Source organism: Nicotiana tabacum, chromosome 13 (assembly GCF_000715075.1).
Source record: "Nicotiana tabacum cultivar K326 chromosome 13, ASM71507v2, whole genome shotgun sequence".
Lineage (NCBI taxonomy): Eukaryota > Viridiplantae > Streptophyta > Magnoliopsida > Solanales > Solanaceae > Nicotiana > Nicotiana tabacum.
The window spans coordinates 115,615,299-115,759,477 of record NC_134092.1 but is presented as its reverse complement, the minus strand read 5'-3'; the positions used below and the strand labels follow the sequence as shown (position 1 = coordinate 115,759,477).

Genomic DNA, 144,179 nt, shown 5'->3' with positions numbered 1-144,179 from the left:
GTTCTAATAAACCAAAACTTTGAGGTAGTTCAACGAAGATAACTGGAAAATAAGCACCGAAGGACTCACTGTTATTCATTCAAAACACTTTAAAAGGCCGATATGTATGAGTAGGATAAAGGTTGAAAGTTGAAATTGTATCCATAATTAGTAGTAAAATATCTTTACAATCTGTGTAATTTAAATCTATTTAGACTGATACAGAAATTAAATTAGACATCATTCAACAGTCGCACAAGATTTTAAAAAATGTTCACACACTTCCAGACGAGATAATTAATGCCAACATAAGCTTAAAATTTACATAGGCTTTATCTACAATTTGAGTTTGTTCTTTGGTTGATATTCACAAAGGAAATAATACATCGTCTCAAAAAAAAAAGAAATGACATATTTCGTAAGTGTAAGAGTCAAATCATTCAACCTTTTCATTTAATTCCATATCGCGCTTGATTTATTTCTTTAAACATAACATTGGCACATTAAATGGATTACATAGAAGTACCATAAATAAAATTTACAACATATGATCTTATAATTAAAATATTAAGAGCATGTTTGGATTGACTTATTTTAAGTGTTTTTAAGTCAAAACTACTTTTAAGTTTTGTAGTAGTTGGATAAAGTAAAAAAGTACTTTTAAGTACTTGTGTTTTAAGCTAAAATGACAAAAATAAGCCAAAAACAAATGGCTATAATTCCTAACTTATGGTTTTTGACTTAAAATTCACTTAAAACAAGCCCATCAAAATGGGCTCTAAGTCTCGTCCGAAAATATTGCCTAAGGAGTTATCGTTCTCATTCAAGAAGTGGAGGAAATATAATTTCTCAACCCTTAAAGTTTAAGGGGGTAAAGTGAAATTTACTCTAAAATTTATTTATTTATATTAGTTGTACTAATAGGACTAAAAGAAATTAATAAGAAGCAACAAGAAAAATGATAAAAGAAAATCAAATACTTCAATTTCTCTAAGTGTTTGATCTAATTAAAGCCGTCAAAATGAGCTTGGTCCGTGAGGCCAGCCCAATCCAGCCCGCTACTTAGGTGGGTTGGGCTAAGATTTTTTTAGCCCATTTAGAACTGAGGTTTATAAGCCTGGTCCAAGTCAGCCCGCTGACCCTTGAGGCATGATCGAAGCTGGGTCTGGGTCGGCTCGTAGGCCAAAAATTAATTAAAGTTAAATTAATTAACTATTAAATATTTAATATTTTAAAAAAGTAAAAACTAAAAAAACTATTAACTATAATTCTCATTCCCCAACCCTAGATTGCTCATTTACCCTTCCATGTCAACTAGAATTTAGATTTTTGACATGCATGTAATATGGCAAAATTAGTTTTTCTTTTGATTAATTAATAACGAACTGAAAAAGTTTTAGGTGGCCAATAATAATATTTTTTTATTTACCCTTCCATATCAATTAGAATTTAGATTTTTGACATGCATGTAATATGACAAAATTAGTTTTTCTTTTGGTTAATTAATAACGAACTGAAAAAGTTTTAGGTGGCCAATAATAATATTTTTTTAAAAAAAATATTACTTTAATATATTATTAATATTTAAACTGCTCTTCAGTATAGAAAAAGCTCAATTTTAAATACACAAATGTTTTTGGAATTTTAAAAATTTTATGAACTATAATGATGAAATCAGCAAATGATGTTAATCCTAAATTAAAACCCCTCAGCATATAAACTTATTGAAGCAATCTCTGAATCTGTGAAAAATGAAAAAAAGTATTAAAAAAATATTCATGTAACTTTAAAAAACAAAGAGCTAGAGATACAGAGAAATTTCATTTCAATTACGAGATTCCTCGATAAATATCAAGTTTTATGTACGCTCTAAGCAAATAGAAGTTGCTTATATGATTAATCGACTACGTCACGAAAAATTTTTAAGGGTCGCCCCGCCCTAGCCTGTGACCCTCTTAAGGTTGGGTTGGGATGGTCATTTTAAGGCCCATTCATATGACGGGTCAGCCCGTCCTAGCCCACCAAATTTAAAAGCCCACAAGACTTGGGCTGAGTTGGGCTGGCCCGTTTTGACAACTCTAGATCTGACAGTAGAACTATCTCAATTTCATTTAGCTCAATATTATATGAGAAAAAAGAATCGCCAATAGATAGGGGAAAATAGAGAAAAATAGAAGGAACATGGCCCGTTAAACTTTTGATCTAAGATTACTTTCACAAATTGTTAGATCCTCTGGACGTAGGTCAATTGATCGAATCACGTTATATGTTTGTATTTTTTTGGTATATTTCTCTTTTATTATCTGATTTATCGTTATTCAAAGTTTGTTTTACTAACTTTCGCATGTTACGGCATTCGCACACGTTACTATGTTACATTGTTGCTAACATTCTTTGCTACTTGGTGCTTTATTTCCATTGTTTCTTGAGTCGAGTGTCTATTGGAAACAACATCTCTATCTCTATGAGGTAGGGGTAAGGTCTGCGTACACACTACCCTCCCAGACCCCATTTATGAGATCAAACTTGGTTTGTTGTTTTTGTTATTTTATTAGCTTCCGAATAACACCTGATTATTTCGATTTTAACATAAACCGACCAATCATAGCCAAAAGTTGAGGAGAAAATTTAAATTTTATTCTAAAAAAATTTGAACACGTGAAATCCACGCATTTTTCGTTGGAGCTCCGCTACTAATAAATATAAGATTTGCTATAATAAGAATATGAATAGATCAAAATTATATGGAAAGATAAAACTGAGCAATTCTGAATTTAACGTACAAACTTTGAAAACAAAAGAATAATAATGTCGGCTAAAGCCTTTAATTGGAAAGAAAATGTCCAGCCTTTGACAGGTCAGCCACGAGCCACCGACTTGTATTGACTAGCGACTTGGTCATTCGGTCAAACCATAGTAGCCCAACTTATACATTTTCCTATTTTAAACAAATTCAAAGAAAATAAAACTATTTCTAAAATTGTTAGCTGTGAACATAGTGTCAATTTTCTTCTTCAAATATTCAACGGTCAATGTTCAAATAAAACGTATTACAAACCTTGTTCTTCTAATTTTGACTGTTTCTTTTACCAAAATTTCTCTTTTTCCCTAACTCCAACCTTTCATTCTCATCTTTGAGCCAACCCCATATATATATATATACCCCCTTCTTAAGAAGAGTGGTAAAAAAAACACATATAACAAAATAAACCCCATCAAAATTTTGAACCAAACAATTACTTCTAAATCTCTCAATCTTTGTTCATTTTGTACATTATTTTTCTTACTTAGTTAATCACTATGATTTTTTGGAGACGTAGAAAGGACAAGGGAGCTGGAAAAAAGAAGATAACAAGATTGAATTCTTGTAAAGAACTTACAATTCCATCTCATTTTCTTTGTCCAATTTCTCTTGATTTAATGAAAGATCCAGTCACATTATGTACTGGAATTTCATATGATCGTGAAAACATTGAAAAATGGATCGAGGCGAAGAACTCAACGTGCCCTGTAACAAATCAAGTCTTGAGAAATTATGATCTTATACCAAACCATACTATAAGAAAAATGATTCAAGATTGGTGTGTGGAGAATAAAAACTATGGTATTGAAAGAGTTCCTACTCCAAGAATTCCTATCAATTCATCTCAAGTATCGGAGATTTGTTCGAGGCTAATGGTTGAAACACAGAGAGGGAATGAAAAAAAATGCAGGGAATTGGTGGGAAGAGTCAAGATTTTGGCTAAGGAAAGTGAAAGAAACAAGAAATGCATAGTAGAATGTGGTACAGGTAGTGTTTTTGCAACATGTTTTGAGATGTTCGCGAAGATTAGTGTAGAAAATTGCGCGGATTTATTGAAAGATTTGTTGTCTGGATTAATATGGATGTTTCCAATTGGAGAAGAGGGAAAATCAAAGTTAGGATCATCGATATCTTTACGTTGCATGGCATGGTTTTTGAAAGGTGAAGATTTATCAGCAAGGCAAAATGCAGTTATAGTAATGAAAGAGTTGCTTTCTTATGACCAAAGTTATGCAAATGATCTAACTGAAATTCAAGATTTGGCTGAATCTTTAGTCCAAATGGTGAAAGTACCGATTTGCCCCTCGACTACGAAAGCTTCCCTAATGGTAATTTACTCTATGGTGTCATCTACATTGGATGAAAATAGCAACAAAGTTGTGGTCAAATTTGTCAACATGGGGTTAGTTTCTTTGATTCTTGAAATTCTTGTGGATGCTGAAAAGAGTATAACAGAAAAGGCTTTAGCAGTTTTGGACAGTATTTGCAATTTTCAAGAAGGGAAAGAAAAGGTTTATGACAATGGATTGACAATGCCACTAATAGTCAAGAAAATTATGAGAGTTTCACAAATGGCCACTGAATGTTCAATTTCAGTTTTATGGAAACTTTGCAAAGGTGGACATGAGATTTCAGTGATTGAGGCATTGGAATTAGGTGCTTTTCAGAAACTATTGGTGGTTTTGCAAGTTGGTTGTGGTGAAAACACTAAGGAAAAAACTACTGAGTTATTAAAATTGATGAATATTTACAAAGATAGAGTGGATTGTTTTGATGGATCAACTGGTTTCAAGTATCTGAAAAGGTCATATTGATTTTTTATGGGCAAAATCAAGCAATTTTTGTAGTACTTAGGAAAATTTTGTATAGATATAGAAAAAGTTGTTTACCCTTTAGAATTAACTATGAAATCATGATTTAGACTTTCTAAGTTTTGTCCTAATTGCTTTGTCAGTTCTATATTTCTGCATTGCGTACAAAAAGAAAAAGAAAAATATCTTGAGAAGAAATTTGTTGTTTAATTCTATTTTATTTAATTTAGGCCTGAGCATAAAATCGCCGCTTGTCCAAAATTCATAGACCTATCTCAATGATAGAGAGTTAGTTTGACCAATCCTTATTGCCAAAAGGGGCGGTGGGAAATTATAAATTACGAGTTCTGACGAACCTATTAGATTTTGCTTAGGCCCTATATTTGTATTGAAAAATACATTAAATATGTATAAATATTCAATTGTGAACCTATTAAGTATAATGAGCTATGAGTTCAATGCAAGTTTAGACAGAGGCGAAGCCAGGATTTCAAGTTTATGGGTTTGAGTATTCTAATCGTTTTAAGTTATTGGGTTCTAATATATATATATATATATATATATATATATATATATATATATATATATATATATATATATTCAATGGATTTCTTAAAACAAATACAGGGTTTGAAGCAAAGTTACTGGATTCGAATGAACCCGCTACCGGCACTCTAGCTCCGCCTTTAGAACCTATAAACTTGCTTATTAGGTTGGGATTGAGCTATGAACTAGTCAGTTTCTTGTACAAAAAATGAGTAACATTTAGACATTAGGAAACTATACACAAAATTTCATAATTCAAATTATTAAGAGATAGGAAATTATAAAGAATAAAGGAGGACTATATCACCAACACTTCTATGATGGATCAAAGTTTGAGAAAAGAGTGCATATTCTCAATTCTTTTTACTTTTAAACATACAAAAATTTGCAAAATAGGAAAATAATTACAGTTTTCTAGTAATAGAAGCATTGGTCATTAATATATGATTTTTTTCCCTTTATTTTTCGCCATGAGCCGTGTTTTACCAATTTTGCGTTATTCTATTCATGATCGTAGACTATACTACCTTTCATATTATATTGTTTCTTCTTTAATTTAATGGTTAATTATCTTGATTAGCTAGATCGTAATGTGAATTAGGAAATTTTCTTAAAATATAGAAAGTCGTGTGTCAATATGTCTGAAATCAAGCAGGCACAGATAATGCAATGTAATTCTCCTACTGCTGATTCCTGAATGAATGTTTAAATTCCAGAAGAAAAAAGAATAAAGATTTGGGTGCAATCGTGACATTAGTGAAACCTTCTTCTCAAAGTAATAATATTGATAACAATATGATAATGAGTATGACTTTGTCTTTGTTAATTTGAAAAGAAACTAAGTCTACGAATGTTTCAAGTCTGCCAGCTTGTCACACGACACATAGATGGAATCGTCTAATCGAAAAAATTGGGTGCTATCATAAAACTTTATATCGGTTATGTTTATGAGTTGGAGATAAGTTTACGAGGTGGACTCGAACCAAAGGTGGTATTTCTTTTGTTTTTCACTCGGTATCTTATATTGTATTAGAACCGATTGATCTGGGATTCTTGTCATATAAGATTCGTTAACGGAAAAAACGCTCCCTAAAAATAATTCATTCCCACTTGACCCCCTCACCACCCAGGGTGGCTTTAGATTACAGAAAGAGTATTAATTTTGTTTGACATATTCTTATTTTCTACATATTTGCAAATACCACTGTATACGGGTAAAACTGAACCTGTTGCATGACTCGACTTCCCGGTAAGTCGAGCGGAGTGGGAAGATGACCGTAAAGTATCGGAGTCCGAACGAAGAACCTCTCGTATCAGGGATCGGGCAAACACCTGCCCTCGGGGATATCGGGGTCATATTCTCGAGGTCTGATTTAAGTGTTGAGACTTCGGAGAGCATCACCGAGCAGCTGCACACGACTAACAAAGGGTCATGATATCCGTACCTAACCGGATATCACGCGTGAATCTCGGCTCGTATCAGTGATCGTAGTAGTGGAAGATTTTTATCTTTCTTAGAATTGTACTTGGGGTAAAACGCCCCTACTATATATTTGGTAAATATTATTATTCATAAAAATAATGTAACACGCATATCAAGGCAATATACTTTTATTTTCTCTCCTATTCAAAGTTCTCACTTTTGTTCATCAGTTCTTCATGTTGTGATCCCGGGATCGAAGGCAGGCATTACATTGAGTTATTACTGAGTCTGGGATCACTCCTTTTAATTGGTTTGACAATTTATTACATCATTTATCTGTCTAATCTAACGTTATTTATCATTTGTATTAAATTGATTCACATATCCTTAAAACCACACATAAATTCAATTGTTATCCGTCTTTTAGGGTAAACAGTTTGGCGCCCACCGTGGGGCCAAGGATAATAATGGCAATTTGATACAAATTTTTATAACACGCTCTATTTTACACTTGCTCTTTGAGCTTTTAATTCCACGTCAAATTAAAATGTCAAACTCTCAATCTGCCCATTTGAACGTTGACGATGAGTCCGGCCACCATGGCGAGAACAACAACGTGGTGCCCAGTAACGAGGTGCCCCTTGCTGACCTCAACAGAGTCCCAGTCGCGGATCCGATCGATGTTAACTCACACATGGCTATCGAAGCAAACTTGCCTTCTAACCCCGAAAACAGCATTCGCGAGGGAGACCAGAGTACACACGATAGCGAAGGTGATAGGATTAACTTGCGTGTGATCTTCGAAATGTTACAGGCTCAACAGGCAGTGATAGCCTAGTTGCAGAACCAAAGTCGATCCTGAACCATCTCGGGAAAACACTCGCAGAAATAAACCGGCCACCGAAAGGTCGGGTGAAGCAGAACATGGGACCAACCCCGAGATAATAAATATGCTTGAGGAACTGACAAAAACGGGTGAGTTTGGGAGAAAATAAGATTTAAGCCAACGAAAAAAATGAAAACCTATAACTCCAGGGTCGACCAAATCCCAGGAGCACCACTGATACTGAAGGGCCTGGATTCCACGAAATTTGTCTAAAAGCCTTTCCCTCCGAGCGTAGCTCTGAAGCCGATCCCAAAGAAGTTCCGTATGGCCGAAATTCAAGAGTATAATGGAACAACCGATCCAAATGAGCATGTGACCTCCTACACATGTGCCATCAAGGGGAACGACTTGGAAGATGACGAAATCGAATTCGTTCTGCTGAAAAAGTTCAGAGAGACCTTGTCAAAAGGAGCTATGATATGGTATCACAACTTAACCCCAAATTCTATTGACTCGTTTGCTATGCTTGGAGATTCCTTTATGAAAGTGCACGCCGGGGCCATCAAGTTCGAAATCAGGAAGTCAAACATTTTCAAAGTAAAGCAAAGAGATAACGAGATGCTCAGGGAATTCGTATCGAGGTTTCAAATGAAACGGATGAATCTGCCTCCGGTCGCGGATGATTGGGCCATTCAGGCATTCACCCAAGGACTCAACCCCCAAAGCTCATGGCTTCACAACAATTGAAAAAACATTTGATAGAATACACAGCGGTAACTTGGGCTTACGTCCATAACAGGTACCAATCAAAAATTAGGGTCGAAGACGATCAGCTCGAGGCCCATTCCGGGTTCGTTTATCCCGTCAGAACTAGTGACAGATCCAAAAGAGCCATCGATTATGAACCAAGATCGAACAGATATTGGTATCAACCATACAATGGAGATCGAAGGGGTAATATGTTTGTACGCAACCCTGCGAGGAGTGAAAGAATAAGCTATCGAGGTCATAATAACCGGGGACTCGTGAGCAAAAACGGTTTCAACAGACCCATCGGTTCTAAGAAAGCACCAAGGTTATCTGAGTACAACTTCAGCGTCGACGCCGCCGGCATCGTATCAGCCATCGGACGTATCAAAGATACTAAGTAGCCTCGACCATTGCAATTTGATACTCCCCAAAGGGACCCCGACCTAATGTGCAAGTACATTGGTAGTCACGGCCATATAAATGAAGACTGCCGACAATTGAGAGAAGAAGTAACCCGATTATTCAATAACGGACACTTCCAAGATTTTCTGAGTGATCGCGCCAAAAATAACTTCAGGAATAAGGACTCCAACAAGCAGACCGAGCAAGAGAAACCTCAGCGCATCATTAATATTATCATTGGTGGAGTTGACGTCCCCCAAGGGCCAATGTTAAAGCACACTAAGGTGTCCATTACAAGGGAAAAACGGACTCGAGATTATGTACCAGAGGGAACCGTATCTTTCAAGGATGAGGACGTTGAAAGCATTGTGCAACCACATAAATGAATCTCGAGTTAAGCGTGTTCTAATTAATACAGGTAGCTCGGCCAATATCTCATATCGAGGGTCATGGAACAGCTGGGTCTACAAGACCAAATAGTGTCTGCAGTCCGAGGTTTAAATGGATTTAACATGGCATGCGAGACTACTAAAGGTGAGATAACCTTGCTGGTAAACACCGTCGGAACCGTTCAGGAAACAAAGTTCTACGTGATCAAAGGGGAAATGAGATACAATGCTCTATTCAGAAGGCCATGGATTCACAACATGAGGGAAGTACCCTCGACACTACATCAGGCTTTGAAATTCCCCACACCAGGAGGGATTAAGACTGTTTACGGAGAGCAGCTAGCCACAAAAGAAATGTTTGTTGTCGATGAGGTGACCCTGTATCCACACTCTCGACATCATATAACCCGAGTTCGTCTACCAAGGAAGAAACCAAATAGCAATCACCGACTCTGGCCTCGACCGAACCAGAAAAGCAGGAGACATGTGAGGATGATGATTAACGAGTCCCTAGGTCGTTCATAGCTCCTGACAATTCTGATGCCAACCAGTCAACTATTGAGTAGATGGAGCAAGTCAGATTGATCGAGCACTTGCCTAGTCGGAAGGTATACCTAGGCACGAGGCTAACCCCCGAGCTCAGGAAGAAACTCATTGAATTCCTTATAGCTAACATATATTGTTTCGATTGGTCTTACCTTGATATAACAGGGATCCCGCCAGAAATAACCAGTCACAAGCTGAGCTTGGACCCGAAGTTACACTCGGTTAAACAGAAGATGAGGCCACAGTCTGAAGTCAAGCATGCATCCATCAAAGATGAGGTATCCAAACTCCTTAAAAAAGTTATATTCGGGAAGTTAAGTACCCGGATTGGTTAGCTAATGTAGTAGTAGTGCCTAAAAAAGGAAATAAATTAAGAATGTGTGTAGACTACAAAGACTTGAACAAGGCATGCCCTAAGGACTCTTTTCCTTTGCCTAACATCAATCGCATGATCGATGCGATGGCCAGCCACGAGATACTCAGCCTTCTCGATGCCAATTCCAGGTATAACCAGATCCGGATGGATCCGAGAGACCAAGAAAAGACTTCATTCATCACTAAATACGGCACCTATTGTTATAACGTAATCTCGTTCGGACTAAAGAATGTCGGTGCCACTTACCAGCACCTGATAAACCGGATGTTCGAAGAACAAATAGGAAAATAAATGGAGGTTTACATTGACGACATGTTAGTTAAGTCCATGCTAGCAGAGGACCATTTGGAACATTTGCAGGAAACATTCAACATACTGAAGAAATACAATATGAAGCTGAACCCGGAGAAATGCGCATTCAGAATCGGGTCCGGGAAGTTCCTTAGATTCATAGTGTCCAACCGGCCAACCGACAAAATCAAAGCTATATAAGAAATCACCGTAGTGGACAATGTCAAGGCCGTTCAAAGGTTAACCGGGCGTATAGCCGCCTTGGGTCGGTTCATATCAAGGTCCTCAAATAAGTGCCATCAATTCTTCTCATTGTTGAAAAAGAAGAAAAACTTTTCGTAGACCCAGGAGTGCCAGCAAGCTTTGGAAGAACTCAAACAGTACCTTTCGAGTCCACATTTGCTTCATACACCGAAGGCAGACAAGCAGTTGTACCAGTACTTAGCGGTATCTGAGATAACAGTAAGTGGAGTCTTAGTCCGGGAAGAAAAAGGTACACAATTTCATATATATTATGTTAGCAGGACTCTAGGCGAGGCCGAAACAAGGTATCCTCACCTGGAGAAATTGGCACTCGTTTTGCTAAGCGCCTCGAGGAAGTTAAAGCCATATTTTCAATGCCATCCTATATGTGTCATAACTACTTACCCATTGAGGAACATAATACACAAACTCGAGCTCTCAGGACGGTTGGCCAAGTGGGACGTGGAAATTAGTGGGTACGATATCGAATATCGACCCCGAACCGCCATCATATATCAAATTTTGGCAGACGTCGTGGCCAACTTCATGCTGGCCTTAATACCCAAAGTCGAAAAGGAATTGTTGTTAACCTCGGGGATCTGGACCCTCTTTACGGGCGGTGCCTCGAACGCAAAGGGGTCTGGACTCGGCATCGTGTTGAAGTCTCCCTCGGGTAACGTAGTTAGGCAATCTATTAGAACTGTAAAATGACTAACAATGAGGCCAAGTATGAAGCCATGATTGCAGGTCTCAAATTGGCTAAGAGCCTGGGTGCCGAAGTGATCGAGGCTAAATGCGATTCCCTCCTTTTGGTAAATCAAGTCAATGGGACATTAGAAGTGAAAGAGGAATGTATACGAAGATACTTGGATAAACTACAGATAACGCTACATCGATTGAGGGAATGGACTCTACAACATGTGCCTTGGGATAAAAATATCGAAGTCGATGCTCTGGATAACTTGGGGTCATCGGTTGATGACGATGAATTCAGCTTGGGAATGGTCGTACAATTCATGAAATTGGTAGTGGAAGAAGGCCATCCCGAGATAAACTTGACAAGTTTAACCTGGGACTGGAGAAATAAGTATATAGCTTACCTGAAGACCGGGAAGTTGCCCTTGGATCCCAAAGAATTGAGAACTCTGTGCATGAAGGAGCCTAGGTTTAGCCTACCCGAAGATAATATTCTGTTCAGAAGAACGTTCGATGGCCCACTCGCTAGATGCTTGGGGCGGAGACACCAAATATGTTTTGAGGTAAGATCATGAAGGCACCTACAAAACCATTCGGGGGAAGAATCATTGGTTTGTAAGATAATCAGAGCCGGCTATTACTGGATCGACATGGAGAAAGATGTGAAGGAGTTCGTGCAAAAATGCGACAGATGTCAGAGGCACGCACCAATGATCCATCAGCTTGGGGAGTTACTATCGGTGTTGTCGCCTTGGACGTTCATGAAGTGGGGGATGGACATCGTCGATCCCCTACTATGGGCACCCGGTAAGGCTCAATTTATACTATTTATGACTGATTATTTCTCTAAATGGCTTGAAGCTCAATCGTTTGAGAATGTCCAGGAAAAAGAAGTCATCGACTTCATTTGGGACCACATCATATGCCGGTTCGGTATACCGACCAAGATAGTATGTGATAATGGGAAGTAGTTCATCGGCAGCAAGGTAAGCAAATTTTTCGAGGACCATAAGATCAAGAAGATCTTGTCAACACCCAATCACCCTAGTGGGAACAGGCAGGCGGAGTCGACGGACAAAACAATCTTTCAAAACCTTAAGAAAAGGTTGACCGATGCCAAAGAGAAATGGAAGAAAATCCTGCCCGAAGTCTTATGGGCATATCGCACAACCTCAAAATCCAGTACTGGGGCTACCCCATTTTTGTTGGTCTACGGTGTCGAAGCACTAATACTGGTCAAGGTGGGAAAACCGAGCCTCAGGTTCTGGTATACAACCAAAGAATCCAACGGCGAGTCCATGAGCACGCGCCTAGAACTACTGGATGAGAGACGCGAGACTGCTCTAGTCCGGTTGGCCGCCCAAAAATAGCGGATAGAAAGATATTACAACCAAAAAGCCAACCTCTGATATTTCAACATCGGGGACCGGTATTAATAAGAGTAATAAAGAACACCCGGAACCCGAATGAAGGAAAGTTAAGACTTAACTAGGAAGGTCTGTATCGAGTCATCTGGATAACCGGTAACGGTTCGTACAAACTCGAAGCGGTAAACGACACACAGCTACCAAACAACTGGAATGTGACCCACATGAAACGATATTACTACTAAGGTATGCCATCATTTATTTTCTTGTATTTATTTTATTTCGGCTAACACTTTTAGGCAACATCCAAAGGAGAATCTAGCTAATTAAACCTAAAAGAACGTATTGCACTCTTTTTTCCTTGAACCAATTTTGTCTCAAATGGATTTTTTGGCAAAGTTTTTAACGAGGCAACAATAAATCGTGCAAACTTAAAGTCAAGACCGGTTTTAAAATAGAGTCAATGGTCGCATGAATAGCATCCGAGTCCACTCGAAAATCAACCTCGAATACTGGGGGCTATCACCTTCGGGTCATGATTTTTAGCAAGGACGGAAACTTTGTGCTCGAATAGTCTAGGATCAGTTGTTAGGATTCGTTGTAAGAGCCAAACAATCAAATGAACCGTGCCCGCGTAGGTCATATCGGCCGCAATACGAGCTTTTATACAATCTTGTACGTTACGCACATAAATGAAAGGAAGTGTCTACCTTGCTAACACTAACAAATATTTTTTGCTTCTTAAAAGTATCGAGCGTAAGGGCTATTCCTACCCGAGAACTATCGAGCCCAAGAGCCACCCCAATCTGAGCCCAAAGGGCTACCCCTACTAGGGGACTGACGTCCTTAATATGTTCAGGCGACTTGGGTTATCGAAACCCAGAGGCACAAAACCTATTAGGCAGTGCCCAAACCTAAAAGGTTATGGCCACCCTAAAAATGGTTCGAAGACGTCCGAAGCCCGTAGTCAAAACATAAGGCCTTCAACAAAATTCCAAACTTGTTCAAATTTACCCTCGGAAAAATTATAGTCTAAGAACATTTAAACAAGCATCTTGGGGAAAGCTTCCGGTCACTTTGAGCCCCCATAAGTTTCAAGCAAAACTTGCATCGAGGACAAGTCTTGTTCGGACCTCCAAAAAATGACTTATTACTACATCTTATTACGTGTTAAGGCATTTGAAATCTTTGTAATTGTAAAAAGGATGCTAAAGTTTATAGACATGAAAAATTCCAAAAGGGAAAAAACTTTATATATACATCCCAGAATGTTTTACAAAGGCCAATGAAAATGGCCTCAATAAGATAAATATACAAGATGCAAAAACAAGGACAGAAATTTCCAAGGCACCTACGCCTGATCTTCACCAGAACCCGCCTCGTCACCAGAGTCGTCGAGGCCTTCTTCATCTTTGGGTTCATCGGAGCCCTTAGAACCTTCTTCATTCTCAGGTTCAGCCAGCTTCTTGGCGTCGACCTCAAGCACTTTCGCCTCCTCGATCTCTGTCGATAGGTCGAAGTCTCTGACATGGATCTCTTCAAGTATCTCCCTCCGAGATAGCCGACTCACGTACTTGCCGGTAGTTTTCAGGTGAGCCTCTACTGCTTCGACCTCAGCCCTATACTAGGCCACCATCTCTTCAGCATCAGCCCTAGTTACTTCCGACTTGTACCTTGTTATTTCGAGCTCCTTGCCAAGGGCATCCCATTCAGTAATGGCCGAGCCCAGTTGAGCTTGAAGGTCCTCGTTTTGTCGAGCCCGTGCATCGGCCTTCTATTTTGCCACTCGGAATTGAACCTCTATCGATGCCAGTTGTGCCTAGGCGGTCTCCTTCTCTGAAGCCAGCCGGTCTATTTTGCCCTTCCAAACATCAGCCATGGCTTGGACCTCATTCATTTCAGATTGGATTTGGTCGATCTGGTCAATCTTATGTTGAACCTGCGAGGTTTGGTCGTTAGTCACCATGGATAAGTCTTCATTGCTAACTTTGAAAACCTTTACCTTTTCGACCAAGTCGGCATGCTCCTTCTGAGCTGTATCCAGCTCGGCCTAGAGATTCTTTACGACCTCGCCGTGTTGCTCGCTAAGAAGCTAATACATGTCTCTTTTATCGGCAAGCTTCTTGACCTCAGCCTCGAGATGGTTAACCTCTGTCCAGTACCAAAGAAATATTTTGTGATGGAGTACCGAGGCCTACGAAAGGATAAAAGGAAGAAGACATGAGAAATATCAAGGACTAAGTCAAAGGTCGAAAGAGCGTAATGATGCCTTACATGATTCAGTGCATGTTGCGCCTTGTTGAACAGGCACGGTACGTCTACCTCATTCATTTTCGCCTGGTCTACTTCGGTCACCAAGCATCAAAGGTGGCTCGCTACTTGATGTCTCCCAAACTCACACCACAAATATAGGTAGTGAGGCGGTCGAAGCAATAATAAAACCCAACGCAGGTTGGGGACGAATCCTCAGGGAGTTAGAATTTGGATTAGGTATATATTCAGTGTAATTGTACGATATGCCTTAGATTACACTTTCACATTCTTGTTTGTTGTTTCTACTTCTACTTTAAACTGTTGATTGCAATTATAAAACTATTAGACAATATTTTTGGTTTTGGTTGTATTCCAAATGACAAAAGATCTAGGGTCGTGACTTCCACCTGGGTGGTTACCTAATGGGTTGTAAAATCTAGGGCATGTTTTATTGGTCGGGGTTGTAATATAGCAATCACACGCAATTACCCACTTTATACTTCTCGGTAGTTTGAGTGATTTTGCCTAATTTGGCTTTCTCAAGTTCAAATAGGTGTTGCACAAAACAAGTGATACATGCTCAAGTCGGTCTTACTATCTCTAGATTCAACACTTTAATTTGGGCTATCAATTTCTTGAGTTCACCCCAATTTCTTGTTAGCCAAGTTTTTCTAGACTTAGTCTCTCTTTCTCAAGTAGAGAATAAGTCAATTAGGCATGAATCAATGTTTGCAACCATTAATTCTTGAATTCAAGCAAGAACTAGGCTAAATATCACTAACCCAATCACAAACAAGTCCTAAATCAAACACCCATTAAGTACCCACACTAGGGTTGGGCCACAACCCTAGCTAGAAATTTAGCTACTCATGAAAAATGAAGAAATACAAGAAGAAATTAAGATAGAATGCATAATAATTAATTAGGTAAAGAAAATCTAATGTTTAGAAGCTAATCTAGTACAAGATTACTCAAAACAGTAAAGAAAAACGGCTTAGGTGCTCTCCCAAAACAAAACTTACCCTAAAAATAACAAAAAGTTATATTTATACTAAGCTGAAAATATCTGACAAAAATACCCCCGCGGAGGTTGAGCGGCCGCACAATTTTGTGTGCGGTCCGCACTCTGAGCTTGACTGGTCAACTGGGCCTTCTGCGGTCGCATAAAAGTGGGATGGAGCCGCACTTCATCTAATTGTACGGACCGCATATTTCTGAGTACGGTCGCACACTTGACTTGGGCTGGGACTTGGACCTTCTTCTACGGACCGCATAATTATGAATGCGGTCGCACCTTTGAATCTCGCGACCTCACAATAATAGTGCGGCCCGCACAACTTCAATTAAGGCTCTCTGATTCTGATCGTTTGCGGGCCACATAATAGTGTGTGCGACCGCACTTGGTATCCTCTGGCCGCACAATAATGGTGCGGTCCGCATTTTTTCAGCTTGCCCAAAATTCCAACTCTCTGAATCTCTATTCTGCAGCTGCACCAAAATTATATGGCCTGCATACTTTGAAGCTAATCTGATAGGGCTTCATTGTTTGCGTCCGCACACAGTATTGTGCGGTCCGCACTGTAAGCATTTTTGCCTTGTTTTGGTCCTTGTCCAATTTTTGACTCCTTTTGAGTTGATTTTCACTTCTTTGGCTTGTTTCCCAATATTCCTGCAAGAAAGCTCATTTCATTAGTTCTCGGGAATACCTTTAAGTATTTTTGAGCTAAAACGCGAGTAAAAGAGAGCAAATAAGCGGTCAAAATCCCTACTTATCAACTCCCCCAAACTTAAACTTTTGCTTATCCTCAAGCAATTAAGGCAATTCCCACATCCACTAGAAAAATGGATATTTCAGTTGGCCTAAGGTGAATCAATCACATATCAATTGGGACCAACAATTACCCACAACACATATGAATTATCAACAATGCAATGATTAGACGGTTTGAGTACAATATTTCTAATGTGACACTAGAGCATCAAGAGTTGACTTTATTCATTAAGGAAGCTCGCTATTTCATGTAGGCTATTGTGGATCCCAAACTCCTCCTCTTATACTCTCCATTAGCAGATCTCACTTTAGAATGTAACACTCGATGCAAGGATTGTGAAAAGTTTGCTCATTTCTCTCAAAAGAATGTCACAAGTCCGACTCTAAGTGCCATAAGCTTGTCCCTTATGTAAATCACCACTAATGTAAGCTCACTCAACTTGAAATCATGTAGGTCTTTTGTGGGATGTAATGAAGGCTTTTGGACTAAGGTAGGACTTGTTGGAATAGAATGGTTTCATCTTTCCTTAAGCACTCCATTTTCTCTTTTGGCTCATACTTTGTCAACTCTTTGAGTCAATTCCTTTTTCCTCAGGGGAACTAGAGAGACGTAACATCACTCTTTCTTGGTCATGACATTCATTTTTCTCCTTTTCAATTTACTCCATGCCTTTCATCATTGTTTTCTTTGAATCCTTTCAACTTTCTACCTTATTCACCTTCTTTTTGGCATTTTTCTTTTTGTTCTTTCTTTTCTTTGCCTTCCCTTTTTTTTCTTTCTCTTCTTTGTACCTTTTATCGCTTTCAAACTCTTCGTCTCTCCCCCAAACTTATGTTTTTGCCAATTGTTTCTCAAGAATGCTAAGAAAAGATTGTGTGCCAAGAGAGGTAGTCATTACAAAACGGATAAAGGCTTGTAACGTGGTTATTGAAAGAAAAGAAACAAAAAGGCTTAGGCTCAAATGGGTTGACTAGGGATATCACATTGGTAGGCTATGGAAGATTTCAAACTTCAAATCGGATCAAGGAGAGCCTACAATCATTTGTCAAGCCAATCTATACATAGAATTTCGCCTAGAAAAACATTCGGGGCAAGTTCTAGACTATTAGCACGGGAACTTGGACTTGCAATTCAATACCTCCCCTTTCACGCTGCTGGATTGCTAAAGAGAAAGGAGTCGAGGGCCCACAATAACCCTAGTTAAGATTGAGAATCACAAATGACTCGACTGAACCACTCGATGAGTGTTTAAGTCAACACAAAAGTCAAAAGGTCACAACTAGAGCTATTTTATGCCAACAACTTTATTTTTAACCATAAGGTCGGAGGTAAATGTGTTGGTACCAAGTGAAGCCTTATTGAGACCCTTTTATTCATTACTACTATATTTTCCTAAACATAAAATAAAACGGACTCAATCCTTTAAGAAGGTTGTCATGCCATCCATCGTTAGGAAGAGCCACCCGGTTCACACAAAATCCACCTTTGGAAAGAACCGTGGCATTAAGAAAACCAAAGGCTTATTGATCACTCAAACGTAAAAAGAAGCTAACAAATAAAAAAGAAACTACTAAAGTAAATAAGAAGTTATACTACTAAGAAATACAAAGTAAAGAAGCTACGAAATAAACTACGGAAAGCAAGATAAATGAATATACAAACCGATGTAAAATGAATATATACATAAGGGAGACTGAATATATACATCAAACGAATGGGGAGAATATATACATACCAAATAGAAAATAAAGATAAAGGAAACAAAATATTATAAGAGTTATTATAGGCCACATGTCAATGTCAATCAATCAAAATAGACCACCCCCCCCCCTCCCGAATAAAAATAAGCATTGTCCCCAATGCTTAACAAAAATAAGAACAGGGAAGGGTAGAGAGTTAGGAGAACTCCCTATGTGGTCTCAGTCTGCATAGGATCCGCAACACCCTCTATCTCCTCTAGCTGTATCTCATCATCACCTAGCTGAGGGACAACAGGGTTGTTGAGCATCTGTATCATCTCTTAAGCGGTGTCGACAGTCGCAACCGGCTCCTCAGACTGGCCGGCTGCTATATGTGATGCCTCTGATGCCTCTGGTACTGCCTGTGCTGCTAGGTCTGAAGGTGCTCCCTCCATAAGTAAGTCCAGTGGTAGATCTCCGGCAGATGCAATTTTGGCAACCACTTTTCTCAACTTGTCCACTGACCTCTTCGATGCTTGAGACTTCCACATCTTCTTTGTTTGCTTTCCCAACTCCTCAAGGACCTCCCCATGTGCCACTAGAGTCTCCATAATGGTCTTATGGTTATCCAGAATCTTCTTCAATGTTTCCTACACTGACTGAGGTACATGTGGTGTTGTTAGGGCTGCTGACAATGCTGCAACAACACTAGATATGTCAGACAGATTTAAAGTAGATGCCTGTATCCAGTTGTTGAGACTCGCTAATGTCTAGGAGACTCGTAGCGCAGTCTATGGATAAGTGGATGAAGCTGGAGCTGATAATGAAGTTGGTGGTCTAGAAGACGACAGTGGTGGCATAGTTAATGTCCCGGTGGAAGGACCAACTGCTATGGAAGGCTCAGCAACTGAATCAATAACTACTACCGCTGGCTCCTCAGACTGGCCAGCGGAGGTAGTTGACTTACCCTTGAACTTCGGGTTATTAGCACCTTGCAGGTGATACCATGAGAAAGGCTTCTTGGCCTTTACTTCTGTATCATATTGCCTCGGCTCCACCTTTTGATCTTTGAAGTATTCTGTGAGGAAGTTCGGGTACGGGTATGATCTCTCATCTTTCTGGACAGCTAATGTGATGTTGGTGGACATGATGACACCAACATTAATCGAAAACCCAGCCATAATCGAAGCCCCTAGGACTGTACGGGGAAGTGGGAGGTTGTTCTCATTTAGGCACGGATCAATGCGGCTGCACATAAATGTTTGCCACCCTTTTGCTTCAAAATTTAGGGTGGCCCGAACTATGGGAACCCCTGCTGTAAGCCACAGAGGTGTTGATACTCGAATAGCCAAAATCTCAGCTATCCACGGGCGAGCTGCACCACCCATAGCCAGTTTTTCCAAGTATTGGCCTGCCTCCACTTCTTCAAATCCCACATAAGAGTTCAAAGCACAGGAGTCGAATCGAATTTTCAAATTTCACACTTTTGTCACCATGTTACCCTTCTTAATGTGAGCCACATTGGCATAAAATTCATTAACCAAGTGCTCATTTGCATCGCGGACGCTTTGGGTGAAACATTTCCATCCTTTTCTCTCCTGGAAATTTAGAGGACATTTGGGTTGTGCTTGTCCAAATCCTTCATCAAGAATTGTCGCTCAAGAGTGAGCGATCTCTAGGGCCACCACTCTCTAAATATGTTGAAGGTAGTCAAGCTGACAAATCTGTCTTCCCACATCTCCCTTCTCCTCGACCTCTCTAAACCCCCCACTGTAGCATCACCCCCTATACCATAATCATCATCATCAACATTGATTGGTGCAGCCGGAGAATGTGAGGAAGAGGGCTCAGAATCTGGGCTACCCTCTTCCGAACCTTCAGAAGAACTAGCAGCGGAAGATGACTTATCTATCAAGTGGAATCTACCCAGGACTTGTTGTGATTGGACTTCCGGTTGTGCTTGCACGGAGTTAACCTCAGAAGCTTCCCTAGATGAGAGATACTCACTGGTCTCGGAAGGTTCAGGAACTCTATTGGCGGTTGGTTTCTTGCCTATGGTCCTCTAAATGGCAGGTGGTAGGTTAATCTTCCCTCGGCCTCAGGAGGTTTCTGCCATCCCTTTTGATGTATCTCTTCCATCACGTGATCTAACCATCATCTACAATTCATACAATAAGAATCAGTTAGAGTTCATGTTCATACGATACAGCTATATGGATGACAGTTGCAGGCCAGTTGTGGAAAAACAGAAGACCTAGTGCGGATCGCACAAATATGAGTGCGGCCGCAGACTGCCAAGTACGGACCGCAAAAAAGTGAATGCGGCCTCACAACCAAAAGTGCGGACCGCACAATTTTGAGTGCGGCTGCACATCCCCAGGTTTAGAATACTGGTTCTCTGAAGTTTAGAGTGTGGACCGCACACATTTTTATACGTCCGCACATGTTTTCTGGGAACCGCCAAATTTTGAGTGCGATCCACACATTTCAAACACTTCCAATACCCTATTTTCCAGTTATGTGGACCGCACAAAAATGCGTGCGGTCGCACAATTTGAATGGTGTTGGCACTTACTTAGGGTTCTTGCAAACTTTTCACAGATTTAAGCATGGTGTACACAAATTAGCAAGATTAGTGGACTACCCAGTCCCTAATGAGCATGTATGAAACTTCCCACATGATTTTGAAGCACCAATTAAGTACATTTGAAATTTTTAGGCCTAATATTTACTAAACTAATCAAAGAAAACAAAAACAAAAATTGAGAAAAATGAACAAAACTCTACATGAATTGAACATACCAGTAGTGAGTGATGCATGTAAGAATCTAACTTGATGAAATGAGAAAAGATTTAGATCTAATAGGGTATGCACTGTGCTTGTTTAGGGCTTGAGACTTCAGAGAGTGTAAAGTGTCAACAGCTATGAAAAGCCCTATTTATAGGTTGACCCGTCGAGACCAGAACTTACCTGAGTGTAGCCGCACAATTTTGAGTGCGGTTCGCACTCCTTACCTATACCTTGGAAGAATGTCTACGGTCCGCAAAAAAGTGAGTGTGGCCGCAAAATTTGTGCAGACCGCATAATTTTGTGTGCGACCGTAAATTGTTAAGGAAATTTGACAGGCCAAACTTCAGAGACCATGAATTTTTTATCTTCCAGTTGTGCGACCGCACACAGAATTGTGCGGTCGCAGAGTGATTGTGCGGTCTGCATAACTTTGGTGCGGTCCGCACTTTTGTGACACTTAGCTGATTTTTCTTGCACAATCCCTGCAATTCACACCCATTCCTGTATACACTTCAAAACTAGTTAGCACAAAACAAAGCTATCTAACAAAGAAGAAAAACAATGAAAAGAAAAAAATGCATGGGTTGCCTCCCAAGAAGCGCCTGATTTAACGTTGCAGCACGACGCAGATTACCAATCATTTGAAATCTAGTGCCCATTGACCTTGCCATGATAATGTTTAACCCGGTGCCCATTGACTCTAAACACCTCATCGTTGTTATTTTTCAAATCTAGAGTACCAAAGGGGGTTACATTCACCACTTCAAAAGGGCCACTCCATTTTGACTTCAACTTGCCCCGAAACATCCGTAACCGGGAATTGAACAATAGCACAAGATCACCCTCTTTAAATTCCTTGTTGTGGATGTACTTGTCATGGAGTACTTCATCTTCTCCTTGTAAAGAGACAGACTTGTGTAGGCATGATATCGAAGTTCATCAAGCTCATTCAATTGTAACATCCTTAGATTTGCCGTGACATTCCATTCAAGGTTCAACTTCTTCAAAGCCCGCATGGCCTTATGCTCAAATTATACCGGAAGATGGAATACCTTCACAAACACTAACCAGTATGGAGACATCCTGATCGGTGTTTAGTAGGTCGTTCTATAAGCCCAAAGAGCATCATCAAGTTTTCTTGACCAATCAGTGCGGTTGGCATTGACTGTCTTTGACAAAATACTCTTTATCTCCCGGTTGGAGACTTCAACTTGTCTGCTTGCTTGAGGATGGTAGGGGTCGACACTTTGTGAGCAACACCATACTTTGTAAGTAAGGTATCAAAATTTTTGTTGCAAAAGTGTGATCCCCCGTCACTAATAATGGCCCTTAGAGTACCAAGACTTGTGAAGATGTTCTTTTTCAAAAATGCCACCACACTTCGAGCTTCATTGTTGGGCAAAGCCACGGCTTCTACCCATTTAGATACATAATCCACTGCAACTAGAATGTAGGTGTTCCCACAAAAGCTAACAAACGGACCCATAATATCAATACCCACACATCGAAAATATCTATCTCCAAAATGGTGGTGAGGGGCATCTCATTTTTCTTAGAAATCCCACCGATCCTTTGACATTCATCACAACTCTTTATGAGATCGTTAGCGTCCTTGTAAAGAGTAGGCCAATAGAATCCACAACTCAACACTTTTGTTACCGTTCTAGCTCCACCATTGTGACCACCATATGGCGAAGAGTGGCAAGCCTCAATAATTTCCATTTGTTCCCCCTCCGGTACACATCGTCAAATCACACCATCAGTACAAATCCGGAAGAGATAAGGTTCATCCCAATAATAATCAAGGCAATCCCGTTTGACCTTCTTCCTTTTGTTTCAAGAGAACTCATTCGGTACAATTCCACTCACAAGATAATTGGCAAAGTCGGCGAACCATGGCATCCCAGTCATAGAAATGACTAGGAGTTGCTCGTCGGGGAATGAATCATTTATCTCAAGGCCATCATGTGGCCTCCCCTCCTCCTCCAAACGAGACAAGTGGTTCACCACTTGGTTTTCACTACCTTTGCGGTCTTGAATCTCTAGATCAAACTCTTACAAAAGAAGCACCCACCACATTAGTCTTGCTTTAGAATCTTTCTTGCTCATCAAATATCGAAGCGCTGCATGGTCAGTGTGAACAATCACCTTTGTACCCATCAAGTAGGCGGAAATTTTCCATAGCAAAAACAATAGCAAGGAGTTCTTTTTCGCTCACTGTGTAGTTGACTTGGGCCTCATTCATGGTCTTACTAGCATAATAGATCGGATGGAAGATTTTGTTGATACGCTGCCCCAAAACTGCTCCGACCGCCACATCACTAGCGTCACACATGAGCTCAAAAGGCAAGCTCCATTTTGGTACGGTGATAATAGGAGTAGTAGTCAACCTGAACTTGAGCAATTCGAATGCCTTCATACAAGCCTCGTTGAAATGGAACTTGGCATCCTTCTCCAAAATTTTACACAAGGGGTTCACCACCTTAGAAAAGTCCTTGATGAATCAGCGATAGAACCCCGCATGACCCAAGAAACTCCTCACTCCCTTCACAGATGCAGGGGGAGGAAGTTTGGAGATCACCTTAATTTTGGCCTTGTGGACCTCAATACCATGCTTTGAAATTCTGTGGCCGAGGACAATGCCTTTTTCGACCATGAAGTGACATTTCTCCCAATTCAAAACCAAGTTTGTCTCCTCACATCTTGCCAAGACCTTATCCAAGTTGTTCAAGCAATCATTGAATGGACTCCCAACCACAGAGAAATCATCCATAAAGACCTCAAGAAAATCCTCCACCATGTCGGTAAAGATGGCCACCATACACCGTTGAAAAGTTGTCGATGCATTGCATAACCGAAATGACATTCGCGAGAATGCGAAAGTACCAAAGGGACAAGTGAAAGTAGTCTTTTCTTGGTCCTCGGGAGTAATGAGAATTTGATTGTATCCGGAATATCCATCAAGGAAACAATAAAAATCTTGTCCGGCCAACCTGTCAAGCATTTGATCAAAAAATGGAAGCGGAAAATAATCTTTCCAAGTTACTGTGTTGAGCTTCTGATAGTCCATTCACACTCTCTACCCGGCCACCGTTCTTGTAGGAATCAATTCATTCTTGTCATTGGTGATCACAGTCATGCCCCCTTTCTTTGGGACACATTGCACCGAAGAGGTCCACGAGTTGTCGAAAATGGGATAAACTACCTCGGCATCCAACCACTTTATGATCTCATTCGTTACCACCCTTGCATTTCTTCATTTAACCTTCTTTGATGTTCAATGGAGGGTTTAGAATCCTCCTCCAAAATAATCGTGTGCATGCAAAAGGTGGGGCTTATACCTTGAATATCTGCCAGTGTCCATCCTATAGCTTTCTTCCTCTTTTGAAGCACCACCAAAGTGAAATCTACATACACGTTAGTCAAGCAAGAGGAAAGAATAATAGATAAAGTAGAACACGGGCCAAGAAACTCATACTTGAGATGTGAAGGCAATGGCTTTAACTTCAAAGTGGGAGGCTTCTCGATTGAGGGCTTTGTTGGAGGAGTCTTCCGATTCTCAATATCTAAGGACAATTTTCGGGGTTCATAAGTATACGACCCCATTCCTTGTAATGCATTTACACATTTCACATATTCATCCTTCTCATCATCATTATGATTAAGCAATGTGGCCTCTAAAGTATCATCAACATTCATCATGGCACTAGCATCATCAACAATCACCTCGGTCACTAAGTCCACAAATGAACAAACTTCGTTGCTATTCGGTTGCCTCATAGATTTGCACACATGTAAAATCACATTTTCATCACCCACCCGAAAGGTGAGCTCACCGGCTTCTACATCAACAAGAGCCTTCCCCGTAGCAAGGAAAGGTCTACATAAGATAATAGGCACCTCGTATTCAACCTCACAATCAAGGATCACAAATTCCACTGGAAGGATGAACTTATCAACACAGACTAACACATCATCAATAATTCCCAATGGCCTCTTCATAGTCCGATCTGCCATTTGCAACCTCATAGATGTGGGTCTTGGTTGCCCAATTCCCAAAGTTTTGAACACAGAGTAGGGCATCAAGTTGATACTTGCCCCCAAATCACATAAAACTTTGGCAAAGTCGGCGCTCTCAATAGTGCAAGGAATTGTGAAAGCACCCGGATCTTCCAATTTTGGAGCCATTGAGTGCACAATAGCACTCACTTGATGTGTCATCTTGATAGTTTCACAATTCATCGACCTCTTCTTGGTGACAAAGTCCTTCATGAACTTTGCATAACCCGGCATTTGTTCCAACGCCTCAACCAATGGTACATTGATAGACAAACTTTTCATCGTGTCAATAAACTTTTTGAATTGGTTCTCACTATTTTTCTTTGCAAGCCTTTGAGGGTATGGAGGAGGAGGCCTTGGCATTGGTGCCTTAGCCTTTGGTACTACCGGTTCCTGTATGTCAATCGTGTGCTCCCTAGATGGGTTCACCTCTTCTTGCGTCTCCTCCACATTTTCATCAATATCAATTCTCACTTCATCATTAGCTTGAACCACATTGCTTGGAATTTCATCTTCTTGAACCACAACATCATCATCTATAATTCTTCTTTGATTTGAGGTAGTTGCATCTCCACCTTTTTCACTTCTCGTAGTCATGGCCATAACATGTCCCGTATTATTCCCACCCTTTGGGGTCACCACCGTATCTCTTAGTAGTGCTCCTTTAGGATGAGTTTTCAATGCTTGTGAGATTTGGACAAGTTGAACCTCCAAATTGCGGATTGAAGTGTTGTGGGAGGCTAATTGAGCACCGGAGTCAGAATTTTTCTCCATCATTTGTTTGAACATATTTTCAATTCATCCCATCTCATTGTTAGAAGAGCTCGGGCCTTGAGAATGATAGGGAGGTGGATTGCTCGGTTGTTGGAACATCGGGTGCCTTTGAAAACCCGACCCCCGGTTGTTGTTGTTGTTCCACCCTCCTTGATTACCTCCCCAATTATTTTGATTGTTGCCACCCCAATTGCCTTGGTTTCCTTGATTATTCCAATTGCCTTGGTTTCCTTGATTATTCCAATTGCCTTGATTATTGTTATTTCCCCAATTTCCTTGATTGTTGTTGCCACCACTCCAATTGCCTTGGTGGCCTTGGTTGTTCCAATTTCCTTAATTTTCTTGTGATCTCTATTGTTGTTGATTTTGAGCATTGTTTCTTTGACCTTGATAATTGTTGACGTATTGCACTTATTCTTCTTGATCATTATACAAATCACCTTGGTCATAGCCACTATCATCTTGCATGAATTTTTTCGGACGGCTTTGCCCTTGTTGACTTTTTTGTCGTCTCCTCTTCATCATCATATTTACACCTTCCATCATATTCACTTGTTTCGGCCCTTGAACTTATTGTAGCTGAGCTTTGGCCAATTGGTTCATTGTGATTATTAACTCTGCGATAGCTTGCCTATGATCATGTAGTTCCTTGTGTAGGTGAATGTCATTGGGGTCACCTTGCGGAACATTGGCCCTACTTTTCCATGCCGATGAGGTATCCGCCATCTCATCCAAAATTTCACAAGCTTCGACATAAGGTGTGTTCATGAAGTTCCTGCTGACGAGTTGATTTACCACACATTGATTTGTTGTGTTGATCCCCCTGTAGAAGGTTTGTTGGATCATGGCCTCGGTCATATCATTATTCGGGCACTCTTTAATCATGGTACGATATCTTTCCCAAATCTCGTGCAAAGGCTCATTGGATTCTTGTTTGAATGTTAGAATATCGTCTCTAAGAATAGCCATGTGCCCCGGAGAGAAGAACTTGGCAATGAATCTTTTGGCCAACTCATCCTATGTATGGATGGAATGATTGGGCAATCTCTCTAGCCAGTCCAATGTTTTTCCCCATAAATAAAAGGAAAATAACATCAACCTCGGTGCGTCCTCAGAAACATTAGTTTGCTTGCTCCCCCAACAAGTATCGACGAACCCCTTGAGATGCTTGTAAGCATTTTGATTTGGAGCCCCGGTGAAGAATCCTTGTTTCTCAAGTAGTGTAAGCATCACGTTGGTGATTTGGAAGTTGTCCGCCCTAATGCGGGGGGTGGGAGACTATAGCACTTGCATAACCCTCGTTCGGCAACACACGGTGTGTTGCCGCTCTTGGTGGAGGTGGGGGAGGGACGAGAACATTATCTTGAGGTAGTCGATCTCACCTGTTTACTTGAGGTTCGGTAAGAACCTCATCTCCCTGATCATCGTCCACTTCCTCCCCCAATGGCAAATTACCAATGGGCTCGTTGTTGAGTGTCATTCTTGTACCTATAAGCAATTCAAAAACAAAATTAGTGACTCGGAAGGAAAATAAGACAAATCACACAAAAACCTAGATATATAGCTAAATCCGTTTAACTCCCCAGCAATGGCGCCAAAAATTATTGTCGCCCAAACTCACACCACAAATATAGGTAGTGAGGCGGTCGAAGCAATAATAAAACCCAACGCAAGCCGGGGTCGGATCCTCAGGGAGTTAGAATTGGGATTAGGTATATATTTAGTGTAATTGTACAATATGCCTTAGATTACACTTCCACATTCTTGTTTGTTGTTTCTACTTCTACTTTAAACTGTTGATTGCAATTATAAAACTAGAAGACAATATTTTTGATTTTTGTTGTTTTCCAAATGATAAAAGATCTAGGGTCGTGACTTCCACCTGGGTGGTTACCTAATGGGTTGTAAACTCTAGGGCAAGTTTGATTGGTCGGGGTTGTAATATAGCAATCACACACAATTACCCACTCTATATTTCTCGGTAGTTTGAGTAATTTTGCCCAATTTGGCTTTCTTAAGTCCAAATGGGTATTGCACAAAACACGTGATACATGCTCAAGTCGGGTCTTACTATCTCTAGATTTAACCCTTTAATTGGGGCTATCAATTTCTTGAGTTCACCCTAATTTCTTGTTAGCCAAGTTTTTCTAGATTTAGTCTCTCTTTCTCAAGTAGAGACTAAGTCAATTAGGCATGAATCAATGTTTGCAACAATTAATTCTTGAATTCAAACAAGAACTAGGCTAAATATCACTAACCCAATCACAAACAAGTCCCAAATCAAACACCCATTAAGTACCCACACTAGGGTTGGGCCACAACCCTAGCTAGAAATTTAGCTACTCATGAAAAATGAAAAAATACAAGAAGAAATTAAGATAGAATGCATAATAATTGATTAGGTAAATAAAATCTAATGTTTAGAAGCTAATCTAGTACAAGATTACTCAAAACAGTAAAGAAAAATGGCTTAGGTGCTCTCCCAAAACAAAACTTACCCTAAAAATAACAAAAAGTTATATTTATACTAAGCTGAAAATATTTGACAAAAATGCCTCCGCGGAGGTTGTGCGGCCGCACAATTTTGTGTGCGGCCCGCACTCTGAGCTTGACTGGTCAATTGGGCCTTCTGCGATCGCATAAAAGTGGGATGCGGCCGCACTTCATCTAATTGTGCGGACCGCATATTTCTGAGTGCGGCCGCACACTTGACTTGGGCTGGGACTTGGACCTTCGTCTGCGGACCGCATAATTATGAATGCGGCCATACCTTTGAATCCTGTGGCCGAACAATAATAGTGTGGTCCGCACAGCTTCAATCAAGGCTCTCTGATTCTGGTCGTTTGCGGCATAATAGTGAGTGCGACTGCACTTGGCATCCTGCGACCGCACAATAATGGTGCGGTCTGCATTTCTTCAGCTTGCCCAAAATTCCAACTCTCTGAATCACTCTTCTACGGCCGCACCAAATTTATGCGGCCCGCATACTCTGAAGCTAATCTGACATGGCTTCTTCATTGTTTGCGGCCGCACACAGTATTGTGCGCTCCGCACTGTAAGCATTTTTGCCTTATTTTGGTCTCTGCCCAATTTTTGACTCCTATTTAGTTGATTTTCACTTCTTTGGCTCATTTCCCAATATTCCTGTAAGAAAGCTCATTTCATTAGTTCTCGAGAATACCTTTAAGCATTTTTTATAGCTAAAATGCAAGTAAAAGAGAGCAAATAAGCGGTCAAAATCCCTACTTATTACTACTCTCGTGGGAGCAGAAAGAACCCGAGCATCCTCCGGGACAGTGATGATTATCGACCTCTTACAGCCGAGGTCCGCACTGGGGGCGGAGTACTGGAAGACTAACTTTGGGCTTGAGTTTAGCCCTATGATCTATTAAGACGGATCCTTTCTCAGCACTTCAAGGTCGCCCATCTCTTAAAAGTCTTCCAAGACAGATGAGTCCACGCCGACAAAAAGGAACGAAGGGGATCGTCCACGCCATGAGACCCTTCGTTAGATTTCTCCTTCCTTACTTTGGCTTTTTAGAGCATAGACTCGGTGTAAAAGGGCATCCTCGAGATCTCAATTTTAATGGGCACTTCATTCGGTGCAGAACCGGCATCATGGAAAGTTTCACCCCGGGGATCCGCGTCGGCTTTCTAAGTTAAAGGGGGGTCGATCTCGCGAGTCTCCCTTTCATATGCCTCCCAATCCCCGGGATAGGTGGTCGTCCCATGAGTTACGAAGACAGATTCCTCCTCCAGGTCATCCCTAAGCTGAAGAAGGGAGTCGGAGGCACGCACACGGGAGCTGGAGCCCCTTCTGGGCTTGCGGAGCACCCGCTTCTTCGGTTTCTTTGCCTCGGAGCTCGGTGAGCCTAGGGGCTTTCTTTTTCTTTTCTTATTTCCCTCCATGGCGGCAACGGAGGGATCAACGGGCGGGGAAACATCTTCGTCCCTTTCTGAAGGCCAAAGTTTGGTAGTCTTAGGCAAACCTACAATGATAAAGAGGAGAGATTAGTGTAATATAAAACAGATACGTAATGTTGGCTATTCGGGAAGAGACCTTACTATGAGTACGGGCTTCCCATCGGCCGTTTGAGAGTCTGTGCCATGTGCGCTCGAAGTAGGACATCTGAGTACAGATGCCCTCGATCCATTCCTTTAAATGGGGGACCACATTCGGAACCCGGGCAATAGCTGCACAGTCTTAAACATAAATAAGAAGATCGAAATAAAAGAAAAATAAATTTTGATGAAGGAGTTACACTTATGAGACACATTCCATTCCTCGAGGAATGGCATGTATTCTGGGGGACCAAATCCTCAGTCCTCACTTGGACGAAGCGACCTTGCCAGTCACAGTCTCGGTCTTCGTCGATACTGGAGAAGGGGACCTTGTTGTCCCAGCGTGTAAGCTTGATTAGTGCCCCTTGAAATATTCAGGAACTGTATAATCGGAGCAGGTGGTCGATCGTGAACCTATGAGATTCGGTATTTTTCACGAAGTAACGAAGGAGGGTCACGATCCTCTACAATGATGGATGGATCTACCCGAGGCACACTTCGTACCTCTTGCAAAATTCCAGGACGATCGGGTCTGTCGGGCCCAATGTTAAGGGATAAGTGTAAATACTTAAGTACCCCTTCACATGAGTGGTAACGGCATCCTCGGGCCCGGGGACTACCACATCTTTGCCTTCCCAACCGCAGTCCTTAGGAACTATGGGAAGAACGTCCTCAGTCACCGAACATATATATCTTGAGACCCCTTCTCCCCGGTCTTGTCTGCGCGAGGGCTTCTCAACCTTGAAGTCGTCAGTAATCGAACAGCCTCCGGGGATAAATATAGATAAAGGAGGCTCGGGGGCTGGTTCGTTAACAGTCGCAATATGAGAAGTCGCTTCGAGGGCCACCACCTCAGGGTCACCACTTCAGTATATAAGATGAAGAGGCAACTTGTTGAGGAACGGTTTTCGATTTTTGCTATTGTCATTTGATAGAAAGTTGGAAAATATGATGAATAAACACGAAGCTTTGGAGAAATGGGTTTTAGATATGAAGAACAGGGTATGAAGATTTGAAGAAGTTTTTGGTAGAAATCTCGAGATTGCTAACAGGGATGAAGATTTGATGAAGGTTTTGATAATAGTTAATGGCTCAAAGATACCAGTTTGATCGAAAAGAAGAAAAAGGACAAAGGAAGAAGGCTTATATAGGGAAACAGTCGACGTTTCGCATTCGGAGCAACCTGTCGGTAAGCGACACGTGTCTGAAGTCATAACGACGCTATTGATGGGACGTTTTAGTTCTGCGTCGTAAATTACGAAGGAAGGAACCGGAGTCATCTATCGTTTCCTATCGTTTCGGCTAGCCTACTCTCTGAGAAACGAGGGGACTATCTGTATACGGGCAAAACCAAGCTCGTCGCATGACTCGAATTTCCGGTGAGCCGAGCGGAGTGGGAAGATGACCGTAACATATCGGAGTCAGAACGAAGAACTCCTCGTATCAGGGATCATGCAAACACCTGCCCTCGGGGATATCAGGGCCATATCCTCGAGGTCCAATTTAAGGGTTAAGACTTCGGAGAGCATCACCGAGCAGATGCACACGACTAACAAAGGGTCGTGATATCCATACCCAATCGGATATCATGACGCGAATCACGGCTCGTATCAGTGATCGGCGTAACGAAAGATATTTACCTTTCTTAGAATTGTACTTAGGGTAAAACTCTTCTGCTATATAAAGGGAAAAGATTATTATTCATAAAAAAAATTGTAACACGCATATCAAGGCAATATACTCTTATTTTCTTTGTTATTCAAAGTTCTTACTTTTGTTCATTAGTTCTTCATTGTTGTGAGCCCGGGATCGAAGGCAGACATTATATTAAGCCGTTATTGAGTCCGGGATCACTCCCCTTAATTGGTTTGACAATTTATTACATCCTTTATTTGTTTAATCTAACATTATTTATCATTTGTATTGAATTGATCCGCATATCCTTAAAATCACATATAAATTCAATTGTTATCCGTTATTTTTAGGATAAACAACTACATTTGCCGGTCTAGACATACTCAATTTTTGAGCTTTAATTTGCTTCTTCTTTTTTTCCATTCAAACCATGTTTAATTCTTTACCTCTTATTTAGTATCCTATATAAGTAACAATAAGATATTTGGTATAGTGCTGAAGTCTGGCACTAGTCAGATTTGAAACTGTTCCAGCTACACTTCATGTAATGTCCTGCCGCTGGTCTCTTTCTACTTGAATTTCTAAGCTGTTATTATTTCTTTCTCCCCTTTTGGGGGATTCTTGTGTTAGGCGTTCTTTTTAGATCTCGACTAATCTGGATTCACGTGATATAAGACTTATTAAAGATGAAAATGTTTATTATCAAGATATTTTTCATTCTCGTGATTCAAATTCGAGACTTCTAATTAAGGATGAAGGGATCATAGTCATCTAACTATAACTGTTGGTGATGTTATTATTTCGTTTGATTAGCCGAGGATCTATCCGAAACAGTCTATCTACCTTCACAAGGTATTTATAAGGTTTGCGTAAATATTACCCTCCTCAGATTCCACTTGTGAGATTACACTAAATTTGTTGTTGTTATTTACGTTATGTTATGCGAGATTGTTGCCTCTTCTTGTATAGCATTATGCTGCCTCCAAGGCAAAGAACTTTGGTTTTTAGAAGTGAAATTTTGATTGGTACAAGGCTTAAGGATCTTTAATATCAAAGTGAATGTCATTATGTTTTTAATTTTTCAAAAATATATAACCGAAACCAACTTACATACTTCATAAATGCTAAGCATTTATGTATCTTAATTAACCGTTTAAATATTTTTATACCGTTAATAGATATATTACAAACTTCATTTTTTAATTTTAAGGTAATGATTAGTTTTATGCTCTCAATATCCTAATTGTGCTTGTTTCAAGCACAAGTAGTATATTGCCGTCAAAGCTTATGGTCTAAGTGGTACTAGTGATACAAAATGTGTGAAGTCAATTCTCACTGTCTCATTTCTCCTTATATAATCAACAAATTTGCTTTTTAAAAATAAAAAATAAAAACTAGTAGTACATGGCAATTTTGTATAAGAATATTAATTTCTTCATTTTGGAAGAGCTTGGTAAAAGGATAATTAACAAGTAGAACTATTTTTATTCTTCAAATTTAGCCATTGGAGGAAAAGAGGAAATTGCCTTATCCACTGTTATTGGTCACAGCTAAAACCAGTTCAATCTCTTAAAAAAATAGCAAAAATCAGATTCCCATGGCTTTCTCTTCAGCTTTTTCACACACCACCTTCACATATTCTTCATCTTTCTCACATACAAGAAAAATAATTAATACCCCATTTAGATTACCTTTAATTATTAAAGCAGAAAATCCCTCTGAACCAATAGACAATGAAAAACCTGCAAAGCCAAAATCCAAAGAAGAAACTTCCTCTACAGCCACTGCAACAAAGCCTAAAAAACCTGTCTATTCTAGTGAGTATTGTTGAAAAATGTGTCCATTTCTGTAATTCTTTTTTTATAATTTTATTACGAATAATTATTTTGTATTTATTTTTGTTTTGGTTGGCAGTGAAGAAAGGTCAGATAGTCAGGGTGGATAAGGAGAAATATCTTAATAGCATCAATGTGAGTTTTAGTTTTATAATTGTTGGTACAATTTTTAACCATGCGTTTCTTTTTCCTTTTTTTATTTTCCTTATTGACAAAGACTGATCTAGGATTTAAATTAGTTAGTGCGAATTGGTAATGTAACACAAATTTTTTTTATAGAATTTGAATTTGAATATCTAACGAGGTTTTATAAATTTTTCAGTATTTGTCAGTGGATCATCCACCTTATTACAAAGGCCTGGACTATATATACGAAGACCGTGGTGAGGTACCATTTCCTGATTTTCTACAAATATTGTAATGTTGGTAAGGAAAAATGCAATTTGGAACTACATTTTTTTGTTTGATTATCCGATATTTGGTAGCCATTTAATCGATAAATTCAAATTCGTATTGTGTAGTGACCATTAAATGGGAGAGTTCCTACCAATTTGGAACCACATTCAGTTCTTACTTAGGAGTTGGAAGGCAAAATAGCTTTTAATTTAGAAGGAGCATGTTCTCGACTTTGCTATGCGATGTTTATTTAATTATTGTTTTTTTTATTTTTTTGGTAATTAAAGATTTTACATTACCAAATGTAAACTATATACAGTATTTATTTATTTATTGATTGATTGTTTGATGGTCTTGCACTAATCATATCCCTTGTTAGGTATTGGATTTGCGCATATTCGAGACAGGAGAATATGCACTTGTAAGTATATCTTTTCGAAATTCAATTGATTATATACTTCTTTAATTAACCATAAATAAATAATAGGAGTATAATTACGACGAGCCTTGAAACAAGTAACCCCATAAATTAATAGTTTAAGAAAATTCATAAATTCTTGTTTAGATCAAGACTTGAACTAACATTTTTACCCCTTTCCAACACTATATACAAAATAGCTTACTATTTTTTAAAAATTAATTAAACCAATGCAGTTATAGTTCACAAACCAGAAAATAAGTTCTACTCTTGCTTTTGAGTTATCCTATCGAATTAACTTTATTGTAAGCCTGAGAATGAAAATCTCTTGGTAGAGAGCGTCTTACCTACTTTAGTATATCTATCCAACATGAATTCGGATTATCCGAGCCAATGTGTTACAGATACATATGATATATGCCTAACACCACAAAACAAAACTTGGTTGGCTCTTCTTAACTCAAAGCATGCATAAATCCCACTCAATATTACCTTAAAGGAAGTCGAACTTGAGACCTCACGGTCTAACTAAATGACACCGATGAGGGTTGTGGTGGAGTGGTAAGTACTCCTTCATTCTTAACTAGATGTCTCGGGTTCGAGCCCTAGGTATGGAATCACCTTTGTTAGGGAGCGTTGTATCCCCAAAGTACTTCCCGGTGCGAATCCGAATTTAGTCGGGCACCAATATGGGTACCGGCCACCGGGTGGGAAACAAAAACAAAACTATCTGAATGACAGTAGATTACAGAAAATTGATCCTAAACTCATAAGTAAAACTCGCTGTCTTGCCTATGCTGCAGATTGGATGGATTGGAATACCAACTGCACCAGCTTGGCTTCCAACAGAGATGCTAATAAAGGTAATTAGCCTTCGAATTCATTAGAAATGCTAAAGCTATTTGCATCATTTCATGCTCATGTTTAACCTTATGGTACTTCACTTAAAACTGTCCTTGTTAACTAACCACACATTCTCAAACCAAATCCAAATTTTGCAGTCTGATAAGCTGGATTACGAGAGAATATAGTAGATGGTCCACATTTCGAACCACTCACATGTCAGACACGAATATATCAGAGGCTTACCAGATTGCCCTGTGCTAATTGAAGATGAAGAGAAATGGGATGGACACACGTCCATAACTTACTTCACTTCTTTTAAAACTTGTATCTCATTTAGTTATATAGAAATATTAAATGAGAAAAAAAGAGAGCTGATATCTAAGGAACCTTTTCTCTTTCAGTGAGCAAGAGTCAAAGAAAACCAGACAAACAGGCTTGCTTGAGAAACCCATCAAAAAACAATTTTCTTGGGGTCTTTAGTTTCAGTAGAAAATATAATTCTTTGCATCTTATTTCTATGTTCAAATTCAAATTGCAAGGCGTGTTACTCCAGCATTTCACTCGGAAACTAATATATTTAAGGATGAAGTTAACCAAAAATGTCCACCTAGCAAATATTAGTACTGCACGATTTCAAATTTTTGGTACTTATTTGTATTCCATGGTTCTTTAGTTATTGCGAAGTATATAATTTTACTCTTAAAGATCAAGTCAATCATCTTCTGATATTGACACTAAAAGAAAGTCAAACCGACTGTTAACAAGCTTAATAGAACTATTCAATAGGTAATTGATTCACACAAAAAAATGGACAATTCAGTAGGTAACAGTACGAGAGAGAAATTCCAGTAATGACTAAGGATGTTTCAGATCAACTAAAATAAGAGATCAGTAAACAAAAAATACATTCCACATTGAATAGAATGGAGTCATCCACAAGAATATTGCAATGTCTGTTTCAGTATACCATAAAATGTTGCATATAAAATTATGATGTACAACAATATACAATAGGCAGGTAATAAGGTCTCAGTGTACACAGCAGCAGCCTGTATAAGGGAAGGTAAAGAGTAGGTGTATGGAATATATGCTATACACATGTATCTTTTTCTGTAAACAATGATGTACTTGGTATCAATGTCTGGAAGTTAATGAGGGTGGAGAATGAAATGGAGAAACTAACAAATAGAGGATGCCAGGAAAAAGCAGAACTTACAGCCTTCTCCTAGCACGCTTGGTCTCATTCATAAGCTCTGTCAATGAAGGGAGGGGTCGAGGCACTCTCACATTCATAGAGCGGTATATTTTTCTCAAACTTGGATTATAACTCTTCGACAATCCAACAGCTGACTCAGAAATATGTCTACAATACTCTGTTTCTGTATGCATCAAGATCTCTTTACTCCTAATGTCTAAACCTTCACTTATTGTCAAGGTCTTACCTTCTTCCACTTCAACTTCTTCCTTAAATGAAATAACCTCTAACTCGTCAGAACCTCTCAATACAGAATCATTATCTGGAAGTATAGGCTCCTTCTCTTCATGTTTGAAATAAGAAGCGTCGAGCCCAAGCCTCGCCCTACCAAATAATGTTACTGGGGCTGGTTTGCTTGGAGGAGAAAGATGTGACTGCCTATAAATGCTAAAAGATGTCGTCGTCGACTGGGAGTTGTCTGCATAATCTTGAGCATTGCTCTCGGCCAAAGGTGATCTTGAAACCTCAACCACATCTGGAGCTGTTGCTGCATCAACTACAGATTCCACGTCCACAGTAAACCCCAAAAGTTGCCAGAAAGGGTCATCAAAATTCCGATGTTGATTAATACAACGCTTCACATAATCCAGCTCCATAGCCTTGCAACTAGGTGTTGTAGAGACGACCCACCTAGGTGCAAGAAGTTGCAAAGCCCACTCCAGTTCTTCCTTCGATGAGTGTATGGAGTAACAAATATGCCAGACACCGAATATATCTCTCACTGGTTGATCACATCTTTCTTTTTTCCGCCCCTCAATATCCGAAATACCATCATCGCATGCATACCACTGTGCTGATGGTCGAATAATTAGAGGCTCATGCTGACAAGCAGACCGAGCCTCTGAGATCTTGGCTTCAGCTCTTTGGTACAGTTTCGGAAACCCATCAAACAATTGAAAACGAGAAGATGAGTCTTCAGACAAGATTTCAGGCACCATTAGTTCCAAAGCCTGAAAGCATTCTGGAGTTTTAACTTTATCAACATATATCTTGCAACCAAATGCCTGTGAAACATGCACAAGAATCTCCTCGTGGCCAAGAAGATCACACGTCAGATATACTGTAGGAGCCTGAGGGTGCTTCCATATGCAATTGATGACCTGTTTGTTAGAAAAACAAATTTTGTGATGTTAACAATATTTATCTATCAAACAAGTGAAGAAAAAAGAACGGTCAAATGCCACATAGAATAAGGGTGAAAGACTGTAGACTAAAGACGAATGATAACATTTAAGGGGTAAGCCATTGTTGTATTGGATAAACATGATAATAAAGGAAGAGACTTAAGTATGAATTAGTAGATGGCAAAGGCGAGTCTCTGCTCTAGCAATTGATTTGAACCCAGAGGAATTTTGATTAACTGGACATTCTGCATCTCCAGCGTGAATGTACAATTTTCCATTTTTAATTCGTTCTAAAATAGAGTCCATTTCAAGGCTTGAGCAATTAGCTGTTACTACAATACAGAAAAGCAACCAACAGTGCCACTAGTTCCCTTATTTAACTTTTAAGCAAATAAGATTTTTAAAAAGGGACACGTCCTTTCTCATCTCAATACTCTTTCCAGGCAAGCATGAACAAAAATGGTGATATTGTTCCTCCATTGATCAAGAATTTAGATTTCAACATTGGGATGGCAAGAGTACCAACAATTTGAAAAATCTTAATTGCAAAACAGACGGTGGACTAAGACAACATTTTTTTCTGCCAAACAAAATTCTGATCACCCTAACCAAGAACAGTGCTTGATGTCCTTAGCAAAGGAAAAATCACTGTTGAGAGCCAGTCCAAGTTGTGGGTTTAGGGATTTTGTAAGCCTTTAATTTAAAAGGAAAAAAAATCACTGTGAAGACTTACAACAGTGCACTAAGTTTCTTCACTAATTGTAAGCCATACATAAAATGAGAGTGTGAACTAACTTATTAGAAAAGGAGAATGTAAATTATTTGCCCTTGATATTTGAGAAGCATAAGCTCGCAACTTCTAATGTTTTCTCACCACTCGCCCATGTGATTCACCAACAAGGAAGCAACCTTCACAGCATATGCAGGTAGACATTTCTAACTATGTCAGCCTCCCGGAGGACTCAGTATGGAATAGTATATTTTTCTTCAATACAAACAAAAGGGTGCTGTATATAAAAATCCTGAACTTCCTCACTCTCATTTTAGGCATCTAGCTGTTTTTGTGCTTGCTTTAAAGGGATAAGCTCAAGTTCACACCACTTGTCTGCCCTATGAGCTTCAGTGCAGTTTGCTACTGAATTGTAAGATTTAGCAGGAATTCATGCATTAACTAGATCCAATGACAGGACTTAATCCATATAGGGTGAATTGAATCAAATCATAGGACACAAAACTCAAATCAAGAAGCATCTGAAAACCAATTGCCCACCAGGAAAGAATACAAGCTTTTTTCTACTATTCGGTGAAACCAAATTCTAAAGAGGTTCTCCCAAACAAAGATGAAATAGAAACAGTAGGTTTAGTCCCTCTGTTTTTTTTTTTTTTGGCGGTGGTTAGCTTGCGCCCGCCTCGACTATTCCACCGGGTACCTCCTATCTCTCACCAGCACTGGTACCAGGTAACTCTGTCCACCAAGGCTTAGGCAAATACGAAGTTGCTTGGACTCAGGTGTGGTGTCCGATATGGGTGCGGATCTAGAGGTTGGACTTCATGATCCAAAATTTAAGATTTGGGGGTACGGATATAGGTGCGGGGATTTGGCTTTCTCAATCGATTTTGGTCAAAGTACTCTAAATCAATTGACCAGATCTAGTACGGATTTCACATCCACACCCAAGTCGTGTCGACACAGGTGCGCACCAGGGTTTGAACCCGAGACCTCATAGTTCTCCTTCCACTTCATTGACCACTAGGCCAATACCCTTCGGCCTTCGCTGCTAGATTTCGTCTATTATTATCTCAATAATTTACAATTAATTAACTATTGAAGAAAAATTCATATCATGCTTATGGCTCTTGAACTCTTGACTAACTTACTGCACTTAACAAGAGCATTAAAGCACTGCAGCCAGAACGCGATTAACAAATCCACCATAATCCATTTAAAAAGAACGAGTGTTAAAACCTGTTGGATTGCTGACTGCCTGCTGGACATCTTCAATGGAGACCGACCAAATGTGCAATCAAGGAAAATACAATCAATTTGGCACTTCGGTTCTTTTCCTGGGGTGCCCACATACTTTAGGGGTAATTGTTGCAAACATTCAATCGTGAGTCTGCAATCTCCTGTATGCAGGATGTTTCCAAATTTGCCTTCATACAAGAACATCAGAGCTCCTGCAAGTTGTTAACATCATGCCAAATATTTATCATTGTAACCCTGTTACAACAGATGTACCATAGAAGAACAGGAATGCAAGATGAGAAACTAAACCATCAAACTGAGGCTTTGAGGCATGTCCAAGATACAATCTTTAAGGCATTATTTTACTCCAATCACCCAGAGTTTGCACATTGACTATAACACCACTTATGGATGCAACATAGCCTCAAAAATATTAAATAAGACTAGAAATTAAAAAAAGAGCAGCAGATTGCAGTTTACTAGGTAGAGACTCTAGTAAACCTGGAGTCATAAATCAGTCTCGTGTCTTGGTATTGCCAAAGATTAGCAAAAGGTTGCATTTTTTCAAGAAAATTCACAAAATTATTGATGCTCTTTCTTAGAAAGTTACATCAAGTTAATTACCATCCACAAACATGAGACTTTTGCAAATACGAGAATTTGCAGTTTACTAGGTAGAGACTCTAGTAAACCTGGAGTCATAAATCAGTCTCGTGTCTTGGTATTGCCAAAGATAAGCAAAAGGTTGCATTTTTTCAAGAAAATTCACAAAACTATTGATGCTCTTTCTTAGAAAGTTACATCAAGTTAATTACCATCCACAAACATGAGACTTCTGCAAATATGAGAATTTTTCTCCCATCAGCATCACCTTAGGAGCCAAAAAGAGCTAGACAGAAAAAAACATCAAAAAATCTCCATAGAGCGGATTAGAAAAAGAATGAAATTCCCACATAATAATACATAAGCATGAGTCACCTAGCTAATAGATAGGACTGTTGCATAAGAGCAGCAGCTCATCCCGGGATGAGCTCCTAGTACTGACCTAACTAAAGTAAAAGGATCCGCCTAGGACCAAGAGAGGAGAACACCAAGTATTGCTCACGTCGTAAAACTGAAATGAGGTGGTCACCTTGACACAACTTCCGCAACTTGGTAACTCAACAATTCCGTCAGTTGTCACTACACTAAGTCAGAGACATGTCAGATAAGTGTGCGAGCTGAGAGCACAAAGATAAATACATGGATAAACAAATGGACTCACAGTGGAGGGTGCCATCATTACATTTGAACAATGAGGTAACAAGTCACATTTCCTTTTTATTTACCAAAAAAGGTCAACCTGAGTGCAGATACAGTTACCTATAAACAGCTTGGAGTATGAACCACATAAATCTGGCTCAGGATGCCAGGACTACTTCTGACAGCCTTAAAGACTTACTGCAACCAATGGGAAAACAGACAACTACAGGGTGTTGAAGGAACATATTTCTGTTTCATATTGAATCCTCAGACATTTTGTCCACTGCTATCGCTTTTGATGGAGGGAAAACTTTGTAAGACTCTACTCGGCAAATGCTTCCATTATTCAAGCAGCTCTCTCAGTTGCGGGTACTCACTTTCATTGGATATGGATCATACAAACACATCCAGTCATTGTTGGGTCCTTTGCTTTCATTTTATCAATTTGGATTACACACGCACACACAAAACATAAGCAACCAGAGCAGGCATTCTATAAGCTAACTCTCCCATCTTAATCCACTCCCGAAGTCACTCATGTTATTGATAAGGTCACTCAGTGATAGGAATATAACCCTCTGCAAGCCCAAAATTTCATCTCGACCATCGTCATTTCCCTGTGCAGGTCGAATGAAAGCACCTTGAAGCACAAACCCTTCTCTTCTCATCAGCTAACCTACAAACTGCCCATTGCCACGTACTACACTTAAAACCACTGCGCCATTCACCAGTAATTTTTAACAGTAAGTACGATCTCATCCATCCACCTCACCCGAGGGATCGTAGTGCAGATAAGTATAATACTAAATCTTAGCCAAAATGCACAGTTCACCTAATAAGGAACTGGGGGAAAAGGCGGAGAGAAGAAGTTATTCCGGCTGACGAAGAGGAGAGAGAGGAAGGCCCGGGATTTGGACCAAGTGAGATGCATCAAGGACGGCGATGGTAGAGTATTGATGGAAGATGCTCAGATTAAGAGGAGATGGCAGACTTACTTTCATGAACTTTTGAATGAAAAAGGGGATTGGGATATTGAGCTAGATGAACTGGAGCATTCCGAGAGTCACCGTGACTTTGGGGACTGCAGACGCATCGAGGTTGAGGAGGTCGTTGGAGTTATGCGTAAGATGAGTAGGGGCAGAGCGATCGAGCCAGACGAAATTCCGATTGAATTTTGGAAGTGTGTGGGCAGAGCAGGCTTGGAGTGGCTGACTGGGTTGTTTAATGTTATTTTTAGGACGAAGAGGATGCCGGAAGAGTGGAGGTGGAGTACGGTGGTTCCGTTGTATAAGAACAAAGGTGATATCCAGAGTTATAACAATTATAGAGGTATCAAATTACTGAGCCATACCATGAAAGTTTGGAAGAGGGTGGTTGAAGCGAGGGTGAGGAGGGCAGTGTCTATATCCGACAACCAATTCGGGTTCATGCCGGGTCGTTCTACTACGGAAGCTATACACCTTATTAGGAGGTTGGTGGAATGGTACAGGAAGAAGAAAAAGGATCTGCACATGGTGTTTAGTAATTTAGAGAAAGCGTACGACAAGGTTCCTAGAGAAGTTCTCTGAAGATGCTTAGAGGCAAAATGTGTGTCGGATGCCTACATTTGGGCAATTAAAGACATGTATGATGGGGCTAAGACTCGGGTTAGGACAGTAGGAGGCGACTCTGAGCAGTTCCCAGTTGTTATGGGGCTACACCAAGGTTCTGCGCTCAGCCCGTTTTTATTTGTCGTAGTGATGGACGCGTTAACACACCATATTCAAGGGAAGGTGCCATGGTGTATGTTATTCGCCGATGACATAGTTCTGATTTATGAGTCGCGAACCAGTGTTAACGAAAGGTTGGAGGTCTGGAGACAAGCCTTTGAGTCTATGGGTTTCAAGCTGAGCAGGACGAAGACGGAATACCTGGAGTGTAAGTTCAGCACTGAACCGAGGGAAGTAGGCATGGAAGTGAGGCTTGAATCACAGGTCATACCATGTAGTGGCAATTTCAAGTACCTTGGGTCGGTTATCCAAAGGGGAGGGGAGATTGACGAGAATGTCACACACTGTATTGGGGTGGGGTGGATGAAGTGGAGGTTAGCATCTGAAGTCTTGTGTGATAAGAGAGTGCTACCGATACTCAAAAGGTAAGTTTTACAAAACGGTGCTTAGACCGGCCATGATGTATGAGATTGAGTGTTGGCATGTTAAGAACTCACATATCCAGAAGATGAAAGTAGCAGAAATGAGGATGTTGAGGTGGATGTGCGGTCACACTAGGATGGATAAGAATAGGAATGAAGATATTCGGGAGAAGGTGGGCGTGGCTCCCATTGATGACAAGATACGGGAAGCGAGACTCAAATGGTTCGGACACGTACAAAGGAGAAGCCCAGATGCTCCGGTAAGGAGGTGTGAGCGGCTGGCTTTGGAGGGCACGAGAAGAGATAGAGGACGGCCTAAGAAGTATTGGGGACAGGTGATCAGGCAGGACATGGTGAGGTTTCAGATTTTCGAGGACATGGCTCTTGATAGGAAGTTGTGGAAATCGAGTATTAGGGTTGTAGGTTAGGAGGTAGTTGATTCTCGCTTACTTCATACCTTTGTGAGGCTAGTCTTGTAGGGTTTTTGTCGATGTCGGCTAGTGGCAATGTTGTGTCTTATTACTCCTTCGTTTACTATAGTGTCGGGTCTATGTATTGTCTATCACGTTTGCTTTGTATCTACTTTCTCATTTCCATGATCTTATTTTTCCTATGGTTTCTATTGGTGATATTGATATTGTCTATTTTCGCCTTCTTGAGCCGAGCATCTTTCGGAAACAATCTCTCTACTCCCTCGGGTAGGGATAAGGTCTGCGTATACACTACCCTCCCCAGACCACACTAGTAGGATTTCACTGGACCATTGTTATTGTTGTTGTAGAAATAAAAAATAAAAACAATTTATTGTAATGAACAAAATATACACAGCACCAAACTTTGCAGAAGAAAAACAATATAACCAGCAAGAATCTTCTGAACATAAAAGTTACTGGAAAACAAAAATCTCAAGGAAAAATCGAAAAAAAAAAAAAAGAACAGTCCCACTGCATATTCATATACGCACCTGGGCAATGATTGGCGTCAAAGGCAGTAACCGTGAAATCACCATCAGAGTCCTTGATCACTAAACATTGCCCAACCTCAATACCCACAAAAAATGATTCATCAAGCTGTCCAAAATACGTAATTTTTCAACATTTTCAGCCCAAATTGACAAAAAATAACAATTCGAACAAAACTCATCAAACTGATAACATGACTCGAAATAAAAATAAAAATAAAAATAAAAGGGTACCTGAGGAAAATGCTGGAGAACAAGAGTTTTGGTGAGACGCGAACAATAAATAGGATAAGAAGCGTAAGCGCAAATCCCTTGGGTGTGATCCTTGTGGGCATGTGTTAAGAAATGGTGCCTCTTTGTGCTTGACTTTGGACTCCATGTGTCTACTGAAAATGGCAGTCCTTTAAGCATTTCTATGGGCATTTTTCCTCTCTCTCACACACACACAACACAACACACAGTGGAATAATCAAAAAGAGCTAGGTTGGGGATGGAGATTTAAGATTTGAGAGGGAAACATTCAACATCTAAATTGGAGGTCGAAATGGGTGGGAAAATTGCGAAGCACGATTCGATGGAGGAATAATCGTCTGTGGTGAGCTTTAATTGTGGTAAGATGGGACCGCCAATTTGATTTCTATAAGTAACCGACTTTTTGACGGAGCACGATTAACTTTCTTTTAAGAAAATAATGAAGTTTTAAAATATTAGTTCTAATTTTTTGGACACATATTTGTTTACTCACAAAACGGTACAGTTAAATTTATAACATGGTTTATAGACAAGCGAATCGATTTGATCCCAAAATGATAAAGAAATTAAATAAAATGCAAAACTTAGCGTTGAACGTCTTCTTGAGCCGAGGGTCTTTCGAAAACAGTTTCCCTGTCCCTCGGGGTAGAGGTAAGGTATGCATACATATTACCCTCCTCAAACCCCACTAATAGAATTTCATTGGGTCGTTGTTGTTATTGTTGCAAGACTTAGCGTTGAAATCGAGATAAAATAGCATCAGCTTGGTTCCGGGAACAAAGCTTCTGAAGGCAGCAAATAGAATAATGTTAGACGGAAAATAAAGTATTATTCAACTTGGGATAATGTATAGCATAAGTTTGTCAGAATTTTTCGTATCTTACAATGGTTGTTTAAGTCATTATTTATAGTTATACCTAGGGAACAACGTCCTAGGATCAAGCCCCTCTTAAATGTCAATAATGGAGGTCGTTGATGAATATGTGTTATAATTCTGTACTGCTGTAATAAACAATTAAACTTTCTGAAAAAACAAAATAGAAAGTTAGTAATACTTGTTTAACAAAATAAATTCTGGAAAAAACAGTGTAGGAATAAATCGAGCCCACTGAATACACAGTGTGTTCTTAAGGAAATTATTCCCCTCAAGTACCCGAGGTGCTGGAATATATCCTCCCAGGATAGAACGATTTAACTCACCGGAGTGTTGGTACCAAAACGCCGGTGAACAGCGAGCCACTCGAAGGCTATAAAACATACTGGATTTTTTGTGCAGAAGAAGAAGAAGAAGAAGAAGCTCAGAAAATTTCGTAAGGAAAGATTTTGGGATTCAAACTATATTTATAGAGTTGCTGGCATTGTTTCTGAAAAGGTTTGCAACCTTTCAGAAACAGCCATGGCTGTTGGAACAGGGTTGTTTGAAATATTGCGGGAAAATGTATTTAAAATAATCCGGGAAAGAAAACGGGCCTGACCGAATCGGGTCGCGGTTCATGGGTTATTTCGGATTGAATTTTTCGTTAATTATTTAATTAATTAATTAAATAATTGAAAGAAATTTTGTCCAAAAAGATTAATCAATCAATCGATCTTTGACCAAATCCGAAGCCGAAGCCGAGCGAGCGAGCGACGACGGCGCGAGGCTTGCCTTCTTCTTAACTCTTTAAGATCTAGAAGAAGAGCAATTATATATATACCCATCAAAACCCTTTTCTTCCTTCGATATGGGACAATATCCCTTTGCCAAGGAAAACTCAAATATTTCATTTCCCATCCATTTCTCATTCACCCTCTTTAAGCTACACAAGCTTAAAATCCCAACAATCCCCCACATGAATGGGGAATGGCTATAAAATAAAGGAATGCACGGACGCGTGTGTGTTTTACATGCAAGAATTAATTGCATATGGATAAGTAGGTTTCCCTTTGAACTTTGCGTAGTAAACTTATATCGGATATACTCGGTCAATCGGTAGATTTGATATCTTTGAACCGTCGAACTTTATTGTATACCTAGACAACATAAGTCACACAATCAATCCTTAACCATCCACGGTTCTCACGGTTGTGTTCGTTTCAGCCATGAACACCGCCTGGTTTCATGAGTGCTTAGAGAATGGGCCTTTACTTTCATTCCCCTTGAAGCGGCTTACACTTCACACTCACATAGGTGATTTCTAAACGTGTAATCATGTAGACACACTATCTGGTCATATCCTGCCAGACTTAGCAAATCATTAAAAATCTTTAAGCTTTGTTGACTCATCAAAAAGCCTTAATGCTTTACCTCGATTTCTGAACATTGTCTTCATCACGAGAATGGGTTGAGTTATTTGACAATGTTGAACCGTCATTCATAACTTTGTTTGATCTCTTTGAACCTAGCTCGTAGGATCTCCAGTCTGCTAGGTAGAGTTACCGTCATGATGACTTGTCCTAGACCTTAACCCCTATTCCCTTTGATGATCTTTCAACTGCCTCTCTAGATAGGCCTTTTGTAAGTGGATCCGACACGTTATCTCTTGACTTTATGTAGTTAATTATGATAACACCATTAGAGAGTAGTTGTCTAACGGTATTGTGTCTCCGTCGTATATGATGAGATTTTTCGTTATACATAACGCTCCCTGCCCTGCCTATTGCCGCTTGACTATCACAATGTATACAAATAGGTGCCAAAGGTTTGGGCCAAAATGGAATATCTTCCAAGAAATTCCGGAGCCATTCAGCTTCTTCGTCGGCCTTATCTAAAGCTATGAATTCAGATTCTATTGTAGAACGGGCGATGCACGTTTGTTTGGATGATTTCCAAGACACTGCTCCACCCCCAATTGTGAAAACATATCCACTCGTGGATTTAACTTCAGATGATCCAGTGATCCAATTTGCATCACTATATCCCTCGATCACGGAGGGATATTTGTTATAATGCAAAGCATAATTTTGGGTATGTTTGAGATACCCTAAAACTCGTTTCATTGCCATCCAATGTATGTGATTGGATTTACTTGTAAACCGACTCAGTTTACTAATAGTACATGCTATATCTGATCGTGTACAATTCATGATATACATCAAACTTCCCAATACTCTTGCATAATCCAGTTGTGAGTCATTTTCACCTTCATTCTTTTGAAGTGCATAACTACGTCAATTGGAGTTTTAGCAATTTTGAAATCCAAATATTTGAACTTGTCAAGTACCTTTTCAATGTAGTGAGACTGTGATAATACTAGACCTTGTGGAGTCTTGTGAATTCTGATTCCTAAGATCACATCAGCAACTCCTAATTCTTTCATATCGAATTTGCTAGCCAACATGCGCCTAGTAGCATTTATATCTGTCATGTTTTTGCTCATTATCAACATGTCATCAATATATAAACAAACAATAACTTCATGACCTGGAGTATTTTTAATGTAAACACATTTGTCGCACTTGTTGATGTTAAACCCACTTGCCAATATTGTTTGGTCAAATTTGGCATGCCATTGTTTGGGTGCTTGTTTAAGTCCATAAAGCGACTTAACAAGTTTGCACACTTTCTTTTCTTTACCAGTTACCACAAAACCCTCAGGTTGTTCCATGTAAATCCTTTCCTCTAATTCTCCATTTAAGAAAGTTATTTTAACATCCATTTGATGGATTTCAAGACCATACACGGCCGCTAGTGCCACTAACACCCTAATAGATGTTATCCTCGTTACTAGCGAGTAAGTGTCAAAATAATCAAGGCCTTCCTTTTGTCTATAACCTTTGACAACAAGTCTTGCCTTATATTTGTCAATAGTGCCATCAGCTTTCACTTTCCGTTTAAAGATCCATTTCGAACCTAAAGGCTTATTTCCCGGAGGAAGATCTACCAATTCCCATGTATGGTTATCCAAAATTGATTGAATCTCGCTATTGACTGCCTCTTTCCAAAATGCTAAATCAGAAGATGACATAGCTGCTTTAAAAGTTTGAGGCTCATTTTCAAACAAGAATGTCACAAAATCTGGTCCAAAGGAAGTAGATGTTCTTTGACGTTTGCTACGCCTTGGATCTTCTATACTTGGAGTATTTTCCTTTGGTTCTTCTCGAGGTCGTTTAGGTCTTTCACTTAACGACTCACATTCAGTTTTATACGGATAGATGCTTTCAAAGAATTTAGCATTATCTGATTCCATTACTGTATTAACGTGAATTTCGGGATTATCGGATTTATGAACCAAAAACCGACATGCTTTACTGTTTGTAGCATATCCAATGAAAACGCAATCAACAGTTTTTGGTCCGATTTTAACCCTTTTAGGTAAAGGAATTTGTACCTTTGCTAGACACCCCCACACTTTAAAATATTTCAAGTTGGGTTTTCTTCCTTTCCATTTTTCATATGGAATAGATTGCGTTTTGTTGTGGGGTACTCTGTTGAGTATTCGGTTAGCTGTAAGGATAGCTTCGCCCCACAAACTTTGCGGTAATCCGGAACTTATTAATAAAGAATTCATCATTTCCTTTAATGTCCGATTTTTCCTTTTCGCAATTCCATTGGATTGAGGTGTGTAAGGTGCAGTAGTTTGATGGATAATTCTATATTCCGAACATATTTCTGCAAATGGAAATTCATATTCTCCACCCCTATCATTTCTAATCATTTTGATCTTTTTATTCAATTGATTCTCCACTTCATTCTTGTATTGCTTAAATGCTTCAATTGCTTTATCCTTACTATTAAGCAAATAAACATAATAATATCGAGTGCAGTCGTCAATAAAAGTAATAAAATACTTTTTTTCACCTTGAGATGGTGTCGATTTCATATCACAAATGTCAGTATGAATTAAGTCTAAAGGATTTGAATTCCTTTCAATAGACTTATAAGGATGTTTTACAAACTTAGACTCAACACATATTTGACATTTTGATTTATTACACTCGAATTTAGGCAACACTTCTAAATTAATTAACTTTCGCAAGATTTTGTAATTGACATGTCCTAAACGAATATGCCATAAATTATTTGACTCCAATAAATAAGAAGAAGCTGCAATTTTATTCATACTGTCAACAACCATTACATTTAGTTTGAAGAGGCCCTCTGTGAGGTAGCCCTTTCCAACATACATTTCATTCTTGCTTACAACAACTTTATCAGAAACAAATACACATTTGAATCCATTCTTAACAAGCAAAGAAGTAGAAACTAAATTCTTCCTAATAGTAGGAACATGAAGAACTTTGTTGAGCATTAACACCTTGCCAGAAGTCATCTTCAGGAATATCTTCCCATAACCTTCAATCTTGGTTGTTGCAGTATTTCCCATGGAAAGCTCTTCTTCGGGACCAACAGTAGAGTAAGTCGCAAATGCTTCCTTGACAGCACAAACATGTCAAGTGGCTCCAGAGTCAATCCACCACTCCTTCGGATTTCCAACTAGGTTGCATTCCGAAAGCATTGCACACAGATCATCAATGTCATCATTCTTCTCCACTATGTTGGCATGTCCCTTCTTCTTATACTTTTTTCGGGAGACGACAATCAGGGACTTTGTGACCGATTTTTCCACAATTGTAGCAGCTGCCCTTAAATTTCTTTTTGTTCTGCTCCTTAGTCTGTCCAGAAGACCTCTTTCTCTTCTTACTTTTTGGAGCAGTCTCCTCAACGATATTAGCTCCCATGATTGTTGAATTTTCACGAGACTTCTTCTCGGCTGTTTTGTTGTCTTCCTCAATCTTGAGACGAATCACAAGATCTTCCAACTTCATTTCTTTTCGCTTGTGCTTAAGATAGTTCTTGAAATCTTTTCACGAAGGAGGCAATTTTTCAATCATTGCAGCCACATAAAATGCTTCATTCACGACCATACCTTCAGCAATAAGGTCATGAAAAATAAGTTGAAGCTCCTGAACTTGGGTTCCAACAGTTTTACTGTCTATCATTTTATAGTCTAGAAACTTGGCAGCCACGAACTTCTTCAAGCATACATCTTCAGTCTTGTACTTCTTCTCAAGTGCGTCCCATAATTCTTTCGAAATATTCATCGCATTGTACACATTGTACAAGTCATCCTCTAAAGCGCTTAAGATATAGCCTTTGCAAAGAAAATCTGCCTGCTTCCACGCCTCAACAATCATAAATTTCTCGTTGTCCGGCATATCCGCAGCAGGCACTGGAGGTTCTTCACTAGTGAATTTCTGCATACCAAGTGTGGTAAGCCAGAAGAACACCCTTTGCTGCCATCATTTGAAGCTGGCTCCGGAAAATTTTCCCGGTTTCTCTGCCGGTGGAACAACAGTCCGGCTTGACGAGGCTATCGTCGTTGCCGCAATAGTCGCAGAAGAATTTCCGTTATCAATTGCTATTTCTCACTGTAAACAACATAAGAGTTCAATTAATTACAAAATCAGAACAGTAAACAATACTGTTATTAACAAAAACAGTATGTATAATAAATAAAATCGAAGTTTTTATATACTGTTTCACAGAAAAATGATGAAGTTTTTATGTTCTTCAAATCGTTTTATGAATTTCAATACACTGATGAAGTTTTTTATATCTTCAAATCAGAATAGTAAAATTCAAGTACCCGAGGTGCTGGAATATATTGTTGGTACCAATTTGTGCAGAAGAAGAAGAAGAAGAAGAAGAAGAAGAAGAAGAAGAAGAAGCTCAGAAAATTTCGTAAGAAAAGATTATGGGATTCAAACTCTATTTATAGAGTTGCTGGCATTGAATTTTTCGTTAATTATTTAATTAAATAATTGAAAAAAATTTTGTCCAAAAAGATTAATCAATCAATCTTTGACCAAATTCGAAGCCGAGCTGAGCGAGCGAGCGATGACGACGGCGCGAGGCTTGCCTTTTTCTTAACTCTTTAAGAGCTAGAAGAAGAGCAATTATATATATACCCATCAAAAGTCTTTTCTTCCTCCGATATGGGACAATGTCCCTTTGCCAAGGGAAACTCAAATATTTCATTTTCCCTCCATTTTCCATTCACTCTTTTTAAGCTACACAAGCTTAAAATCCCAACAATATGTAACGGCAGGTCATGAATGCCAAAATTCTCTATAACGGATGCGCATTTAATACTGGAGAATATTCTACATTGAATGTCATCTGATGACAAACATTGATTATGTTACTCTGTCATTCGAGCATTTAACGTGAACTGATTTTACCCTATACAATATTGTAGTTTTCTACTGGCTAATTCAAGGACCTTGCCGGAGACATATAAATTAAAATGTTACTTGAATTTTTTTTTAATGCATTCCTATATCATTATACAAGAACATAATGAAGTTTTATAAAAAAATAAAAAGGCTTTCAAAGGGTATATGGAGCTTTGCTAACATGACCATAAAGAAAGAGATATTCAGCTTCTTATTGATTGATCGATAAGTTACTATTTTTCCTAACGTGTTAAATATTACACAAATTATAATAAAAACTTAAAAATTTAAAAAATAGATTGTTACTCCTAATGTTACCTTACAAGGAAATAGTGGAACTTTTTAAGTTAAAAAGGTCAAATAATGTAGTAAATTAAAGTGAAAATATTGCTCTCTTCATCTTCTTCTTTTTCTAAACGGATAACAAGAGTTTTACTTGAAAATTAAAAGTAATCATTGAATTAGTTCAAGTCCTACTTTCCTCCAAAATATCAACATTTGGACAAAAGAAATTCATAACTATTAACATAACTAATGAAGACGTGAGATTTAGCAATTACAATTGTGCCTCAATATAAGCAAATTAAGATCAATATATTCTTTATTGAGGCTAATATTCTAACCTGTCCAAATGCCATGATCGAGTCTAAGAATGGAACCACTAAAAAGAGTGCAATTTGCACCTCTTTGATCGCACTCTCAAGGAATGTTATACGCACTAGCTCTTTGATAAGACATGAGAAATTTAGACACATACGAGTCTTATAAATTATACGGGTTATTTGGTTTAAGAGATTATAATCTCGAAATCAAATTTGGAATTACTTTATTTCACGTTTAGTAGGATTTTTGTTATGGTATTATTTCCGCACATTTCATGTGGGGTAATAATCCCGGAATTAAATACCAAAACAACACATTTGCTCTTCTTTAAAATTGATCTCCCAAAGTCAAAGCCAAGGTTACAATTGAAAATAAAAGGTTGTCCTACCTTATCTACTTCAAACTAAATTCTTTATCTAGTTTAAACTAATGAACCAAACATGTATATTTATTAAATAATTCTATTATTATTAATCTCATATTATAATTCTATAATTATTAATCTCAGAATAACTTGTTTAATAATCAAACGACTCCTAAGAATATAATTTACAAAGGAAAATAATCACATATACAATCAAACACCTAATCCATAAACTAACATTAATAAGGTTTTATATCAACCAGATCTTCAATTTTATAGGCACAAATTAAAGAATTGGCGTACAGCTTTGCCGTGATTGGAAAAAGGTACAAAGAGGTAGTAGCCAGTCGATGTGCTAATCGAGGGGAAGAGAGCTATTTGTTAGGATCTTTTTTAAAAGAAAAAGGGAAAAGAAACAACGGAGTACGTAATAAGATAATATATCTTGACTTAAAATTGATATAAAACTAAATGGAGACAACTATACAAAAGTATATTAATCAACTAGTAGGCCAAAAGATAATTATTATATGGAAAAAAATAGCAATAATTAGTAAGACAGAAACGGCAAAGGTGACGAAAATGAACGAAAAATGAGATGAGTATATTATTTTTAAATCTATTGATAAATAGCATAATCTGCGTTGATTGATCTTAGTCTCGAGAAGGTAGTAGTCACCGATGGGCGTGTGATTGCTTTTGATCCTCTTAAACTTGGAACAAAAATTGATTTCTTATATTTTAATATTTTTTTGTATTATATTAATCATAATTTTATCCACACACATATGCATGTATATAATTCATCAATTTACCGATAAAACTAAAATCTCAATCTATTAAAAAGACAAACAATTTAGATAACATAATAATTGCTGTGCGACCAGGAGATGCTGAAGACTTTAGGCCTTGTATTTTATTATCTTAAAAGAGACTGATTTTACTGTATATGAAGATCTTGGTTTGAGTCTACCTCTTATTTTATTAATAAAGATGTTTGTATAACTTACGTTTAAGTTTAAAATGGTTAAATTTGTGAGACCTTTATTCTATGTTAGACTTTGAATTCTGTGGTTCATCTAGAAATAATTTTGAAATTTAGGAATGAAATTGAAAAGAAAAAGTCATTTGAAGATGGAACTAGAGAGAGAGAGCGGGTGTTTTGTATTTTACTGGGAAGAACTAGTTTTTGAAACAAATAGAGCAATTTTGTGTGCCTGCGCGTACGTGTGTATGTTTTGTATTTCAATAGGAAGAACTAGTTCTTCAAATAAAAGGCTAGGCTGTAGCTATTCAAGCATCTCAAAGTTTAACGATTGTTATTTCATATCCTAAAGGAAATGGTGATCCCTAGCTTGAGACTCAAACTCCTAAAGTCGGCCTGCCAATAATAGACATTGTGAAAGAATACTCTTCACCATCATCAGAAAATGTTGCTTAGCGGCAACCTTGAAATAGGGTCAGGTTTGACTGCATCAAGCTCTAAAGTCGAGTATTCTGTACTAGCTCGATGTGAACCGAAAAAGAGGGAGGAGAAACTTGACCTGCTCCTTTGTCCCCTTCACATTGCTGCTGCTTTTATTTTAGTTTTTTGTTTTTTTCCGCATAATTAACGAGGATATTAAAAGAAGCTGTTATCGTCCATTGCAAGGTATAGAATTTTATTTTTGTATAAGTATTGCAATGCACTAATGTAAGGTTTATATAGTCTTAGGTTCTCCCGCCTCATTCACTAGATTTAGGGTGTAATTCTCCATGGGTTGTATTAGAAACTCGATCGAACAATAGCCAAAACAAGATTAAAAAACTAAGGACCCATTTGGTCATAGATTTTGCCAAAATAAATTTAAATTTTATTTTGCAAACACATGTTTGGCCTTAGATTTTGCCTACATTTTGGCCAAATCTCAAAACTAGCTGATTTTGAGCCAAAATATCACTATTATATTTTTTAAAAAATGTCCCAAATTTTTGTATTTTATAAAAGAGCCCATCATTTATTATTTTATAACGATGTTGTTTCGTCTTCTCGGTCATCTAATAGTGTATCATGTAGTTCATCATAAAAATGATAATTTTGTATCAAATTTATTTATGTTCAGGGGTTTGCGATAATATAATGAATGTTATTAATAATGGTATTGTTGGGTATTTGTGATATTTTTTAAAACTTGTGGGTATAAGTATGTTTCATATTTTTCCAAACCAAACTTCACCCAAAATAGATGTCTAGACTTCATCCAAATCATATTTTTCAAAATAAATTTGGGAATCTATGGCCAAACACTAGCTAAAATTCGTTGCGAAAATATAATTCGAATTGTGAATTGTTAACCACCAAAGTTTCTTGTGAACCTGTTGTTGCTTCTGGTTAGAACCGGAACAATGATATTTGAGGCACTTTCTCCACAGTTGCTCCTATTTAAGAGCAAGAAAATCAAAGGAAAAAGCTATACAATATGAAGATCCAATTTGTCCTACACTGGGTGCAAAAAGATCTTGATTTCGTGACTATTGCTGAAAAAAAGGGAATTTTTCCATTGGCAGATATCTATGGATCTGAAAGAAAGAAGAAAATGTTGCAGCCCAAATAAATGCCAGTCCCTGCCAATTTTCTGAGCAAGCAAAATTTCTTCTAAAAAACAATTCCTTTTTGCGCAAGACTCCAAACAAGATTTAACAATTCTTCATTGTTACTCACTTTCTTCACATGCCAAAATAGTATGATGGACCGGGGGAGATGAAGGTCCGTCGGAGAAAATGCAACACAATGGAAGAGTTCGCTCCGCCGGGGAAGTCTTTTCCCCATTGTTTCCCCTGGTCACCATTGTTCTCTTCCTTCAGTTCCCTAAAATCCGGCAGGTCGGATATCTTATTTGGTATGATGTGATATGAGTTGAGTTTGAATGAAGAAGCGAGGATTCATATAGCCGACCCCGGCTTTTGTTTGGGACTGAGGTATAGTTGTTGTTAGGTTCCCTAAAGTCCAACACACAATGCAAGAAATGCCTGGTATCCATCACTTCACAAATATTCATAGCTAAGTCTACTAAAAGAGAAACTGGTCTCGTGGTGATCTTTTAGAAGAGATAATTTAGATTCAATAAAGTGGTCATTTTGCATTTACATTGAGATATGAAGTACATTTTACAGATTGTATATTCAAGAAAATGCAATACCTCCATCCTGCAACCGAGCCCCGGTCACCCCAAATAGCTCTTGCTGGTGCACCCATCAAACAGAAAAGGATCGCTTAGAACTACCATTGTCCCGAGTTCCCAATATAAGAGTGGGCACATAGTTTCTGCAATTCTTCCATTGGTGCAATGCAAAAATCTTTCACCTCATCGATCACTTGGTACTAAAGAATCGGTCTTGTTTTTGGTGATCTAGACGGTGTTTGAGCTTTAAATTGAGGGATTTCAAGCCATGGTTCCAGTGTGCTTCTTGTGGTGGGCCTGGTTTGAAACATTGAGTAATCATTCGCATCGTATCCACTCTGTCCCCCGATACCATAAGCTGGGTGGGGAGGAGAAAGATAACAGCTCCTACGAGCAGGTTCATACTGTCTTAATGGGCTAGAAGTGGGGGATACCGGTAAAGATGTTATGGTTTTTACAATTTCCCTGTAGATATCAAGAAAAGAGCAGTGAGATATATGTATCTTCCGGCATAAGTAGAAACAGACTAAAAGTAGATAAATAAATTAAGGTATTTTTGGCAAACTGCTGTTATTACCTTGGGCAGCTCAATGGTCTAGAGATGGTGATCACTGGATGGCTTGCATAGTTTCCTTTAGAGGGAGAAATATTCCTTCCACCGGATTGCAGATCCAACACTGGCTGTAAAAACACAAATTGAATAGAGAACTTTAGTGGGCTAGATACCATACTACCTAAATGCAAATGGGAAGCATACAGGATCAGTTTCAAAAATCTATTTCCCAAGACCCTCGGCGTCATTCTTGGTGTTATAACATAGATAGATGAACTACCCCAAGTATTGTTGCTAAAGAATATCCGGACATCTTTAGATGTCCAAAACTGTCTACAGTTCAATTCCCGATATTTTTATAGTAGTTTTAATAACTTCTACTGATTTGGATTTGATTTGATCTCTCCAAGGGTACTGTCGTTTGATCAGTTAATTTGCACGTCTTTGTGTTTGTCCGTGTCGTTCAAGTCAAGTAAACAAAACCCCGTGCTGTTTTGTGAAGCATTTTTGAGAGCTGTTTCTTTATTGGGAGTGTGATTCAATTATCTTAGCAAAGTCTCTTACAAAATGTTGCTCAGTGAACTGCTACTTGGTGAACTGCGGCTATAACTTGTAAAGATATTTGGTTGCCGCTATTAGGGGTCAGCAAATGGTTAAATAAGCTGCAAACTGGTACGGAAAAATGTCCTACCAGCATTGGGTAGGGTATAAAATCACCAATCAGATTCTGTGGTTCTTAATAAGAATTGTAGGTTTTGAAAGATAGACAAGTGGAAGAAAGTGCCAAATCTCTCATACAAAGCATAACTCTTACACCGCACTTTTTCTCCATCTCTTGTTCTCTTTAAGTTCCTTCCTCAAAGTTTACATAAATTTCTCACTCAGTGTTCTTCTAGTTGGTTCAGAGCGTAATTGTAATTTGCCAAAGAGAATTCATTATAGTTTTGTCAAAGAAGGAAAAAAGACTAACTGCCTTTAGACAAATGAAAAATATCAAAATCTTTACCGGCGTCCGGCTTCCATCAAAGGAACGAGGATATGCTTCCTTGGTTACACCAACATGAGCAACTTTTGCTGTACTTTGGTTTTTCACAAAAGGGTGCTCTAGTAGTTGAGAAGCCGTAGGTCGTGCGGACGGCTCCCGCTGCAAGCATAACTTTATGAAATTTTTTGCATCATTCGAAAGGTGATCTGGAATTTCAGGAAAGTCTTTGCTGTTTCCAATTTTAAATATGGCAGCGACCTGTTCCATAGAAGGCAGCAAAGACACTTAGATTTGAGTTCTCTGAAACTGGCCTCAAAAGTGATAAACATGGTAATCCATTTATTAAATATTCCATTATCTTACCCCTTCATACTGGCTCCAGGGTGGCTTTGAACTTGCCATTTCAAGAATTGTACATCCCAAACTCCAAATATCCACCGGAAGGCCATAGCCACTTGTATTCATCACCACCTGATATGAGAAATATCAGATAAGTCTTTGCTAAAAATATTGGACAATGAAAAGAGAGTAAGCAGAAAAAGGTAGGTAGGCATACCTCAGGAGCCATCCAATAAGGACTCCCTTTGAAAGAGAGCACCGAGGAACACGAAGTTATCTGCTCCAAGGTAATGTAACTGTTAATGCATGGACGAATTGCTTGAAAAGAAACTTTCCTAAAGAATTCATATCTTTTAGTAGCATCAATTTTTTTAACAGAAAACAAAAAAAAAAATCGAAACGAATTTTTTTATCTTTTACTAGGCTACCACATCTGCTGGTTCTATATGAAGGGCTAAATTCGTTCATCCGAATAACTAAAATAGAATTCACAAACAAAAAGTACCAAATGATAAATTAGACTTTTTCCATGTTATTAGCAAGTATAACCTACAACAACAGTCAATCAGAGTCCCCTCTTGTTGTGTGCAAATAAAGTCAGAGGCAAAGTTTGGAATTAGTTTTATTATACCCTTCAGTTAAAAGTGGTTAAAAAATAGCTTTGCGATTACGCTCTGCTACTTACATGTTTTGCCATGCCAAAATCAGCAAGCTTGATTTCACCATTAGGATCTACTAGTATATTTGCTCCTTTTATGTCCCTGAAAAGAAACAATTGCCATTTGAATCTAGCAACGTCCGCAGAATAGCTGAGTCACCAATACTTGAATCATAAAGACACACACCTGTGAACTGTATTCCTAGCGTGTAAAAAGGAAAGGCCAGAAAGGATCTGTCTTGTGTAGTTTTGTATAACGGGCTCTCTGAAAGCGCCATATTCCTGCAACAATTTATGTATAGAACCACCGGAAACGTATTCCAAGTAAACTGATAGAGTTTCTTCATCCTGAGGAATAATTAAAAAGAAGACAGTTATAAACCAAAAGTGAAAATCATGTTTCGATTTAACAATGCAAATAGGTTACCCGAAGAACAAACTTATATGATCAGCATTTTTTCCCAAGTAGTGTAAATATCAGAACTATAACATAATTATGCACATCCAACTTAAACATTTAGTCGTACCAGTTCACTACCATAGTATCGAACAATATTTGGATGTGTCAAGTTACTGAGTAAAATGATTTCCTGTACAAAAGATAAAATCAGTCAGGTATCAAATGCAAAACAGAAAAAGGGAGATATGAATAGACTAGGGTTAAAGATTAAAGTTCTTCATGGACTTTGAAAGGAGAGGATATTCAAACTATGAACAGAAATATACTGAAACAGTAAATAAAAGAGAGGATATTTACTTATCAATAATACCTGGTTCAATTGCTTAAGGCACTCTTTCGATGTCTGATCGTCTGAAACCACCCTGACTTCTTTTATTGCACACATTTGTCCATTCTCCCTGTTCATATCGGAAAGAACCAGTTAGTCGCTATTTAAAAATCACTCTATGATAAGAAAATTAAAAAAAGAAAAACTGGAAGAGTCACAACCTGTTGAATCCAAGATAGACATGACCAAACGTGCCTCTTCCCAGGAGCCTGCCTTTCTTCCATTTTGACATATTAACGGTTGCGCCTTCAGCTACACCACAAGTTCTTGGGTTTGGCAAAGCAGAAGGGCTGGGTGGAGAACCAGGTGGAAGGGGCAGCTGATGACATTCACTCCTCATATCATTATCCAACTTGCCCGTTGGAGAGTCCAGATTAATACTCGAAAACCGAGGATGTAAAGGTGATGATGTGGTAGTTGTCCCTCTCGAACGAACTGGGCTTCGTGACAGCGGGCTCAACCTATTATCTCCATGTCCTCTGGCAACAAGCAGAAGTTTTCCAACAGTTAAGCTAGTACAGCGGACCGATGAAATTGAAAATAACTACTACTTGTAACTTCTTCATGCATCTAGTATATTCCTTGGAAAAAAAAAAGGAACACTATGTACCGTGCAATTATACCATGTATAAAGATTTTGCTCTGACTTTCCTAATTAAGCCTCCTGAAAAATCAGGAAGTGAACTACAGCACGCAGAACCATATAAGAACAATCGCAAATTCAAGAAATTAATATAAATCTCTCAGGTTTAGCATTTGGGGTAAACTAAAATGTGAGAAAAGAACAAAACAAAAAAGAGGACAGGTCATTGGCAGACGTTTGATTCAGTATGCAAAATCCACCAAAGAGCCACCTGGAGAACCAAATATACAAAGATATAAACAAATTGAAAGCATGTATTAAAGCTCCTATTGTTGATAAATAAAAAAAGTTACAATTTTTAACACACCAAAGCACCTTTTTCCAGGTACAATACAACAACTATGCCTCCGTCCCAAACAAAGTTGGGGTCGGCTATACGAATCCTCACTTCTTTCTCTAAACTCAACTCATATCATCACCTTGCCAAAACAAAATAATAGTAGTGAAAATAAGTTAAATATATATACAATAGCTGCAACAATATAATCTCTCTAGCTAATAAATATGCATTCAATTTGCTGAACACGAACCAAATCCAATCAACAAAAGATCCAATTTTGATAACTACCCAACAATCAAAAAGTCAACCCAACAAACTATAACCATAACAAGGACTCACCATCTCAAAAGAAACAAAAACACCAAAACTACAAAAGAAAATAACTTTTAATCAAGAAATCAAAGTAAACACAAACCTGAATAAAGTATCAAATTGGGCTTGATCAGTAGTATTAACAGGCCCATCAGATGATCCAGAAGAGCTAGTACTTGAAACGGAAACTGACCCACATCCTAAAACAACCCCTTGATCATTTCCCACTGAAGGTCTAGGTAAAGGATGAGCTTTATCCAAAGATGAACCTGAATCAAACCCAGAAAATCCAGAACCAGAACCACCAAAGTTTAAATCTTTACTGTTTCTAGGTGAATTTCTACATAGTACCTCATCAAAACTCCTTGGTTTAACATATTTTTCCCTTTCTTTTTCTTTCGATTGTGTTTCTTTATTTTTGGTGGATTTTTTTCCCCACCAAGCAGGCATTTTTTTGTTCTGAGCTAATCAACTGAGTCAAGAAAGAGTGATATCTTGTAGTGTATTTCTTGGTATGCTGCTCTAGTAGAGAGAAATAGAGAGAGAGAATTAATTTGGATTTTCAAGATATTTTTTTTTATGTGAAAGGGGGGATGTATTGTTGTTGTAGCTGACGAAGAAAACTTTGAGAAGGAAATAGGAAGGTGGATAGATAGAGAATAGAGAAGTGGAGAGGGCCTGCCAAGTTGGTTGTAGTAACGTGTTTTGCGTTTTTGCACCCTAATGTTTGTTGTATTTGCCATTTTTGTACTTAATTCTATTTGTTCTTTAGTGAGTATGATTTTGTTTTGTAGCTTCTTTGTTTGCTTGCTTACCAAGTCTATACATGATACAACTAGAATTTTGCTCGAGGAAATGCTTCTTAGTCTAGTATAGTAATGATGAGATAAAACTAGAGTTTTGTAATTTTTGCATCCATTATGTAACAAGGATTTTTTAGTTCTGATATACGGTATAATTTTTACCATGATATAAAAGATAATATCTAATATATAATAGCAAATTAGGAACGTTTTGGTCTTTTGACTTTAATATTGACCTATTTGTTAAGTGAGGAAGTTATTCCTTATAATACTTCTTAGTTAAAAATTTTGTACTTTTATTCTGATTTATGATAGGTTATTTGTCAAAATTCAGAAAACTAACTTGATCATGTACTCTATCAAGATCATATTAATCAACGGTTATTTTTTTTATTGCAAGTTTTTTTCAGATACTGCAAAATAATTGTAGCTATATGAAATCGTATACGGAATCAAAAAATAATCAATTATGTTTGGATCATGCAAGAAACGCAAACACATGTGTATTCTCAAACGTGGTAATTTAGCCAAATAATAGTGTGATTAAATCTAACGAATAAATTATTTACCAATAAAGTAGATACTACTATCATGTAATCTAACTTCAATTATTGAGCAAAATAAAAGATAAAAGTACAAAATATTATAATCGCGATCCAAGTGCATGGTCAACGTACTACTACGGTATTTGTGATAATCGTATCAATTCTTCTTTGCCGCTACTAATTACAATCATATTTATAATGAATGTTACTCAATTATTTTAGTCATATATTTTAAATTTACATGGTCAACCAAAGAGAGATGAACTTATTTTCAAGATTGAACTATTTTATACCTCTCAAATGATCACATCATATAAGAAAACGGGGATTAAGGACCACCGAGGGGTGTGATATGATGGTTAGTATTGTTCTACCCTTGATTATAAATTTCAAGTTCGAGACGTGTGAAAAAAGTAATGTTTTTTTCTTAGTAAACTTACATGACATAGGATTCAAATTAGTTGGATCAATGTGCTTTAAAATTAAACTATTTAGGTGCAAAGTGAAAGATGATGCTAAATTAGGGAGCAAAATAGAAAGAGAAACTGGTAGGCACGTGTGGTCCCATGTCCAATAGAAAAGCAAAGCTGCTACAGTGAGGAACAGCTCAGGAATTTGGGGGCGGCAGTCAGTGGTTGGATTAAACCGAGTGGATGACGTGGCTCCCCTTTTTTCCATTTTAAATTTTAATTTATTTTGTGTTTTAAAGACGGCTTTCTGGAAATACACTTGACTCATCAGTGACGACTCATGTCTCAGATGTGGGTGCATTTGATAGGAGGGGAATATGTTTTTTTCAAAATGGAAACGAAAAATGATACTCTTATATTTCTTGAATTGCATCATTTTTATTATCTATATTATATAGGTAAATAGGTATTTAAAAAATAGTATTTTAGTACTTTCATTATAAAAGTAGAGTTTTTCATATAAAAGGAAAGAAAACCTCTTAGATATGTAAGTAAAGTAAAGATTTGACTTACTTGACAACTTTACATTTCAAAAAGCCAGAATAATAGATTTTCAATAAAATATAAATCATAACTTTCTTATAAAGATTTAGGCATCATATTAGATTTTGGTTTTATGTCACACATGTATTTGAGCAGGGGCGGCCCGACGTATTTTGGGGCCTAAAGCCAAATTTTAATGAGGGGTTTTAATGTTTTAATTTTTTTTTTTTATTTGAAGTCAATTTTTCTAGTTTTTTTAGATGCAAAGTTACTAATAATTTTCTTATAATCAATTTCTCCTAATAAGTCTTTCTCAATTGACAATATAGCTAACCCATTTAATCTCTCTTGAGACATTGTTGATCTTAGGTAAGATTTTATAAATTTTAATTTTGAAAAGCTTCTTTCCGCTGAAGCAACAGTAACTGGAATTGTTAACATTATTCTATAAGCAATATAGGCATTTGGAAAAGAATCAAGTCTCTTTATTTGATTGAGTATATCGATTAAACTATTATCTTCTACTTGTACTATTTCCCTTAATACTTTCAACTCAGAAAATAAATCTAAACCATCAATATCGGATTGATTATTATGCTTTAAGAAAAATTCAAGATTAAGGCAATGTGTTTTTAAATTTTCATCATTTAGTGATCTTAGTTTTTTACCATTAAATAGAAAACCAAAAATATTTTCATATGCTTCAAATTATTCAAATCTATTTTGAAGTGAAAAAATAGCTTTGTCTACTATGTATAAAAAGTAATCAACTCTAAAGGACTCTTCAAGAGACTTTGAGATTTCATTATCAACATTCTCATCAAATTTTTTCTTCCTAAATATCACACGTTTCTTACGAAATTCGGGTTCGATATTCATTTCAAATGCAATTTTCTTGGCAGAAATCATAGCAGTTACAAATCCTTCTTCTCTATATTTGTTTAAAACAAAAAAATTCAAACCTTTTAATTGAGCTATGGCAACATCAATATGCATGTCTTTTGACTGCATACTTTTGTTAACTGAATTAACAACAAATAATATATCATACCAAATAGTCATACCCAATAAAAATTCAAAATTTTCGAGTTCATATGTTACTAAGGAATTAGCTTCACTTTTAGTTTTTGGATCATCACTAATTTCTACTAATCTCAATAAAGCATCTCTTATTTGTGGAGTTTGAAATCTTATTGCTTTAATACTTTCAATACGACTTTCCCAACGAGTTTGTGATAATGATTTAAGAGTTAGACTAGGTACACTATCATCAACAACAACAACAACCCAGTATAATCCCACTAGTGGAGTCTGGGGAGGGTAGTGTGTACGCAGACCTTACCCCTACCATGAGGTAGAGAGGCTGTTTCCAATAGACCCTCGGCATCCTTCCCTCCAAGAACTCCCCACCTTGCTCTTGGGGTGACTCGAACTCACAACCTCTTGGTTGGAAGTGGAGGTTGCTTACCATCAGAGCAACTCCTCTTGTACACTATCCTTTAATAATTTTCATCGCTTAATAGAAGATGAAAATAGTGAATATATACGTTTTACCACTCCAAAAAATAATATAGCTTTTGTACAAGAATTAGCCATATCACAAAGTAACAAATTTAGATTATGACAACCACATGGTGTATAAAATGATCTAGGATTTATATCAAGAACTCTTTTTTGTACTCCTTGATGTTTTCCCTTCATATTTGACCCATTATCATATCCTTGCCCTCTTAAATTATCAATATCAAGTCCAATATTTTTTTATTTCATCTATAATAACTTCAAAAAGACCTTTTTCGCTTGTATCATCTACTTTTAAAAATTCTAAAAAATATTCATTAATTTTTATTGTAGTTGCCGAAATATCCACACTCCACAGTATAAAAGACATTTGTTCTTGATGACTTGTATCTGGAGTGCAATCAAGCATGATAGAGAAATATTTTGCTTCTATAATTTTTTCTAGAATTCTATTCTTAATTTCACTTGTCAATAAGTTTATTAATTCATTTTGTATTCTATGCCCAAGGTAATGACTATGAATTTCATCATGCTTAATTCGTCGAATATGTTCTTGCATGACGGGGTCAAATTCTGCAATCATTTCAATTAAACTTAAAAAATTTCCATTATTCTCTTGATATATCTTTTCATTTTTTTCTCTAAATGCTAAATTATTTTTTCCAAGAGTTTTGATCTCGACAATAATTCTTGACAATACATTTTTCCAATGCTCTCTATCTCTAGTGATTTGTTCTTGAACATCTTTATCGATTGTTTTATCTTTTTGCAGTCTTATTTCTAAATCAATCCATGCATCCATGTTAATAATATATTCATTTACTGTTTCATGAGTTTTGAGCTTAGTACTAATATTTTTCCAATCATTACTACCTTCACTAGCTAGTTTACTACTACAAGTTCCGGAACTCAAACTAAACAACTTACAACAAAAACAAAATACTTTATCTAAGTCTTTAGAATAAACTAACCATCTTTTATCATGTCTTTCACCATTCGCCAATTTTTGAATATAATGTGTAGTAGAAAAATGTCTTGAAAATGTATCATTCGGAAAATTTATGTCAATTATTCTAATCGACTCATTTTCTACTAATAGATCTCTCAACTTTGTATCTACATTAGTCCATTGACTAGGATCATATATATTTATAGGAGTTGAATTATTTATTTCATTCATAAGCATCAATGTATTATTTTGAGGATCTATTTCCGACTTGTCACTTACTTGTTCTTTTTTTACTTGAATATTATTAATTTTAGAATTATCTAACTCAACCGAATTACTAACTTTCTCATCTAGAGAACACTCTCCCAAATTTTCTGATTCAAGATTTTTATTATTCAATAAAAATTTGTCAAGAGTACCTTTTTGAGATTGTATTAGATTTTGAATTCTTCTTTTTTTCTTGAGTTTTTCATAACCAGATTCACACTTTCTATTTGACATACTTATCTTCTAATAATAATAAATAATCTAAAAATGCACTAAATAACAAAATATTAAATTTTAGATGAGAAAATAATAAAAGATAGAATAATAGAACCTGGTTAAAAAACGGATAGCTTGATATGAAATTAAATTTTCTGTTCGAGTATGCTTGTTGTAACTTGTCTGTTCGAGTATGCTTGTTGTAAGACTTGAATTATGAAAATAGAACAAACAAAAATACACCACTATTTCTTGAATTAATACACTAAACTCTGAAGTCTGAAGATCCACAATAATGCTTTGATCTTTGGCTATTGAAGAATGGAGTGTGATTAATTGAAGAACAAAGTATAAAAATATATTATAATGGTATAGTGCTATTAGTGCACACGTTGTCTTCACTTTGCTCGACAAAGTCAGTTAGTCATGTTGTCTTCACTTCAGTAGCTTCACGGTAATGTTGGCTATTGAAGTTGAACTGTTGAAGAATGGAGTAAGAACAAAGTATAAAATATAATATAGTGGCATAACTATTAGTGCACAGTGCATACATTGTCTACTTGTCTTCACTTTGCTCAACAAAGTTTTGTTTGAGAAAGTTGTGGACTTGTGGTCCACTATCTCAAATTTGTGTTCAAACTTTCCGTTTCATTTTATATTTTTTTTAATTTATAAATATAATATAGATATAACCAAAAAATGGGAGGCCCATAAATGTGGGGCCTAAAAAATGTGGGGCCTAAAGCAATTACTTTACTTGCTTTATGGACGGGTCGCCCCTGTGTTTGAGCCGCCCCTGCAAACACACCACATAAATACTAATAATGTATACGATGTAAGAAAAAATATGAGAACCTAAAGCAATTACTTTACTTACTTTATGGACGGGTCGCCCCTGTGTTTGAGCCGCCCCTGCAAACACACCACATAAATACTAATAATGTATACGATGTAAGAAAAAATATGAGAATAATGACGTGATATTAACTTTATAAAAGTTCAAAACAGATGAAGCAGGTGACGCGAAATAAAAATTTAGATATTCAAAAACAATAATATTATAGTGATGAAAATTATATATTTCATTTTGAATCAAGATTTTTTGGCAATTTGAGGTAGCCATATATTAGTAAATATTTCTTTTTGAAGAATATGTTTTTCTAAGGAAACAATTTATGTCATACAAAACACACTAAAAACAAAAGTGTAACGACCCGACCGGTCGTTTTGAGGATTAGCGTCTCGTTCGGTGACATAACGTATCAAGCAATTTCGTATTATGTGTTATGACGTGCGTGCGTGGTCGAGTTTGGATTTCAGATGATTCGGGATTGATTTGGAAGAAAGATTCTTATTTTAGAAACTTAAGCGGTAAGAGTTGACCGGAGTTTGACTTTTATATAGAGGACTCTGAAATGGCATTTTGATGGTTCCAATAGCTCTGTATGGTAATTTTGGTCTTAGGAGCATGTCCGAATGTTGATTTGGAGGTTCGTAGGTCGTTTCGGCATGAATTGGCGAAAGTTGAAAAAAATGGAAGATTTTGGACAGTTTGACTGGGAGTTGACTTTATTGATGTTGGGGTCGGATCCTGATTCCGAAAGTTGGAATAGGCACGTACTGTCAATTATGACTTGTGTGCAAAATTTAAAGTCAATTGGAGTTGGTTTGATATGAATCAATATTAGTTTTGGAATTCGGAAGTTCATAAGTTTCTTAGGCTTGAATCGATGCGCGATTCGTGATACTATTGTCGTTAGAGGCAGTTTGAGGCTTCAAGCAAATTCGTATCATGTTTTAGGACATGTTAATATACTTGGTTGTGGTCTTATGGGGCTCGGGTGAGTTTCAGATGGGTTTGGATTGTACCGCGCTCTTATTTGATATTTCAACGTCGTTTCTTTTGGCATAAAGGGTACCACATTGTACAAACGACATTTGATTTATAATTCAATTGAACCATCAGATCCGTATCGTAATTTCAGAATTATAACAACAAGAATCGTCGTATTCCGAGGTCGTATGAGAGAGTTATGCGCGTTTCTGTGTCGGGGAAAGATTGATGTTTTTCTGGTGTTTGAGGGAACAGAGGCAAATCGTAGGTGTCAAATGCGATTTATAAATCTCATGTATCAAGTGCGACTTGCATGGAGAGGTCTCTAAAATTGGGGGTTTCACCATTTTTAACATAATTAGAGTTGGGGATCTCAATTTGGGCGATTTTCAGAGGCAAACTTCACAAATTGGACTGGGGTAAGTAATCTTAACTTGATTTGGTCCGTTATTCATGAATCTAACACCATTTTCAACACCTATTTTTGTAATTTTGGGGATTAGAATAGAAATTTTTCTAAATTTTATTTGAGGGTTTGAAGGCCGAATCGGACTTGGAATTTAGTAATTTTGGTATGATTGGACTCGTTATCGAATGGGTGTTCTGATTTTGTAATTTTGGTCGGGTTCCGAGACGCGAGCCCGGGTGGACCTTTTGAGTTGACTTTTTATTTCTTTGCAAAGATCGTAATTTTATTGTTCGAATTAGTTTCCTATAGTTTATATTTATGCTATGAAGTTGTTTTGGCTAGATTCGAGCCGTTCGGAGTTGGACAATCGAGGGAAAGACCTACTAGTGGATTAATTTTGCGTGATTTGCGTTAAATGACTTGCCTAACCTTGTGTGGGGGAACTACCCCTTAGGATTGAGTCATTTGTGCTAATTGGGTCATGTGAAGGCCGTGTACGCGAGGGGACGAGTACGTACTCAGGCTTATTTGTGGAAAACTTGACCGTTTAGTGCTCTTAGGTTCTTATGTTCATTAAATATGAAGTTGTTTTATCATGTCAAATCCTCCATTTACTAAATTCACCCTTACATGTCTTATTTGAAATTAATTGATTCATGTTCTACCAGTGTTGCCAATTAAACTCTTATGTGCCTTGATTGAAGTTGTTGCCTCTTTTACGATCATGTTGTCTTTTCCGTAATTGCTTAACCTTAATTGAAGTTATATTTTCTTTTCTGTAATTGCTTAACCTTAATTGAAGTTATGTTGTTGTTACACCCTATATTTTCGTACATAAAACTACGTCGTGAGCAAACTAATGTAATACCCAAAAAAAAAAAGATATCATCTTTGAAAATATATAAAGCAAGTTAATCATGTTACCTTGGAAGTTACAAATATTGAAGATCATGAACAACAAGTACGAAGAGGGTTGGAAGGTTCAGAATCTAAAGGAATTGAAGAAAATAATATTTCGTCGAAAGCCGACAAGTTGGGAATGTTATAGCATGTACTTTTGGGGTGAGACCAGGGTGTTTAACATTATAAGGAGGTTATGTTATGAGTTATGTTATTCGTATGATAGTCGTGTGTTATATTTTGAAGTCAAGCGAGTGGTGGAACAAAAGTCGATGAAAGTCATCACAAGTTACGTTCATACATTTTACTGAAACTTTGGGTCAAATGTAACTGCGATTTTCGCCCAATATACTTAGTGTTATGAGGTGTTCCACCCATAAAATTAAAGATCTATGAGTCTATTTTCCAACGCATTAAACCGTTTGTCAATAAGATATCGGAATAGAGAGATATGGGCATTTTTGCGAGACTGCGCAGACTGTCACCTACTTGCTTAAACGAGAATCCAAAACTGGGCCAATTCGGGTCGTCCAAAATTGGACCAGTTCGGGTCATTCAAAGAGGCATTTTTAAAGTCCTATCCCCTTCATATATTAGGATGATAATAGGGCAAAATAACCAGACTTAATCTCTGCAAAAATCCTCCCAAAAATTTCCCACAAACCCCAATTGATTTTCTCTCCCTTTCAAGTTCTAATTGGAGGTAAAGCCTAGAGTTTGAAGAACCAAGATAGGAGCTGAGTTATCCCACAAATAAGGTAAGTTTACTGCTCTCTTTCATCCATTCTTTACAGTTGTAGATGCATGGTAAGTTGTTCTATATTTGTAAGAACTCACGGGACGGTGATCGGAAGCCGTGAGTTCGAGTTATTCACTTGTAGCGGACTGTTTTATGGATTGTTTTGTGGACTGTTTGGTGCTGTTGTTGGGCTGCGTGATTTACTAATGTTTTGTGGAGTTTTGGAGGAGGAAGGGTGTGGAGAAACACTACATAAATGTAGGATGTTGGGCTGGTCGTTCGTCGTAACATTTTCGGGGTTGTTGACACTACTACGGTGGTCGTTTTGTGTATGAAGAGATTGGGGTATGTTGGACTGTTTTGTAGTATTGTGTGGTGTACATAAGTTTGAAAAATAATGTATATATGTTGTTATTGTTGTTTTTAGTTTTGTTGGTGTTATCTTGAATTTGGAGGAAGTAAGGATTATAGGGGAGATGCTGTCCATTTTAATACAAAATAAGCATGTTGTTCGTTGTGCGATAGTTATACGTTTCATAACTTAATGATAGTATTATTATCGTTGTTGTAGATTAAGGTGAGAAGAGGCTAGTTCAACTTGGTGATTGGAAAGAGTGTGATAAGGTATGTTAAGGCTAAGCCTTCCTTCATTTTGGTATGATCTCGTAGCTATATGTGTTAGTAATGAGACATAAAGAGAAGTTCGTATTCATGAATTTATTCACATTATTCTAGTCTCATAAGTTACAATATTATTCCTTATCGAGACTCTATATTCAATTTAGTATTGTCTTCTTCCAGTCAAGAGAACAGCAAGCCTATATATACAGTATTACAGTATTTTCATTACCATCGAACTATAATCGATGGGCAGGCCCCTATTGGGCAACCTCTGATCAGATGAAAAGTTATATACCGAGCCTACTGTGGCCGAGCGCCTATGAGCGAGCCCAGCATGGTCGAGATACATAGCCTAGTATGGCCGAGCACTTATGAGCGAGCCTACTACGACAGAGCAGTTATATATACCGAACCTTATAAGGCCGGACAATTATTTTACTTACTATATTGAAGGAGTTGAGCCAGTATCAACATGTAAGTATATCTCCAGATCATCTTTGACTCCCAATTACTTTCAGTTATTGTATTATTAGTTCAGTTTCAACTTTTAGTTATGTTATTGCCTTATATACTCGGTACATTATTTTGTACTGACGTCCCTTTTTTGGGGACGCTGCATTTCATGCATGCAGGTTCAGATAGACAGACGGGTAGACCTCCTTAGTAGGTGTTTCCAGAGTTCAGCCTGATCGGTAAGCTCCACGTCCTTCGGAGTTATTGGGTCTAGGTTTTCATGTACATCTTCTGTATGTATGTATATATATTATGGGTAGGTCGGGGCCCTGTTCCGATTACAATATATCTATCAGTAGAAGCTTGTAGACATATCCTATCAGTTAGTGCACTATGTTGGGCTTGTAGGCCTGGTATGTATATTTTGGTGGTTTGTCAGTTGTAGTAGTTATGACGGCCTTGTCGGCCCAACTTTATATTGATGTTTAGTCAGCGCTAGTTTCCATTCAGTTTTATATTTTGCTTCACAAATTATCTTGCAAGGTGGCCCCATGGCCAAATTATGACATTATATGTTCAGAGTCCCTTAGTCGCAATTTGGTACACCAGGTTAGTTGAGGCACCGGGTGCCAGTCTCGCTCCCAGGTCGGGGCGTGACAAACTTGGTATCAGAGCAGTTCTGTCCTAGGGAGTCTACAAGCCGTGTCTAGTAGGATCTTATTTATAGATGTATTGTGTACCACATTATATAAGCAGGGAGCTACAGGGCATTTAGGAGTTGGTTACCCTTCTTTCAAATCTAAATCGTGCTGTAGAACTGAGTTATAGGAAATTTGAGTTAAACATACGTGTTCGTGTTTTCATACACAGATGACGGTGACTAGGAAGACTACGGCTAGCCAGAGGGGAGATACAACAACATGTGAGGGGACCAGCAGGGTACCCCAAGTAGATGGTTCCCAGTCTGAGGCCCAAGGCGAGACCCCTACTCAGCCATTACCGGCTCCTCCACCACCTGAGGATATTCCTAGGGATACCGCACATCCAGTTCCCCCTCCACTTTCACCAGATCAAGACTTGAGGAGTGCGGTGCATTTGTTGACACAATTGGTAGCTACCCAGTAACAAGCTAGGGCATCAGCTAGTGGAGGATTTTCTGAGGGGTCTGGGAGTTCAAGGGTTCGAGGTTAATGACCGGGTATTCTTAAAGGTATCCGCTATGGAGGGCGTGATGAGGTTTGGCAATAAAGGCAAGCTTAGCCCACGGTATTTTGGGCCTTACAGGATTATTCGAAAAGTGGGCCAAGTAGCTTATGAGTTAGAATTGCCCTCAGAATTGGAGTCAGTCCATCCGGTTTTTCACGTATCTATGCTACGGATGTGCATTGGCGATCCTACCAGAGTGGTGTCCACAGATGATGTAAAGATTACGGAGGACTTGTCATACAAGGAAATTCCAGTTGCCATCTTACACCGACACATTCGCAAGCTACGAAATAAGGAGGTAGCCTCCGTGAAGGTTTTAAGGAGAAGCAATAATGTGGAAAATATGACATGGGAAGCGGAGGAAGAAATGAAGTATAAATACCCCCACCTATTTCAAACTGAAGATATGGCTCGAGATGGGATGCTACAGCACAACTCTATTCAGGCTAGTAGGTCATCAGGTAAGCTCTTATTTTCTGACTTTCAGTATTTATGATTTACGACTCTTTGAGGCAAAGTGTTGTTATTTATAGACATTGGCCATGTGTGGCATGCATAGTATGTTTTCTGGCAGCATGTAGGTAGGTTATAGTCTAGTGTATAGAGGAAACTCTGGAAAAAGTTTTCCAAAGTCTCAAAAAGTAAACATTCGAGGACAAATGTTCTCAAGGGGGGAATGATGTTACACCCTATATTTTCGTATATAAAACTGCGTCGTGAGCAAACTAATGTAGGACCCAAGAAAAATAATATGAGATCATCTTTGAAAATATATAAAGCAAGTTAATCATGTTACCTTGGAAGTTACAAATATTGAAGATCTTGAACAACAAGTACAAAGAGGGTTGGAAGATTCAGAAGCTAAAGGTATTGAAGAAAATAATGTTTCGTCGAAAGCCGACAAGTTGGGAATATTATAGCATGTACTTTTGGGGTGAGACCAGGGTGTTTAACATGATAAGGAGGTTATGTTATAAGTTATGTTATTCGTATGATAATCGTGTGTTATATTTTTAAGTCAAGCAAGTGGTGGAACAAAAGTCGATGAAAGTATCACAAGTTACGTTCATACATTTTACTGAAACTTTGGGTCAAATGTAACTGCAATTTTCTCCCAATATACTTAGAGTTATGGGGTTTTCCACCCATAAAATTAAAGATCTATGCGTCTATTTTCCAACGCATTAAACCATTTGTCAATACGGTATCGGAGTAGAGAGATATGGGCATTTTTGCGAGACTGCGCAGACTGTCACCTACTTGCTTAAACGAGAATCCAAAACTGGGCCAATTCGGGTCGTCCAAAATTGGGCCAGTTCGGGTCGTTCAAAGAGGCATTTTTAAAGGCCTATCCCCTTCATATATTAGGATTATAATAGGGCAAAATAACTAGACTTAATCTCTGCAAAAATCCTCCCAAAAATTTCCCACAAACCCCAATTGATTTTCTCTCCCTTTCAAGTTCTAATTGGAGGTAAAGCCTAGAGTTTGAAGAACCAAGATAGGAGCTGAGTTATCCCACAAATAAGGTAAGTTTACTGCTCTATTTCATCCATTCTTTACAGTTGTAGATGCATGGTAAGTTGTTCTATATTTGTAAGAACTCACGGGACGGTGATCGAAAGCCGTGAGTTCGAGTTATTCACTTGTAGCAGACTATTTTGTGGATTGTTTGGTGTTGCTGTTGGGCTGCGTGATTTACTAATATTTTGTGGAGTTTTGGAGGAGGAAGGGTGTGGAGAAACACCACATAAATGCAGGATGTTGGGCTAGTCGTTTGTCGTAACATTTTCGAGGTTGTTGACACTACTACGGTGGTCGTTTTGTGTATGAAGAGATTAGGGTATGTTGGGCTGTTTTGTAGTATTGTGTGGTGTACATAAGTTTGGAAAATAATGTATATATGTTGTTATTGTTGTTTTTAGTGTTGTTGGTGTTATCTTGAATTTGGAGGAAGTAAGGATTATAGGGGAGATGCTGTCCGTTTTAATACAAAATAAGCATGTCGTTCGTTGTGCGATAGTTATACGTTTCATAACTTAATGATAGTATTATTATCATTGTTGTAGATTAAGGTGAGGAGGCGAGTTCAACTTGGTGATTGGAAAGAGTATGATAAGGTATGTTAAGGCTAAGCCTTCCTTCATTTTGGCATGATCTCGTAGCTACATGTGTTAGTAATGAGACATAAAGAGAAGTTCGTATTCAAGAATTTATTCACATTATTCTAGTCTCATAAGTTACAATATTATTCCTTATCGAGACTCTATATTCAATTTAGTATTGTCTTCTTCCAGTCAAGAGAGCAGCAAGCCTATATATACAGTATTACAATATTTTCATTACCATCGAGCTATAATCGATGGGCAGGCCCCTATTGGGCAACCTCTGATCAGATGGAAAGTTATATACCGAGCCTACTGTGGCCGAGCGCCTATGAGCGAGCCCAGCATGGTCGAGATACATAGCCTAGTATGGCCGAGCGCCTATGAGCGAGCCTACTACGGCAGAGCAGTTATATATACCGAGCCTTATAAGGCCGGACAATTATTTTACTTACTATATTGAAGGAGTTGAGTCAGTATCAACAGGTAAGTATATCTCCAGATCATCTTTGACTCCCAATTACTTTAAGTTATTATATTATTAGTTCAGTTTCAACTTTCAGTTATGTTATTGTCTTATATACTCGGTACATTATTTTGTACTGACGTCCCTTTTTTGGGGACGCTGCATTTCATGCGTGCAGGTTCAGATAGACAAACGGGTAGGCCTCCTTAGCAGGTGTTTCTAGAGTTCAGCCTGATCGGTAAGCTCCACGTCCTTCGGAGTTATCGGGTCTAGGTTTTCGTGTGCATCTTTTGTATGTATGTATATATGTTATGGGTAGGTCGGGGCCCTGTTCTGATCACATTATATCCATCAGTAGAGGCTTTTAGACATATCCTGTCAGTTAGTGCACTATGTTGGGCTTGTAGGCCTGGTATGTATATTTTGGTGGTTTGTCAGTTGTAGTAGTTATGACGGCCTTGTCGGCCCAACTTTATATTGATGTTTAGTCAGCGCTAGTTTCCATTCAGTTTTATATTTTGCTTCGCAAATTGTCTTGCAAGGTGGCCCCATGGCCAAATTATGACATTATATGTTCAGAGTCCCTTAGTCGCAATTTGGTACACCAGGTTAGTTGAGGCACCGGGTGCCAGTCTCGCTCCCAGGTCGGGATGTGACAAACTTAGTATCAGAGCAGTTCTGTCCTAGGGAGTCTACAAGCCGTGTCTAGTAGGATCTTGTTTATAGATATATTGTGCACCACATTATATAAGCAGGGAGCTACAAGGCATTTAGGAGTTGGTTACCCTCCTTTCAAATCTAAATCGTGCTATAGAACTGAGTTATAGGAAATTTGAGTTAAACTTACGTGTTGGTGTTTTCATACACAGATGACGGTGACTAGGAAGACTACGGCTAGCCAGAGGGGAGATACAACAACAGGTGAGGGGACCAGCAGGGTACCCCAAGTAGATGGGTCCCAGTTTGAGGCCCAAGGCGAGACCCCTACTCAGCCATTACCGGCTCCTCCACCACCTGAGGAGATTCCTAGGGATACCGCACATCCAGTTCCCCCTCCACTTCCACCAGATCAAGACTTGAAGAGTGCGGTGCATTTGTTGACACAAGTGGTAGCTACCCAGCAACAAGCTAGGGCATTAGCTAGTGGAGGATTTTCTGAGGGGTCTGGGAGTTCAAGGGTTTGAGAGTTTATTGCTTTGAGTCCCCCAGAGTTTACGGGGTCAGATCAGAGGGAGGACCCACAGGATTTCATAGATCAGCTTCACGGGATCTTTCGGGTTATGCATGCGAGTATGAGATATTATCACTCCCTTGGCATGTGAGTCGTCCGTGCAGTTATGAATTTTAATGTGGGCACAAGATTCCAAGTGATTAGGGTTCATGAGTTGGGACCCATGAAATGTGACTATGAGGTGAAGTACTTCGGGAAAGTCCTTGAACAAATCTTGTAAGAAAGTGGTTGCTCTTATTGAGTCTTACTTGTTTTTCCTTACTTGGTTTCATCGGACTTAAACTGTATTTAGCTTACTCCACGATGTTATTACTTGTTGTGTCTCGTGCTAATTGCTGCTTTTGGTTTCCTATTAACACTGCTTCGTTATTGTTATCATGCTTAGCTTCAGATTGATATTGTTCCCTGTTAGTTTCACATTCATACTTGTACAGGTTATTAAGTCTAGTAGGTGTCTTGACTGTCCCTTGTCACTACTCTATCGAGGTTAGTCTCGATACTTACTAGGTACCGTCGTGGTGTACTCATGCTACGCTTTCTACATATTTTTGTGCAGATCCAGGTACTCGGAGTTTGTTGATCATTAGCTAGCTGATCAGACATCTGTGGAGACTCAAGGTATATATGTTGTTGCGTTCGCATGCCTTAGAGTCACCTTCTAAAATTTTACTTTGTACTGTTTATTTCTATTCTGGAACAATTATACATAGGGATCTTCTAGTAAACTCAGTAGAGCTTATGACTTGTACTACCGGTTTTGGGATTGTAAGTTTTGTATAGAGATTTCTATTTCATATTTAACAGTTATTGGTTGAATTTTGCTATTAATTCAGTAAGTGTTAGGCTTACCTAGTCTTAGAGACTATGTGTTATCACGACATCCTACGGAGAAAAATTGGGGTCGTGACAAGTTGGCATCAGAGATCTAGGTTTATAGGTGTTACAAGTCATAAGCGAGTTTAGTAGAGTCTTGCGGATTGGTTCAGAGACGTCTGTACTTATCTTCGAGAGGCTACAGAACTATTAAGACAATTTCACTTCTTTCATTTCTATTGTGCGGATTTATTGATCTCGGACTTCAGGAGACCTTAGCACAGTTCCTGAGCGTGTTTGGTATATTGGCTCGGGCGGGGTTGATTCTGGTTACACCAGCTACTTCACAGACCCGGGGAGGAGCTCAGACTTTTGCCGCCTGTACTCCAGAGTAGAGAGTCCATGTTGGTCATGTTCTGGGTGTCATGCCGACACAGCCTGCTGTTCCAATTCAGCCAGTGTTTAGGGCAGCAACATCTGAGGAGGAACAACTTAGACTTACAAGGTTCAAGAAGTATTACCGTCCTACCTTTAGTGGTTTGGCTTCAGAGAATGCACATGGTATCCTAGAGGAGTGCCACCATATTCTCCGCACTATGGGTATTGTGAAGATAAGTGAGGTTGCTTTTACTACGTTCCAACTTAAGGGAGTGGCATATCAGTGGTGGCGAACGTACGAGTTGGGTAGCCCGGCCGATGCAACTTCACTTTCATGGACTCAATTCTCAGAGATATTCTTGAGAGAGTTTGTTCCCTAGACTTTTCGGGACATGGCACGTGGAGTTTGAGAAGCTGCGCCAGGTCACTATATCAGTGTGAGAGTATGCCGTTAGATTCAGTGGTTTATCCAGACATGCACCTGCTTTGGTTTCTATAGTTAGAGAGCGAGTCCGCATGTTCATTGAATGACTCAGTTATGATATCTGGTTCAACATGGCTCGGGAGTTAGAGATCGATGTTCCATTTCAGCAGGTGGTAGAGATCACTCGTCGATTAGAGGGTATGCGGGACCAGGAGAAAAGGGACATGCGGGTTGAGGAGAGAGAGGACAGGGAGGCTAAGAAGCCGCGTGGACTGGGAGGATCTACTAGTCCCTATTTTGGAGGCAGGGTACGCTATGGTAGAGGTTTTGTGGGTCAGCCAGTTTAGTTTGCACTTTAGGCTTCGCGCGTTGCTTCAGATATCCATGGGTCTCAGAGTGTCCGTACTGGACAGATTTCGTAGCCACGCCAGCAGATGGGTTACTTTGAGTGTGGAGATACCAGCCAGATGGTGAAGGATTATCCCAGACTCCGGACAGAGGTGTCACGATAGGGTATTCAGGCTATAAGTTCTGCTCCAGTTGCTGATATCCCTACACCGCCAGCTTGGGGTGCAGGTCAGGTGAGTAGAGGGCGTCCAATAGGGGGAGGCCCGACCCGTTGATATGCTTTCTATGGTGGGGCTGAGGACGCTGCACCTGATGATATTGTTAGAGATATGGTTTCAATTGTTATAGAGGGGCATCATTCTTATTTTGATTTAGTTCTGCTTATCGGGGTGAGTCCTCTTATCTTGCTTCACATATGTGTGAGTTTATTGATTTTGTACTCTGCTTATGTGTTTACCCCTTTTGGAAGATTCTATAACGGTAGCCCGTGTGTGTCATTTTGTTTTGTTCACTCTTGAGAGCTATGAGACTATAAATGACTTTCTATTACCCACTACAGTAGGTTTTGATGTGATTTCTTGGTGGTTGGTTACGATTTATGAATTAGATGCTCTACCGGTGTGGAAGTTCAACATGTGTTGTGACCTTGCTAGCGGAAATTAAATTAGTGGAAGGTTTCAGTTGGTATGATGTGTATTCTACTTGTGATTTAGAGCTAAAGATGGGAACCTCGCGTTTCCATGAGGTTTGGACCAGGCTGCGTGCCGCAATGAAGTTATATTAGGATGAGATCCTTGTGATTTATTCATATACTTTGATTCTCCCTTGTGGAATTAATTTGTAATATGCTACTGATAGGAAGTTGTTCCTGTCGGGCTTGTTTGATTGTTCTTTCATGTGTTTCATTGTATATTCAGTCATATTCGTGTTATACTTATTGAGTTTTAGCTTGTGAGGTATGTGCCCAATTGGCGTTAGATGTGACTTATTGATTCAAGTGAATAGTTATGAGGTCTTCATGTTTCTTGCACCGTTGTCAATGTTGTGAAGGTTTGGAACAGGGTTCTAGCGGATATGAGGTTAATTGCCGATGCTGGATTTGATTATGGGGAGCTATTGTGATCAGAGATGTTGTTATGAGCATATGTGTGATGTGTTACGTCGTGTGGTTGTACCTGGTGGGTGTAGGCATGAGTTGTTGCAGCTGGTTGAGGCTGATACCGTGTGTCGGTGTGGGAATCGGGTATTTTGGAAATGATCGGAAGGTGAGAAATTTAGTTCTAAGGTTATCACTGTGGGTGGAAAGAATAGTTTTCAGTTGGGATAGTGTCGTCGAGCCTATGTGGATTGGGGTGACGTGGGATCACCCGCGAATATATGTATGGTAAGTTCATTTAGTGATTTGAGGACTTCGAAAGGGTTCTTGGCACGTTCGAGGACAGACGTTTATTTAAGAGGGGGAGAATGCAACGACCCGACCGGTCGTTTTGAGGATTAGCGCACTGTTCGGTGGCTTAAGGTCTCGAGCGGCTTCATATTATGTGTTATGACGTGCGTGTGTGGTCTAGTTCGGATTTCGGATGATTCAGGATTGATTTGGAAGAAGGATTCTTGTTTTAGAAGCTTAAGCGGTAAGAGTTGACCGGAATTTGACTTTTGTGTAGACGACTTTGAAATGCCATTTTAATGGTTCCAATAGTTCCGTATGGTGATTTTGGTCTTAGTAGTGTGTCGGGATGTTGATTTGGAGGTTCGTAGGTCGTTTTGTCATGAATTGGCAAAAGTTGGAAAAAATAAAAGATTTTGAAAAGTTTGACCGGGATTTGACTTTGTTGATGTCAGGGCCGGACCCTGGTTCCGGAAGTTGAAATAGGTCCGTACTGTCATTTATGACTTGTGTGCAAAATTTGAAGTCAATCGGAGTTGGTTTGGTGTGAATCGACATTAGTTTTTGAAAAGACTGCTGTTTTTCTAGTGTTTGAGGGAATAGAGGCAAATCGTAGGTATCAAATGCGATTTATAAATCTCATGTGTCAAGTACGACTTGCCTAGAGAGGTTTCTAAAAATGGGGGTTTCACCATTTTAACATAATTAGAGTTGGTGAGCTCGATTTGGGCGATTTTCAGAGGCAAATTTCACAAATTGGATTGGGGTAAGTAATCTTAACTTGATTTGGTTTGTTATTCATGAATCTAACACTATTTCCAGCACCTATTTTTGTGATTTAGGGGATTAGAATAGAAATTTTCCCAAACTTGAAGGCCGAATCGGAGTCGGAATTTAGTAATTTTGGTATGGTTGGACTCGGTATCGAATGTGTGTCCGGATTTTGTTATTTTGGTTGGGTTCCGAGGCGCGGGCCTGGTTTGACTTTTTGAGTTGACTTTTTATTTCTTTATAAAGATTGTAATTTTATTATTCGAATTAGTTTCCTATAATTTATGTTTATGGTATGGAGTCGTTTTGGCTAGATTCGAGTCGTTCAGAATTGGATAATCGAGGGAAAGGCCTATTAGTGGATTGATTTAGCGTGATTTTGAGGTAAGTAACTTGCCTAACCTTGTGTGGAGGAACTACCCCTTAGGATTGAGTCATTTGTGCTAATTGGGTCATGTGAAGGCCGTGTACGCGAGGTGACGAGTACGTACTCGCGCTTATTTGTGGAAAACTTGACCGTTTAGGGCTCTTAGGTTCTTATGTTCATTAGATATGAAGTTGTTTTATCATGTTAAATTTTTTATTTACTAAATTCACCCTTACATGTCTTATTTGGAATTAATTGATTCATGTTCTACCCTTGTTGCCAATTAAACTCTTATGTGCCTTTATTGAAGTTGTTGCCTCTTTTACGGCCATGTTGTCATTTCCGTAATTGCTTAACCTTAATTGAAGTTATATTTTCTTTTCTGTAATTGCTTAACCTTAATTGAAGTTATGTTTTATTTTCTATAATTGCTTAACCTTAATTAAAGTTATGTTGTCTTTATGTAATTTGCTTAACCTTAATTGAATTTTTTTTAGTCCTTTCACTGTTGACCTATTCTTATTTGGAATCATTGCTTCATGCTATCTCTCTTATTGTCGAGTTGTACCTACGTGGAATCAATATTGCACATTATCTCTTCCCTTATTGAGCTATTCTTATTGAGATCATTATTCCCTTTTGTACTCAGTATTGTTGAGCCGAGGGCTATGCGTGGTTGTAGTATTGAAATTGTTTTGAGAAAAAGTTGTGGCATATGGGCACATGTGGTGAAAGACCTTATATTGTGTTGTTATGTTTTGGCACACGTGATATTGTTGAGAGGATTGTTGGGGTGTTCGCACGCGAGTTATTCGTGCTATTGTTATTATTGATATTTGCACATGCAGCGTAACAAGGAGGGCTATATATGTGGGTTGCGCATGTGGCAAGACAAGTTGAGAATATTATTATGCGCGTGTGGCGAAACAAGGCGCACATTTACTTTATTGTTGCGCACGTGGCGAGATAAGGCGGGCTATATCAGGGATAATTTGTGATGACTTGTGATGTTCTGGGGGCATTGTTGTTGCTGATATCTGTGTAGTAGTGTGCCTACCTGGTGTGAGTCATGCATTTTACGTCTTGTTGTGTTATCAATTTTAGAAGATCTATTTTGGTAATTTTTGAAAAATTAAAAAACTTCAAAAAATTATTTTTCAAAATTTTCACTTAAACCACTCATAAAACTTCAAAAACAATCCAAACTAAATTTTATGTCCAAACATAACTCTAAGTTTTAAATATTATTTTGAATTGAAAATTTTTTTCACCAGTTTTTTGAATTTTACCATTCTTATGTCCAAACGCCTACTTTGTATTCCACATTTCCCCGGTAAAAGGAAAGCTGAAAATTTTACCCACCACCGGTTGAAAGACTGGTAACAGAATTGACAACAGTCTCTGCCCGCAAAAGAAGCTCCACCGTCACGTACTCCGTTAATTCCTTCCCACTCCTACCCATCCAACTGAACTGATTCTCGCGTTTTAAATCCTTCCCTCCATTCCCTCCTCTCCCCCTATCCCGACACTTCTCTCTCTTTCTTTTTCTTTTGGCCTCCGCTTGGTACGTTTTTCCTTAACATTCATTTCATCTCTCCTTTTCCCCACCTTTAATTTCATCTCTCTCTCTAGAAATTTCATATGTGCGTACATTATAATAAGCTCAGATTTATTAAGCTAAAACTAATAATTCCATTTTTATTTTTCTCCTCGTGCATGTGGTGATTAATTTTCAGCCAGAGGCTGCTTCTTATCTTCATTGTCAAGCTTCGTAAGTCTCCTTAGTCGTTTCGGTCTTCACGAATTGTATAAACGTATGCGTTTTTGTGTATTTAGTTGATTGATAATATACGGAAATACTTTTGTGAATATATTATGGTGGAATTAGTGTTAATTAGTGTGTGTTTGTGTCAACGATTGTGTCCATGTGTGTGTTCATGAATATAGATGTATATGTACGTTAATTAATTTCGGAAACGAGAGCCTGTTTATGCGTCGTATTATGATTACGGATTTACGAAATATATTATGCATATATTTGACTATCATGATCAAAGCTGATCTTCATTTTTATACAGGATTAATTGTAAATTCAGTTGATTAAGACTAGTAAATCAGTATATATACCTGAATATACATGTGTGTGTGTGTCCAATGCATATGCATAATGCATGATTGTGAATGTACGTACTATAACGTGTATGTATGTGTTTATTGATGAATTAACTGGATATGTGTTCAATAATGATTGTGAATGTATGATAATATGTGTGTATGTGTTTAATCATATATATGGATGCATAAGCGTTAATTTTCGTGAATTTTGATCGTGAATATTGATGAATATATGAGTGAATATGTATATATTTTGAACAGAAATTGAACGGAAGAGAGGGAGAAAGGAAAAGCGGAGCTGGAGGAGCTGGAAGGGAGCGGTGGTGTCGAAGCCTAAGCTACATTCAGTTAGCTAAGCTACCGACAACACTGACTTAGGAGAGAAAAAAAATTCAAAAGATGACGAATCCGGCGAGACCGGCGGAGGGAATGGATCCCCAAACACCGGTAGCGGGTGGAGCGGGGCCGTCGTCACTGACTCGGCGGCCGTCACGCAGCGCCGCCACCACTACCTTCTCTATGGAGGTGTTTGACAACGAGGTTGTTCCCTCTTCTCTCCAGTCCATTGCCCCAATCCTTCGCGTCGCTAGAGAGATCCAAAATGAACGCCCTCGTGTCGCCTATCTATGTATGTCTCTCTTCACCTGCTATATTACATTCAACCTATATACTACTCCTATCAAATACACGAATCTCTGCAATTAATTTCTCTATTTTTTTCTGTTGTTAAGGTCGGTTCTATGCGTTTGAGAAGGCGCATAGATTAGACCCCACCTCAAGTGGACGTGGTGTTCGGCAGTTCAAAACCAATCTCTTCCAACGTTTAGAGCGTGTACGTATGGTTCCATTTATTTATTTTAAGAGTTTAACTAGTATTGAATTTTAAAAAAATATTTCTTTACATACGTGTATATAAGATAAACTCTTATTTTAATACCCTCTTTATTGTTTTTTTTCTTACTTGAGGGAGAAAATCAAGTGGTTATACATTGGAAAATGTTACTTTCTCTGTTATATAGTGGCAAAGAGAGGCATTTTACCGGTTCGGTTCTGTTGTTTAACCAGTTCCTCAGTTTAATGGGGGGATAATATATACAGGCAGCTATTTTTTTATGGAAATTTTCAGAATGTAAAGACGGGTTCATGCAAAGTCGTCTCCAAATGCTTGGACAATGTGCATAATTTTTCATATTGTACTCTGGGTATTTTAATTTTTAGGGGGTTATAAGGATTAATTACCGGTAGGGCATTGTTGCGTCAATTGTCTAGGTCCTCAATATTCCCAGCAAATTCCTTTTGTTTCCAATTGTTAATTATAGGGTTTAGCTAAAGGAATTGTTTTCATTCAGGACAATGCGTCGAGTCTTGCTTCTCGGGTGAAAAAGACTGATGCACGGGAGATTGAGAGCTTTTACAAGCAATACTATGAGCAATATGTCGTGTCTCTTAACAAGGGAGAACAAGCAGACAGGTAACTGTAACTATCTTTGTTTCGTAAACATCCTTTTTATAGATTTGTTGCGAGGCCTGATACTAATTTGTTTTGGTTTTTTAATCTTTTGAAAACAGAGCTCAGCTTGGCAAAGCATATCAGACTGCTGGAGTGCTTTTTGAAGTTCTTTGTGCTGTTAATAAGTCTGAAAAAGTTGAAGAAGTTGCTCCTGAGGTCAGTACTAATATTAAAAAAATTATTTGTGCAATTATGAAGGTTCCACTTAAATGTTCTTAACTTTTCTGGCATTCACTGGAGGATTCTATGCAAGAGCTGAATGACATGAATTATTGAACAGATCATTGCCGCAGCAAATGATGTTCAGGCCAAAAAGGAAATATATGCCCCCTATAATATTCTTCCCCTGGATTCAGCTGGAGCGTCCCAGTCCATTATGCAACTTGAAGAGGTACTACAGAAACACATACAGACAGAAAAAATAGGCACATATAGTTTGGAATAGTATGTAAAGACTCTTAGCTTTCCCTTTAAAACTCCTCACCAGGTTAAAGCGGCAGTTTCTGCTCTCTCGAATACACGTGGCTTGAATTGGCCAGCTTCATTTGAACAACAAAGGCAAAAAGCAGGGGAACTGGATGTTCTAGATTGGCTAAGGGCCATGTTCGGGTTTCAGGTAATAGTTTCTAATTCGAAGAATAAGATTAGAATTGCTTGAAACTCTACTCAGGTCTTTGGTCAGAATGAAAAATTGTTAACCCGTTTGTGTTATCTGCAGAGGGATAACGTAAGAAACCAGCGGGAGAATTTGATTTTGCTTCTTGCAAATATTCATATAAGGCTAATTCCCAAGGCTGAGCCACTTAACAAGGCATGTATCACATATAGCTAAATAATGGTGTTTTCTGTTCACCATTATATTCAATATCTTGTATCGGTGCTCTTAAGATTTCTTATTCATTTTACCTTGGATATAAACTAGACCTTTTAGTCTAGCTCTTAAGCACATGCTTCGTATTAGCTAATCTTCTTATCAGTCTCGTCTGATTGATTAGTCTAAACTCTAGAGTAAATGCATTTCTTTATCTGTCTGGATTTGTTATAGCAATAAAGAAAAGGTATACAAGAAAGTAACAAAATCATAGTATATTCTTATAAACTATTGTTTCCCATGTAGCTTGACGATCGAGCTGTGGACGCACTAATGAACAAGTTGTTCAAAAACTACAAAACATGGTGTAAATACTTGGGAAAAAAACACAGTTTACGGTAAGATTTTGGAAATACATATACTTTCTTTCAAGTGGACTCTCTCATATGCTTATGCTGTTTTAGGATTTTAGAAGTGTATAAACCATAAATAATGAGTACCATTTCATGCAACAAATCTTATTGCTTTTAGGCTTCCTCAAGCCCCACAAGAAGCGCAACAGAGAAAAATACTTTACATGGGCCTTTACCTTCTAATCTGGGGTGAAGCAGCTAATATTCGCTTTATGCCGGAGTGTCTATGTTACATCTTCCATAATGTGAGTGGTTCATTAATCTCCTTTTATACCACCACTTTGAGTCTATAGATGTCAAAATACACTATACACCTACAGTCACACACATCTGCAGTGGAAGCCTTCCTTAAATGCGAAAATAACTTCTGAAAATTATTGATTTAGATGGCATACGAACTCCATGGCCTCTTAGCTGGAAATGTCAGCATTGTCACTGGAGAAAATATCAAGCCTTCTTACGGTGGAGATGATGAATCTTTTCTACGAAAGGTCATTACTCCCATTTATCGAGTGATTGATAAGGTAATGTGTCTCAAATATCTGCATTTTCTTACACTTCAAGTTTCCTTTTCAAGATGATCTAATGACGATTTTCCCTCCCAGGAAGCCAAGAAAAGCAAAAATGGAAAAGCACCATACTCAACTTGGTGCAATTATGATGACCTCAATGAATTTTTCTGGTACTTGAAGTTTAATTAGAACAATAAATTCTACTGTGATAATGGGAGTAACAAAATGACAAATGGTTTCTTATGTAAGCATTGGATTTGATATACGTTGTTCAGGTCGCAAGATTGCTTTTCTTTAGGTTGGCCTATGCGTGATGACGGTGATTTCTTCAAATCAACACGTGACACCACACAAGTATGCCTTGTACTTTCATCAGAAGTTTCCTCTTCTATCAGCAGAAGAGTTGTTTACCTAATGACTGCTACTACAGGGAAAAGGAGCTTCTGCTAAAAAGCCTGGAAAAATGGGAAAGTCCTATTTTGTTGAGACCCGATCATTTTGGCATATCTTCCGAAGCTTTGACCGTCTTTGGACCTTCTTTGTCCTGGCTTTGCAGGTGGAAAATTCAAACTGTTAAGATTATTAAATACTGTTTCTTTTCTCGTAACTATATACTTGTTCCATTTTTGGGACATTTTGGTAATGTACTCTTGCAGGCCATGGTCATATTTGCGTGGAGTGATATCTCTGTGTTGGATATATTTCGGAAGGATTCTTTATACAACTTGTCCAGTATTTTCATCACAGCAGCGTTTCTTCGCTTTCTCCAAAGTATGTAATTAATTATGAATTTCTTTGAAATAGCATTTTTATCTTGTGTAATTTTCTGCTCTTATTATTTCCAATTTTACATGTTAATATGTAGCGGTTTAGTAGAAAAATAACCATCCCTTGTGCTTTATGCTAGGCATCCTGGACCTTGTTCTGAACTTTCCGGGCTATCATAGATGGAAGTTCACAGATGTACTGAGGAATGTTCTGAAGATAATCGTCAGCCTTGCATGGTCTGTCATCCTCCCACTGTTTTATGTCCAAGAAAGCAACTCAGAGCTATTTACGAAGATTCGAAATTCCCTGACATTTCTGGACAAGATGAAGGGCATTCCTCCTTTGTACCTAATGGCTGTGGCTGTATACCTACTACCCAATTTACTCACTGCAGTTTTGTTTATATTCCCAATGCTCCGTCGATGGATTGAGAACTCGGATTGGCTTGTTGTAAGGTTTCTACTGTGGTGGTCACAGGTAATAACAAAAAACCTTCTGACCAATAAAAGTGCATATTTAATTTCTTAAGAACAGTTTATTATCCTCTGTAGTCAGTCACGAAAGCTTACGTGCTATCTGCAGTTAATCAATCTTTTGAGCTGAAACCAAATTCTTTACTAATACTATCTATTCTTCTGCTTCTTCTTTCACCACGTCTGAACATTATTGTATTTTCCTTTAGTTAACCACCAATAAAACATATCACTTTTTGGTCTGAATCCCTATACGAAGCGTGAAGATCTTCTACAGATGAAATAATAGACAGTATTTAACCAGAATTTTAAATTGAAATACTGCCGGCTCCCATGCTTTTTCAAAATGATGGCTGAAAGAACTTAAAATCCTGGGGAAAAGGGAAAAAATTTAGATATCAATGGTGCAACTTGAATGAATCTATGTGAAACTTAATATGTTTCAAATTTTAGGTGAATTTGTTTGATGTGAATTTCCTTGTACTCTGATCATATGGTTTAGCGTTTGCAAAAATAGGATATATCTATTTCCATAAGACACAATTGCTCATACATTCTGTCCGCTCATCTCACTACTTTGTAGTTTGTATGTATATGCCAATATTTTATTTTCTAAAGCTAACATTATTTAACTGTCTTGCTTCTTGTTTTTCTGCAGCCAAGAATTTATGTTGGGAGGGGAATGCATGAAAGTCAATTTGCACTAATAAAGTATGCTAACAAGTCTTTTACTTCCATCTTCCTCTGATTTATGTTTACACTTGCTTTATTGTTGCTTCACTTCTTGCATCAGGTATACTCTTTTCTGGGTGCTACTTCTTTGTGCAAAATTTGCCTTCAGCTATTTTATTCAGGTAATTGGATGCCTATTCAGTTGCTCTTATTTGGAATAGGACTGGTAGATGTGTTTGCCTTCTAATTGTGGTATATATGTGACTCCAGATAAAACCCCTTATAAAACCCACGAAAATGATAATGGACATCAATCGCGTTCAGTATGCTTGGCATGAGTTCTTCCCTGATGGTATATATTCCAAAATTCACTTCCTTTTTTTCACATTCAGTATCTTCAAATTGATGCTTATGAATATATCCTATCCGTACAGCTAGGAGCAACTATGGGGCTGTGCTTTCCCTGTGGGCACCAGTTATCTTGGTATGTCTTGCTTTTGTTTTCATTTTTACATGTTTCATGTTTATTTCTTACTAGTAAATATTGTATCCAAATTTATACAGGTTTACTTTATGGATGCTCAAATTTGGTATGCTATTTTCTCAACTTTGTGTGGTGGTGTTATAGGGGCCTTTGATCGTCTTGGTGAGGTAATGACTTTCAGAATGTATCTTGATTGACATTTATTTTTCTGTCTATTTCGTATGGTTAATGTCTAGTCACTGTCAATGGATCTTAGTGGAATTTAGTTTAGAGATAACTTGATTATTGCTGCTCATTAATCATTATGATATCTGGGGTAGAGCACTGCATACTGGTGATGGTCCTTGGCAAATATTAGAAGTTGGAAACCTATGTGTGCTGCAGAAATTCAATCTCCTGATTGCAATCCAACATCAGGTTTGGGGTAACAGAAGTGAGCATTGTTGAAACTGGGACAACCTTAAATTATTTGTTAACCTATTTATTCAATGTGCTTCTTTTCATTCGGGAAATATTCCAAGATTAAGAAGGTTGTTATAGAGCATTCGGATGAGTGATCATCAGTAGATTGCTGAAGGCATATCTGAAGTGTATCTTCTTTTATGTACAGCAACGAGATTTAGGCCAAACTTAAATGTTTGTGGACAGTGATAAAGGCTGTATTGACAAAAAAAGATGAAGGCTGGTTAGGAAGTCAGTGGACTGCATTGCTATAATGATTGTTGCAACTATATATCCATCTATAATAAAAATAAATTGAAAGTAGTAGTCCCTTTTCTGGTTGAAAAACTGTGGTTATATCTCTCAAATTGTCACTACTGGGTTCTGCTGCATCAAATATCAAGGGTGGGTTGAGTTATTTTAGGCCTGAAGCAACTTTTATGCTTTCCTGAAAAGCTAGACTTTCATCGTATAAAATTGTCATTTTTACTTTGTTGAGGTTGCTGATCTTTATTAATATATGGTTCTGCTCTTGTTGTTGCTTTTCCTTTACACAGATACGAACTCTAGACATGTTAAGGTCAAGATTTCAGTCTCTGCCTGGTGCATTCAACTCTTACTTGGTGCCTTCTGACAAAACTGACAAAAAGGGATTTTCCCTCTCCAAGAGTTTTAATGAGGTTTCTCTTTCCTCACCTTTAACGTGCGCTATGCTTTTAATTCTTCTTCCATGAAGATAAATAGATTGCCCAAAGACTTGGAAAATATGAAAGTCTTATTAAACACATTCATTTTGGATGTCTAGGTTTCACCCAGTAAGAGAAGTGAAGCTGCAAAATTCGCTCAGCTATGGAATGAATTTATATGCAGTTTCCGTGAAGAAGATCTTATAAGTGATAGGAAAAGTCCCTTAACTCATCTTTTCGTTTTCTAGTTGGTTGTTCTTCTAACATTGAGAATTGAACTGTCTGCACATTATTTCAGGGAGATGGACCTATTACTTGTTCCTTATTCCTCGGACCCCAGTCTGAAAGTTATTCAATGGCCACCCTTTTTGCTTGCTAGCAAGGTAAAGACTGTCGGCTGGTGCACCTCTGTTTAAATTTCTTCTACATGGATTGACTGTATTCCTTTGCAGATCCCAATTGCATTGGACATGGCTTCACAATTTCGTTCTAGAGATGCTGACCTTTGGAAGCGCATATGTGCGGATGAATACATGAAGTGTGCTGTTATTGAATGTTATGAATCTTTTAAACTTGTTCTTAATGCCCTGGTTGTTGGAGAAACTGAGAAAAGGTTGCTTTTTCAGCTGATTCATAGATCTGAGAATCATTATTTTAGCTTTGTCATCATTCAACTTCACGACAGCATGCATCTTAGTTCAAGTATATTCCTGAATATCCATCAGGATCATTTGGAATTGTTTCTTTCCTCTCTCCTAACTCCTTCTTTTGTTCATTAAGCCAAACAACACTTTCTCTAGCTGTAGTATGTCGTAATGCTTGGTTTTCAGATACAGTGATAGCACTGTTGTATTAAAAACTCGCTAGGTACTTTTATTTCATAACACTAGTCCCTTTTCTTTTACATTTTCGCTTCATTTAGGTCCTAATTTTCTTTTTATCCTGTAAACTGTCCGGTTTAACTTGTGTTTTATGTCTTTGAAAGATCAGTTGCATTCTCTCCAACTAACTTTTCTTTCATTCAACTTTTTTTGTCTGACCATTGTTTTGTTACCTCTGTTTATGCTCATATCTGCGACATTATATAATGTGGTGATGCAACATATCTAAATGTAGTTTGCCACCTTCATGCATTATTTCTGCTGTTTTCTGTGATCCTTCCAATTTTTGCATCAATTGACACTTAATACTTCTTCATTAGATGCATATCTTCTTAATCTGTCTAATTTGTGTGTCTAGGATCATAGGAATCATCATAAAAGAAGTTGAAAACAGCATTTCAAAGAGCACATTCCTTGCGAATTTCAGAACAGGTCCTTTGCAAAACCTTTGCAAGAAATTTGTTGACCTACTTGAGATACTGGTAAGTAATTCGCTGACTGGTGTCTCTGTAGCAGTGGAACTTCATATGCTAGATATTTCACTTTCTTTCTTGTTGCAGAGAGATGGAGATCCATCTAAAAGGAACAACGTTGTCATAGCGCTGCAGGATATGTTAGAAATAGTGACCCGAGACATGATGGTGAATGAAATCGGGTTGGTGAATTCTGCGCATTTTAGGATGAATATTTTTGATAAATAGATGCATATCAATAGTGTTATTTAAGATACTCAATTTGATATTTTTTTAATGGTCTGTAAATTATTTCAGGGAACTAGTAGAACTTGGTCATAATGGAAGGGATTCAGGGAAACAACTCTTTGCTAATACTGACTCGAGAACAGCTATTGCATTCCCTCCTCCAGTGACAGCACAGTGGGAAGAACAGGTCTTTTGATATGTGTATGATCAGATGAATTGTCTTCAATTAATGGATACATAGAAACAGAAACATCATCTTGATTTATTTCTCAGATTCGGCGTCTTTATCTTCTCTTAACTGTAAGAGAATCAGCAGTTGAAGTTCCAACAAACCTTGAGGCACGCAGAAGGGTTCACTTTTTCACAAATTCATTGTTCATGGAAATGCCACGTGCACCTCGAGTGCGCAAAATGCTTTCATTCAGGTGCTGCTCATAATCCACGAAGGCATACATCCTTATGTTTATAGATCGATTGTCCGATAATTTTGAGGTTCTCCTTTGAATTTGACTATCCTGACATGCATTTAATATTTGGAGTGAGCATAAGGTTTCTATTCAGTCTACATTCAATGATATCAAGTTAGCAAGCAACATTGCATTATTATAGTCATGAAAATACGCTATTAATATGTGGATAGTGGAAAAAATACCAACGGATTTGTTGATGATTAATATTCAAAAGATTAAAAATATCTCATTTGTCAAATGTGGAAGCGCATCGATCCATTGTACTATCATCCAAAATTCAGAAGTTCAATTATATGCTTTAATGTGCAGTGTCATGACGCCATACTACAGTGAGGAAACTGTCTACTCAAAGGGTGATCTTGAGATGGAAAATGAAGACGGTGTATCAATCATTTACTACCTCCAAAAGATTTATCCAGGTTTCATTCTATTATCAACTACTTGAAGACGAACTTTCTTTCAATATGATGTTCCTCTTCCTACTTCATTGGTATATTTTCTTGTCTATTTGACATCGCTTTATTTCCTTCTAGATGAATGGAATAACTTCATGGAACGTCTTGGGTGTAAAAAGGAATCAGAGGTCTGGGAAAATGATGAAAACATCTTGCAGCTACGTCATTGGGCCTCCTTAAGGGGACAGACTCTCTGCAGAACAGGCACCTTCAAAGACTTTTTCTTATCACATACTTTTTGACTTAACAGTTTCCTATTGATTGTTTATCGTTACTGTATATTCTTTTCAGTTAGAGGAATGATGTACTACAGGAGAGCTTTGAAGCTTCAAGCATTTCTCGACATGGCTTCAGAAGGAGGTAAACCATAATATTCTTAAAGCCATTTTCCTGTAAATAGATTTTATCTTTGGGCTAAGAACCTCGACTGTTCTTGTTAATAAAAGAAATAATGAGTTAGATTTGCAAAAATCTCTTTAGTAAGAAATAGTTGTTATCTGCTCTAAATTTTTTCTTTTCCAAATGATATGTGCTCGATATAATTGGTAGTTGAAGTCTACTCAGGCGAGCTATGTTCTACAAGTAGCCATTTGAATCAACAGTAGGACCCGCAAAAATCACCCGTACATGTATATACCTTCTAATACATGTGTGGTCTCAGAGCTCCACTAGTGGGGTCTCGGGAGGATAGTGTGTACACAGAGCTTACCCCTACCCTGGGATAGAGAGGCTGTTTCCGATAGACCCTCGGCTCTCTCCCTCCAAGAACTCCCCATCTTGCTCTTGGGGTGACTCGAACTCACAACCTCTTGATTAGAAGTGGAGGATGCTCACCCCTACATGTATATACCTTCTAATACATGTGTGGTCTCAGAGCTCGGAGTTCTTAAGGATTTAAGGTTCCTTTGAGGTGGAAAAACTCTGTATACTTTTCATGCGAACACTAATAAATTCCCTGTTCTGTACTAGTCTTATATGTCAAGTATCTCTTAATTTTTCATAATCAGAATTTCTTCTGGCGGCTCGTTCTGTTACATGGTAACAGGAGCTATAAATGAAGGAATGCAAAAGAACTTTTTCATTCTAAAACTCTCACTCTGTTATATCTAAGATTGTAGCGAGTGTTTATATGATGCAACAAGAAGAGAAAATATACTGTTGAATAGCTAACAGTTTTTTATGCTTAGTCTGTTTTACCAATACTTTGCCTAGGTGCTTGAAATAGGGCACCAAGTCCTAAATTCCTTTCTGGAAACTCACTGCATTTTGACTATTTATTTGCAGAGATTCTTGAAGGATACAAAGCTGTTACAGTACCATCTGAGGAGGATAAGAAAAGCCAAAGATCATTGTATGCTCAATTAGAAGCTGTGGCTGACATGAAATTCACTTATGTCGCTACCTGCCAGAATTATGGAAATCAGAAGCGAAATGGAGACCGGCGTGCAACTGATATTCTGAACTTGATGGTCAAGTAAGTTTTTATTCTTCCAAATAAACAAGAAAAACTACAAAGAGTTGAATTCACCTATACTCAACTGTATTTACTGTTGAAAACTGCTTTCTCCTTTACCTTTGCAGTAACCCCTCTCTCCGTGTAGCATATATTGATGAAGTCGAAGAACGGGAAGGTGGAAAAGCTCAGAAGGTTTACTATTCAGTGTTGGTGAAAGCAGTTGATAATCTTGATCAGGTTATCATTGTTTTTTATCTTAAATATTGAATGTAATTTATTCTGTGCACTACAAGGCCTGATTTCTTCTATGATCTCTGTTTGAAGGAAATATACCGTATAAAGTTGCCTGGTGCAGCAAAGATAGGAGAAGGAAAGCCTGAAAATCAGAATCATGCAATTATCTTCTCTCGTGGGGAAGCTCTTCAAACAATTGACATGAATCAGGTGAAGTTAGACTGAGTTGAAATACTTACTGTTAAGTAATCAGAAAATAGTCGCTTAATGCTTTCTCTTGCAGGACAATTACTTGGAGGAAGCTTTAAAGATGCGTAACCTTCTTGAGGAGTTTAATGAAGATCACGGAGTGCGTCCACCTACAATATTGGGTGTTCGTGAGCATATCTTCACTGGAAGGTTGCATAATAATTTCTTATAGAGCCTGCTTAGTTTCTTTAAATCAAGGTTTTGACATGTCTAATAAGGCATCGCATCTTCCAAATTGCAGTGTTTCTTCGTTGGCTTGGTTTATGTCTAATCAAGAGACAAGTTTTGTCACCATTGGTCAGAGAGTTCTTGCAAGGCCCTTGAAGTATGTTCTTCGGTTCCTTGATGAATTAAATTACTCAACAGACAGTCCTATATTTCCATATCAATGCATCAACTTTTGGCAAAAACATTTGCTGTAGTGCTGTTCAACTTTTATTCTTCTTTTGCTGAAGACTGCCATTATGTCACGACTTGAATAACTAAAGCTATGTGTGGTTGGGTGAAAAGAGGAGGAGTTGGACGATTAGATGTAAAGGTGTAGGGATATAGATCATTTCCCTTATTTGGCAGAGAAGTAAATAAATATGTCAAATAAAAATGGACGAATTGGATAACTCTCCAGGTCAGCTTTCTCAATCTATCCAAACTGGACAGAAAGAGGGAGTATATCTGTTTTACTTCCTTTCTAGTTGTAACAAACAACTGGAAGTAATTCTCCAATATCTAAGGGCAAGGAAACCAGTTAGTTTCTCATTATTTTCCCCTTCCCTTAACCTTCTAAGAACTAAACATATTGTAAGTAGCTTTTTCTCTTTCTCCAAATGGAGAGGAAGAAACTTAGTATACTGGATTGTTTATGTGAAGTAGAGCAAGATCCTTTCCTGGACAAATGCACAGTTTTCTTCTGTTAGAAACTAAATCAGGAGCAGTGGGGACTTTCTTTCGCTGGTTTGCTTGCGGTTAAGAGTTCACTTGGTTTATATCCAAATAATTTACATTTATGCTATTTTCTGACTTCTGACAATGCCATGAGATTTTTATATTCTACTTTGATGATTTTAGGGTCCGCTTCCACTATGGACATCCAGATGTATTTGACAGAATTTTCCACATCACTCGCGGTGGCATTAGCAAAGCTTCAAGGGGTATCAATCTTAGTGAGGACATATTTGCAGGTAATTTTCAGAAATATGTTTATTGATGCATAAAAAGATCACCTTATTGTCTCACAAAGTTTGGCTCTGTAGGCTTCAACTCAACATTGCGACGTGGAAATGTTACTCACCATGAATACATTCAAGTTGGAAAGGGACGAGATGTTGGTCTTAACCAAATCTCTCTCTTTGAGGCAAAAGTGGCATGTGGTAATGGAGAGCAGACCCTTAGCCGTGATCTGTACAGATTAGGGCATCGCTTTGACTTTTTCCGTATGCTGTCCTGTTATTTCACAACTACTGGATTTTATATCAGCTCAATGGTAAGTCCTGTAACATTTGATGTCATTAATCTACAAAGTTTTATCTCACCTGGTATGGGCTACATGACTTCAAAATCATAATACATTGCAATTACTTCCATTTTGAAGCATGTGCGGCAATCACTTTTGCTTCCGCGAGATGATGTAAAGGAAGATATACTTATGATATCATTTTGTTTATTCCTTGCAGCTGGTAGTCCTCACAGTTTATGCATTTTTATATGGTAAACTCTACCTTGCATTGAGTGGACTGGAACAGTCCATTGTCAAAGTTGCAAGATCCAAGGGTGATGATGCTCTCAAAGCTGCAATGGCCTCACAATCTGTTGTTCAACTTGGTTTATTAATGGCCCTGCCAATGGTTATGGAGATTGGGCTGGAAAGAGGCTTCAGAACTGCTGCAGGTGATATCATCATCATGAACCTGCAGTTGGCTGCTGTCTTCTTTACATTCTCTCTTGGAACAAAGCTCCATTACTTTGGCCGCACAATTTTACATGGTGGAGCGAAATACAGAGCAACTGGGCGTGGTTTTGTCGTGAGACACGAAAAGTTTGCTGAGAACTACAGAATGTACTCAAGGAGCCATTTCACCAAAGCACTGGAAATTTTGATTTTGCTCGTAGCTTATCAAATTTATGGCACAGCTGTTACTGATTCTGTAGCTTTCTTGTTTCTCAGTGGCTCAATGTGGTTCCTTGTGGTTTCATGGCTGTTTGCTCCTTTCCTCTTTAATCCTTCAGGCTTTGAATGGCAAAAGATAGTGGATGATTGGGAGGATTGGGCCAAGTGGATCAGCAATCATGGAGGTATTGGTGTTCCGGCAACCAAGAGTTGGGAGTCTTGGTGGGATGAGGAACAAGAGCATCTGCAGTATTCTGGTTTGATTGGCCGCTTCTGTGAAATTCTTCTTGCTCTGCGCTTCTTACTTTTCCAATATGGAATTGTTTATCAGCTAAATGTGGCCAATAATGATAAGGGTATCATTGTAAGTACATCTCGAACTCTCTTGAGAATAGAACTCCCTTGAATTTTCAGCTTTCAATACAATATCTGGAGTGAATTGGCATCCCACTTATATGATAATCCTCATCTCAACGATTGCAGGTTTATGGTTTGTCGTGGTTGGTCATTGTGTTCGTCATGGTCGTCTTGAAGGTCAGCATTCAGACCTTTCTTGCATTGTAAACCATTCTTTAGAAAGACACTCTAAATTCTCGTCACATAAAGGTTGTCTTTCTGTAGCAAGTTCTGAAACTGTACTTTCTCTCTGCAGATCGTGTCCATGGGTAGGAAGAAGTTCAGTGCTGATTTCCAGCTGATGTTCAGGCTTCTGAAATTGTTCCTGTTCATTGGCTTCATAGTCACACTTGTCGTGCTATTCAAATTCCTAAGTCTTACTGTTGGAGACATTTTTGCCAGCTTATTGGCCTTCTTGCCAACTGGATGGGCTCTTCTTCAGGTGACTATTTCTTATCTTCAATGTTATTCACTGAGAGGTTTTTGTCTCAGCATTATTGCTACTAATAGTAGTGGAATTGAGGCTGTGTCAGTGAAAGGGATTCTTTACAATTTTGACTACTTCATCGCATTTAAAAAACACAATTACCTGCCTTTGATATATAGAACACTAAAGAAGAGTGTGTGTGTGTGTGTGTATCTGAAGTCTTATGGTGTGCCCTGCAGATAGCACAGGCATGTAGGCCAGTAGTGAAGGGCATAGGAATGTGGGGATCTGTGAAGGCTCTAGCCAGAGGATACGAGTACCTAATGGGGCTCGTGATCTTTGCACCTGTGGCTGTTCTAGCTTGGTTCCCATTTGTCTCCGAGTTCCAGACAAGGCTGCTTTTCAACCAGGCTTTCAGCAGAGGGCTTCAGATTCAACGTATTCTTGCTGGAGGGAAGAAGCACAAGTGAGCTTAATTATCAATCACACCAAACGTTCTGTATCTTTGGTAAAGCAGAAGTATGACTTCCACACCATTGTTCAAAATTCCACATCAAGCCTTCTGCTCCCTGGTCCAGGCCACATTGTAGAGCATAAAAATTCTTAGCATATTATAGTTTCAGAATACTACAGCACAAGATGTATACTCCTTTGTTATAAATGCAAATAATTGCTCATATATGCAATATATTTTTGGTTTATATTGAAGATAAATGAGAATTCAAGAGTTTTAAGTTCTATCTTTTGATGCTCTAAATAATTTCTGTGTATTCAGTCAGTTAGACAAATGTTACACTAAAAGTTGGTAATCTGAGAAACATGGTGCATGATCAGTTGTAAGTTGTAACATGTCAAATTACACCGACTGTTCATTCGTCGGTGGATAATAACATATTGAAGGTGAAGGTAAGAAGTCCTAGTTTGGGTAGTTTGTTGGTTTGGTTGAGGTGTTTGATAATTGAAAGTGAAGATATCCTAAATGTCAATAATGGTCGTGGTCTTAGTTTAGGAAAACGACTAAAAATAGTTTATGTTAAAATTTTACGTTTCTCAATTATAATCGCATAAAAAAAATAACATGAACTTAAAGATGAAGTTTCAGTGGTCAGTTAATACGCTCCTCAAGTGGGATTGGGCGAGGAGGTCAAAAGATGTTTCTGGGATGAGTTGGACAAGGTTGTGCGTGGTATCCCGCTTAACGAGAAGCTGTTTATAGGAGGGGACTTCAATGGCCACATCAGGTTGACTTCCGAGTGTTATGATGGTGTGCATGGCGGCTTCGGTTTTGGGGTTAGAAACGGAGGTGATACTTCGTTATTAGATTTTGCAAAGACTTTTGATTTGGTGATAGCTAACTCGGCTTTTTGGAAGGAGGAGTACTTGGTGACATTTCAGAGCACAGTGGCCAAGACCCAAATTGACTACCTACTCCTTCGGAAGTGCGATAGAGGTCTTTGCACGGATTGCAAGGTTATTCCAAGCGGGAATCTCTCGACCCAACATAAGCTCTTGGTGATGGATTTGGAGATCAGGAGGAAGAGGAAGAAGAGGGTTGTGTTCGGTCTACCCAAGATTAAGTGGGGAGCCTTGACTAAAGACAAAGCTTGAGAGATAGGGGAGAAGCTGGAGACTATGGGGTATGGAGGAGTAGTGGGGACGTAAATGGTATGTGGACTTTGGCAGCGAACTGTATTAGGGAAGCTGCTAGAGTGGTGCTAGGGGTCTCGAAAGGTTATTTTGGAGGTTACAAGGGAGATTGGTGGTGGAATGGAGAGGTCCAAGGAAAGGTAGAAGCCAAGAAAACGGCATACTTGAAGCCGGTGGAGAGTAAGGACGAAGAGGAGAAGAGTACGAATAGGGAGTGGTACAAGAGGGCCAAGAAAGAGACGAAGTTAGCGGTCACGGCGGCTAAAACGACAACATTTGGACGTTTGTACGAAGAACTTAGTGACAAGGGTGGAGACAAGAAGCTGTACAAGCTAGTCAAGATGAGAGAAATGAAGGCCCGTGATCTGGATCAGGTGAAGTGCATCAAAGATGAGGATGACAAATTATTAATGGATGAGGCATATATTAGACGTAGATGGCAGACATACTTCCATAAGCTCCTAAATAGATAAAGGGATATGGGTATTGTGTTGGATGATTTGGAGCACTCCGAGAGTCATCGTGACTTTGGTTTTTGTAGGCGGACTAAAATGGGGGAGGTCGAGGGGGCTATGCATAAGATGTGCAGGGGAAGAGCAACTGGGCCAGATAAGATTCCGATAGAATTTTGAAAAAGCGTGGATAGAGCTGGCTTGGAATAGATCACTGGGTTATTTAACATCATCGTTAGGACAAAGAAAATGCCTGGAATGGATGTGGAATATGATGATTCCGATATATAAGAATAAGAAAAATATCCATAATTTTAATAATTATAGGGGTATCAAGCTGCTGAGCCATACTATGAAAGTTTGGGAGAGAGTGGTGGAAGCGAGGGTGAGGAAGAGCGTGTCTATTTCTGAAAATCAGTTCGGATTTATGCCGGGACGTTCGACTACGGAAGCAATTCACCCTGTAAGGAGATTGGTAGAGCAGTATAGGGAGAGGAAGAAGGACTTAGATATGGTGTTCATTGATCTAGAGAAAGTATATGACAAAGTTCCGAGTTCTATGGAGGTGTTTGGAGGCTAGGGATGTTCTGGTGGCTTACACTAGGGTGATTAAGGACATGTATGATGGAGCTAAAATACGAGTGAAGACCGTGGGGGAGGGGGATTTGGACCACTTTCCAATTGTGATAAGGTTGCACCAGGGGTCGGCTCTTAGCCTATTCTTATTTGCCTTGGCGTTGGACATGCTGACGCGCCACATTCAAGAGGAGGTGCCATGGTGTATGTTATTTACAGATGATATTATTCTGATTGAAGAGACACGAGGCGGAGTTGGTAGTGAAAATAGGGGCCTGCGCACCGATTATAACACGATGGTGGTGAAAATACTGTAATACTGTATATATATAGACCATCTGCTCTCTTGACTGGAAGAAGACAATACTCAATTGAATATAAAGTCCTGATAAGGAAGAATACTGTAACTTATGAGAATAGGATAATGTATATAAATTCGAGAGTGTGAACTTCTCTTTATGCCTCGTTATCAAACATATTTAGTTACAAGATCATGCCAAAATGAAGGAAGGGCTTAGCCTTAACATATCTTATCACAATCTTTCCAATCACCAAGTTGAACTCACCTCTTCGCAACCTTAATCTACAATAACGATAATAATACTATCATTAAGTTACGAAAGGTACAACTATCGCACAATGAACGACAAGCTTATTTTGTATTAAAACGGGTAGCATCTCCCCTATAATCTTTACTTCCTCCAAATTCAAGATAACACCAACAACACAAGAACGCAACAATAACAACATATATACATTATTTTTCAACTTTATATACACCACAAAATACTATAAAATAGCCTAACACATCCCAATCTCTTCATACACAAAACGACTACCATAGTAGTTTCAAACAACCCGAAAATATTACGAACAACGACCAGCCCACCATCCTGCATTTATATGGTATTTCTCCACACACTTTCTCCTCCAACACTCTACAAAATAGTAGTAAAATACGCAGCCCAACAGCAACACAAAACAGCACAAAATATTCTGCTACAAGTGAATAACTCGAACTCACGGCTTTCGATCACCGTCCCGTGAGTTCATACAAATATAGAACGGCTTACCATGCATTTACAACAGAACAAAATGGATGAAAGAGAGAAGTAAACTTACCTTATTATTGGATAACTCAACTCCTATCTTGGTTCTTCAAACTCTAGGTTTTACCTCCAATTAGAACTTGAAAGGGAGAGAAAATCAATTAGGATTTGTGGGCAATTATTGGGAGAATTTTTGCAGAGTTTATGTCTGGTTATTATACCCTATTAGCAGTCTAATATATGAAGGAAATAGGCCTTTAAAAGGCCTCTTTGGACGACCCGAACTGGACAATTTTTGGACTCTCATTTAAGCAAGTAGGCGACACACCTACTTGTCACCTAGCAGTCTACGCAGTCTCGCAAAAATGCCCATATCTCTCTACTTCGATATCGTATTGACAAACTGTTTAATGCGTTACAAAATAGACACATAGATATTCAATTCGATTGGTGGAACACCCCATAAATCTAAGTATATTGATAGAAAATTGCAGTTACATTTGACCCAAAGTTTCAGTAAAACTTATGAACGTAACTTGTGATGACTTTCATCGACTTTTGTTCCACAACTCGCTTGACTTCAAAACATAACACACGACTATCATACGACTAACATAACTCATAACATAACCTCCTTATCATGTTAAGAACCCCAGTCTCATCCCAAAAGTATATGTTATAACATTCCCAACTTGTCGACTTTCGACGAAATATTATTTTCTTCAATTCCTTTAGCTTCTGAACCTTCCAACCCTCTTTGTACTTGTTGTTCATGATCTTCAATATTTGTAACCTCTGAGGTAACATGATTATCTTACTTTATATATTTTCAAAGATAATCTCATTTTTGGTCCTACATTAGTTTGCTCACGACACACTTTTACGTAAGAAAATATAGGGTGTAACATAAAGAGACATTCAGTTGATCAAGATAAACAATTACATATTTTGCGAACGAATAGGTACGCTTTCATTTTATTTTATTGTAAGTTGGAAGGGGTGTGCTTCCCCTACTATATTATGAATTTTCAAGTATTCGTGATTCGTGATTCTCTTATATTTGAATGCGAAAGGGGTTGAATGTGTGATTCCCTTATTGAATAATGAATTCTAAAGGGGTGTGATTCCCCTTTTCGTGAATTCTTTGTTATTAAGATTGATTTAAATTTATAAAATGGATATGGTATAAGATTGAATAAATGCGAGTATTTAATTTTGTAGGAATAATTTTTCCGAATATCAAAATGGATAGATACTTGATCAAGTTAAACAATGGCCAACCAAGTTCTAGTTCAACCATCTGCTAATTCACATATAGTTGCAGAAGTTCAAAGAGAAGCAATTTCTTCCCCTCCTTCAAATGTTAATAGTGCTCTTAGGTTGGTATCTCTTGAAACAAATCCTAATGAAGCTCATAAAGAATGATCTACGTAATAGCATTTAGTTTGCAATATAGAGCATAATGTATTTGCAATTGTAAGTAATGATGCTATTATGGATCGCTTTCAAAATATGAAAGCTCGTCGAGTACAAATGTAAATTGATGATGTATTTTTGAGATAATGGAATTGGATAAATTTTGCTAGCCAAGTTATAGTTTTTGTAAAATTTTATATCATGAAACTGAATGTTTATCTTTGAAGCATATTTGTCTTTGAAGTAATAGTGCACCCATCTTCTCGAATTCCTGGATTCATCTCTGGACAAGGCTACTTTTCAACCAGTCCTTCAACAGAGGGTTTCAGATTCAACGCATTCTTGCTGGTGGGAAGAAAGCACAACTGAGGTTAGTTATAATCACACAACAAACGAACTGTACCTTTGGCAAAGCTGAAGTATGACTTCTACAGACTACAGCAGTGCTCAAAATTCCACATCCAGTTGATGTGTATCTAGCATAAGTAAAATCATGAATGTTTATTATGTCGAAGAACAAATAGGTTTTGCAGCAGTGAACCACAAAAAAGTTTTAGACAAGTGATTTGAATGAGACAGTTTTATACCTCGAATGTTTCGTGAAAAGCGTTTCATTTAAACCACTTCATTGTTTAAAACTCTTTAACTTAAAATATTTAAGATAATGAGAATTCAAGAGTTTTAAGGGCGTGCATAATTTGGTAAATACCGAATTATCGTACTGAAATTGAAAATTTTAGTATTCGGTATTCGATATTTTGGTATTCGGTATGGTATTTGGTTTAAATTTTTTAAAAAATTGGTATTAGATATGGTAATAAGTATTTTAAAATGAAATACAAAATATCGATACCGTACCGAAATATATATTATATTACACAATATATATTTTATTAATTATAACATAAGTATATGAAATCTAAAATTTTACTTTTCTTTATTCTCTAAATTCATCAATTAATTCTAAGCAAGTAACAAGATATTTCTCTAAGTTTTCTCTGTATAGGTTGGTATATGCTGGTTTTGGACAAAACTTTTGTCAACAAACGTTTTTAGTTTTGTACTTTTGAGTACTTTAATTAAGAATATTACCGTCTATGACTCTATGCACCAGTTAGTATTCGAACCGAATAAATCGAAGTTATCGAACCAAATAAACCGAAACCGAAAGCAGAAAAACCGAATCATACCGAATTTAATTAGGTACGGTATTGGTATAGCATTTTACGAAACCGAATACCGAAAATACCGAACCGAAATATCTAAATACCGTACCGTACCGTACCCAACGACGAACACCCTAGTTTTAGGTTCTTTCTTTTGACTAATGGAAAGATTTTTGCGCAATCATGTTACTTAGACAAGTGTTTACATTAAAATTACATTCTTTGGATGATTTTGCCATGTCACTGCGCGTGAAGTTCATATTTTTTATTTGTTTTATTGGTTAGACAGTAGGTGTTTACTAGGCACATTCTGATATATCTTGGGGTGTATAATTGGAACAACCCGTAATAAAAGTGTTAAAATAAAAATTCACTACAACTTTAAAGGGCCGGTTATATATTTGAAAAATGCTTAAAAGTGTAAAAAAGAAACTAAGCCTCACCATATATCATGATCAACAAGTCTCATATTATTGAAGACGGGAACCTTTTCTCGATAACTCAAAATCCTAATACATTATTTGAGATCTTTTACCATTCTATAGGTCACTCAACCCTAATAAAATCTTCACAATAAATTCCAATCTAAGTTGGAATTTTTTTTAATAAAAAAATAGGATTGACTCATTCAGCATCGTGTACACTATAGATATTTTAGTTTTAAGAAGAATTTACCACTTCATTTGAATTTTACGTTATGTTAGGTATTTTGGGTTGTTCAGATGTTTTAGGAAGAACCTTGTATGGTTAATAAAATTTCCAAATTCCAATTGAAATTTCTCAATCATACTTTCTAACCTCTTTGCTATTTAAATCTAGGATTAATGAAAATTTTCAATTATACTTTCAAACTCCTTGTTACTTCATCTTATAAAAAAAACTAACAGTTGCCAGATCATTATATATTGTAAATAGAACTATATAAAAACCAACTTCTTAGTGCTTGGTACAAAGATAACCATGACATCTCTCTCTCTCTCTCTCTCACACACACACACACACACACATATATATATATATATTAAAAGAACAGATGAAACTAGTGCTTGGTAAAAGTTCCTATTTGCACTGTCTGTTTCAAGCACAAGCAGTTATAGTATAGAAACAAGGGAAGAAAAAAGATCTCCTTTTAATACAAAACCAGTAAAATTTATAGGAAAAAAGGAAACTTGCTTGATTAAAGTATCTAAACATGCAACTGCTACTGATCAGAAAAACACCATGAAATCATGTTATCTTGAAATAATATTTCAGTCGAACTGAATATCATCGATAGGGTCCATTTCTCCGTTCCAATAAAGCAATTTTTCATTGGATTGCTGGTTGTTGCTATGAGTATCATTCACCATTAACGTGCCGTTCAAATGAGATCCAATGTGAATTCCAGAGAAAAGACTTACACCATTCAAGTTGTCTGATTCTAACTGATCCATGTAATAGCTTTTCTCAACCATTCCATCAGTTTCAAAACCATAGCAGTACTTACCTTTATCATCAGCCTTCTTCTCCTTCTGTTTCAGAACGTCGTTATCATCAATCGCATCTTCAGCAGCAGCAGCAGCTATGTTTTGAGAAGTGACAACATCTTCTTTAACCTTCACTCTATCAGCTGACGCAGCATTTGAGATGATGACTCTATCAGTAGAAGATGGTTGAACTAGAAATGACCTAATGGAAGAAAAAGGAGGAGTTGTGGTGATTGGCTGATACATCACAGGCTCGGTCGAACCAAGCAGAAGAGATGTCTCCCCTGAATTTGTCATTTGTTTCTTTCTTTTAGGTTCGACAATGTCGACTAAGTGAACCGGCCTTTTGGATGAAGCAGTAGAGGCAGTTGGCGATGTAGCACGATGGGATAAACTCGAACTTTCTGTTTCTTCATTAGATGACAAAGGAGTATAACTTATTACAGAAGAGTCCTCATCTTTTGCGTCGTCATATAAGTATGATTGCTCTTGCACTGGATGTTGTTGAGGTTCTTCTTTTACACCTGAATTATTATGTGTCACACATGATGCAAGAGATTGACGAAATAACCTGGCCATAGCTTCTGAAAAATTATAAAAGAGTTAGTTGCAATTATCTCTCAACAAATGAGTTTATATTCATTTTACTTCTCCTTCTAAAATTTAAAACATGATATGCAAAGAATGCCTTGGCACAATAAGGTTAAGTTATTTCATTACCTGCAGGTCCGATCCCATATTTCTTGCTGTAGTCCATTAGATCTTTCATGTTGTTGACTATTTCTGCTGTCTACAACTCATCAAAAAAGAGTAAATATGTAATTCGGCACGGTCAAGAAGTTCACAGATTAGGATGTCTAACCTATTGATAACAAACATTCACAAAAGAGTGAGTCCCCCAAGCATGTCAAAGACAAACACAAACGGTAGCCAGGCAAAAGGTTAAAAAAGCCCCTTCTCTAATTTAATGAGACCTTTCCTATTTCTCACTTGTGGTTTCTTCTCGAAATTCTTTTAACGTGTCAATAGAGTCTTGAGATCTTTTTCGTTTTCCCTTTCTTAAAGTTCATCGAAAGGGAGCCTTGAAGCAACGGTCAAGTTGTCTCCGTGTGACCTATAGGTCACGGGTTTGTAGGCTGTCTATACCACACCCCCTTAGAGTCCGGCCCTTCCCGGACGCATGACCGCGGGATGCTTTGTGCACCGGGCTGCCGTGTCATAATGTTAGTTTACATGTTAAAACAACTATCAGCTTACAGCAAAGATTTTTTCAATTGAATGTCAGTACTTTAAAACAATAGAATTCCCTTAAACATCTTGTTAACGAACTGTTACATTTTGCATCTGCAATCTCAAGTAATTGAAATGACAGCAGAGATGAAACTATCGTGCATGCTTTTATTATTGAGTCACAATAAACAAGTCTTTTCTATTGAGAATTTTAATATAAAATCCTCGTCGCCTTTTTTTTAATCCAAAATTTCAATTCCACATAGCATTCTGATATGCATATAATCCAATGACAGGATGATTAGACTGCATAAATGCCTAATACCTGGAGGCAACGGACATAGCGCTTGGTATAACCAAGGTCATTGATCAAAGACTTGTCCAAAACTCTTGCTAATTGTCTTATTGATAAAGTAAACCTGCAGCCGTCCGACAGATACAGTTCACAAAGGGTCAAAACTAGAACAACATGGTTTCACTAAAGTGTGAAGAATAACCTAAATGCATATAACGAGCACCACCAATATGAAATATTATACAGGACCGGTGTCCGAATAATGTCATCAAAGACAAGTATAAAAGAAAAGATACGTGGGGTTTATCACCTAAATGTGAACATGAAACAGTTGGATAGACAACTTACTTGTTGGAGTTTCTTTTAAATTCTTCTGAAGCAATCCCTGAGCAACTCTTAACAAAAGCTTGGTATTTCTGGATTGCTTCCCTGAGTTGATGAACCTGGATAAATTATGTTTTACAATTTTCAATGAAGTCTGTTCTTTTCAAACTCACAAAAAAGCAACCTTAATAAGGACAACAACAAGAATAATGATCTAATACCATATATATCAAACGTTCAAGCATTCAAGTATTTAGAACTAGTTAAAAATCTTATTCCGATAAGAGATTTTAAAAAAAGAAGGGACAATTACCTCACTGGGCCGCCTCCAAAATAAAAGCCGGTAAATATATATGTTTTGTATATATATAGTATACGTACTATATACAAAATCAGTGTATATGTTGGCTGTTCATGTAATAAAAGTCCTTTAAAGAATCTTCCTTATAACCATCAGTCGTAACCATCAAGTTCGAGGTGATGAGTTGCATGAAGTTTAAGGTTAGAAAGTAGTCAAGATCACGAGCTCATACGAAGGAAATGCTGGTGTAATGCTATGTAAGACTCGTTAAGCACTCAAGTACCTAAGACTAATTAAAATCAAATTATTCCAATAAGATATTTAAAAAAGAAGGGATAATTATCTTACTGGGCAGCCCTCCAAAATAATAGCCAGTAAATGTATATGTTTTGTATATTGAGTATAAATATACATAAATATACATATAATATAGTTACTATATACATAATCAATGTGTGTTTTGTATATGTTGCTTGCGCCAGCAATTAGAGGCGATGAGTTGCAAGAAGTTTAAGCTTAGAAAGTAGTCAAGATCACTAGCTCCTACGAAGGAAAAGCTGGTGTAGTGTTATGTACCTGGGGAGTAACTGATCTTCGATTAATAAGCACCTCGTGAGATGAACAGCAGAATTCCCAGATACAAACCTATCACAGTAAAACAGAAGAAAGGATGTTCTTTCATCAATCATTTTGGAACAAGTTCAAGTACTTTACAAAAGATAAACTTAGGACTATATCTTATCAACATTTAACCTTTAGATCTGAAGAAAACACAATCTTGAGCCGGCCTTCACGGACCACTCGTGCTGCCTCATATACACTTTCTTCTATTACTTTTGTGTAGTTCAAAACAATGTGACCAGACGGCGTATAATACTCTTCAGGAATATCAACATAAAGAAGCTCGTCCAGTATACCTGTATCATACTTAATTTTGCATACCCTAGGTTGAACTTCTGCACTGAGCTCTAAAATTCACAAAAACAAATCAGTATTTCAGACAGTGAGCAGCAAATTTTCAACGTAATCATCTTGACCTAGCGTAGCTAGGATTTGAAGCTTGTGGGTTCGGAATTCTAGTCCTTTTAAGCTAATAAGTTCTAAATGAATAATTTTTATATATAGTTCGCTAGATTTCTTAAGACAAATACAGGGTTTGGACCAAACCTACTGGATTCGGATGAATCCACAACCGAAAGGCTATATCCGCCCCTGCCTTGTATATATAGCATTTTCCATCTACTTTATGACAATTCTCACTACTTAATAGTTAATACTATGATATAAACTCCCAAGTCAAAACTTCCATAACTAGTGCTGCCACCTTAAATAAGGCAGCCCGGTGCACAAGGCAGCCCGCGTTCACGAAGGATCCGTGGAAGGGCCGTATCGCAAGGGATGTGATGTAGATAGCCTACTCTAATGCAAGAGTTAGTAGTTGCTTACACGGCTCGAACCCGTGGCCTATTGGTCACACGGAGACAACTTTACCGTTGCTCCAAGGCTCCCCTTCTGCTGCCTCCTTAAATATTTATTATAAAAGTAAATACAGATCTACCATAGTAAGAAACCAAAAGGAGCCTATGTTAGCTAATAACTTATAGGACTCAAAATTATCCAACCATCACCAATTTAATAAAGAGTACATACCAAAACCAGCAGTAGGCCTCACTTTGCAGATCTCACAGTACCATGCCTCCTGCAGTTAATCTAATTAGAATCTGAAAGGAAAACCAGCATTCCAAAGACGATATTCATGCTAGATAGGATACTTAAATACTTTATAAACCATATAGAAAATGATGTCAAATCTTGAGATCACATATGTCAATGTAAAAACTCTTTAGTCATTTTTGAATATTCCAAATACCAGATGGTTAAAAAAAGGGACAACAATTTCTCACAAGGACAAAATACTCCTATGGAAGAAAACTTGATAATGATTGAATCACAGTGTTTGCCACTAGGCGTAGGCGGAATCCAGGCCCCAAAAAATTGACTAGAAGATTAGGCTACAAACCTGAGGGAAAAGACAACTTATCCGTTGCCTATTTTTATTCAATGAAAAGCACGTTCTTATCTTGGCATTGGGAGCAAAAAATTCTGCAACTAAATTCCTCCAAAACTCGATATCATTGTCCTGCATTTTCAGGTACCATAAGATCATATAATGAATTAGCAAAACAACAGTCTATATAAAAAGAACTCATGTTTCTTTTACTTGGAATATCTTACTCTTGGTCTTTGATTCTGAAGGTACATGTATTGTTTCAAACGTTGAGCACACATTCCTGGCTTATATACTGATCTTCCATCAGCCGCAATTTCTGAACGTTTCTCATGAGCTGTCCTCTCTAGTTGCATTTGCTGCTGTAAAAGCCACATCAATGCTTTTGGAGGCTGAGATGCTAAGTTCATTTGAGGAAAAGTAGGGGGAAACGAGTCTTGGATGAGCGGCTGTTTGTCCTTCCTCAAAGAATGTTCTGGAATCATCGGTGGAACTGAACATTCACGTTTTATTATGACCGTAGTTTTTTGTTGCTCTGGTGACTGAAGCACACTCGTACTTGGACGAGACTTGCTCGTCACCTTATCCAAGTCCTCCAATAATTTTGGATTCTCCTCATGAAATGGTTTTGCACTCATTGAGCTGTCCTGAATCTGTTGGAATTTCTGCGATCTGCGCCGTGACTTTGGCTCATGCTGCTGCCGAGCTACCAGTTTCTGCTCGTCGAACAACGGGGTGGAAGGAGCAAGTTTGCTGTTATCAGAGCTCATTTTGATTCCCTCCAATTACCACAAACTTCATGAATCAGACAAACATCATTTAGTCAATCATTTCAGAATAATAATTTAACCATAAATGGTATGATTAGATGAATATTAATCGACAAGCAACTTCTCACCTCTATTTTAAAGTTCAGGTGAGTAAAGTGTAACTTGTTGGATTGCTATGAGAACTTCTAGTTGATGAAATGATGTACATTTTATGCATAAGATTGTGTCCTAAAGCAAATAAAGCTTACTCTAGGTGTGCGGAACAAAGTCCCACCCTAGACGTTAATAAGAAAAAGAGGCTACTTATAAGGTGGCGTGAGGCCTTTTGAGAAAACCCCTGCAAGCTTGGCCCAAGACGGAGAATATCATGTCATGTTATAAGTATTTTTAAGCTGGCTTAGCCCAAACCCGAATTTAACATGTATACTCATTGATTTTAGTATTTAGCTAAACTCTTGCTTCGTAAACATGAAACAATTTATTCTACTCTTCCACCTAAAAGTTTTTAACGCTTCAGTGACTTATTCACAAATCTAGACCTAGCAGATTTTTCCACTCTCCTTTTTGAGAGAATGTATCTTAGTTAAACTCTCCCCTCGATCTTCTTCAAATGAAATGCGAATTGTCATAAGAATTATTTTTCATGTAAGTCTAATGAATTAAGCAATGTACTAGCATTAACACCAAAACCTTTTTCAATGAACTAATGATCTACTCATCTGAAATAACATTAATAAAGAAGTTGGCGGTCTAAAATGTATGAATATCAAACTATGGAATTTAGATGGTATCATCACAAAGTTAGCGAGTTAGCAAAATTTCATTAATTCCATTTAATTTTTTAAGATTACTTACCACTATCAAACGAAGTTTAGGCATCAACGCCATGAAATAAGAAGTCAACATTGATATAAACACCTTACACTTAGCTTATATGCCAAATTTGGGAAATCTACACTTGGATTTAGAGCGAACAAACTTAATCCAGTTCGGTAATCCTACTTTGCCAAAAGTTCAAAGTCTATTTTTAAAGATGAATGTCGATCTATAATGACCAAAAATCTAGAATTAATTCTAGATTAAGTTTGTTCAGACAACTATACATGCCTATATTAAATATAGGCATGTATTTTGCCAAACAAGGATTCATCATAATCATAATTAACTCCCAACGTTTTAGCAAACAAAAAATCAAACTTACATTGAATCGAACTAGATGTAGCCCCGTTAATCTTCAAACATGGATTTTAATCCCATAAATGCTAGGTGAGTGCAGTAGTTCACTAACTATCACTAGATTGTTAAAACAAGGTAAAAATAAAAACCAAAAGACAAAAGAAAGGAATAAAAGGACAAAACTCCACAACTTTTTTTTCCTTTTCTGCCTTAGGGTATCTGAAGCCCACTGGGCCGACTAATTCAGACTCGCGTCTTCCTACCAAAAAGTTATCGAACTGAGAGCACTAGTGATAAACATCATTACGATTGAGTTTAATAACAGGGTTAGAGCTGAGCATTCAAAACCCCGACCTTCCCTCTCCAAACAATATTTCACGGTCCGCTAATCAGCGACTTGACTAATATAGATTTAATAAGGATAACATGGAATAAACTCTCATTTTCAACTCTCTATACCATTAACAATAAATAAATTTAAAAAAAAAAAAAAAACAAGTGCTAAGTTCCAAAAGCTCCAGATTTCATCACAAAGATTAATTAGAAAATATGAAAAGAAAACAATGTACCTGTAAAATGCAGAGTTCACCACCTTCAAATGCTGCAGAATTCAAGTAACACCAAAATCATTCATCTTACTAAAACAAAACAGAAACTGATTTTTTTTTTCTTTTTTCCTGAACGAGCTATTAACAACTAATTACTACTACACCACAATCCCAAACTTAAGTTGGGGTACGCTATGATATAAATTGGCTAGTTTTACGCTGGCTGCCTTACCGCAACCCTCCTCTTTTAAACGAGCTATTAAATAACACATAAAAGAATTTCAACCAGATTTAATCAATTTTTTTAAACGAATGTGTATAAACACAGAATTCACCACCTCAACTGTTGCAAAAATTTCAAGAAGCAGCAAAGTCATGCATTAAACTTAAACAAAGCACAAACTAAAAATAATTTCACGAACATTCAAAATAAACAGAAAGAAAACTTTACCAGGAAATTAAATAAAACTCGCTAATGGATTTGCATGTAACAACAACTCTTTCTTCCTTCGATCATTACTAGGAATAAAGAAAAAGGAGCAGTGAAATGCTTTAAAAAGAAGTTTGCTGTGTGTTGTTCTCTTTTTGTACGTAGTATTTTGCAACGTGTACTGAGTGAAGCATCCATTTGAGCGTTACGTTTCACACTCATAATTTTGACTTATAGAGAGTAGTGCCAAATTAGTGAAAAGTTTGCTTTACTGGTTTCGGTTAGCATTTATAAACTGTGGTGGATTTATTATCATAATTCTCAACTGTAGATATAGATGTATTTAATAATTCACTACTAGAAATTCGGCAAAAACCGACCAAGGTCGATCGACCAACTTTGGTCGGTAAAAAAACCGACCAAAGTTGGTCGGTTTTTCAATTTTTTTTTTTTTTTTTTTTACGAAACCGACCAACTTTGGTCGGTTTTCTTTGGCGCAAAAATACGGGAAACTATTTTTGAGTCCCGCGAATTTTATGTTTCAAGAAACCGACCAACTTTGGTCGGTTTTTCAATTAATATAAATAAAAATTAATATTTAAAAAACCGACCAAAATTGGTCGGTTAATTCGGCGGGTCATTTAAAAAAACCGACCAACTTTGGTCGGTAATTTTACTTTTTAATAAAACCGACCAACTTTGGTCGGTTATTTTCGTGCGAAAATACAATTAAAGAGTATAAATCAAATAAAAGACAGTCTTAAAACAAAATGTACCAATGATCTAGTGGTAGAATAGTATCCTGCCACAGTACAGACCCCGGTTCGATTCCCAGATGGTGAATCTTTTTTTTACATAATTAAAATACCGACCAACTTTGGTCGGAAAAAACCGACCAACTTTGGTCGGTTTTTTTTGCAATATTTTTTTTTTGAATTTAATTGACCGACCAAAGTTGGTCGATAATTTCCGACCAACTTTGGTCGGTATTCCTTTCTGACCACAAAAATACCGTCCACACGTAAATGGTCGCGTTTTGGTCGGTTTTTGGCCATTACCGACCAACGTTAGTCGGTATTTTTGGTCGGTTTTTACCAGATTTCTAGTAATGATTTTAACTCGAATTATCTATATGAGAAAATGTTCAAATTTAGCCATCGACTATTGAATATGTTTTATATATACTCTCTATTACACTACTAAAAAAACAAGAGTTAACGACCGACAAGTCTAATCTTATTAGCGACTATCAAAAATTATGTTAGCTATGAGCGATTTAGCGATAAATTAGCGACGAAGTTCGCAGCTAATTATAGTTATTTTTGTTGTGTTATACTTTATGGTATTATAAGACTATTGTCGTTAACAAATTATCTATATTTGATTTTGACTTTGAACATGAAATATATAGTCAAATATTTTTTTAAACCTCTCTGTCAGATATCTGTCAGATATACCTAATTAATATATAGTCAAATACAATATCAAAGTACAATATAAGAATATATAAACTTCTCATTCGGACTATTTAATATCTTTAACCTGAAGTTATATATTATATTTATAGTCACATATTTTCAGAGATAATTTTGAAAACCTCCATCTAGATTTGTCTTTGTAACACTTACTTTTCTTGTAATTTGAGATATGACACTTACCGACTCATAATTTTTTATTTTTCTTCTGTGGATAATGAAACTGATTTTAAATTGACAAATGTTGTATGTATTCAAATGCTCCCATTTGTAACTTTATGTTGTTTTGTTGCTCTTATTTTCCTTAAAAAATAAAAAAAATAAAAAAAATACTACTATATGTTAAGAAATATAGCTCAAAGTAACAATATAAAACAAGAAGATAAGTAATAAAATAAGAGAAGAAGAGATAACTTTCTTATTTTAAGTGTTCGGGTGTATCACATATCACATTTCATGACTCTATTTATACTATTACATAGAAGGTTACAAAAGGACTGTCTTAAACATGGCATTAATAATTGGGATCATGGAGAGAGGCTATGGAGGTGTGGGGGTTACAACTGTAACAGTGATTAGTAGTGGAAATAGTGAGAGGTTATTTACATCATGGGTAAAAATAATAGGAGCACTTAGAGGAAGTTCGATGCAGTTTGGGTGATTATGGATAGATTGACCAAGTTAGCTCATTTCATCCCTGTGGTTACTACTTACTCTTCGGAGCAGCTAGCTTAGGTTTACATTCGCGAGATTGTTATGCTTCATGGCGTGCCGGTATCTATCATCTCTGACTAGGGCACGCAGTTCACATTGCGATTCTAGAGAGCCGTACAGCATGAGTTGAGTACTCGGGTGGAGTTGAGCACAATATTTTACCCTAAGACAGACGGACAGTCCGAGCACACTATGCAGACGTTGGAGGATATGCTTTGTGTGTGTGTGTGTGATGAATTTTAGAGGTTCTTGGGATCAGTTCTTGCCACTTGCGAAGTTTGCATACAACAAGAGTTATCAGTCGAGCATTTAGATGGCACCGTATGGGGCTTTGTATGGTAGGCAGTGCCAGTCTCTAGTGGGTTGGTTCGAGCCGGGCGAGGCTAGGCTATTGGGTACAGCCTTGGTTTAGGATGCTTTGGAAAATGTTAAATTGATTTAGGATCTACTTCTTACAGCCCAGTCCAGGCAAAAGAGTTGCGTGGATCGGAAGGTTCGCAATGTTGCATTCATAGTTGGGGAGCGGGTCTTGCGCCGGGTTTCGCCCATGAAAGGTGTTATGAGGTTCAGGAGGAAGGTCAAGTTGAATCCTAGGTATATCGGGCCTTTTGAGATTCTTGAGAGGGTTGGAGAAGTGGCTTACAGACTTGCACTACCACCTAGTCTCACTGCATTTCATCCAGTGTTCCATGCTTCCATGCTCCGAAAGTATCATGGCGATTCGTCCCATGTGTTAGACTTCAGCTCAGTCCAGTTGGAAAAGGATTTATCTTATGTTGAGGAGTCGGTGGCCATTTTGGACAGGCAGGTCCGAAAGTTGAAGCAAAGATCATCGCTTCAGTGAAAGTTTAGTTGAGGGATCATCCGGTCGAGGAGGCAACTTAGGAGACCGAGAATGATATGCGCAGCCGTTATGCTCATATTTTTACCACTTCAGGTATGTCTCTATACTCATTCGAGGACGAATGCTTGTGTTAAGAGGTGGAGGATGTAATGATCCGGGCGATTGTTTGAGAGTATTAGCCCCGAACCTCTATTTATTGATCCATCTATTTCATTTTTGGGTTTTTTGACTTGCCCGGGTGCTTAGTGTCGGATTCAGGAGAGTTTTGGAGTGGAATAGGACACACAGTCTCTAAATTGGGAGTTTAAGTTTTAGGAATTTACCATAGTTTGAATTGTGTGAAGACGACTCCGAAATGGAGTTTTGACAGTTCCAATAGCTCCATAGGGTGATTTTGGTCTTAGGAGCATGCTCGGATGTTGATTTGGAGGTCTGTAGGTCATTCTGGCTTTAATTGGCGAAAGTTGGAAAATTGAATAATTTTTTGAAAGTTTGACCGGGAGTGAACTTTTTGATATCGGGGTTGGATTCTAATTTCGGAAGTTGAAATAGGTCAGTAATGTCAATTATGACTTGTGTGCAAAATTTGAGGTCAATCGGACTTGATTTGATAGGTTTCGGTGCCGAATGTAGAAGTTCGAAGTTTTATAGTTCATTAGGCTTGAATCGATGTGCAATTCATATTTTTAGCGTTGTTTGATGTGATTTAAAGGCTCGACTAAGTCCGTATGATATTTTAGGACTTGTTTGTATATTCAGACGAGGTCCCGGGGGTCTCGGATTGGTTTCAGATGATTAACGGATCAAGTTGAGGCTTAGAGAATGGCTGAAGTGCACCAGTTCTGGTGCAATCGCACCTGCGCAAGTTTGACCGCAGGTGCGAGCTCACAGAAGAGAGCGGGTAGGCACAGATGTGGGGCTGGAGAAGGTGGCCAGTGGTCACAGGTACTACGAGGAGGTCGCAAAAGCGGTGTCGCTTCTGCGGAAGGATGAGCTCAAAAGCGGACTTGGTCCGCAAGAGCGCATGCGCATAAGTGCTCCTTGGCCGCAGGAGCGGAAGTGTAGATACGCATTTGGGTCCACAGAAGCGGACGTGTATGGACTAAGTGAGAACCGCACATGCGATGGAAATTCTGTAGGTGCATAGCCGCAAAAACGGCTGTGGGTTTGCGGGTGCGAATTCACTGGGCAGAAAAGGCCTAAGTCCGAGGGTTTGATTTCATTCTTCATTTCTGAACGAAGAGAGCTCGGATTGAGGCGAAATTTCGAGGGATTTCCAGAGAAAATATTTGGGTAAGGATTCTTGACTTGTTTTTGATTAATCTCCACTAAGATATCATTTATTCTTCATTTAATTAAGGATTTAGGTTGAGAAACGTGTGAAAAAGGTGGAAAAATCCTTAGGCCGAATTTTGAGGTTTTGATCAAACATTTTATATCGGATTTTAGTAATTTTGGTATGGGTGAATTCTATATCGAATGAGTGTTCGTATTTTGTGACTTTTACCCGATTCGAGACGTGGGCCCGGATTGACTTTTTGGGGCAATTTTTGATTCTTTGCTTAAGTCGTAGATTTATTATTTAAATTAGTTTCTTGTAGATGTATTCATAGTATGTAATTGCTTTTTGCTAGATTTGGGCCGTTCGGAGTTGAAAAATCGAGGGAAAGGCATTCTTATTGACTGATTGAGCTTGGTTTGAGGTAAGTGACTTGTCTAACCTTATGTGGGGGAAACTACCCTTAGGTTTTGGTACTGTTATGGTATTTGCAATACGTGAAGGCTGTGTTCGTGAGGTGATGAGTGCGTACTCGGGTTAAATGTTGAAAAATCTGGTTCTTGCTGAGTAGTTTTCTTTCAATTCCTTAACTGAGTTTCTCTAACATGTGTAGTCATCGTGTTTAGCCTAATGTCGCATGTCTATGTGTCTTAACTCTTACGTGCAATTTCTGCAACATGCTTAGTTGAATTACCTGCTTCCTTGATTTTGTATTCAGTCTTTAGCTGTAGGAGGATTCCTTGCTGTAAATTCATTGTTCCATAGGTTATGAGTGTGTATTTACTTTGGGACTATGAGGCGGTACCTCGGGAGCGCCCCTGTTGTATATTTACTTTTGGGATTACGGGACAGTACCTCGGGAACTCCCCCTGTTGTGAATATACTTTGGGACTATGTGGCGGAACCCCGGGAGTGCCCATGTTGCATATTTACTTTTGGGGCTACGAGGCGGTACCTCGGGAGTTCCCCCTATTGTGTATTTATATTTGGGACTACGAGACGGTACCTTGGGAGCGCCCCTATTGTTTACCTTTATTTGTTGTGTTGTTACCCTGCTGTAATTTCTCACTGTTTAAATTCGCAGTCATTTCATTATATTGTTATATATTCTGCTTTGTTTCCTTTTTATTCCAGTAGGGCCCTGACCTGACCTCGTCACTACTCTACCGAGGTTAGGCTTGACACTTACTGGGTACTGTTGTGGCATACACATACTACACTTCTGCACATCGTTTTGTGCAGATCTAGGTTCTTCCTACCATGCCAGATACCAGTGAGATAGCCATGCGTGGAGACTTCAAGGTACTTCTGCCAGCGTCCGCAGACCTCGGAGTCCCCCTCTATCCTTATTATGTTATTTTCTTCCTTTATTTACTTAGACTCTGATGTATAGAGATACTTAGTATTTCTCTTTAGAGCTTGTGACTTATTTCTACCGGGTTTTGGGAGTTGTAATTATTTTGAATCGCAATTTTCTTTATATATATTTCATATGTTGGGGTTTGAGTTCAGTATTATATTTTGTTATTCCGCACAATTGTTAGGCTTACCTAGTCATAGAGACTAGGTGCCGTCACGACATCCTACGGAAGAAAATTTGGGTCGTGACAAGAATGCATCTGCATTATAAGATCATAAAGTTAGATTTTGCATATGATATCTATCTATGTATAATGAACTTGATTTAGGCTAAGTATCCTATTCTAATATGGCAGATAATTTTGATGATATACATATCTCAGTCAAATTACTGTAAATATAAATCTGGACATGGATGTAGTAACATAACAACTTGGTACAGTCGCTACTCATAGGGTTGCGGTAGCAAAGCTTGAAGTACTACCTGTAGGATCTTACTATAATTTGTCACATCGTTTAATGAACAAGATAGCTATATGAGGTGTTCTTTACTGTTATCCAGCCTCTTGTTTTCTCCTTTTTGAATATGCTAGTATCTAATGTATAAGTTCATGTTATATGCAATGGTAAAGCTATAATGCGTAATCAGAGTTTCCAGATCTCATAGATATTGAAGGTAAGACATGCTTCAAGATTTCCTCTACTTATTTTCAATTTTAGTCATTTCTTAAAATCCCATCTTTATGATACAGTTCCACTTTTTTACTACTTCAGAATCTCCTTAAGGAGTACAATAATAATACAACATATATCTAGAATGTAAATAAGACATGATAAAGTAAATAGTACGATGGAGACTCTGTGGGGTGCGGTACATAGACTGGAATGCATCTCACCATAAAGTCTCCTCAACAACTGCGCCTACGTGCCAAGATGACCACCAATTGAACCTGTCAGATCTTGCACATTTAGTGCAAAAGTGCAGCATGAGTACGTAAATCAACGCGCACCCAGTAAGTATCTAGCCTAACCTCGAAGAAGTAGTGACGAGGGATCGATATCGACACTTACTAGAGGTCCAATAAAGCAATATGATAGATCATAAGCAGATATGAAGTACAACTGTGATAATGGGGTAAAACTATATGTTACATAACCTTCAAAATTTTCTTTTAAAGATATAAATTTCTTAGTCTCGTATTCTATCTCAATAGCTCAGATGTATCAAGTGCCAGTATTAAACGGATAAGGAATACCATATAAAATTGCAAGCATCAGTGGAAGGATAATCTCATGAATATTCGGACGGATAGCGATATAACGCACGATTATGCCGAAGTCATAGGACGTGATCCAGAATAATGTGTACACTACCGAGGGTCGAGTGGCACGAACCATAGATGCATTTATTATACTGTCGAGGCATTTGGACCGCTCCACAAGAAAGGAAGAAACTTATCGAATTACGAGTCGCACGCTTACAACACAGATACAAGTGCATGGTAGTGAATACACCCCTTTACATTTATCAAATATCTTGGCAACCACTCAAGTTGATAGCTCGACCTAATATAAATATGTTTCTAAATCAATTTCAATTAATTAAACTAGCAAAATGAGTCCAAATAATTCAAATATTACATGATAAAGTCCTAAGTCTACCAGAACATAAATATGCTTCAGCTACGTACGGATTCTCGTCAACTCGTGCGTACGTAGCACCCACAATTAGTAGCACACAATAATTATATTACCTAGAGGGTAGTTTTCCCCTCACAAGATTAGACATGAGACTTACATCGCTCCGAAATTCCATAACCGGCTCCAACGCCTCTCTAACTCCTTGACTCAAAGACAAATGTTCTGAAACTAATCAAACAATGTGCAAATCAATCAAAATATACTCCAATGCGTATAATTTAACAATTTATAATAATTTCCAACTCCGCTCGAAAAGTCAATGAAGTTAACCCTCGAGCCCACATGCCCGGATTCCAAAACATTTCAAAGATGAACATATACATGACACCACGAACTCAAATATGTAATTTATTCCTAATTCCACTTCCAAAATTGTGGTCAAAATCCAAATTACCAATTCCTAGGTTTTCTTCCAAATCCCATAATTTCTACAAAATTTCATGAATTTACAAGCCTAAATTCGTATATTTAACTCGCAACTTGTAGAAATCACTTACCTCATGATTGACGATGAAAATGACGCTCCAAAATCGCTCCAAGGTCGGTCCCATGGAAAAAATAAAATGAAAATGAGCCAAACCCTCGTACTTAACATAGCATTCTGCCCAGCGATTTTCCACACCTGTGGAACAGTAGCCGCACCCGAGGTGTCGCTTTTGCGGAGAAGCACTGGAGGCCAGCCTTCGCACCTGCGGAAAACGTTCTGCTTCTGCGCAAACGCAAGTGCAATCCAAGCTTCCGTGTCTGTGCTGCCTTCCGCTTCTGCGATCAAGGATTCCGCTTCTGCGGACGTGCAGATGCGCCCAGCATTCAGCTTCTGCGGCTCCCCCCCTCCCCTTCCAGTCCAAATTTTGCTTCTACGACCAAAGTGTCGCATCTGCGACCAGCCCTCCGCAGATGCGGACAGACCAGAACCTATGCCATCAGCCTTAACCAAAAATGATCTGAAGCTCGTCCGTAACTCATCTGAGCCGCTTGGGACCCTGTCCGAATATACCAACAAGTCCTATAACATAACACGGACCTACTCGAGGCCTCAAATCATATCAAACAATGTCGAAATTGCGAATATGAATTTTCAAGTCTTCCAATTTCTAAAATTCGTACCGAAACATATCAAATCAACCCGGAATGAACCCAAATTTTGCACATAAGTCCCAACTGACATAATGAAGTTATTCCAAGGCTCCCAAACGGACATCGATAATACCAAGGTCCACTTCAAGTCAAACTTAGAAATTTCTAAAACTTTCAAAATGTCCAATTTCCATAATAAGCGTTGAAATACTCCCGGACCACCAGATACTCAACGCGAACATACGCCCAAGTACGAAATCATCATACAAACCTATTGGAATCTTCAAATCCCGATTCTGAGGTCGTTTACTCAATTCAAACCTTAGTCAACTCTTTCAATTTAAAGCTTCTGAATTTAGAATTTTCATTCCGAAATAACTCCGAACTTCCCAAAATTCAATTCCGACCACACGTACAGGTCATGATACATGAAGTGAAGCTACTTAAGGCCTCAAACCGCTGAACGACACGCTAGAGCTCAAAACGACCGGTCGGAGCGTTACATTCTCTCCCACTTAAACATGCGTTCGTCCTCGAACGTGCCAAGAACCATTCTGGGGTTCACCAAAAATCATTGTTTAACACCTCAGGCGCCTGCTCGTGCCACCACAACCCACATGAGAACATTAGCTCGAGCCAGACTGAAGATTCTCCCATTTATTTTAGCCAACAAGCCTTAGGACAAAATTCCAACATCCGAATTGCTCTTCAAGACCGGATTCTAACATACGACCACCGTATTAATCTCCACACGTTGAACCAATACATAATCAAGCACCCATACTGATACCACACAATGCGTCGCATAACTTATTTGCCCATGGTAACCTCCTCCAAGCACAACAACTGCAAATTCACTAACCCAATGTCCGTAGTATACCTCATAATGCGTATAAGCCATGTTCCAAATCTCGCAATACTTCCACGACGAAAGAAATGTGTAGAAACTCATAATCACATAACCAAATCAATAAATCATGGAGTCCCTTCACCTGACAAGAACCATTACTTCATTCTGAACTAAATAACGATATTTCTCTCTAATATACCCTACATAAATTCGATCGCACTAAATCCAGGTCCAATAACTTCATCTCACCCAATACAAGTTGCTTATGCAATAAGCCATCTCAAATACTAAATAAAATCTCGCATGACGCCATCATTGTGCCAACAAGCAACAGCTCGAATATGACACATAAGGAAGAACGAACTCTGGCAAAGAACTACCCAGCCCGCGAAACGAATAAAATGGCCAACAGATGCTATAAACCTTTCTCAGAGACAAGAAACAAGACACACAAAAATAAGTATAGGTAACTGTACTCAATATCTCATTGTTACGACGTGCAACCTGATCCAAATATGACACTATTGCGGTGTGCAACCCGATCCAAACATGACATCGCGACATGCAACCCAATCCATACATGACATCGTTGCGGTGCAAACATGATCCACATAACATACCTGTGGTGGTGTGCCACCCGATACAAACAATATACCCGTGACGGCGTGCCACCCAATCCACACAATAATCAACAAGGAAACAACCATCAAGACGTAATGCTTATACTTAATAAATGCCCGAATATCGACCACAAGCACGCCAAGTGCATAATACAACCCCGGGGTGACGGATAGCGCCATACGCTACAAAAACCCAGGCACGACTAAGGTGCAATAAATGACCTGCTTCTCGAGATCCATCCCGTTCATATAACACAACAAGCTACACGGGATCACAATACAAGTGCAAATAATCAAGTCGTCTCACAACCCACGTGGCACAATAGAGTATTACATGGAATAACTAACGACGGGAATAACATCTAACACCCGAAGGCTCCTCCGTAAGCAATGTTATGCCGAATGAACACGTCCAACTTGACGTAGAGCACACATTCACATTAGACCCTCCAACGGACCTCAAGCCTATTCTGATCATACCATACTAGGCTAACAACTTTTCAATGATCAACAATGGCCCTATTCATAACACACACGTGAAGCCGTCCAATTCGGAACAAACTCCCACATTCCACAACCAAATAAATAGAGTTCCCTTAAGGCATAAACTCTTACATTAGCGATAGTACCAGAATCTCCATACTTGGTTTCAATCCTTAACAATCAAGTGACTAACATGTCACACTTATACAATTTTCTCGTAGGATACACTCCCACGACCTTCCGCACCAGGTAGAAAAGTCTGCACCTCCATACCATCAACCGTACTAACTCTGTAAAGAAAATCAAGAATCCGCAAATCAATACACAATGCCTCTTCCACAGAACACCATTCTCAAGCGACCCTAAGATAATGCCAGCATACTCTGAACATCTGAATTCTTCCCTACTCATCCGAGCTCGTGACATTCTTATCAACTCTGAGCCACAACCTTGATCCTCAACCTCCAATTCTCATGTCGCTCACTGCACCTATCATGTCGCTACGCGAGAGTACAAGAATTCATCATAACCCTTGAACTACTAGTATAATGAACACTTCATTGGCTAGAAACCTTTCACTTAACTCATTTCAGAAGAACCATAGCAACACACAATTGAATTCCTATAACCGTGGAAAATCCAAACCTCAAGTCGTGGTCTAAACCGTCATAACTCTTCCGGGATCCATTTACACATAACAATGCCATTTGAATCAAATACCTCCCAAATCAATCAAATTATGGTTGTTGTCAAGCCCGCACATATAACCAAAAACCACCTGTATAACTTAACACGCCGAGGGAACTGGGCATTACCACAATCATGCTGATTCAAACCATTACTAACCAACCCAACTTCTTCCAATTTACTCTTGACTTGCCTTAAAAATAATAATAGCTCCATCCAAAAATGTAACGAAACTCAACAACACTCATTCCGAGTGACTCAATTCACGAGATCACATCGCCTCAATACCCACAGACCATCCCATACCTTCCTCATATGTCCAATAGCATCTCCAACTGGTACACATATTATGAAGATCCTCTACGAATCCGAAAATGTTTTCTCCCATCTCTCTAACATCGCACCGCAGACCATCGGTGCTAACATGAAAACACTCCAAGTCCCTTTTATAACCCACTGCAAAACTCAATCCTTAACCTCACAACGGACCCAAAATCCTTAGACGTCACGCTTACATTCTTGAACCCATCAGAAGCACTGTTGAGAGTCACCCACTCTGACTTGGTGCCGAATATATAACCCAACTCCAGTGTGCTGATAGCACATGAACACTCCCAAAGAAGCAACCGGATGAATTCTTTTCCTCGTACAACACATCCACAATAAGCACAAACTCTGAGTCTTCCCAAAACCTGCATAAGCAGACAACCACGTGACCCAATCGTAGACAGTAGGCTCCCCCACTTAGCATTAAGCTACAATCACATAAATGTAAAAACCCACAAAGATTCCTCCTACTCAATTACCATGATCTCGCGCTGCCATATTCAATCTTCCTCAGTACAGTAGCCACCATCCCAAATAAAATTCGTAGACCTAGTCACTTTCCACCATGAGTCCCAAATCACTATAAACTTCCTCAAGGCATGTGGCTATCCTACCACAAAATCCATACGCTACTCTGCCACTCCCACTTCGATTAAACCATCTCCTTAAGCAACTTCTCGAACTCTGATGTTCATACTTGACCTGCTAGCAATTAAACCACCGCGAGACACCTCCCACCATGCCTTTCCTCATCCTTCGCTGCCCAAATACTGCCTCAAATCAAAATTTATCTCTGTAGCACATGAACTAATAAATTACTACTAACTCTAATCCTCCTCGAAGATCATCTTTCTCGTGCCATCAACATTAGAACACCGATTAGACTCTGAAGCAAACATACACCGCCATCTCTGACAACCACTTCTCAGGCACAACACCATTTCCCAATACCCTACCCCAGAGGCAGATCAAAGAAGATCATAACACCGACGGGCCTTAATGCATTCAAACAAGGATGACGACACCACATCACAAATGAGAATTTCTACCAAGTTCAAAAATATCCGACCTTTCTACTCCGTCAACCGAGGCCTGAATCATCCATAGTCCAATTGCTTTTTCTCCTCTAGAGCTAAATGCCGAACCTCTAAACCATGAAATGAGAAATCCTCTTCTTGAGTCACTCATTGCCGCGACACATAGATAAGCACCCTACCATTTATGCCAACACTACACGATCTCCACTCATGAACATCACAGTACACTATGTATAGCCACGAAACTGTAGGCAATACTAACATTGCGCTGAAATGACAGAATATCCTTCCACGAGGCGACGAAAGCAGCCCAATCGAATACGCATGGAGAAATATTATGCACCACATATGTTATACCATTACAACTCCTCGATGCCCAATTGATAACAAGCGCTCTATGTCGCATAAGATTGAGTATGAAGGAAATGAAGGCACGAGCTTCAATGGAATCAAATCGCACGACGAGGAATCAAGAAGGAAAGTGCTTCTAACATCCATGTAGCCTCTCGAAGATAAATACAGATGTCTATGTACCGATCTACCAGACTCTACGAGACTCGCTCATGACTTGTAAGACCCAAATTAACCTAGAACTCTGATACCAAGCTGTCACAGCCCAAAACCCACTATAGGTCGTGATGGCACCCAATGCCACTGTTAGACAAGCCAACGGTGAACTAACAACTTAATTATTTATTTTATTATTTTTGAAATCATGAATCTTGATAGGTGGAGACACAAATGCGTTAAAGTCGTAGATTAATACAATTTAAATATTATATGAGCAAAAGTGTATCGAGGTTAAACAAACCATAAACAAATTCTAGAATCATCCTAAAACCCGGTGTCATAAGTGCATGAGCATTTACTAAGGAGTAAAATAATAATACAACATATGTCTGGAATATAAATAAGACAAGATAAAGTAAATAGTAAGATGGAGACTCTGTGGGATGCGGTACGTAGCCTGGAATGTAGCTCACCATAAATTCTTCTCAGCAGATGTGCCAACGCGCCAAGATGACCACCAATTGAACCTGTCAGATCTTGCACATTTAGTGCAGAAGTGCAGCATGAGTACGTAAATCAATGCGTACCCAATAAGTATCTAGTTCAACCCCGGAGAAGTAGTGACGAGGGATCGACATCGACACTTACTAGAGGTCCAATAAAGCAATATGATATATCATAAGCAGATATGAAGCACAACAGCGATAATGGGGTAAAACTGTAAGTTACATAACCTTCCAAAAATTTCTTTTAAAGATATAAATTTCTCAGTCTCGTATTCTATCTCAATAGCTCAGATGTATCAAGTGATAGTATTAAACGAATAAGGAATACCATATAAAATGCCAAGCATCGGTGAAATGATAATCTCATGAATATTCGGACGGCTAGCGATATACAACAACAACAATAACAACAACCTAGTAAAATCCCATTAATGGGGTCTGGGGAGGGTAGTGTGTACGCAGACCTTACCCCTACCCCGAAGGAGTAGAGAGGTTGTTTCCCAAAGACCCTCTGCTCAAAAAACAAAAAGACAAAAGGACAAAAAGGATACAATATTAGTATCACAACAGCAATCATAGAAAAAATAGGAACACCATGAAATCCAGAAGAAAGATGCAAAGCAAAGGGAGACAATATTAGTATCACCACAACAATCATATGAAAAATAAGAACACCATGAAATCTAGAAGAAAGATGCAAAGCAAAAGCGATAGCTAGTAAATAAGACCTACACTGAAAAGCGAAATTGTAAGACACAACATTGTCACTAGCTATCTTAGATAAAAACCCTACATGGCTAGTCCCACAATAGTACGAAGTAAGGCACGACTCAACTATCTCCTAACCTATAGCCCTAATACTCGACCTCCATATCTTCATATCAAGTGTCATGCCCTCGGAAATTTGGAGCCTCGCCATATCCTGCCTGATCATCTCTACCCAATACTTCTTAGGCCGCCCTCTACCTCTTCTTGTGCCCACCATAACCAGCCGCTCACACCTCCGTACCGGAGCATCTAGGCTTCTCCTCTGAACATGTCCGGACCATCTAAGCCTCGCTTCCCGCATCTTGTCATCAATGGGAGCCACGTGCACCTTCTCCCAAATATCATCATTCCTAATCTTATCTATCATAGTGTGCCCGCACATCCACCACAACATCCTCATTTTTGCTACTTTCATCTTCTGGATATGTGAGTTTTTAACGGGCCAACACTCAGCCCCATATATCATGGCTGGTCTAACCACTGCTTTATAGAACTTACATTTGAGTATCGGTGGCACTCTCTTGTCACATATCTAGCGATATAACGTACGATTATGCCGAGGTCGTATGGCCCAATCCAGAATAATATGTACACTGCCGAGGGTCGAGTGACATGAACCATACATGCATCTATTAATTTTCTGAGGTATTCGGCCCGCTCCACAAGAAAGAAAGAAACTTATCGAATTACGAGTAACATGCTTACAACACAGATACAGGTGCATAGTGGTGAATACACCCTTTTACGTTTGTCAAATATCTTGGAAACCACTCGAGGTGATAAATCTCGACCTAATATAAATATATTTCTAAATCAATTTCAATTAATTCCAATTACTTAAGCTAGAAAAATGAGTCCAAACAATTCAAATATTACATGATAAAGTTCTAAGTCTACCCTGACATATACATGCTTCAGCTACTTACGGACTCTCGTCTGAAAGAAAATACAATAGGAAGTAAGGATAGGGAATGCGACTCTGAGGCCTGCGTACGTAGAGCAGGTATACCTTGAAGTCTCCAAAAGCAGCTACTCAAATCAACTCTAGCATCCGGCATGGGCAGCCGTACATGGATCCTCACAAAAATATATGTAGAAATGTAGTATGAGTATACCACAACGGTACCTAGTAAATATCTAACCTAACCTCGGTAGAGTAGTGACGAGGCCAGGTCAAGACACCAATAAAATGAAAACATAATAACAAGAAGTAATGGAAAGCATAGCAGTAAGTAATACTCCCTCCGTTTCAATTTATGTGAACCCATTTGACTGGGCTCAAAATTTAAGAAAAAAGAGAAGACTTTTAAACTTGTAATGTAAAATGAGGCACATATATTTTGTGTGGCTATAAATTATTGCATAAAGGTAAATTATTTCCAAATAGATTAATGAAAGGATAGTAAGCATAGAGGTAACATAAGGGAAGCAAATGAAAAGAACCACAATGTTCATATTGTAACGACCCGACCGGTTGTTTTGGGCATTAGTATTATGTACAGCTATTTGGAGTCTTGATTAGCTTCATATAATGTATTATGACTTATATGTATCGTCGGTTTTGGTTTTCAGGTGTTTCGGAATTTGTTTGGAAAAATGAATTTCATGTTTGAAGCTTTAAGTTGGAAGAATTGACCAATTTTGACTTTTGAGTATTTGACCCTGGATTAGAGTTTTTATGGTTCCGTTAGGTCCGGATGGTGATTTTGGACTTAGGTGTATGCCCAGAATTTCATTTGCATATTTCTAATAGATTTCGTCACTAATTGGCGAAAGTTAGAAATTTAAAGGTTTGAAATATTCATAAGTTTGATCGGGAGTTGATATTGATGATATCGGGTTTGGATTATCATTCTAGTAATTGGAATAGCTTCGTTATGTTATTTGGGACTTGTGTGCAAAATTTGAGTTCATTCCGAATTGATTTGATATGGTTCGGCACGAGTTCTGGAAGTTGAAAGTTCAAAAGTTCATTAAGTTCGATTTGAGGTGCAGTTCGTCGTTTCGATGTTGTTATGCATGATTTAAGGCCTCGAGTAGGTCCGTGTTAGGTTATGGGACTTGTTGGTATGTTCGTACGGGGTCCCGAGGGGCTCGGGTGTGTTTCGAATTGATTTCGAACTATTTTTCTTTATGTTTTCATTGCTGGTTATTGCTGGTTTCTGATGCCTCAGTTGTCCTTCGCGATCGCGAAGATGTGTACTTGATCGCGTAGAGGAATCTGGAGTTGGGCACTTTTTTCATCGCGGTCGGGATTGGAAGACCACGTTCACGTAGTTTTGTGTTGGTTGTAGTATATGTTCGCATAGGAGTTATCGTGTTCGCATAAAGTTGAGCTGAGAGCTGGGAGCTGGAAGTTTCTTCAATACGTTCGGATAAGACGGGACACGTTCACGAAGGTTGGACGCATGTGTGCTTCGCGTTCGTATTGCCAGTGTCACGAACACGTAGAGCTTTTTGGTGACAGTAGCTTTTGTTCTTCGCGATCGCGATGTTTGTTCCGCGATCGCATATAGTATTTCTAGGGCAATGCTTTTTCTTCTCCGCGATCGCGATGGTATTTCCTCAATCGTAATTCATTAATTCGTCCACTGATTATAAGTACTCTATATTCGGGGGTTTCAGCCATTTTTGCATATTTGGAGCTGTGGAGCTCGGATTGACGCAATTGTTTAGGCGATATTTACCATATGGATTGGGTTAAGTGTTCTCTACTCAGTTTTGATTATATTTCATGAACCTATCCACATTTTTGGCATTTGGTTGATGATTTCAAAAGAGAAATTGGGATTTTTTTGTCTAAAATTTCATAAAGTAAATTTTCAAGTTTTGAGCATCGATTCGGAATCTGATTTGAGAGAAACTAGTATGGTTGGACTCTAATTGAATGGGTTGTCGGATTTTGTGAGTTCTGTCAGGTTTCGAGGTGTGGACCCGGGTTTGAATATTTGGTTGACTTTGAGTAAAAGTGTAATGATTCGACCTTTGTCGATTGGGTTTGTTTCCTTTTGTATTATTTGATGTTCTTGAGTTGCTTTTGCCAAGTTTTGAGTCGTTCGGAGGTCGGTACACACGGGATGGTGTTTATAGAGTATTGTTTGGCTTGCTCGGTATTGGATTCGGCTTGTTCGGGGCAAGTAACAGTTCTAAACTTGGTGTTGAGGGTATGAACTCCCGAATATATGTGTTATGTGTTTGGTGTTGAGGTGACGAGCATGTGGGCGTGCACCATGTGAATTATGACTCAGTTGACTCTGTGATACTGTGTAGTTAACTAATATTTTCTTTATCCATGAAATTTTTACATGCTAGAGTAATTGAGTTGTGATTCATGTTAGAAACCATGTTTAAGGTATATGTTTATCCTATTAGGACCCACTGAGATCATTTCTGTTGTTGAGTTATTTGCTTAAATTGCAATTACATACTCATTCATTGCATATCATATCTCAATCTCTGTTATCATTTGTCTCACATCATATTATCATTGTTTGGGCTGATTGGCATGAGATTTGTGAGGTCGAGAGACTAGAGAGATTGATGAATGAGTGAGGCCGATGGCCTGATTGTGAGGATGTTTATGGGATCGGCTGCACGCCGCAGCAGGCTTTATTGATTCATGCCATGATTGGCTTATATTAACGCTTGGGAAGGATCCACCCCTCCAGAGTCTGACACACCAGCAGTGAGCGCATGTATCTACTGAGTGCGAGTGGAGAGAGCGAGTGCCGAGTGATTGGGAGGACTGAGTAACTGTGAGGACTGAGTGACTATGAGGAATGAGTGACTGGGAGAACTGAGCGAATTGATACTCCGAGAGTATGCATATGGTTTTATCACTGCGTTGCATTATAGTTGGCATGCATACTTGGCATGTAGACATTGAGATGTATTTCCTCGTGTTGTACAACATTGTGACATTCATGAATTCACATGCACATTGACATATACGCATAGATATGCACTTTACTCATGTCGTCTGATAATGAAACATCTTATCTGTTGTTGCAAGTTTTTGGAAAAAATCACAGTTTTCATATTTAATCATATTTTGGTGATTATGCCAAAGATTTGGGTTATACTGTTATACTTGAAAAGCATGCCTATTTTCCGAAACTGTGAACGAGCTGAGCATCACTTCTTAGAGTTATTACTTGTACTGCTTTATTTATATTGTCACGAGTTGTTCTTGCATGTTGGTGTTAGACTCTGACCGTTGTCCAAACTCGTCACTGCTTTCAACTTAAGGTTAGGTTTGTTACTTATTGAGTACATGGGGTCGGTTGTACTCATACTACACTTCTGCACCTTGCGTGCAGATATTGGATGTTGATGTTGCTGTGATCGACGGGAGGTGGATTTGAAGATGTACCTGTGTCCCGGTCATAACTGCCTCTTGTTCATGGTAGCCTTAGATTTATAAAAATTTGTTTATATATATATTTCGAACAGATGATGTATTTATTTTATACCAGCGTTGTAAACTCTAAATCTTCAAAACTCATGATTTGTACTATCAGTCCTTGGGAAGTGTATAAAAGTTCAGTTATTTCATCATTTAATATTTCAAAAATTCTCATTTGAATTGGATTGTTGTTAATTGGCTTACCTGGCGGGTTGGGTTAGGTGCCATCATGACTAGTTGAATTTTGGGTTGTGACACATATACGGACAATAACTGATAGAACAATGAAGAACAAAACAACAAGTAGTGCTCCCACTAAATAACTCTTTACAACACGAGATAAACAACAAGAATCTAAACTAGGTACCATCTCATGTACAAAAGAATCACAACCGAGATACCACCTCCTGTATATATCAAAATCACAATCGAGGTACCGCCTCGTATTCACAATTCATAATCTCAATCACAATCCTTCATTGTACTGCAGCGTAAGTCTTACATTTAAATAGGTTTTGAAAACAGTTTTCTCGAAATAACTACACACACTTTAGCCCACTTTATGACGTCGCGTGGCTTCACGTAGTTCCCCTACAAGCAACATGCACATAAGTCCCACCTTATACCGCCGCATGCACAGTAACCCCAAATCTTATACTGCGGCATGCGCCTCAATATCATATCACAATAACAACTCGCACCACAAGTGCCCATATATCACAACTTGCCAACAATATCAATATTTTCATAACAATAGCCCATGGCTCCACCACAACGTGTACAAGAATATACAACAATAATGAATGTAAAATGCTCAACAAAAAAGATGTCTCAACAATAACAATTTTGCCTCAACATCATAACAGCTTTCACAACTTCAACACCAATAACTCAACAATGAGAGAAATAATGTATAATTACAATATTAAATAAGAATAACTCACAATGGAAGAGATAACGTGTAATAGTGACTTCAAATAATGGAAATCAACAATGAAAGATATAATATGAAAAATAACTTCAAATAATGATAATCAACAATGCAAGAGATAACACGTAACGATAAAAGAGGCAACAAGTTCAACTAAAGCATGAAAGCAATTTATCAATTAGGATGTAGAGCAAGTGTTAACGAAATCATTTAAGGCATGTAAGAATAGACTAACATAAGTAAGAATAGATTGACTATGAGAAATTAGGACATGATATGACAATTTAATTAAAGCACGGGAAGAGTCTAAGTAGCCTAAACCGGTCAAATACCACGTACAACCCGTGTACTCACTCGTCACCTTGCATACACGGCTTTCGCATAACATAAATGAATCAATCAATACCAATCATAAGGGGTAGTTCCCCCACACAAAGTTAGGCAAGATACTTACCTCAACTAGGCCAATTCAACTCTCGAAAATAGTTTTTCCCCTAATATTCACCTCCACACGGCTCAAATCTAACCAAAATTGACTTAATATCATCAAACAATGTAAGGGAAATTAATTACAATAGAAAAAGCCATGATCTTTACACTTTTCCCAAAAAGTCAACCCGAGGCTCGCCCAGTCGAAACCCGGATCCAATAGTAGATTCCGACTACCCATGACCCCACAAGGTCATATATGTGATTAGTTTCAAAATTCGAGTCCAAATCAACTCTCAAAACTCAAATTCTTATTTTTCAAAACTTGACAAAGTTTCACAAATTTTCACTTTGATTCACATGATTTTGATGTTAAAATCAAAGATATATTGATGGAATATGATTAGAAATAGATTATAATCACTTACCCAAAGTTTGTAAGTGAAAATCCCCTATCCAAATCGCCTCCTACCGAGTCTATGGTTAAAAAATTAGAGAATGTTTTCAAAAATCCCGTCTCCCAGCCGTTTGTACCAGCTGCAGTTGTCGCATTATCGACACAAGGTTCGCATTTTCGAACCCTCGCAATTGCGGACCAGGGCTCGCATTTGCGAACCCCGATAGCCTCAATCATTATCGCATTTGCTATAAAAGGCTTCGCAATTGCAAATCTGGGAACCTCGCAAAAGCAAACAAGTGTTCACAAATGCGATCTAAGGTAAAATCCAGGAGACTTCGTAGATGCGAAGGGGAAGTCGCAATTGCGACATCTGAGCCCCCACTGTCACCTTTGCAATTACGATGCTGGTGCTCGCAATTGCAATACCTGAGCACCAGTAGCACCAGCAGTTCAATTTCAATTCAAAACCTTCCAAAACATGTCTGAAACTCATACAAGCCCTCGAATCTCCAAACCAAACATCCACACAATTCTAAAAATATCATACAAACTCGCTCGCGTGATCAAAATACAAAAATAACATCTAAAACGATGAATTGAACTCTAACACGCATGAACTTCAAAGTAAAGTTCAAGAATTTCTAGAATTACAAATAAACGTCTGAATCCTATCAAATCAACTCCAAACGACACCAAATTTTGCAGACAAGTTTCAAGTACCATAACGGACCTATTCCAAGTCCTTAATTCAAATTCTGAGCTCGATATCTAAAAGTCATCCTACGGTCAAACTTTTCAACTTTAAATTGTCAAATTTCGTCAAAACAACATAAATCAATCTACGGACTTCTGAAATAAATTTCGGGCATACGCCCAAGTCTGAAATAATGATACAAAGCTATCGGAGCCATCAAAATACCGTTCCGAGATCGTTTTCACAAAGTCAAAGTTTAGTCAACATTTCTAATATAAGCTTCTAAGACAAGAATCAAAGGGTCCAAATCAACCCGAAAGTTTTTCGGAACGAAACTAACCAACCCTGCAAGTCATAAAACCATAAACACACATGTGGGAAACATAAAAACGGGTAACGAGGCAAAATTACACAAAATGACCGGTCAAGCCGGTACATTTTTATTGCTTTTAAAATCATAAATTTTTAATTAATAAAGAAATTAAGTATAAAAGATCATGGTGATATAATGTGTAAATAAGACATAAACAAAATTAAATGGTAATAATGTTAGGCAAAACCATAAACATCTACTAGCAATTCCCAAAATCCGGTGCACAAGTGCACAAACAATCTAGTAGAGTATACAAAACCCCTATAACTACTGTCTGAAATAAAATAGATAGAAATGGTTAATACAACGAGGAGAAGACTCCTGGTGCTGCAGAACGGAGCATGAGAAGCAACTCACCACTAGGTCTCTAGATAATGTGGATGCGCGCCCGAACGGATATCAGATGTACCTACCTCAGTACCTGCACAATTTGTACAGAAGTATAGCATGAGTACGTAAAACAATGTGTATCCAGTAAGTATCTAGTCTAACCTCGAAAAAGTAGTGACGAAGGGTCGACATCGACACTTACTAGTGGTCAATAAATAAAGTGTAGGAATTATAAATAATCATGAAATACAACAGTATCCATGGAATAAGAAACAATAAATAAGTGATTGTCACGACCCCAATTTCTCTCTGTGGGATGTCGTGATGGCACCTAGTCTCTAAGACTAGGTAAGCCTAACACTTACTAAATAATTAGAAGAATTCAGCCATAAAATGAAAAGTATACGAGATAAAAATCTTATACAAATTACAATTCCCAAAACCGGTAAGTCATAAGCTCTACTGAGTTTGCTAGAAAATTCCTAAATACAACTGTTCGGATGGAAATTAAACAGTACAATAAAAATATCAGAAGGTAACTTTGAGGCCTGCGAACGCGACGACAAGTTTACCTTGAGTCTCTATAGGTCGACCAGCCAGCTAATAATCAACAACAACTGAGACACCTGGATATGCACAAAAATATGCAGAAGTGTAGTATGAGTACACCACAGCAGTACCCAATAAGTATCAAGACTAACCTCGGTGGAGTAGTGACGAGTGACAGTTAAGACACCTACCGGAATAAACAACCTGAACAAGTGTGCAGATGAACTAACAGAGAAACAATATTAACAATATTAATATAAAGCTAAGCAAGATAAGGAATACATGACAATACTTGCAATGATACACTAGTAACAACAATATTCAACAGGAAGCGGTCAGGTAATAATGTTGTAGAGTAACTAATCATAGTCTAAGTCCGAGGAAACCAAATAAATGGAAAACCAGCAACAACATAATGAGAACAACCGCTTTCACACAAAATCTGTTCAAGCATTTCCACGAGGTACCAAACCTTATAATCGCAGCTTACGGGTCCCAATTCATGAACCCTAATCACTTGGCATCTTGTGCCCACATTACAACTCATAACCGCATAGACGACTCACGTGCCAATAGAACAATCCTCACACAGAAGGCAAGAAGAAAAAAGTATGTATAATGGTTAATGTCGTCAGGATTCACCTTTTAAAATTGGTATGAGTGGTTACGTGTATACTTGTGCAAGTATTCTAACATAATTCCAGTCAATAAATAAGAGTGGAGTCAATGAATGGCGCGTAAGCAATGATCCCCATGAAATGTACGATCTAATATAAGCAACAATGAAGTTTGAAGTAGCGACCAGCACAACAAGATTAGCTACACAGAGCTGAGCAAATAGTGCAACACGGGAGAAAACAATTAATAGTATGATAAGAAAAACAACAATCAAAGACAAGTGCACGGAAAAGGGGAAATGACAACAAGATCACTCCCGAGGTACCGCCTCATAGTCTCAAATCGTAAAAGAATCACAACTTTTCTTTTTCAAATCGTAAAAGAATCGTACAAGAACTTCATAACACAAAGAAACGGAAGAACGAACTCACAGAGAAAGACATAACATGGAAATAATAGTCTCAACAAGAATAGTCCAACAAGGAAGAGGTAATGTGTAACAATGATTCCACGAAAGTACAATTCGACGACAAGAGAGATAGCATGAATCAATGACCCAATTAAGAATACGTCAACAATAAAAGGGATAACAAACTTCAATTAAGGTTAAGCAATTACGAAAGAGATAATAATGATTTCAATTAAGGTTAAGCAATTACGAAAATGATAGCATGACGATAAAAGGGGGCAACAACTTCAGTTAAGGCACATAAGAGTTTAATCGGAAATAAGGGTAGAACATGAGGCAATTAATTCCAATTAATACATGTAAGGGTGAATTTAGTAAATGAGGAATTTAACATGACCAAAACAACTTCATATTTAATGGACATAAAAACCTAAGAGCACTAGACGATCAAATTTTCACAAATAAGTCCGAGCACATACTCGTCACCTCGCGTACTCGACCTTCACATGAAATAATTAGCACAAAGACTCAAATCCTAAGGGGTAGTTCTCCCACACAAAGTTAGGCAAGATACTTACCTCAAAGAAGCTAGACCGTTACTCTAAAATGACTTTCTCAAGTGAAACACCCTTTGACGGTTCAAATCTAACCAAAACAACTTCAATTCATAAATAAAACTCATAGAAAACAATTCCGGATAATAAAGCTTCAATCTTTAACAAGAACTAAAAGTCAATCCAAAAGTCAAACCCCAGGCCCGCACCTCGGAACCTGACCAAAATTATAAAATTCGAACGCCCATTCGATAACGAGTACAACCAAACCAAAATTATCAATTTCCGACATCAATTCGTCCTTCAAATCATCATTTTACATTTTGAAAGATTTCTACAAATTATTCCCAAATTTCCAACTTAATTCACTAATTAAATGATGAAAATAGCAATTGATTCATGAAATATAAAAAGATTCGGGTAGAGAACACTTACCCCAATGAGTTGCTTGAATAACCCACAAAAAATCTCCCAAAACTGAGGTCTACAACTCAAAATATGAAGAAAATGGCCAAACCCAAGACTTATATGATTCTTCCCAAAACGTCCGCATTTGCGGACAAAGAAGTGCATATGTGCTCTTGCATTTGCGAATAAAAGTTCGCATCTGCGAACTCAAATTACCATGCCAAGATCCGCATCTGCGGCAAATACAGTCGCACCAGCGACATCGCAGAAGCGCCAAAACAAACACAGGAGTGAACAACTTCACATATGCGATCGATGGGCCGCAAAAGCGGCCATCGCACATACGTGCCAATCTCCGCAGAAGCTCCCTCCCTCCCATGCCACTATGATTGCAGAAGCGGCCAGGTTCACAGAGAAGCGGAGCCGCACCTGCGCTCCAAAATGTCACAGGTGTGAAGCACCAGAACCAGACATGTCCCAAAATATGAAAATCATCTGAAGCTCGTCCGAAATACACCTGGGGCCCCGGGGACCCCGTCCAAGCATACCAATAAGTTAGATAACATAACGCGGACCTGCTCGGGGCCTCAAATCACATCAAACAATATCGAAACTATGAATCGCACCGCGAATCGAATTTATGAACTTTCAAATCTTCCAACTTCTACAACTCGTGCCGAAACATGTCAAATCAACCCGGAATGACGTCAAATTTTGCATGCTAGTCCCAAATGACATAATGGAGATAATCTAACTCTCGTATTTGCACCCAACCTCGATATCACCAAGCTCAACTCTTGGTCAAACCTCTCAACCTTCCAAAACTTCAATATTTTCAATTTACGCCGAAATGCTTCAAATTACCCTACGGACCTCCAAATCCAAATACGAACATACGCCTAAGTCCAAAATTATCATAAGAAGCTACTAAAATAATAAAAATTCTATTCCAGAGTCATTTGCTCAAAGGTCAAATTCCAGTCAACTCTTTTCATTTAAGCTTTAAAAATAAAAATTGTTCTTTCAATTAAATCCTGAATCATCTGAAAACGAATATCGACCACACACGCAAGTCATAATATACATTACGAAGCTTCTTGAGACCTTAAGCCTCCAAATGAGGCGCTACTTCCCAAAATGACCGGTCGGGTCGTTACAGTGATTCTTTAAAACAATATCAATTTAAAACCTCCAATTATCACAAACCAATTTCAACAATTAAGAGTCATAAAGTAACTATCAATTCTCAAGTCATGAAGGAAACATCAAGTGTGCACGAGTTATGCCGAGGTCATACGGCCCGATCCATAATAATCGTGTATATACACTACCGAGGTCGTACGGCCCGATCCATGAATGCAACTCATTTTATATATATTGCCGAGTCGTTTGGACAAACCCACGGGAATAGGGAAACTCTTCGAACTACGGGACATATGTTTACAACACCATGATGGGCACATAAAGGAGCATAAATTTTCTATCAACAATCGAATATTCCGCTAAAACTCAAAGTAACGAAACTCGGTCTAACATAATCCCTAATTAAATTTCAATTATAAATTCAAATAATTAAACTAACATGTTGGGATCAAATAATACAAGTATTGTATGACAAAGTCCTAAGTCTACCCGGACATAAAAATGATTTTTAGCTATGTGTGGACTCTCGCCACTTCATGCGTATGTAGCACCCACAATTAGTAGCAAATAATAATTGAAACACCTACGGGGACAATTTTCTCTTACAAGGTTAGGCAAGAGATTTACCTCGCTTTCAAGTTTACTACTCGGCTCTTCAATCACACTAATTGCTTCAAATCGATGCCGAGAAATCCGAAACTAGCCAAAGGCCGTGCAAACTAATCAATATATGCTTAAAAATTCATACTTTAACTATTATAGTAATTATCCAACTAAATTTGAATAAGTTCTAAAAGTCACTCCTGGGCCCATGTGCCCGGATTCCGGAATTTTCGTAGAATAATGTTACCCATGACCTTACGAACTCAAATATATAATTTCTACTCAATACCATAGTCAATTTCGCGGTCTAATCTCATTTTTACCAAAACCTAGGTTTTTCAACAAAATTCAATAATTTCTACAATTTCTATGTTAAAATCTACCACAAATCTATGTATTAAATTCACATTATGTAGAAATTACCAACCTCAAGATGCTAGGTGAAAAATCCCTCTCAAAGAGCTCCAAAATCGGCCAAGAGATATAAGAAAAGAACAAAATGGCCTAAGTCCCATTTCTAAATCAAGATACTACGTAGGTGTCCCTCCTTCGTGATCGCGAAGGCAAAAATCTGACACGCCCAGAAAAAGACTCTTCGCGAACCGTCCCTGCCTTGCGATCGTGAAGGCTAACCCAGCCTAAGCTTCACGAATGTGTTCCTCCCTTCGCGAATGCGAAGGGAAATGACCAGTTGATCCCCCAAACCCAGTTCTTTCTACATGAACGTGGGACTGCCATCGCGAACGCGAAGGCCACTGGTCCCAAACCTTTGCGAACGCGACCTAATCTTTGCGAACGCGAAGAACAAGATGACCCAGCTCCCAATCCTTCAACGCGAACGCGAGACAACCTCTGGGTGGTCCGAAACACACCTGAGCCACTCAAGACCCCGTCCAAATGCACCAACAAGTTCAGAAATATGATATAAACCGCTCAAAGCCTTGGAACACATAAAACAACATCGAAACTAAGAATCGCACCCTAAAACCAAATTAATCAGCTTATGAACTTCAAACTTCTTCAACTAGCTCCGAACGCGACGAATCATACTTAAACAACTCGGAATGACGACAAATTTACGCACAAGTCACAAATTATCATACGAACCTATTCACAGGCTCGGAATCCCAAACGGTCATCGATAACACCAAAGTCTACTTCAAACTAAATTTAAGAAATTCTAAAACCTTCAAGGCGCCAACTTTCAACATTAAGCGCCGAAATACTCCCGGATCACCCGAAACTCGATCCGAACACAGGTCCAAATCCAAAATTATCATACATACTTATTGGAACCATCAAATCCCGGTTCCGAAGTCGTTTACTTAAAATGTTGATTCAAGTCAAACTTGGCCTTTTTAGGCCACTATTAAGGAACTAAGTGTTTCGAATTCAACTTGAACCCTTCCAAAATCAAACCAATCATCCCTGCAAGTCATAAAATAGTAAAAGCAAATACGGGAAGTCTTAAATAGGGAAAAGAAAATCTAGAAAGCAAAACGACTGGTCGGGTCATTACAATAAGAATTTCGAAATAGAAGATCAATGATTTTCGATCTCAATTAGGTATCAGTTTTAATGGGTGAAAATCATTTACATCCCCCAAGTTTGCTTTGAAAATCACACATCCTCCAACATTGAACAATAATCATTCTCATCCACATATTAAAGTTTATATTTTAATATGCATATTTTACCCTCTATAACATTTATCTCTTTTTTGATACTTTTTAATTTTTATATATGTTATGAACTTACCAATAAATAATAAATATTATTTTTGAAATAAAAATGAGAAGTAGTAATCAAGCATAATGACATTCAATAATAAGAAAATGAGAAAAATAAAAAGATTACAATAAATAATTTACATGTATCAATAATTTAATTAATAACAATCAAAACGCAATCTATTTATAAAATTGAGAATAAAAAAATCAAAATTTTCGTAAATTAGTCCATGCATGTAATAAAAAAAGGATGAAAATATAGGTAAATTTTATAACAAGTTCCTAAAAGCTATCTATTTATACTTTACATGAATTTTATTTTACAATTTAGAAATATTTTTATTAATAACAATTAAAACTCAAAAATCTATATACACAGTAGAGAATAAGAGGGAAAAAAAGAACTTAAAGTCTCACAGACACACACAGACATACATTATATGCATACGTGCCAACGGAGTGATAATATCTCATACCCGCACGAAAAACTCACGTGCCAACAATAATAATGACCTTGACCGCACGGACAACTCACGTACCAGAAGAATAACTTTCACAGAGAAGACAAGTATACAAGAATATATGTAAATGATCAATAGACATCATGGTTCATCTTCTCAAACCGATATGAGTGATTAATTACGTGTATGCTTGTGCAAGTGCTCTATCACTCGAGACAACATGTAAGAGTAAAGACAATAAATGGCACATAGGAAATAATTTTATGAATATTTTCCAAAAAAGTGAAACTTTTTGAAAAAAAAAAGAAAAAAAACATTATGTCCAAACGGGCTCAAAGTTTACCGGGTGAAGACCGTGTGAAGACCAAACTTTAAAAACTTTGTAAAAAATAATTTCCGGATAATGCATAAAATTTTCTCCAAAACTTGACTCCATTTACCGTTTGAATTTTGTTTCCCATAAACTTTTTTTTTTTGTGCTTATTCATTCCACTTTCGCTTAATCTCAAAATAGATTGCATTTAATGATACAGGAGAATTGTGGACGAAATTCAAAAATAACCAGATTTACAAGTGTTAATTAAAAAATAATTATAGTTTAAAAAATAATTAAAATTTAGTCACTTTTTACGTAAAGATAAATCTGAACGAAAATACTGTTCAAAATTCGAAAAATATTCCAGCATAATATGCTGGAGTTCGAATTGTTTACATGTGAATTTCCAGCATAGTATAATGATCCAACATAATATGCTGGAAGTTCATACACAGGTGCTCCAATCTCCAATATATTATGCTGGAACTTTTCATGTGCTGGAGTTCCAGCATAATATGCTGGAAGTTCATATACAGGTGCACCAATCTCCAATATATTATGCTGGAACTTTTCGTGTTATAGCAAAATAGTGATTATTTTTTAATGACTTTGCAAGCACTTGTTATTGTTCAATTACTAGTCCGAAAACTAGTTAGCCCGTACTATTTTCACTAGAACTGTAGCTACGTCAAGAAAATAGAATTCTAGTCAAGCCTATATTACTAGTCTGATTGAAAAAATGAATTCCAAATTAAAGATGTGCGAATAGTAGCCTAATAATTAATGAAGTTGAAGGAGAATTATGAAGTTTCGGTGGGGGCAAAAAATACTCGGTAATTATTTTTATCTGCCTAAATTTGATGGATAGAGTTAATCAATATTTTTATTGGTTATAAATATCAAGTATCTGGTGGAATAGTGTGATACCCGCAAGTTGGCTCGGACTCCACCATCATAAAAATATAAATTCCAAAGATGTGCGAGTTTAAATAGTAAAATTTTATTTAATATGTAATAAGTTGTTACGTGTTTAAAAATTAGAATTGTAGCTATGCCGAGAAAAATAGAATTCTAACCAATACTTTTTACAAATTTAACCAAAAAATTGTACAATCAACCTATATGTTAAATTGTTCATGTAACTCTACCCAATTGACATAATTCGTTAATGTAATTAAATAAAGTATTTTTCAAAATTAAAATTTTAGTTTCGATCAAACCAATTCAAATCTGCTCCAAATGATTTTAAATTTGAAACAAACCCTCCAAATACCAACACAAACAATCTTCAATTACAACTTTAGTCAAATAAGACCAAATCAAAAAGAATTAGTTTGTATTTTTCAATATTTTTTAAGGACCAAAATGAATTACAAAGATTTTTAAAGCAAATCACTAAATCCGTGTTTGAACTAAAAAGTTAAGCACACATTATCTATACATGTTAAGTAATTTTAACAAATTAATCATAAACTTCTAGTTTTCACCTCCAAACACGAAAGTCAAGCTTCAAATATGTAAGAACTATGTTGTTCTTGGCACCCCAAGAGCAAGGTGGGGAAGTTCTTGGAGGGAGAGAGCCGAGGGTCTATCGGAAACAACCTCTCTACCCCAGAGTAGGGGTAAGGTCTGCGTACACACTACCCTCCCCAGACCCCACTAATGGTATTATACTGGGTTGTTGTTGTTATTGTTGTATGTTGTTCTTGGCAAAGAAGATATCAATTTTCGTAACAAAGTTAAAAACGAGAACAATACTTAAACATCAGCCCTTATGGGGCAACCGATGCAATTTTGTGGAGTTATCCATGAAATAGTACCCCCGCCATTATAAAAAAGCCTAAATGGGTGTGATATGTCCCTCTACTATCATCAATAGTTTAAAAAGGCCCCATGTTATACTATTAGAGCATTAAAGCCCCTGCCGTCTTACTATTAAGCATAAATACCTTTATTTTAACAGATAAGCCATGTGGCAAGACCAAACTCATTCGGTTAACTTTAGTCTATATCCGACCCAAACCCATTACCCGACCCCAAATATTAGATCCTTCACCCTATTAATGTGTGAACCCTAATTTGTTCACTTATTTTTGGTTCCAGCAATAAAAGTACTCTATCTCTCCCTCTCTTCCATAACTGAAAAGCTAGAACTTATCGTTCAATTTTTTTGTTCTTCTTCGTTTATAAGGTAGTCTTAAAAAGTTGGTTCAATGCCTAGTTCTAGTGTTACATCGAGATAGAGGTGCTATTATGGGGAGATTGCGAACAAATTCACTTCGACGATTACAAACAATCTCGGAAGGAGATTCTATTATTGTGCTAAACCTGAAGTAAGTTTGAGTTCTGCTTGTGATTCATTACTTGAATTTTTTAAAATTCTATTTTTTCTGCTCTTTAACATAATTATTGATTGTATTTGTTAGAACGTGTGACAACCCAATCGATCGTCTTTCGTATTGTAGCTATGTTCTCCTATTTATTGCTTATTCTGTGTTCACTTATGGTTACGTGACTTGCTGGGGCAGTTGATTTGGTTTCAGGGATATTTCGGAATGAATTGGAACACTTAGTCCCAAGGTTGGAAGCTTAAGTTGAAAGAGTTGACCGGATATTGACTATATGTAAACGGCTCTGGAATGGAGTTTTGATAGTTCTGATAGCTTCGTATGGTAATTTTGGACTTAGGATTATGTATGAATATTAATTTGGAGGCTACGTATGTCATTTTGGCTTGAATTGGCGAAATTTAGAAAGTTGAAGGTTTGGAAGGTTGAGAAGTTTGACCGAGAGCTGACTTTATTGATACCGGACTCGGATTTTGGTTTCGGGAGTTGGAGTAGGTCCGTTGTGTCATTTATGATTTGTGTGCAAAATTTGAGATCAATCGGAGATGGTTTGATAGGTTTCGGCATTTGTTTTAGAAGTTGGAAATCCATTAGTTTCAATAAGCTTGAATTGTGGTCGATTCGTATTTTTGTTGTTGTTTGATGTGATTTGAGGTTTCGACTAAGTTTTTATGATGTGTTAGTATGTTTGGATGGGGTCTCGGTGTATTACATATGGCTAACAGATCAAAAGTTGGACTTAATGCATTGCTGAAGAATTTGGGTTGCTGGTGTAACCGCATTTGCGGTGTGCTTGACCGCAGATGCGACGCCGCAGGTGCAACTGGAGTGTTGCACGTGTGGGAGGGGCTTGGCTTGGGGATCTTCGCAGAAGCGAGACGTTTTTCACAAAAGCGGAATCGCAAGTGTGGTAATGGAGTCCGCAGAAGCGTAATCGTTGGTAGTGTGTTAAAAACAAGGATTTGATTGTTTTTCTCATTTTTGGACTTTGAAGTTCGGTCTAGAGTGATTTTTGGAGAGGGTTGCACCTAATTTGAAGAGGTAAGTGACTTTCAATCATTTTTGTCCATAAATATTGAATTCCCACTGATTATTTTACCTATTTCTCATGAATCTATGTTAGAATTTAGGGATTTTTAGACTATGTTATTGGAGAATGAAATTTGTGGATTTGAGGGGCGATCTATGGTTAGAATTGGATGATTTTGATATGGTTGGACTAATTGAATGGGTGTTCAGAATTTATAAATTTTGTCGGGTTCTGAGGTGCGAGACCGGGGTTAATTTTTTTATTTGAGTTAAAGACCTTAGCTTTATCTTTTGGAATCACTTCCCATGGCTTTTATTGATAGCATCCTTTATCTTTGATTCTTGTCTTCTAGCGAAGATGTCTGATACAAAGCCTTCAAAATGACTCTTTTTTTTCTCATACAAGTAGCCCCTTAGCGGGAAAATTTTGTAACCCAAGTTTCGGGCATAAAAAAAATTCTTCGTTTAAATAGATGCCTATGAATTTACTTGTTGGGAAGGTTAAAGCATTATGTCTATACTTATATGGTAGGAAGTCTTTCTTTATTGTAGAGAGAACAGACTTACGTATTACGTTATTTTGGCTAGATTCGAGCCTTCCGGAGGTTGATACGCACGAGAAGGGCTTGTTAACAGAGTGATTTAGTTTGCTTGAGGTAAGTATCTTATCTAAACTTGGTTAAGGCACTAGTTGCCTGAATTATTATGATAGTTACGTGCTACTGGGTGCGCACATGTGTGTGGTTTGAGCCCACGTGCTAACACTGGGGGTATTTATCTATACTCGGATTGTGCTTAGGCTATGATATGCCTAGATTTGACTGTTAAGCTTTAAGTTATGATGTTTCTCACATTTATAACATTGTTGTGAACTATTTGAGCCATGTTAGAGACTACATAGAGGTTTAATTCCTGAATGCACTTGATAAATGAATGTTATTTTGTGATGAGATTTGTCGATTCGAGTTATGCTAGTAGGCTTTGCACATGCCTACCCTTATCATGTCACTTTTACCAATCCAGGAGCATGAAATTTGTTAATTATTCATCACGTATATGTATTCTTATTATTTGCTCTTGTGCGATATGATTGGATTGGGTGCCCCTGACCACGCCGGGTGGATTGTGTTATTATGTTTATGACCACGCCGGACAGATTATGTTGTTATGCATGTGACCACGTCGGGCGGATTGTATTATTATGCATGTGATCACACAGGGCGGATTGTGCTGTTGTGCCTGTGACCACACCGGGTGGATTATGATATTGAGCATGTGACCACGTCGGGCTGGTAGCACGTTGAATTGGTCGTGCTTGTATGTGGATACAGATCCATCCCTCTAGGGTCACCCTCTCATGTTTCTCTCTTGATGGTGTACACGCGGATAGAGGAAATTTGATCAGTGGTTTGGTATGGAATTGGAATGGTTGAGGAAATCTGACTAGTAATTGTTTGGATTTTGCATTTCATCTTTACCTGTAATTTTTGTTATTATTTACCTGATTTAATTACATATCATCTCTATATATCGAACATTGACTGAGCAGAGTATTTGAGAAGTTGCATACATACACACACATATGCTTTTTCCTGTACTTTATGACTTGATTTTATTATTACTCTGTACTTGTTAAAATGATGAAACTGCA

General features: G+C 38.1%; 7 protein-coding genes and 1 pseudogene across 10 annotated transcripts; 4 read left to right on the top strand and 4 right to left on the bottom strand.

Annotated features, from left to right (window-relative positions):
* Positions 1-3,157: 3,157 nt before the first annotated feature.
* On the top strand, positions 3,158-4,976 carry LOC107786542 (U-box domain-containing protein 21-like). The gene has a single exon (XM_016608029.2). It carries the CDS (start codon positions 3,280-3,282, stop codon positions 4,594-4,596), a length of 1,317 nt encoding a protein of 438 aa, XP_016463515.1. The 5' UTR covers positions 3,158-3,279; the 3' UTR covers positions 4,597-4,976.
* A 27,953-nt stretch (positions 4,977-32,929) lies between these two features.
* LOC107786574 (NAD(P)H-quinone oxidoreductase subunit O, chloroplastic-like) lies at positions 32,930-35,480 on the top strand. The gene is made up of 6 exons (XM_016608080.2): positions 32,930-33,290; positions 33,388-33,443; positions 33,631-33,696; positions 34,084-34,125; positions 34,926-34,985; positions 35,124-35,480. The coding sequence occupies exons 1-6, from the start codon at positions 33,071-33,073 to the stop codon at positions 35,151-35,153; spliced, it is 474 nt and encodes a 157-aa protein (XP_016463566.1). The 5' UTR covers positions 32,930-33,070; the 3' UTR covers positions 35,154-35,480.
* Positions 35,481-35,944: 464 nt separating this feature from the next.
* On the bottom strand, positions 35,945-44,240 carry LOC107786558 (uncharacterized). Of its 4 annotated transcripts, none has more exons than XM_016608049.2 (4): positions 43,882-44,240; positions 43,651-43,756; positions 39,314-39,525; positions 35,945-37,323 (listed from the first exon to the last, which is right to left on the bottom strand). In XM_016608049.2, the coding sequence occupies exons 1-4, from the start codon at positions 44,068-44,070 to the stop codon at positions 36,181-36,183; spliced, it is 1,650 nt and encodes a 549-aa protein (XP_016463535.2). In that variant the 5' UTR covers positions 44,071-44,240; the 3' UTR covers positions 35,945-36,180. The 4 variants fall into 4 exon arrangements, with proteins under 4 accessions (XP_016463535.2, XP_016463556.2, XP_016463548.2 ...); XM_016608070.2 differs by lacking the exon at positions 43,882-44,240 and adding an exon at positions 40,129-40,500; XM_016608062.2 differs by lacking the exon at positions 43,882-44,240 and adding an exon at positions 40,129-40,495.
* A 10,834-nt stretch (positions 44,241-55,074) lies between these two features.
* Positions 55,075-60,393, bottom strand: LOC107760154 (mitogen-activated protein kinase kinase kinase 3). The gene is made up of 11 exons (XM_016578169.2): positions 59,847-60,393; positions 58,670-58,987; positions 58,491-58,578; positions 58,248-58,310; positions 57,908-58,068; positions 57,748-57,823; positions 57,280-57,339; positions 57,087-57,194; positions 56,745-56,981; positions 55,763-55,866; positions 55,075-55,650 (listed from the first exon to the last, which is right to left on the bottom strand). Exons 1-11 carry the CDS (start codon positions 60,191-60,193, stop codon positions 55,386-55,388), a joined length of 1,827 nt encoding a protein of 608 aa, XP_016433655.1. The 5' UTR covers positions 60,194-60,393; the 3' UTR covers positions 55,075-55,385.
* A 751-nt stretch (positions 60,394-61,144) lies between these two features.
* LOC142168311 (uncharacterized) lies at positions 61,145-63,799 on the bottom strand (annotated as a pseudogene).
* An 18,026-nt stretch (positions 63,800-81,825) lies between these two features.
* LOC107761794 (callose synthase 5) lies at positions 81,826-96,445 on the top strand. The gene is made up of 42 exons (XM_075228360.1): positions 81,826-82,192; positions 82,296-82,396; positions 82,914-83,035; positions 83,134-83,230; positions 83,355-83,465; positions 83,562-83,690; positions 83,793-83,885; positions 84,192-84,283; positions 84,417-84,543; positions 84,685-84,822; positions 84,904-84,980; positions 85,086-85,164; positions 85,241-85,366; positions 85,467-85,581; positions 85,718-86,055; positions 86,710-86,762; positions 86,845-86,905; positions 86,994-87,075; positions 87,158-87,207; positions 87,288-87,374; positions 88,206-88,328; positions 88,454-88,549; positions 88,634-88,717; positions 88,787-88,947; positions 89,574-89,697; positions 89,776-89,870; positions 89,986-90,103; positions 90,190-90,341; positions 90,696-90,805; positions 90,920-91,045; positions 91,133-91,201; positions 92,126-92,315; positions 92,423-92,534; positions 92,622-92,741; positions 92,815-92,930; positions 93,022-93,105; positions 93,846-93,958; positions 94,031-94,260; positions 94,451-95,248; positions 95,368-95,418; positions 95,537-95,722; positions 95,947-96,445. The coding sequence occupies exons 1-42, from the start codon at positions 81,964-81,966 to the stop codon at positions 96,175-96,177; spliced, it is 5,796 nt and encodes a 1,931-aa protein (XP_075084461.1). The 5' UTR covers positions 81,826-81,963; the 3' UTR covers positions 96,178-96,445.
* Positions 96,446-97,374: 929 nt separating this feature from the next.
* On the top strand, positions 97,375-97,827 carry LOC142168310 (uncharacterized). Its single transcript, XM_075228975.1, has one exon. It carries the CDS (start codon positions 97,375-97,377, stop codon positions 97,825-97,827), a length of 453 nt encoding a protein of 150 aa, XP_075085076.1.
* A 5,241-nt stretch (positions 97,828-103,068) lies between these two features.
* On the bottom strand, positions 103,069-110,746 carry LOC107761781 (uncharacterized). The gene is made up of 11 exons (XM_016580058.2): positions 110,583-110,746; positions 110,153-110,184; positions 107,865-108,432; positions 107,650-107,769; positions 107,280-107,328; positions 106,383-106,597; positions 106,206-106,274; positions 105,353-105,447; positions 105,035-105,128; positions 104,200-104,269; positions 103,069-104,063 (listed from the first exon to the last, which is right to left on the bottom strand). The coding sequence occupies exons 3-11, from the start codon at positions 108,405-108,407 to the stop codon at positions 103,264-103,266; spliced, it is 2,055 nt and encodes a 684-aa protein (XP_016435544.1). The 5' UTR covers positions 108,408-108,432; positions 110,153-110,184; positions 110,583-110,746; the 3' UTR covers positions 103,069-103,263.
* Positions 110,747-144,179: the final 33,433 nt, after the last annotated feature.

Bases quoted from the DNA above. Each gene is read 5' to 3' on its own strand.
- LOC107786542 (XM_016608029.2), top strand. From the start codon at position 3,280: ATGATTTTTTGGAGACGTAGAAAGGACAAGGGAGCTGGAAAAAAGAAG.
- LOC107786574 (XM_016608080.2), top strand. From the start codon at position 33,071: ATGGCTTTCTCTTCAGCTTTTTCACACACCACCTTCACATATTCTTCA. The intron at 33,444-33,630 runs GTGAGTTTTAGT...TAAATTTTTCAG, and splicing joins AATATCTTAATAGCATCAAT to TATTTGTCAGTGGATCATCC. The intron at 34,126-34,925 runs GTAAGTATATCT...CCTATGCTGCAG, and splicing joins AGACAGGAGAATATGCACTT to ATTGGATGGATTGGAATACC.
- LOC107786558 (XM_016608049.2), bottom strand. From the start codon at position 44,070: ATGCCCATAGAAATGCTTAAAGGACTGCCATTTTCAGTAGACACATGG. The intron at 43,757-43,881 runs GTACCCTTTTAT...TATTTTGGACAG, and splicing joins TTCTCCAGCATTTTCCTCAG to CTTGATGAATCATTTTTTGT. The intron at 37,324-39,313 runs GTTTTAACACTC...TCTAACAAACAG, and splicing joins GGCAGTCAGCAATCCAACAG to GTCATCAATTGCATATGGAA.
- LOC107760154 (XM_016578169.2), bottom strand. From the start codon at position 60,193: ATGCCTGCTTGGTGGGGAAAAAAATCCACCAAAAATAAAGAAACACAA. The intron at 58,069-58,247 runs GTACGACTAAAT...ATTATTCCTCAG, and splicing joins GATACTATGGTAGTGAACTG to GATGAAGAAACTCTATCAGT. The intron at 55,651-55,762 runs GTAATAACAGCA...TGATATCTACAG, and splicing joins AGACCATTGAGCTGCCCAAG to GGAAATTGTAAAAACCATAA.
- LOC107761794 (XM_075228360.1), top strand. From the start codon at position 81,964: ATGACGAATCCGGCGAGACCGGCGGAGGGAATGGATCCCCAAACACCG. The intron at 83,691-83,792 runs GTAATAGTTTCT...TGTTATCTGCAG, and splicing joins GGGCCATGTTCGGGTTTCAG to AGGGATAACGTAAGAAACCA. The intron at 88,948-89,573 runs GTTGCTTTTTCA...TTGTGTGTCTAG, and splicing joins GTTGGAGAAACTGAGAAAAG to GATCATAGGAATCATCATAA.
- LOC142168310 (XM_075228975.1), top strand. From the start codon at position 97,375: ATGTGGACTTTGGCAGCGAACTGTATTAGGGAAGCTGCTAGAGTGGTG.
- LOC107761781 (XM_016580058.2), bottom strand. From the start codon at position 108,407: ATGAGCTCTGATAACAGCAAACTTGCTCCTTCCACCCCGTTGTTCGAC. The intron at 107,770-107,864 runs GTAAGATATTCC...CTGAAAATGCAG, and splicing joins TTCAGAATCAAAGACCAAGA to GACAATGATATCGAGTTTTG. The intron at 107,329-107,649 runs GTTTGTAGCCTA...GATTAACTGCAG, and splicing joins TAAGTTGTCTTTTCCCTCAG to GAGGCATGGTACTGTGAGAT.